Raw genomic sequence first — 144179 nt, 5'->3', positions numbered from 1 at the left:
AAATATAGCAGGCTCATTTTTAAGGTGATAATTTTGTATGGCCCGTGAATAATGCTATAATTATCCAAATGGCCCTCGGCAGAAAAAAGGTTCCCCACCCCTAGTTTAAAGTGATAGAAGCTAGTTTTGGAGGGTTCCAGGAGTGGGATTGCTAAAGATTAATGTAAGTACACACTATATTCAATAACAAACCATATAACTGTCAAATAGTGAAAATATAATAAATAACAGCATAAATGTAACTCACTTAAGATGTGTTCTTTACTAAACGTAGTTGCTGGAATACCAATTCTCTGCTCCAAGATTTTTGTTAATTATAAAATTAGAAGATCTACTGCGAACCATTCTTAATTGCAATCAGACAATATCACTGTGAATGTGGAAGGTTCTGTAATGTTTTCCATATAAATGATAATTGCCGCAGTTATTAAAGTCAAACTCCTGACTCAAATGTTTTAGAAAATAATCAGAGACACAGGAGCAGCATAAAACATAAAGAGACTCTTCATATGTAAATGCCTCAACATCTGCTAACAAATGATGTAATAATAAAGATACAGAAATCACTCAAAGCTGTATATATATATACATACTGTAGTCTAACTATACAATCTCTACCTCAAGCCAATGGTCATGAAATATGGATAATGCTGTGTACTTTATAAGTCTCCAAAGAACCACCTAATATAATACTTAGATTTTTTTCGGATTTTTACTGTACATTTACATACCTCCCAACTCTTGAAATCAGAAAAGAGGGACATTTTAAGCCACGCCCTAACCACGCCCAATATCCCGCATAAACACATCAAATCGCGGCCAGATCCTTCTGCAAATAACATGCACAAATTCTCACTGCGGATCTCTAGACTGTCTGGATATCACAGATATTATGGATCCGGTTATGTCGTCTTTATGTTACTTTTCCAATTTGGGTATAACATTTGCTCATCACGGCAGCAGCAGCTGCAGGACAAACCAAAAGGCTGAGTACAATGAAAGTCAAGAGGGAGACCCTGTGGTTGATGACTTTTCAATTGACAGGTAGCAGAGTCACATGATGGGGATTTTTTTTCCAGTTGTGTAACTGCTACCGGTCAATGGAAAAATCATCCACCAGAGCCCCCTTGTAGATCGCTCCACACACAGCCCCCTGTAGATAGCTCCAGATACAGCCCCCCTGTAGATAGCTCCAGATACAGCCCCCCTGCAGTTAGCTCCAGACACAGCCCCCCTGTACATAGCGTCAGATACAGCCCCCTGTAAATAGCGCCACATACAGCCCCCCTGTAGATAGCGCCACACACAGCCCCCCTGTACATAGCGCCACACACAACTCCCCTGTACATAGCGCCAGATACAGCCCCCCTGTACAAAGCTCCACACACAGCCCCCTGTAGATAGCTCCACACACAGCTCCCCTGTAGATAGCTCCACACACAGCCCCCTGTAGATAGCTCCACACACAGCCCCCTGTAGATAGCGCCAGATACAGCCCCCCTGTAGATAGCTCCACACACAGCCCCCTGTAGATAGCTCCACACACAGCCCTCCTGTAGATAGCTCCACACACAGCCCTCTGTAGATAGCGCCAGACAGCCGCCCTGTAGATAGCGCGATACACAGCCCCCCTGTACATAGCTCCACACACAGCCCCCCTGTACATAGCTCCACACACAGCCCCCTGTAGATAGCTCCATACACAGCCCCCTGTACATAGCTCCACACACAGCCCCCCTGTAGATAGCTCCACACACAGCCCCCCTGTAGATAGATCCACACACAGCCCCCCCAGTAGATAGCTCCACACACAACTCCCTGTAGATAGCTCCACACACAGCCCCCCTGTAGATAGATCCACACACAGCCCCCCCAGTAGATAGCTCCACACACAACTCCCTGTAGATAGCTCCACACACAGCCCCCCTGTAGATAGCTCCACAAACAACTCCCTGTAGATAGCTCCACACACAGCCCCCTGTAGATAGCTCCACACACAGCCCCCTGTAGATAGCTCCACACACAGCCCCCCTGTAGATAGCTCCAAACACAGCCCCCCAGTAGATAGCTCCACACACAGCCCCCCTGTACATAGCTCCACACACAGCCCCCTGTAGATAGCTCCATACACAGCCCCTCCGTAGATAGCTCCACATACAGTCCCCCTGTAGATAGCACCAGACACAGCCCCCCTGTAGATAGCTCCACACACAGCCCCCAGTAGATAGCTCCACACAGTCCCCCTGTAGGTAGCGCAACACAACCCCCTTATACTTTGTGCCACATTGCCGCCAGAGCGGAGAGCGGTAGAGGTAGCCGGCCCTACTGCTGACACTCTCCGCTCTGCTTTGACGTCACTCACCGTCAGAAGAAGGCAGGAGTCTTGCAGCGGCGTTCTCACTGGTGTCGATGCCGGCCCGGGAGTGAACCAGTCCAGTCACCTGACCGGTGAGGTCAGATGACAGGTCAGGTGACAGGTCAGGTGACTGTACTGGTCCACTCCCGTACTGGTATCGATCCCAGTGAGAACACCGCCGCAAGATTCCTGCCTTCTTCTGATCGCTGCTGCAGTCAGCAGCAATCAGCTGTTTTGATGCAGCGCCCAGCGGGACATTTTGCAGACCGCCCGGGACGGCGGGACAGCAGTGAGAAACCGGGACTGTCCCTCCGGATCCGGGACGGTTGGGAGCTATGCATTTAGGCTTTTGAGTCAATTGTCTGGTCGACTGTTAGCGCTTTATTCACATGTGGGTCAACAGGAGTGATAGTAGTGTAATATTATTGAAGTATTACTTTAATAATACTAGATTTGTATTACTTGTATTGTAAAACATATTTTTTATCTACTTTGAGCTGCATGGGTGGAAAACAACACAAAAGGCCACATCTAGATCATGTTACCATTAAAATATGCAGTGTGCATTAAAACAGTGCCCCTCAATGAGGTGGGTGTCACTGGTGAGGTGCCCACCAGTTGTTGAGTCATAGGCGGGATGCAGTTTTGACAGGAGTGATAAAATATCATATAAAGATTGTTCGTTCTGCATAGGGATTTCTATGGTTATGGCTATTAACATAACTGACTCCTTTTGTTCTTATTGTAATGTTATATTGGGTACATAAACAAAATAAATGATGAATTGAGAAATAGTTTTTCTTTGGATGTACTTTGGACAATGACGATGGCCTTTTTCTGGCTGGTAAGGGCTCAGTAGAAAAAAGCAGTAGAAGGCCTGCTCTAAACCCACTGCAAAATGATAGCAAAAAAAGTTTCAATGTCTGGATAGGTCATACATCTCATTCACATTATACCAATATAAGCCTTTTTTTATATTTCTTTTTAGTGGAGCTGAATTTATCTAATACAGAGCTCCAAATCCCCTGCATTAACTTAGAGTTAAAAAACCTAGACCACTAGAGGGAGTTTAGGGGCTTACTGCATACTGTTTATACATTGTAATCAATAACACAACAGTATTCACTAAACTCCTAAGCAGCCCCTAGTGGTGACTGCTGGCAGCCAGAATTTTATCATTTAACTTATGTTGATAAAGATTTGGAGCTCTCTGAAATCAATTAGCACAGAATGTCGGACCTAAAATCGACATGGTGTTTGTAAAAGAGGGTGTGGTAGTAGCAGTGTTCACTGGCTAGTGTCGCCCACTATTACTACCTCCTTTATAATCATGGTCACTAGGGTTATGCCTAATTCCCCTACCTTTTTCCTGTATTAACGTTAGTCTAATTGCATTTGCTACTAATTAAGGGAATATGATTGTAAGTAAATAAAAGGTAATATTTATTAATACAAACAGTAATCACACTTAGATAAAATACACAAAAACACAGTTCACCGTAAATAATTGCAGTATAGTATCAGTGCATCCCAATACACATAAATAACTTAATATGTATTGAATACACTAACACTACACGTGGTACAGTACAAACAAGGTATCACAATCCTAATCTATACCACTACCCACTAACCTAAACATACATTTATACGTTACGTTACAATACATACACGCTCACTATTTCTGTCACACTCCCTCCTAAATAACTGTCTCTTTACACTAAGGGTTAACAAGAGAGGTGGAGGATAAAGGGTTACCAGGGAAGTCAGGTAAAGGGTTAACAATGGGAATGTGCAGGCAGGTGGGAAAGGGTTAACTAGGGAACAATGGGAAATGCTCGTTGTATAGGGGAATGTGATGCTTAGCAGGAGAAGTCCGTTGGTAAATCAGTGAGGAGCAGGAGTTGAGCCGGAGGTCCGCAGGGCAGGAGACAGGAGGCAAGACAGGTGCGTTGGTGGAGTGGTGAGGGCAGGTACCAGCTCCTCTCCTCGTCGGTGGAGTGGTGAGGGAGGTAGGATCTAATGCTGAGCGTACCGACACAGGGCTATTTAAACCCTGTCGGTGCACTTGTAAATGGGGATGAGTGGTGCCTGCCCCAAGCTAACATGGGTCGGCATGGTGATAACACATCACCGGCCGACTCATGAGCGTGAGAGCGCGCGTTCAAAAGCCTGCGAGAGCGCAGGAAGTTCAAATATGGAGACAGGAGATCAAAAGCAGTATCTCCTGTCTCCATCAGTTTAAATCAAAGCAGGACAATGACTAATTGTCCTGCTTTGTTTTTAGGCCGTTTCTCATGACCAGGACTGTGTCTCTACAGGACACTTCCCTTTACAGTGTTAAAAAAATGATGGACAATCCCGTTAAGGCTTTACTGTTATGTGGTTTCCAAACTACCACATACGCTATATGACAGGAGCTGTATGTAATGTTCTTTGGCAAGATTATTGTAAGTCTTCAAGATAGTTAAAGGGAGTCTGTCACCAGAATATCCGTATTAAACTAGTACCAGGATATTGTAGAGGAGACTAACCTGTTTCTAATTTTCATTTTCAGTTTCTGCTTACTGCCTTCTTGGTAAAGAAATAAGTTTTATTAAGTTTATGCTAATGACCATTTAGATGCTATGAGGGCGTTACCATTGCACCTAAATGGTGCAAGAGTGAAGAGCAGGGACGCGCGCGTTACAGATAGTACAGGGCCAGGCATGACTACGCTGCCTGGCCCCTGTCAATCAATGTAAGAAGGGGGGAGGGGGTTGAACTGGGGAGAGAAGTAAGAGCATTTAGGTGCAATGGTAACACCCTCATTGCACTTAAATGCTCATTTGCATAAACGTATTAACACGTATTCACCTCTACAATACACTATTACTAGTTTAACTCGGACATTCTGGTGACAGACTCCCTTTAAGATCCAATAATACTTTTATATCATGTTATGCCGGTTTAATATGGTTGTATATATATTGTGGTTGCCATCAGGTTGTACAATATTTTTTCACACAATGTGGTTGGCAGAAGAGACCAGAGACAAGAAGAGTAAGGAGAAGTATATACTTTTCCTCTTATTTTGACACAATCCTGTTTTTGGTCAAATACTACTGTTGCTTTGTATGATTTATAAAAATTGTAATCCCAGGTTGCATTGTGTGCAATCCAAAATGCTGCATGCACTAAAATAAATATTGATATGTTCAAATGTGGCGCATGGCACACCAACGGTACAATACATATTACATTTATAGCACTGCCATTGCTATTATACCTCCCATGTCCCCTGAGGAACTTAACAGAAGTGTTAGGGGAAATATGCTGGGACATGATGAAGCATATAGTTTTTTTTTTCAAAGATCTGCCTTTTTTTACGGGGCATTGCTTGGGAGTCAGACCTGTTTATACCTTACAATTTTTCAAACCACCCTTAAGCGACCAGTGGTTTGAAGAATCATTACAAACATTTAATGGATATTTATATCACTACATTTATCACACACAAGGGCGTATATGTACCATAGAGAACGGCCATGTAAGGCTTGGTGAATACCAGCTTCCATCCCATTTTCGTGCATTTATAAATAGCCCTACAATTTTTGTTATTTTTGTACATTTCACTTTCTGAACTAATTTGAAATGGTCGGACATTGTATGTAATCCTGTTTTGTAATTCTACGGTATACCAGTTTTATGGTCTATCACAATGGCTTTTGCTCTGTGATGTCTCTATGGTTTTTTTCAGATGGTATGTTGTAACACTAACCTTCTGAGAATGACATATGTCAGTACCCTGATAGTTCATCATGTCAGCAGTGTTTCAACTATTTGGCCAGTCATGCAAAACTGACCTGATTATTAGGCTCTTTTTATAAAGGAAGCCAAAACATTTGCTGGATCCATTGTATTACCGATGCCAATGGTGCTCGACATATTACTTTCACTTACAATGGTGTTGATTAGGGTTCCATCGTGGTGTCTGTCATGTTGACTGGAAGAATAGTGCTGCATACAACGCTATTCCTCCCACCATTTTATATATTTTTTTTTATATTTTTTTTTCCATGAAAAGAAAACATTGTATTACAAATACGTCACAAATTATACATTATTTCAGCCCCTACCTCCCTCCACCCTCCATACTGCAGCAAGAGAAAAAAAAAGAAAAGTAAAAAATTGAATTCTGCAATTTTTATAATTTCAAAAAGAATGTTTCAGAAGGTTTAACAATATCAATAATTTTTTTCCAAATAGAAAAGAATCCAGACACTCTGGATTTATAGATATAAAACTCATATGACATTAATTTAGAGGTTTCAGATTTCCATAATTTAAGAGTTGGAATTTTCTTACTAAGCCAGAATCTGGCGATTAATTTTCTAGCAACAAACAAACGTTTTAATACCCCCAAAATCGTTGGAGTAATAACCCCAAGCTGATTTGGATCACCCAGTATACAAATTTTCAGGCCCATAAAGATGTTAATTTTTTATATCCGGTTAATTTCACTTGTTATATCTGTCCAATATCTAACCAACTTGGGAGATCTCCATATTAAATGTATCCATTTAGAATCGGGTGAGTCACATTTAGGACAATTCAAGGAATCAGAATATCCTATTCTGTGTAAAAAATATTTAGAGTAGTAAAGGCGATGTGTTATCAAAAATTTTGTAATTTTATGTGCCCCATTTAAAATAACCTTGTGTGAAATTTTGTAGATTCGTGTCCATCCCTCCTCTGAGACAGTGCCCAAATCTTCTGTCCATTTAGAACATGAACTAATAGATATCTGTTGGGATTTTTTAGCCTTCAAACAGTCGTATATCTTAGAGATAAAACCCTTATTAGTCTGTGCAACTAAAATTTCATAAGCTACAAATGTACTAATTTATTTTTTCCCACTTAAAATGTGATTAAGTGCATGAGATAACTGTTTATATCTAAATTTGGTATTTCATGTAATTTCTTCGCCTTTAACCCCTTCAGGACCCAGCCTGTTTTGGCCTTCAGGACACAGAAGATTTTTTCAAATCTGACATGTGTTACTTTTTGTAGTAATTACTCCGGAATGCTTTTATCTATCCAAGCGATTCTGAGATTGTTTTCTCGTGACATGTTGTACTTTATGTTAGTAAAAAAATTTGGTCGATAAATTTGGTATTTATTTCTGAAAAACACCAAAATTTTGAGAAAATTTGCAAACATTTGCATTTTTCTAAATTTAAACGTATCTGCTTGTAAAACAGATAGTAATACCACACAAAAGAGTTGCTAATTAACATTTCCCATATGTCTACTTTATGTTTGCATCATGTTTTGAACGTACTTATATTTTTCTAGGACGTTACAAGGCTTAGAACTTTAGCAGCAATTTCTCATATTTTAAAGAAAATTTCAAAAGGCCATTTTTTCAGGGACCAGTTCACGTCTGAAGTGGCTTTGAGGGCCTTATATTTTAGAAAATCCCCATAAATCACTCCATTTTGAAAACTGCACCCCTCAAGGTATTTGAATCAGCATTCACAAAGTGTTTTAATCCTTTAGGCGTTTCACAGGAATTAAAGCAATGTAGAGGTTATATTTACAAATTTATTTTTTTTTGCCGAAATTCATTTCTAATAAAAAAAAAATTGTAACACAGAAGGTTTTACCAGAGATGTGCAACTCAATATTTTATTGCCCAGATTCTGCAGTTTTTAGAAATATCCCACATGTGGCCCTAGTGCGCTAATGGACTGAAACACCGGCCTCAGAAGCAAAGAAGCACCCAGTGGATTTTGGGCCTCCTTTTTTTTAGAATATATTTTAGGCACCTTGTCAGGTTTGAAGAGGTCTTGTGATGCCAAAACAGTGGAAACACCCCAAAAGTTACCCCATTTTGGAAACTACAGCTCTCAAAGAATTTAACTAAGGGTATAGTTAGCACTTTGACCACACAGGTTTTTCGCTAAATATATTGGAATTAGTCTGTAAAAATTAAAATCTACTTTTTTTCTGAAAAAACATAGAAATTTTAAATTTTTACAAGGAATAAAGGAAAAAAAAGAACCACAACATATGTAAAGCAATGTCTCCCGATTACGGCAATACCCCACATGTGGTAATAAACTGCTGATTGAACCCAGAGCAGGGCTCAGAAGGGAAGGAGCGCCATTTGAATTTTGGAGCACAGATTTTGCTGGAATGGTTTTCGGTGCCATGTCGCGTTTGCAATGCCCAGGAGGGACCAAAACAGTGGAAACACCCCAAAAGTGACCCCATTTTGGAAACTACACCTATCAAGGAATTTATCTAGGGGTTTAGTTAGCATTTTGACCTCACAGGTTTTTTGCAGAATTTATTATAATTAGGCCGCGAAAATGAATATCACAATTTTTTCCACATAAAGGAGAAAAAAAAAACAATTAGTCATACAATTTTTCATTAGAAATGAATTAACCCTTTCAGGACTGATCCATTTTTTGCTTTCTTATTTTCATTTTTCACTCTCTTCCAAGAGCCATAACTTTTTTCTTTTTCCGTCAATAGAGTGTTGTGAGGGCTTATTTCTTGCGAGAGGAGTTGTAGTTTTTATTGACACCATTTAAAGTACCATAAAATGTACTGGGAAACTGAAAAAAAAAATCTTTTTTCGGGCTGAAATTGGAAAAAAATCTGATTCAATTTTTTGGGGGTTTCGTTTTTACAGCTTTCGCCGTGCGGTAAAAATGAAAACGTAACTTTATTCTGCGGCTCAATACAATTATGGCGATACCAAATTTATATAGTTTTTTTTTATATTATACTACTTTTACAAAGAAAAATCTAATTGTTAAAATAAAAATTGTTTTGTTTCACCACATTCTGAGAGCCGTAAATTTTTTATTTTCCGGTTGAGCGTTGGGAGGTCTTATTTATGCGGGACGAGCTGTAGTTTTTATTGGTGCCATTTTTTGGTACATAAAAAGTGATCAAAAAGTTGTATTAAATTTTTTTTGAGAGCTAAGGAGACAAGAACAACTGCGATTTTGGCGGTTTAAATTATTTAAGTTGTATACTGTGTTCACCGTGCGAGTTAAATAATGGTATATTGTAATAGTTCGGCCTTTTACGGATGTAGCGATACCAATTTTGTTTACTTTTTTACATTACTTTAGAAGAAAAATGGGAAAAGGTTTTTTTTTTTACTTTACATTTTTTTTTTCTCACTACTAAAATTTTTTAATTCTTCTACACATTTTATTAGTTCCCTTAAGGGACTTGAACCAGCGATCATTGGATCGCTTGTACAATATGCTGCAATACTAATGTATTGCAGTATAATGTTATTTTTACAGACTTCTGTAACAGCACGATCGCTGTTCCTGTCCGTTAGTCCCGGGTGTCAGCTGTAATACACAGCTGACACCCGCTCCATACATCAACCCCCGCACCATGACGTGCAATTAAGTCATAGTGCGCAAAGGGGTTAATGCACAGCGGATGGTTCAAAGTGAATATTGCAATTTTCCACTGATATGCCATTTTAGTGCATAATATGTTGTGCCCAATTTGTGCCACTGAAGACAAATACCTCATAAAACGTTAACCGGGTTCTCTCGGGTATGGCGATGCCATATATGTGGGCACAAACTGATGTTTGGGTACGCTGCAGGGGTCAGAAGGGAGGGAGCGCCATTTTGTAGCGCAGATTTTGCTTGGTAGTAGATGTTTGGGGTTTTGCTGGTATTTCAGTTTATAATATGGGGGCATATGTAATCTGTTCGGAGTACATCAGGGCATAACAAGAGGCTATAATAATGCGGTAAATAAATAATAATTCATAGATATTTGGCCGGTGTCGCACTGATAAATGTCGCCCAATCTTATCCGCTTTTTGAACACTCTGCACATTTTACATCTCCATAGTCTGGGAGCCAGAACTTCTTTATTTTTTCTCCACCAGAGCTGTATGAGGGCTTATTTGTTGCGGGACAATCTGTAGTTTTCATTGCTACCATTTTGGGGTATATGCAATTTTTTGATCACTTTTTATTCCATTTTTTTGCAAGCTGGGTGACCAAAAATAAGCAATTCTGACAATGTTTTTTAGTTTATTTTTTTGCGGCCTTCACCGTATTCTGAGAGCCATAACTTTTTTATTTTTTAGTCAAAAAAGCTGTGTAAGGGCTTGTCTTTTGCGGGACGGGTTGTAGTTTTTATCGGTACTATTTTCGGGTACATGCGACTTTTTGATCACTTTTTATTTTATATTTTGGGAGGGGTGGTGACCAAAAAATAGCGATTCTGGTGTAGTTTTTTAGGGGTGTTCATCGTGCGGGAATAATAACATTATAGTTTTCTAGTTGGGGTCGTTACGAACGCGGTGATACCAGATGTGTACTTTTTTTAACGTGTTAATTTTTTTCTTATAATGAAAGTCTTATTATAGGAAAAAAATGCATTTTTTTGTCTATATAACTTATAACTTTTATTTTTACTCTTTTTTTAAAAACTTTTTTATGACCTTTTTTTTTTTTACTTTTTTTACTTGTCCCACCAGGGGACATTTAGACTTGCAGCTTTGATCGCTGCTAGAGTACATTACACTACCTATGTAGTGTAATGTATTCTAACTGTCATTGTGACGTGATAGTCACACTGACAGGAAGCCTAAGAGGACCGTCCGGAGGCTGCTCCTCCGAGGCTACCGTACATGGCAACACGGAGGCCAATGTCTGGCGTCCGATTGCCACAACAAGCATCGTGGGGGCTGCCGATGTGCTTCAAACCACTTAAATGCGGCGATCGCAATCAGTCGCCATATTTATGAGGTTAATTGCCGAACTCAGCAGCGATGGGCCACTGACCAGCAAGACTGGAGTGTCAACTGCCGGGGACAGCTGACCTCCAGGTTCCCGGACACTGTCCATTAAGAAAGTCTGCGCCGGGAACTGCTCCGCAACTGTACGTCCTGGTGCGGGCTGCAAGCCCTCTGCAGGACGTACAGTTGCGGTGTAGCGCATGAAGAGGTTAAGGATCTCACCCAATTCTCTAATTTTACCCCTTCTGTATACATTTGAGATAATAAAGACACCGTTTTTCACCCAAAATCTGGTTAAATCAACATCACAAAGACCCGGAAATTTTTTTATTATACCAGAGGGGTGCTAAATCCAAAAATAATTCAGTCTGTTGTAATCCCTTTTTAACTTCATACCATACTTTGTCCATTAACAAACACAGACAATAACCACTGTAAGCCAAACCCTGTAATTGACCCGCCTCTAATCTTTGAAAAATACTCAATGATTGAGTATCTATAGACTTCTTTTTTAATGTAGTCATTAACTGCCAAATTGTCCCAATCCAAGATGTATTTGAGTTGGGATGCTAGAAAATACATTTTAATATTTGGGATTTCCAATCCACCTCTTTCTATGGGCAACTGTAGTTGTCGAAGTTTTACACGTATTATTTTACCCTGCGAAATTAAGTCATTACACATTGTGTCTATTGCTTTAAAAAAAACTGGGATTCAACCACATTTGGGAGTTGGACAGGACATAAAGAATTTGTGGGAGTAGGATCATTTTAATTCTATCTGCCATACCAAGGGGGAGTCTCTTCCAAGTTTTTATCTTCTTTTTTTATCCTACTAAGCTTAGGATCAATATCTAAGATTGAAAAGTTAGAGACCTCCTTAAATATATATATATATACCCAAATAGGAAAAGCTTTCCCCCAGAGACAAAATGCGTATTCCTGATCTATTTACCTCTAAGCCTTTGGTAAGAGGCATTAAAACAGATTTTGTCTGATTTATCTCAAAACCGGAGAAGTACCCATACACTTCTATAACTTCAAAAACCAACTCAATAGAAGTATTAGTTTCACTAAGAAATAGTAGAGTATCGTTCGCGTACAGGGAAATCTTTTCCTCCCTGGACGCATATCGAAAACCCTTTATTTTCTCCTCTTTTCTAATCAAAATTGCCAATGGTTCTATTGCTAGAGCAAAGAGGAGTGGAGAGAGGGGACAACCTTGTCTGGTATCTATCGCCTAACAAAAGATATTCGAAATTTCACCATTTACTCTTACTCTTGATGTAGGTTGATAGTATAAAATCTTAATCCATTTAAAAAAAGTGTCTGGTATACCAAATCTAGACAAAACCTCCCATAGAAAATCCCACTCGATACTGTCAAATGCCTTAACTACGTCTAAGGATAGTATCGAGTGGGAGCCCTCTCCCTCCCCAAATCCTGGAGTTTAGAGAATAATCTATGAAGATTGCCGGAAGTATTTTTGCCTGGAATGAAGCCAGCCTGATTTTCATTGATCAATGACAAAATTACAGAACAAAACCGATCGGCCAATATTTTCGCCAGCAATTTTGCATCACAATTAATCAAGGATATAGATCAATATGAATCAACTAGTGTAGGGTCCTTCCCTGGTTTTAAAATCAAGGTGATAAGTGCCTCTGTCCAAGACAAAAGTGGAATACCTGTTTCGAAAACATGTTTATATTCCTCCCATATCTGACAAAATTGATGGTGTAGGCCATGTAGATAAAATGGAGGATTAAACTCGCTTGTGTAGATAATGGATTGCTGTCTCCTACAAATATAGTAAATGTGTTGAATAGTTTGCATAGAAAACAAACACATTTCTCTTGGAAATTCTAGACACTGTGATAACAGAGGTTACTGAGTGTCATAATTTATTACAGAACAGCTCCAGCCTCCAGGCAAGTTACGGAGAAGTCACTGATAAGAAGGCTAGAGGTTACTGTGGATCATGGTTGCACATTACAGGAGATCTGGAGCTGTTCTGTAATATGAAACACAAAGCCCTGCTATTACACCTGTCCATTGGAAACTATACATAATAAAGTGGCTGCTCCTACAGGTTTATTAGATATTATATAGAAACAGGCATTTTCTTAAAGTTTTTCTTTTTTACCAGTATCCTAAATTATCAGCTATCTTTAGAATAGATGATCATTTTCTGATTTCTGGGACCCCTACCGATTAAGAGAACAGGGTTGAACTGAACCCCCAGATCATCCACACTGTGAGCAGGACATTGAATGGAGCGGCGGTTGAGCATGCGCACTGCCGCTCCATTCAAAGTCTATGGGAAGCTGAAACCAGCCGAGTACAGCACTCGGCTGTTTGCTTCATTGTCATAGACAGTGAATGGAGGCGCATGCTTAACCGCCACTCCATTCAAGCTCCTCCTCACGGCAGGGGTGCAGTAAGGAGGATCTGGTGGTTTGGGAACCCTGTTTTCATAATGAGTGCGGCCCCCAGTGATCAGAAAATTATTGCATATCCTGTAGATAAGTGATCATTTATGATTCTGGGAAAACTTTTTTAGATAGGTTGCAATTAATAAAATAATCAACCGCCCATGTGGAATTTATCCTGTGTAAGAGGACATAGGGGGCAGCAATCCCTTTGTGGGGACAAAAAATCGGGTATTATTACTGTATGAGGCACAAAGGAGGGCACTATTACTGTGGGACACAAAGGAGGCATTATGATTTTGTGGTAGGGACAATATTACTTTTTATGGCACAAAAGGGAGCACTATTACTGTATTGGGGAACTAAGAGTGTCCTTGGGGGTAGCAGCATAATGCGCAGTTTGTGTGCAGAGACAAGTTGTGGCTGAAAGAATTCATCATGGCTGGATAGAGAAGTAAAGGGAAAGCAGACGACTACAATCGGAGCAGACGTCACCTGTGAGTCACTGGATATAACTGTACTGTATTCACTTTTCACTGTGTAGAACTGGTATATGCAGGGATGGCCTTAGGATAGATGGCGCCCCGTGCAAAATAATCTTTCGGCGCGCCACCCCATCATAAAAAAATGCCCCATAAATAAGTATAATACCCCCCAGTATAATGCCCTATATAGTGCCCCCACACAGTATAATGCCCCTTTAGTTTCCCCCATACAGTATAATAATAATAATAATAATAATAATAATAATATTTAAAGGGGTTTTCCCATGAGGGTCATTTATGAAATATCCACAGGATATGTCATAAATGTCAGATAGACGAGGGTCCCACCTCTGGGACCCGCAACTATCCCGAACCTATCTCTAGAACGGGAACAAAAAAAGATTGTGACCCTAAGTGGCTGGCGGGCACAATATACATTAACACAAAAAAGGCTGTCTGCAACAGCCAAGCCCAATTTCCCAGCCACCACAATAGATAAAATAAATAACTTTTATTCAGCTACGTATAGCTCGGACAGACCACATGAATGAGTTTAAAATTGTCAACAGCCGAGGACCGGGTGCACACATGTGTCATCTGATTCAACAGACACATGTAGTATTAGGCGTAGGATTATCAGTATTTTCCCTATCCAGTTAGAATTGATAAGTAATAGTAGGTCCGGTCGACCTACTAATTAGCCCCGTGGACCCCTGAGGACGCTACTTAGTAGCGAAACATGTCGGGGGGGCTGCTAATGTTTTAAACACTGCCGTCGACCGGACCTACTATTACTTATCAATTCTAACTGGATAGGGAAAATACTGATAATCCTACGCCTAATACTACATGTGTCTGTTGAATCAGATGACACATGTGTGCACCCGGTCCTCGGCTGTTGACAATTTTAAACTCATTCATGTGGTCTGTCCGAGCTATACGTAGCTGAATAAAAGTTATTTATTTTATCTATTGTGGTGGCTGGGAAATTGGGCTTGGCTGTTGCAGACAGCCTTTTTTGTGTTAATTTATCTCTAGAACGGGGCCCCTAAGCCCCGTTCTACCTATTTGTGTGTCGGCTGATTTCCGACCATGAAGGTGAAAACAGCGTAGCTCGCTGAGCTATGCTGTTTTCGTAAGCCCCATAGAACTGAATGGTTGTTACAGAAACAGCGTAGCTCGCATACTGTGCTGCTTCCGTAACTGCTGTTCACTACAGCGTAACTCAGCGGGGTATGCTGTTTTCTTAACTCCCGACCATAAAGTCAGGAAGTGGCCGAGAGTCAGTAATACAGACAAAGCTAGAACGGGGTTTAGGGGGCACCGTTCTAGAGATAGGTGCGGGTCCCAGAGGTGGGACCCGCATCTATCTGACATTTATGACATTTCCTGTGGATATGTCATAAATGTCCCTCGTGGGAAAACCCCTTTAATAATATAATATATTATAACCCCTTCAAAGACACAGTATTTTGTCCTCTAATTGTACTCACACCGTATTATGCCCCCCTAAGTACCACACACAGTATATTAGACCCTGTAGTGCCCCTACACAGTATAATGTCCACTTATTGGTCTCCACACAGTATAATGCCCCCCTCCCCTGGCTGCTACACACAGCCCTTCTTGTAGATAGTGCCTCCCTGTAGATTGTGCCATACAGCCTCCCTGTAGACTGTGCCATAATCCCCCACCTCCTCCTTGTAAACAGTGCCATACAGACGCCCACCTCCCCCTTGTAGTCATTGCCCCCCAAATAAAAACAATTGTACTCACCTAGGCTCAATTCCCACGACGAACTGAGCTGCTCCACAATGCCGACGACGGGATCCTTGGCTGGTGTGATCCTGTAGCCTAGTACAGTGTTTCCCAACCTTTTCAGACTCGAGGCACCCCTGGAAAAAAATTCAGCCCCCACTCACATTAAAATTACCATCAGTCTGCCTCTCACAGTAAAATGACCATCAGCCCGGCACTCACAGTAAAATGACCATCAGCTCGCCACTCACAGTAAAATTACCATCAGCCCCCCACTCACAGTAAAATTACCATCAGCCCGCCACTCTCACTAAAATGACCATCAGGCCGCCACTCACAGATGCCCCCTGTAGATAGTGCCACACAGCCCCTTGTAGGTAGTGGCACACAGCCCCCTTGTGGGTAGTTCTACACAGCCCCCTTGTAGGTAGCGCCACACTGCCCCCTTGTAGGTAGTGCCACAATGCCCCCTTGTAGGTAGTGCCACACAGCCCCCTTGTAGGTAGTGCCACACAGCCCCCTTGTAGGTAGTGCCACACAGCCCCCTTGTGGGTAGTGCCATGCAGCCCTCTTGTAGATAGCATCCCCCCTTCCTATAGATAGCGCCACTGTAGCTTCCTAAAGGAGCGGAATCCCCCAGTGGCCGGGAATTCCGCTCTTGAACGGAGCGCTTGATGTCTCTGTCCATATATGGACAGTGATATTAGGGGTAACTCCTGAAGCAGAATCCCCATCCACAGCGTTGCCAGCGCTGTGACCGGGCATTCCACTCCAGGAGAAGCCCCTGACGTCTCTGTCCATTTATGGACAGTGACATCAGGAGCTTCTCCTGGAGTGTAATCCCCAGTCCCAGCGTCGGCAATGATGTGGACGGGGATTAAGCTTCAGGAGTTGCCCCTGATGTCTCTGTCCATTAAAGGAGAGAGACATCAAGCACTCCGTCTAGGAGTGGAATCCCCATCTACACAGGGATTCCCCTCCTTCAGGGAGCTACAGTGGCGCTAGTAGATAGCAGAGCAGGGAGATACCTCCCTGCTCTGCTATAGTGTTCAATAGTATTTGCGTCCTAAGAACGCAGATACTATTAATTGAGGTGTCGCTACCGCTGTAGCAGCCACAGGGGCCGATATGGATCCTACAGCGGAAGCAACGCCACTGAGAGAATAAGCGCACAGGTGGAAAGGCAGCTGCTGAGCCACTGGGCTCGGGCACTTCTGAAACACAAGCAGGGGAAGGGAGCCAGCGCAGCGCCCCCTTACACCTGCTGGAGTGATGCGCTCTGTGCAATGGCAAAGGTCGAACAGCCCAAAGGCCGGCCCTGGGTATATGGAAATTATTTGATTAACACATTATTTAGGTATACTATCAAACGTAGCGTTGCACTGCTGTATCTTAGCCTCCCGTGTTATAAAAGTATATTTTTGCATATTTTGGGGGGGGGGGGCAAAACATAGGTGCTGGGGCTTGTGCCCCATATCTTTTAAGACTCTAACAACATCTCTGGCTGCTAGTGCTGCATCGATGGGTTACTTAAGGGACACAGCAATGCAGCTGAAATTTAAAAACGGGTTGCGACCAGCATCTGTAAAGACAAGTTGCACCTAGGCCCATGAGCCTTTAGCTTCGCCCCTGGGCTAATTAAAGAACAGATGTTTGCACCTTACTAAACACTTTCAAAAAGTGTCTAAAAAGAGGGCATGGATTAGTGGTGAAGGGGCGTGGATTAAATTGTGCAAAAATGCAGCAAACAAAAACGAATCTAAAAAAGAGTTTGTGTAAGTAAGATTAAAGTGTCAAGCAAGATGTGCCAAATTTATCATAGAGAAAGCGCTACTAAAATAAATTTTGTGCAAATTCAGATAGCCTGGTCTAAGTTTATGCTGTCTAAATCTTAGAGAGCTGAGTAAATTTGCCCTTGTTTTGCCCAGTGTTTCTATAAATTATAAAATTCTGACTGCCTGCGGCTGTCACTAAGGGATCTTAAATTTGGAGGATAATTTAACTCCATGGCTTTGTGAAGGGAAGCAGAGGATTTTAAGCTAACGAGATGTATTATTATAATAATCAGCTTAAAATTTTGGACATATTTGGATTGAACAGACAATAAATAAATAAAACAATAGGTACACTTTAAGGGCAAGGGTAGAGAATATACTGTAAGGGTGAAAAATAGTTAAAGGGAACCTGTCACCAGCATTTCACCTATTAAACCCGCAATTGGAAGTGGGAGAAAATTCATTTTTATGTAACCTATAATTATCTTCTAAGTCGGCTCTGTACTTTTAGCATTCAGTTTTTTAGTGTTCCCACACCGTATGCTAATGAGAATAAAAGAGTAATATCTTTGTTTGAAAAGCCTTTCCGCGTTAACCCCGCCTCCTTTTTTTGATTGACAGCTCCTCGCCTCCCCCCCAGCACACACGAAATCCCATGCGTGCGCATCAATGTCCTGTTCTGGAGCATATGCACCACGGGACACGATAGTGGCGCATGCGCAGTAACTAAATTTAAGGCCAAGACGAAGAAGGGTAGGGTGTTGGACCATACATGACGGGCTCATGTGCGCTATCTCAGACAAGATTTTTGGCATTCAGGGCCCACCAGTTTTCAGAAGTGGGTGGGCCCAAGAAGAGGAATAAACGAGACTGCTGGGTTATTACCATAACAGGTGTGAAATGTTATTTACAGTTGGAGGAGGAGTTTAGGATAGGGGATATCGGCAATGAACTTAAGACAGCAGCGGCCACTTAGGAGTGAGGAGAGTTCAATAGGTGAAATGCTGGTGGCAGGTTCCCTTTAAGAATTTAGAATTGAGAGAGAAAAGCACGGCGCCACATAGTGTGAGTAAGCCCAAGAAATAACAAACTTAGTTTGACAGATGGAGGCTTACCACAGGTGAAAATGTCAGGAGCGTATAGTAGGTAGATAATGGATGAGTGCTGCTGCCGAGATCCCAGCCGGTCAATCTTGAAGGACCACCGCGATGTAAATGTATAATTTATTTGAAAAAAACGGGACCCCATACGGCGCTGCTACTCAGGAACGGATACAGTAGTAGTTTAGAATTGAAACTTTATTGTAGGCTACGCGTGCGGCATTGAAACGCGTAGCCTACAATAAAGTTTCAATTCTAAACTACTACTGTATCCGTTCCTGAGTAGCAGCGCCGTATGGGGTCCCGTTTTTTTCAAATAAATTATACATACCCTTTAAGAATTTGTAATTGTAAAATTGTACATACAGTTTGTGTATTTCAAGATCTAAAATGTTACTGTAATGATGGGGGTAGGGAAACAGACAAGTGAGCCCTAATCTACCCCCCACTCAGTCCCTGCCTACTTGCAACGACCCGCCCTAGGTGACGGGGTACCACTGGGCGACAGTCCCTACGCTCAATAAGTGCACGAAGGACAACAGACAAGTGTACTGTAATGATAGGGGTAGGGAAACGGACAAGTGAGCCCTAATCTACCTGCCACTCTGTCCCTGCCTACTTGCAACGACCCGCCCTAGGTGACGGGGTACAACTGGGCGGCGGTCCCTATGCTCAGTAAGTGCACGAGAAAAACATACAAGGGAATATAAAGCAAAGGGAAAGGGGCAGTTGCCCACGGCAACACCGTGAGCAACAGAGTGGTGAACGAGCCAAGTCAAACCAGGAGAGCACGAGGTACCAAACGCAGAGCAGAAGAGTAGTCAGAAAGCCAGGGTCAGTATGGAGCAGGATCAAATAGTTAGGAGCTGTAGCTGGGCCAGGAAACCACACGGAAAGAATCACAAGCAAGGAGGAACAGGAAAGGCAGGTATAAATAGACAGAGGGCGGGAGCTAGCTGAGTCTGGCCAGGCTGCAATAGGCTCTCCCACTCCTAAGCCTGCCAGCCTGAGTGGTGGAAGCTGGAGTCAGTCTCAGAGAGATAGACTCAGGTGAAGACTGATTACCTATGAAAGTTAACCCCGAAGCTGTGCCTGGCAGATCCTTTACAGTACCCCCCCTTTTGAGGGGCCACCGGACCCTTTCTAAGTGGACCTGGTTTAATGGGGAAACGAAGGTGGAACTTCCTGACCAATACCCCAGCGTGAACATCCCGGGCGGGTACCCAAGTCCTCTCCTCAGGCCCGTATCCTCTCCAATGGACCAGGTACTGGAGGGAGCCTTGGACCATCTTGCTGTCCACAATCTTGGCCACCTCGAATTCCACCCCCTCAGGGGTGAGAACGGGAACAGGAGGTTTCCTCGAGGGAGCCAAGGACGGGGAGCAGCGTTTAAGGAGGGAGGCATGCAACACGTCGTGTATACGAAAAGATGGGGGTAACTCCAGCCGGAAGGAGACAGGATTGAGGACTTCAATGACCTTATACGGCCCAATAAACCGGGGAGCAAACTTCTTGGACGGGACATTAAGATGCAAGTTCCTAGACGATAACTACACCAGATCCCCGACCATAAACAAGGGGTTAGCAGAACATTTTCAATCAGCCTGAGTTTTTTGTACGCTCTGGGACGCCTCTAGGTTCTTCTGAACATGGGCCCAGACTGTGCACAGTTCCCGATCAACGACCTCTACCTCGGGATTGTTGGAACTACCAGGTGAAACGGAGGAGAACCGTGGATTAAACCCAAAATTACAGAAAAAGGGGGAGACCCCTGACGAGTTACTGACCTGGTTATTAACCCCTTCCCTCTTTAGCCACTTTTGACCTTCCTGACAGAGCCTCATTTTTCAAATCTGACATGTTTCACTTTATGTGGTAATAACGTCGGAATGCTTGTACCTATCCAAGCGATTCTGAGATTGTTTTCTCGTGACACATTGGTCTTTAAGATAGTGGTAAAATTTGGTTGATACATTCAGTATTTAATTGTGAAAAACACCAAAATATAGTGAAAAATTGCAAAAATTAGCATTTTTATCAATTTAAATGTATCTGCTTGTAAGACAGGCAGTTATAACACACAAAATTGTTGCTAACTAACATCCCCCATATGTCTACTTTAGTTTGGCATCGTTTTTTGAACATCCTTTTATTTTTCTATGACCTCACAAGGCTTAGAACTTTAGCAGCAATTTCTCACATTTTCAAGAAAATTTCAAAAGGCTATTTTTACAGGGGGCAGTTCAGTTCTGAAGTGGCTTTGAGGGCCTTATATATTAGAAACCCCCAATAAGTCACCCCATTTTAAAAACTGCACCCCTCAAAGAATTCAAAACAGCATTTAGAAAGTTTCTTAACCCTTTAGACGTTTCACTGGAATTAAAGCAAAGTAGAGGTGAAATTTACAAATTTCGTTTTTTTTTGCAGAAATTCATTTTGAATCCATTTTTTTTTGTAACACAGAAAGTTTCAACAGAAATATGCAACTCAATATTTATTGCCAAGATTCTGCAGTTTTTAGAAATATCCCACATGTGGCTGTAGCGTGCTTATGGACTGAAGCACCGGCCTCAGAAGCAAAGGAGCACCTAGAGGATTTTGGGGCCTTGTTTTTATTACAATATATTTTAGGCACCATATCAGGTTTGAAGGACTCTTGCGGTGCCAAAACAGTAGAAACCCCCCACAAGTGACCCCATTTTGGAAACTAAACCCCTTGAGGAAATTATCTAGGGGTATAGTGAGCATTTTGACCCCACAGGATTTTTGCAGAAATTATTGGAAGTAGGACGTGAAAATGAAAATCTACATTTTTCCCAATAATACGTAGGTTTAGGTAATTTTTTTTTATTCCCACAAGGACTTAAGGAAAAAAAGCACCACAAAATTTGTAGAGCAGTTTGTCCCGAGTAAAACAGTACCCCACATGTGGTCATAGACTGCTGTTTGGACACACGGCAAGGCTTAGAAGGGAAGGAACGCCATTTGACTTTTGGAGCTCAAATTTAGCAGGAATGGTTTGCGGAGGCCATGTCGCATTTGCAAAGCCCCTGAGGGGACAAAACAGTGGAATCCCCCCACAAGTGACCCCATTTTGGAAACTAAACCCCTTGAGGAAATTATCTAGGGGTATAGTGAGCATTTTGACACAACAGGATTTTTGCAGAAATTATTGGAAGTAGGACGTGAAAATGAAAATCTACATTTTTCCCAATAATACGTAGGTTTAGGTAATTTTTTTTTATTCCCACAAGGACTTAAGGAAAAAAAGCACCACAAAATTTGTAGAGCAGTTTGTCCCGAGTAAAACAGTACCCCACATGTGGTCATAGACTGCTGTTTGGACAAACGGCAGGGCTTAGAAGGGAAGGAACGCCATTTGACTTTTGGAGCTCAAATTTAGCAGGAATGGTTTGCGGAGGCCATGTCGCATTTGCAAAGCCCTGAGGGGACAAAACAGTGGAAACCCCCCACAAGTGACTCCATTTTGGAAATACACCCCTTCAGGAAATTATCTAGGGGTATAGTGAGCATTTTGACCCCACAGGATTTTTGCAGAAATGATTGGAAGTAGGACGTGAAAATGAAAATCTACATTTTTCCCAATAAAACGTAGGTTTAGCTAATTTTTTTTCATTCCCACAAGGACTTAAGGAAAAAAAGCACCACAAAATTTGGAGAGCAGTTTGTTCCGAGTAAAACAGTACCCCACATGTGGTCATAGACTGCTGTTTGGACACACGGCAGGGCTTAGAAGGGAAGGAAGGCCATTTGACTTTTGGAGCTCAAATTTAGCAGGAATGGTTTGCGGAGGCCATGTCGCATTTGCAAAGCCCTGAGGGGACAAAACAGTGGAAACCCCCCACAAGTGACCCCATGTTGGAAACTACACCCCTTCAGGAAATTATCTAGGGGTATAGTGAGCATTTTGACCCCACAGGATTTTTGCAGAAATGATTGGAAGTAGGACGTGAAAATGAAAATCTACATTTTTCCCAATAAAACGTAGGTTTAGCTAATTTTTTTTCATTCCCACAAGGACTTAAGGAAAAAAAGCACCACAAAATTTGGAGAGCAGTTTGTTCCGAGTAAAACAGTACCCCACATGTGGTCATAGACTGCTGTTTGGACACACGGCAGGGCTTAGAAGGGAAGGAAGGCCATTTGACTTTTGGAGCTCAAATTTAGCAGGAATGGTTTGCGGAGGCCATGTCGCATTTGCAAAGCCCTGAGGGGACAAAACAGTGGAAACCCCCCACAAGTGACCCCATGTTGGAAACTACACCCCTTCAGGAAATTATCTAGGGGTATAGTGAGCATTTTGACCCCACAGGATTTTTGCAGAAATGATTGGAAGTAGGACGTGAAAATGAAAATCTACATTTTTCCCAATAAAACGTAGGTTTAGCTAATTTTTTTTCATTCCCACAAGGACTTAAGGAAAAAAAGCACCACAAAATTTGTAGAGCAGTTTGTTCCGAGTAAAACAGTACCCCACATGTGGTCATAAACAGCTGTTTGGACACACGGCAAGGCTGAGAAGGGAAAGAACGCCATTTGGAGCTCAAATTTATCAGGAATGGTTTGCAGCGGCAATGTTGCATTTGCAAAGCCCCTGAGGGGACAAAACAGTGGAAACCCCCCAAAATTGACCCCTTTTGGGAAATCATGCCGCTCAAGGAAATTATTTAGGGGTATAGTGAGCATTTAAATAAATGATCCAATTAAAAATCCATGGATGTGTGATAAACTTTGAAGCACTCCTTTATACACAGGGCAGGTTTGTCGGGGCAGGTTTCACAATGATAAGTTGTGTCTCGTCTTCTCCCCCTTTTGTAACAGACTTTGCACCTTTTTTGGCTCCTTCCCTTTTTACCAGTGGAGGGGATTTCGCCGGGAAAGTGTTGCCCTGGTACAATATGTGGACCATCGCATCTAGAAGTACTGGGGCCCTCCCCTTCCTGGTTCCCAAATACAAGGGCCTTGATAACCACCTCTTGAAAATTAAGGAATGTCCCTGTCTGGCCTGCACATTGGTATAGCACGTAAGCGTTATAAAATGCCATCTGTACCATGTGCACGGCCAGCTTTTTATACCACACCTTTGTTTTCCGCATGGCACTGTATGGCTTTAGTACTTGATCAGAGAGATCAACCCCTCCCATGTACTTATTGTAGCCGAGGATGCAGTCTGGCTTGGAGGTCATTGTGGTGGTACCTCGGACAGGTACCGAGGTGCTGCCACAACCATGTATTGTGGTCAACATAAGGACATCCCTCTTGTCCTTATACTTGACCAGCAACAAGTTATCGCTGTGTAGTGCCCTGCTTTCTCCCTTTCTTAGTGGTTGCGCAATCAGATATTTAGAGAGGCCTCTCTGGTTTTTGCGCACGGTGCCGCATGCTGAAGTATTTCTGGTGGAGAGGCATTTAAATAGTGGGATGCTGGTGTAGAAGTTATCCACGTAAAGGTGATAACCCTGGTCCAGCAGTGGGTGCATCAAATCCCACACTATTTTCCCACTAACTCCCAGGACAGGTGGGCATTCTCGGGGTTCTATCCTGGTGTCCTTCCCTTCATAAACCCTAAACCTATAGGTGTACCCTGAGCTGCTCTCGCACAGCTTGTACATTTTAATTTCGTACCTCACCCTCTTGCTTGGCAGGTATTAGCGGAATTTTAGTCTCCCCTTAAAATGTACAAGGGACTCGTCTATTGCTATATTCTTTTCGGGGGTGTACACTTCAGGAAATTTGGTGCAGAAATGATCAATGACTGGCCTGATTTTGAAAAGGTGATCGTATGTGGGGTCATCACGGGGTGGGCACTGTGCATTATCACTATAATGCAAAAATTTCAGAATGATTTCAAATCGTGTCCGGGTCATTGCCATGCGGTATAATGGGGTGCTGTATAAAATGTCCGCACTCCAGTATTGCCTAATCTCTGGCTTTTTTACTAGGCCCATATGTAGAACAAGGCCCCAAAATGTCATCATTTCTGCTGCCTCTATGGGGGTCCACCTAGCAAATGATGAAGTGGGGTTTCGGGCTAAAAATTGCTGGGCGTATAAATTTGTTTGGGCCACCATTAAATTAACCAAATCCTCAGAGAAAAAGACCTTGAAAAAGTCAATTTCCGTGAGGCCTGCAGTCTCTAACCGAATTCCTGAGCTTCCTCTGAAATCCGGAATGTGAGGCTCATAATTATCAGGGGGTGGGTTCCACACGATATCACTAATTTGGGGGGTTGCCTGAGCTGATGCCCTGGGGCGCCTTTGTGGGGGTTCCTCATCACTGGATGAGGATGATGAGGAGGAGGTCAAGATGAATGGGGCAATTTCCTCTTCTCCCTCGCTGGCCGATTCAGTGTCAGAGGCCAGGATGGCGTATGCCTCCTCAGCGGAGTAGAGCCTTTGGGATGATTGGGACATTTTTATTAGGGCGGTATGTAGTGCTTCAACACGTGTAATAATTTATTTTTAGAGGTGGTTGTGTGTTGTGCTTTTACACGTGTATATGAAATTTATTGAAAAAAAAAAAAAGGAAGAGAAGAAAAAGAAAAATTCCTGACTACCTGACACTAACAAATAAATAACTAACTCTAACTATAACGCTGTAAATTTACTCTAAAACTGTCGCTACGCTATCAAAAATTTAGTGAACGGACTGAATGTTCGTCACTAAACGGACGCTGACTATAAGATATAAATTTATACTAAAACTGTCGCTACGCTATCAAAAATGTAGTGAACGGACTGAATGTCCGTCACTAAACGGACGCTGACTAGAAGATATAAATTTATACTAAAACTGTCGCTACGCTATCAAAAATTTAGTGAACGAACTTCAGTTAAAAAAAACTGAATGTCCGTCACTAAACGGACGCTGACTATAAGATATAAATTTATACTAAAACTGTCGCTACGCTATCCAAAATTTAGTGAACGGACTGAATGTCCGTCACTAAACGGACGCTGACTATAAGATATAAATTTATACTAAAACTGTCGCTACGCTATCAAAAATTTAGTGAACGGACTGAATGTTCGTCACTAAACGGACGCTGACTATAAGATATAAATTTATACTAAAACTGTCGCTACGCTATCAAAAATTTAGTGAACGGACTGAATGTCCGTCACTAAATGGACGCTAACTATAAGATGTAAATTTATTCAAACTGTATAAAAAAATATATAGCTATAACTTCTGCTATATATTTTTTTTACAAAACGGTCCGCTACTCTAATGCTACTCTTTTTTACAGTTTTATAAAAAAAAAAAGGCCAGAAAGAAACCTGCGTAAACAAATTACCACTGAGGCTGATTATTAGACTCAGCACTCAGTAGCCGCAGGGCGCACACAAAAAAAAAGGTGCAGTAATAAAAAAAGGCCAAAAAATAAAAAAAATTACCACGGATGCTGATCAGTGATTGCGGTCACTGATCAGCACTCAGTGGCCGCAGGGCGCACACAGGGAGGTGCAAAAATGCAAAAAAAAAGTAAGTCCTGTGCCAAAAATTGGCGGTCAGTGATGGCGGTCACTGATCCGCAGCCGCAGGACGTAAAAAGGGAAAGAGGGGGAGGGGGGATGGGGGGGGAGGGTACAGGGATAAGACATTTAGGAAAAAACAAGTGCTGCTGCTGCTGCAAAAAAAAATAAAAATCAGCAGCAGCACAGATGATGATGATGACGGTTCACTCTGCAGCAGGAAGCCGTCGGGTGAAGACGTCACAGCAGGATCGCAGCACAGAAGGCCTCAGATTCGGTAAGTTGGCTTCACAGACGGTCACACCAGCTCTGCTCACCGTTCCTAACCGGAATGAGGTGGGCAGGGCTGGTGAAGGGTGTTTCAAACACCCGCCATGGCTGCGATTGGTCGGTCGGTGCAGACCGACCAACCGTAGCGATCGGGGGCCTGGTATCACCGCCATTTTTTACGTGGAAGATGGTAGTGATTGGTGCTGTCCTAGACAGCACCAATCACCACCATATCACTGTGCCCTGTGGCACAGTAATAGGCTAAAGCCGCAAACGGCCAGAATTGGCCGGTCTGAATTGACCGGCCAATGGCGGCGATCGCCGATGCGGGGGGGAGGCGACACCCCCCTGGGCATCGTGTACAGATGGCCTGCTGTTATGAACAGCAGCCATCTTTACTTTAAAACCTTCTCATTTTTTTTTATAACTGTTTTCCCGTTTGCCGTACATGTACGGCATTTTGCGGGAAGTCAATGCTTTCCATGACGTACATGTACGGCAAATGTCGGGAAGGGGTTAAGGGAAAATTCAGCGAGGGGAATGAATGAGACCAATCATATTGACAGTCAGAGATAAAACACCTTAAATATTGTTCTAGAGATTGATTAGTCCTTTCAGTTTGGAAATTGGTTTCAGGATGGAAAGCAGAGGAGAAGGACAGATCAATCTGCAACTTCTTACAGAAGGCTCTCCAAAACAAAGAAACAAATTGTACCCCTCTGTCCGAAACAATATTGACAGGGACCCCATGGAGACGCAGGATGTGTTTGACAAACAAGGTAGCTAACGTCTTGGCGTTGGGTAGTTTCTTGAGGGGCACAAAGTGGCACATCTTACTGAAGCGGTCTACTACCACCCACACCACCGACTTGTCTTGGGATGGAGGCAAATCGGTGATAAAATCCATGGAGATATGTGTCCAAGGTCTCTGGGGAATGGGCAACGAACGTGGTAAGCCCGCTGGTCGTGACCTGGGAGTCTTGGACCTAGCACAAACCTCACAAGCGGCGACGTAGGCCATAACGTCTTTAGGCAACCCAGGCCACCAATAGTTTCTGGCAATGAGGTGTTTGGTACCCAGGATGCCTGGATGACCAGATAGTGCGGAGTCATGATTTTCCCTAAGTACCCTTAGCCGATATTGCAGGGGAACAAACAGCTTGTTCTCAGGAAGGTTCCCGGGAGCTGAACCTTGATCAGCCGCAATTTCAGAGACTAAATCAGAATCAATAGAGGAAATGATTATACCTGGAGGCAAAATACAAGCAGGATCTTCCTCCGAAGGAGGGCTGGCCATGAAGCTACGCGACAGTGCATCAGCCTTAATATTTTTAGACCCAGCCCTATAGGTAACCAAAAAGTTGAATCTGGTAAAAAATAACGCCCATCGAGCTTGTCTTAGGTTTAGCCTCCGGGCAGATTCTAGGAAAACCAGATTCTTGTGGTCGGTAAGGAGCGTTACCTGGTGCCTAGCCCCCTCCAGGAAGTGGCGCCACTCTTCAAATGCCCATTTAATGGCTAAGAGTTTGCGGTTGCCAATATCATAGTTACTCTCAGTGGGCGAAAACTTCCTGGAGAATTAGGCACAGGGGCGGAAATGGGTGAGGGACCTGGTACCCTGGGACAAGACAGCCCCCACTCCCACCTCGGATGCGTCAACTTCCACGATAAATGGCTCCATTTGGTTGGGCTGAACCAGCACCGGGGCCGAGATAAAGCACTTCTTAAGGACCTCAAAAGCCTGGACAGCGTCAGGAGGCCAGTGGAGGAGATCAGCACCTTTGCGAGTGAGATCCGTAAGAGGCTTAGCGATGACCGAGAAGTTAGCAATAAATCTCCTGTAATAATTAGCAAACCCCAGGAAGCACTGTAACGCCTTCAGGGAGGCAGGTTGGACCCATTCCGCCACAGCCTGGACCTTGGCGGGGTCCATGCGGAATTCATAAGGAGTGAGGATTTTACCCAAAAATGGTATCTCCTGCACCCCAAACACACATTTTTCGGTTTTCGCAAACAGTTTGTTTTCCCGAAGGACCTGGAGCACCTTCCTGACGTGCTCAATGTGGGAGGACCAGTCCTTGGAAAACACAAGTATGTCATCAAGGTACACTACCAGAAATACCCCCAGGTAATCTCTTAAAATCTCATTTATGAAATTTTGGAAGACCGCGGGAGCATTACACAACCCAAAGGGCATGACGAGGTATTATGCAACTGCAACCAGGGAAGGCCTAAAACCAAATCGGACGATAATCCCTGCATCAACAGTACAGAGCACTGCTCCAAATGCATGGAGCCAACAAGGAGTTCAAAAACAGGGGTATGCTGTGTAAAATAACCATTAGCAAGAGGAGTGGAGTCGATACCCACTACCGGGACAGGTTTAGGCAAATCAATCAAAGGCATAGCTAGAGACATAGCAAATTCCACAGACATGATATTAGCAGAAGACCCTGAATCCACGAAGGCACTGCCGGTAGCAGACCTACCACCAAAAGAGACCTGAAAGGGAAGCAAGATTTTATTACGTTTCATATTTACGGGAAATACCTGTGCGCCCAAGTGACCTCCCCGATGATCACTTAGGCGCGGAAGTTTTCCGGCTGCTTACTCCTAAGCCTAGGACAGTTGTTCACTTGATGCTTGTCATCCCCACAATAGAAGCAGAGACCATTCTTCCTGCGGAACTCTCTACGTTGTTGGGGGGACACGGAGGCCCCGAGTTACATAGGTACCTCCGAGTCTTCCGTGGAAGAACGAAGCAACGGAATCTCGAGAGGCATCATGGGGGAGTCAGAGGAGAAAACACAAAAACGTTCAAGCTGTCATTCCCTGAGAAGTCGGTCAAGTCGTACCGCTAAAGCCATAACCTGATCTAGGGAGTCAGAAGAGGGATAGCTAACTAGCAGGTCTTTCAGGGCGTTCGACAGACCCAACCTAAACTGGCACCTTAAGGCAGGGTCATTCCACCGAGAAGCTACGCACCACTTCCTAAAGTCAGCACAATACTCCTCAACAGGTCTCTTACCCTGACGTAAGGTCACCAGCTGACTCTCGGCAAAGGCAGTCTTGTCAGTCTCGTCATAAATGAGTCCGAGAGCAGAAAAGAAAAGATCAACAGAGGAAAGTTCAGGGGCATCAGGAGCCAAAGAGAAGGCCCATTCTTGGGGCTCGTCCTGGAGCCGGGACATAATTATACCCACCCGGTGGCTCTCAGAACCTGAGAAGTGGGGCTTTAAGCGAAAATAGAGTCTACAACTCTCCCGAAAGGAGTGAAAAGTCCTCTGGTCCCCTGAGAACCGGTCAGGCAACTTGAGGTGGGGTTCAAGAGGTGAGGTGAGGGGCACTACCATGGTAACATCAGGCTGGTTGACCCTCTGAGCCAGGGCCTGGACCTGTAGGGAGAGACCCTGCATTTGCTGAGCCAGGGTCTCAAGGGGGCCCATAGTAGTGTCAGGGACCAGGGTAGACTAGGTATATCGGCTTGTGATTATGTAATGATGGGGGTAGGGAAACAGACAAGTGAGCCCTAATCTACCCGCCACTCAGTCCCTGCCTACTTGCAACGACCCGCCCTAGGCGACGGGGTACAACTGGGCGACAGTCCCTATGCTCAATAAGTGCACGAAGGACAACAGACAAGGGTACACAGAAGCTAAGGGAAATGGGGCAGTTGCCCACGGCAACACCGTGAGCAACAAGAGTGGTAAACGAGCCGAGTCAAACCAGGAGTGTACGAGGTACCAAACGCAGAGCAGGAGAGAAGTGAACAAGCCGAGTCAAACCAGGAGTGTACGAGGTACCAAACGCAGAGCAGGAGAGTAGTCAGTAAGCCAGGGTCAGTATGAAGCAGGGACAAATAGTTCAAGAAGCTGCAACAGGGCCAGGAAACCAAATGAGAAGAATCACAAGCAAGGAGGAACAGGAAAGGCAGGTACAAATAGACAGAGGGCGGAAGCTAGCTTCGTCTGGCGAGGCTGTGATAGGCTCTCCCACTCCTAAGCCTGCCATCCTGAGTGGTGGAAGATGGAGTCAGTCTCACAGACATAGAAGCAGGTGCAGACTGATTACCTATGGGCGTTGACACAGAAGCTGTGCCTGGCAGATCCTTTACAGTTACCTATCGCAGATAGGGACTGCAACTTACAGTACATCTATTGAATTACAGTATGTTAAGACAATGTTCTCACGAGACATATCCAGATGAATGCTACATGTCAGAAGTTCTCATTGATTGGATTCTGAACTCTGAGATCCACACTGAAAACTAGAACGATCAGAGCGGATGCTGCATGTAAGAAGTTCTCATGTCATATCCTGTAGAGTACCATGCCCCTTCAGCCCCCGTAGCCTTCTCTTGGCTTCATTTGGAAGAGGTGAAGACAAGCCAAAAACTTGTATTACAGTCTCTGGCCCATATTCACCTTTCCTGAATAAAACCAAGAGAAGCACTGCAACCTCTTTCTCCTAGCTATTTTGATCAGTAAATAAATATTCGATCCAGGAGAACATTTTGTTTTGTTCACTTTATTTTGTCATTTATAAAAAACAAAATTAAAACAACAGGTAAATAGTCTTTAATATTTTAAACATAACTACTCAGTCTATTTTATAGAAATTCTCATAACTTTTATACTCGTCTAGAGTAACTCAGCATTTAGGATACTTAGTTAATTGAGTAATACAACATACTTTTTCTAGAATTTAAGGTTTATACAGAAATTAATGTCTGTAAATAAAAATGTGTATACATTTTTCTTGGTTCCCGGGGTAGAAAGATGAGGCAGAAACCATTTACAGGAAATTGCTATAAGAAGCTACTGGGCAATATCATAGTAGTAATTTCGTAGTTGAAGCTCAACACTGACAAAAGCAGGACGATCTTCAACTCTGTAAAAAATAATAGAAGACATCCAAAATTCATAGTCTGTTATTGCAACCTGATCCCATACATTCAAATCTGTCCAACCCTCCAGTCTACAGTTTACTTATATATATATATTATATGTATGTTTACACGTGTATATGATATGGCTCATGATAATACACACACTACTCTGCTCTATAACCTATTTTTTTTGCGGTAAAATGATGACATTGGTATTTCTGGTGCAAAAAATTAGGCCACATAGCTAAAAGCTGATTTTTTTTTTAACACCTGATGGCTATAAAGCAGAGCAGTATAATCCATAGACTCCTTAAAAGGGAGAAGACTTTACACGCACTTCTTCTTTATTCTCGGACATCTGCCTTCTCTGTCGGTAACTACTGCCTCAGCTATGCTAAAGACGCGCTTCAGCCTTCTGCTGCCGCCTTTTACCTGACAAGTCCCTCAATGGTCCTAGCTTACCTCTTCTCCTCTCCCATGACCACCTGATGCTGACCCTAGTCCCACACATCACATGCTGCTGCTGGCATCCATGGAAGAAAGAAGGAGTTTTACTAGCAAGTAATCCTAAAAGAAAGCTGTCTATACAAGGAAAATTACCGGTACAAGTTAAGCCTTTGGGTGAAATAATATAGATTTACTTCAGGTAAACTTTTATGTTTATTTGCATAAAGGGTGTGGTTTTATTAGTGGGAGGAGTGTAAGATGCTAAATATTTTGTGCCTACAGGCTCTTGAGAGGGAAAAGTTTAATAGATTATACAGAATAGCTATCAAAGCAATTGTCTGCTTTAGACATTCCCTTTATATATGCCCTGTTGGGGCATATGGATGTAATAGAAGGTGGTATCTTACTCACGATACCCTTCTCTAAAGGACGGCTCTGGAGGACCTGTCTAGTCCATGCATTACATGTATGACCCATTGATTTAAATGGGTGATCCATGTAATGCTTCACTTTACCGATGCTGCAGGAGTAATGAAAACTGGCCAGCTACATCCCTCGACGATAGCAATAATTTCAATAATAGTTTAAATGCTTTTATATCCAGTAAGACATGCTAAGGCACACTCACTATGGAGTGCATACTCACTTGTAGGTCCAGCATAATTTCATTAATTCATACATTTCTGGCGGGCACTTTGGTGGGCACTCCATACGTTTTCCACTTTCAATCATCTGTGAAACTTCTCCACCTTTCATTCCCTATAGAAATACATTTTAAAATGAGTAAGCACAGAAAAGTGATCAGATGTATTTAATTTCTATTAACCCTTTTCATGTACATATACAGTAATAAAGATATGCATCGGTTTGTATTTATAAAAATACAGCTCTTCTCGTTACAAAAATCCTCACTTTTCTCAGGGTTGTCATCAGCTATCAGGTAAATGACAGGCTGAATGTCACTGAGGGCTGTATCTGACGACAGAAAGTCTGAAAGTGATGTGTGTAGGAGAAAGGTAAACTTGACCTTTCATTCTTTAAAATCTATTGACACCTTTGACATGGACAAATGTTTTTTTTTTTATATATATTTGAGTGTTTACCTTAAAGGGAACCTGTCACCAGCATTTCACATATTAAACTAGCAATACCTGATGGAAGTTGGTGAAAAATAATTTTAATGTAACCTATAATTATCTTCTAAGTCAGCTCTGTACCTTTAGTATTCCGTTCTTTAGTGTTCCTGTGCCGTATTCTAATGAGCATAAAAGAGTCATATCTTCATTTGAAAAGAGCCATTTCTTCATGACATAGTTACATAGTTAGTACGGTTGAAAAAAGACACATGTCGATCAAGTTTAACAATTCCTCAAGCCTTTTCCGAGTTTACCCCGCCTTCTTACTTTTAATTGACAGCTCCTTGCCTCGCCCCAGATTGTTTGTCTTGCAATCAACTGAGGGATCATGGATGCCAAGCCAAGGAATGCCCAAAATTACTGAAAATTTTGGGGAGGAGATTAAGTGAAAACATGTCTTCTCACAATGAACAGAATCCGTTATAAACTTCAGCTCAATAGTCTCATGGGTAACTGGACCAGAGCTTAAAGGTGACCTGTCAATAGTCAACGTTTCCACCGGAGAAGATCTTGGACTGTGGTCAATATCATTATCAAAGACAGACTTAATGGGGGAGATGTATTAAGACTGCGCCAGACATACGCCTCCTAATAAATTTGTCGCATCTTCAGCTGTCCATGCAACACTAAATGCAACGCCTCCTTAATCTAAGCATCTGCACACTTTTTTTTTTAAAGTGTGAAAAATGAAGTGAAATGGCCCAAAAGTTGTACTTTAGGCTGTTTGCAATATTTCTATGCCAGAAAACTGGCGTAGAAGCTTTGTCAACTTCCTCTCATAGTTTTTCACGTTATCGTGAAATTGTCCCCAGATAGCATCCACCTGCATTGGTTCCTTAACAGGGTCTGTTTGAGGGGATACCCATGTTCTATGAAGTGAGAGATTGACTGGTTAGTAAGAGAAGCTATGTGAATTATAGTAAATCTGTTTGTTTTCACTTCTTCTCCCAGAGTCTTTGGTCAAAACCAAATATAATCCTCAAAAAGATGCTGGTAGAGCTACTTAACAAGCTCATCTTTAACCTAATGGAAACTCCATTTAAGTGCAGAAGAATTCCATTTAATATCAGAAACCCAGCAACGAAATTCTGCAGTGTCTTCAGCATCTGAGCGCCTTCTCTGGCAAAGATTACGTATAACCTCTTTAGCAGTAGCACAGCGGTTAGGGTCATTAAACACTAGATTCATCTTTGCAAGGAAATCCTCGTAGCTATCCAGAATTGCATGATCTTGTTCCAGATAGGGGGATGCCTAGGCTTGCGTATCTCATCAACTTCCAGGGCAATGACGAACACCACCTTGGACCTATCATTAGGGAACTCAGAGGCATGACTAGAAAAAAAATATCCAAGTGGTTAAGAAATCCACGGTAAAAGCGTCTTTTCTCCTCAAACCTTTCGGGTAGCAGAGTTCAATATATCTGAGATGTAGCACCAAAAAAAGTAGTATTAGTACATAACTCCCATATTTGTACTTCCAATTCAGTGACTTGGCTCTTTACTTAAAAAAAAGGGGTTGATCCATGATCCACTTTCAAACAATAAACTTTATAAAAAGTCATTGCAAACTGTTCAAAAGCTGTTTCAAGTCTCCTAAGTACCTTCTTTTGCCTTTTTTTGTCCTCTGTTATATATGTTCATCCAACTGGAATTTTATATAACTCTGCAATCATGTGTTTATGTCTTTCAATAAAATTGAATTAAAAAAAACAAAAACATGGCTGCTTTCTTTTAAAAACAGTGCCAAGCCTGTCCAAGGGTTTTGTCTGGTATTGGAGCTCAGATCGATGCATCATGTACAACCCCTTTAATACTCTGTATGACAAAGTATCCACATCAATTATGCTGTGATTCTTAGATATTTAAGTAGTTTGGCATAATAAAAATGACATACATTCTAAATAAACTTACTTTATATGGCTTTTGTCCATATGAATATGCCTCCCACATAAGCACACCAAAACTCCATACATCACTTTTGCTGGAAAATTTATAGTAGTTAATACATTCTGGTGCATACCACTTGACTGGCCATTTTCCACAGCTCTTTGCCTTTAAAACAAAAATATTAACATGTGAATTTAACATTTCTCCTTCCTGTGATGTAATACAAAGAAGAATGTTTCTAACCATTATGACATGACATTTTGTGGAAAAAAATATTATACTAGAATTATGCCTCTTTTCCCCTCAAATTCAACCAGACAAAACAGAAAAACTCATTATGTCTACTTTTGAAATAATGTAAATAACTGACTTCTTAGGCTATGTTCACACGGAGTATTTTGGGGGAGGAATATCTGCCTCAAAATTCCGTTTGGAACTTTGAGGCAGATATTCCTCTCCCTGCACACCGATTTTCGCGGCAATTATCGCGCCGTTTTTCGCCCGCGGCCATTGAGCGCCGCGGGCATAAAACAGCGAGAAATACGCTTTCTCCTGCCTCCCATTGAAGTCAATGGGAGGTCGGAGGCGGAAGCGCCCGAAGATAGGGCATGTCGCTTCTTTTTCCCGCGAGGCAGTTTTACTGCTCGCGGGAAAAAGACGCCGACGCCTCCCATTGAAATCAATGGGAGGCGTTCTCGGCCCGTTTCTGCCGAGTTTTGCGACGCGGTTTCCGCGTCAAAAAACTCGGCAAAATACCCCGTGTGAACATAGCCTTAGGCTGGGTTCACACTTTTTTGCAGGAGGAAAATCTGCCTCAAAATTCAGTTTGGAAGTTTGAGGCAGATTTTCCTCTGCCTGCACGCCGATTTTCGCTGCGATTTTCACAGCGTTTTTCGCCCGTGGTCGTTGAGCACCGCGGGCATAAAACACCGCGTAATACGCTTTCTTTGCCTCCCATTGATGTCAATGTGAGGTCAGAGGCGTAACCGTGCGAAGATAGGGTATAGGGCATTTTACCGCTCGCGGGAGAGAACCGCCTCCGCCTCCCATTGAAATCAACAGGAGGCATTTTCGGCTGGCTTTTGGAGAGTTTTGCGGCGCGGTTTCCGCGTCAAAAAACTCAGTGTAAACCCAGCCTTACTGGGGTTTTCTCAGGATAGGCCATCAATAGCTGATAGGTGGGGTCTGACTCCCCGGGACCCCCGCTGATCAGCTGTTTTGAAGAGGGTGCAGCGCTCGTAGGAGCGCTGCTTCCTCTTCTTTTCTACTTGCTCACTGTAAATTCATTCACTTCAATAGGAGAAGAAGGCTGCAATACCTGTGAATCGCTGCTACATGTGTGTTGACGATTCACAGGGAGTAAGTAGAAAAGAAGGGGAAGCAGCACTCGTACGAGCACAGCACTCCCTTCAAAACAGCTGATCAGCGGGGGTCCTGGTAGTCGGACCAATTAGCTATTGACGACCTATCCCGAGGATAGGCCATACATTTTTAGGGACTGATAAAACCCCTTTAACCAAACCCATATCTGAGGGAACATGCTGCAAATGCGTAATATTGTAAGGACACTGTTAAGGATCTGCCAGGCATAGCTTCTGTATCTACGCCCATAGGTAATCAGTCTGCACCTGCTTCTGTGTCTGGGAGACTGACTCCATCTTCCACCACTCAGGATGGCAGGCTTAGGAGTGGGAGAGCCTATCATAGCCTGGCCAGACGGAGCTAGCTCCCGCCCTCTGTCTATTTATACCTGCCTTTCCTGTTCCTCCTTGCTTGTGATTCTTCTCGTTTGGTTTCCTGACCCTGCTGCAGCTTCTTGATCTATTTGACGCTGCTTCATATTGACCCTGGCTTACTGACTACTCTCCTGCTCTGCGTCTGGTACCTCGTACACTCCTGGTTTGACTCGGCTTTTTCACTACTCTCCTGCTCTGCGTTTGGTACCTCGTACACTCCTGGTTTGACTTGGCTCGTTCACCACTCTTGTTGCTCCCGGTGTTGCCATGGGCAACTGCCCCTTTTCCCTTGCTTCTGTGTACCCTTGTCTGTTTGTCTGTCGTGCACTTATTGAGCGTAGGGACTGTCGCCCAGTTGTACCCCGTCGCCTAGGGCGGGTCGTTGCAAGTAGGCAGGTAGTGGCGGGTAGATTAGGGCTCACTTGTCTGTTTCCTTACCCCCGTCATTACAGACACATTCAGATGTGGTGGAATTGCCGTATATTTTCAGTGCAGCTTTCGCAAAAAAAATCCAAGGCCATTTACAGTACAATACATGTGGATGGGGTTTTCAAAATCTGGGTGGAAAAAAATCTGGGTGGAAATTTGAACATGCTGCTGATTTTTTCAAATCCGCAGCTTGCTCATTATTTGCAGAAATGCTGCAGATTTCCACTGCAGATATATCTCTTTGCAATGCATAGGTTGAAATCTGGTGCCAATCCGCAGCAAAATCTGCAAGTTACACAAAAAATTTGGCTACATGTCAAAATTTGGCTTATCATGTTTTGGGCATTTTTACCACTGTGATATAAACTGTCAATTTGCTGACAATTATTTTGGCATTCTAATTTCACATATCTAATTATTTCCAACCTGGTTAGGAACAAGAGATGAGTGAATTTCCCAAAATTTGTTTTGGGTCCAATTCTATCGGACCTGCTGTCAGATTCGATTTGGTCCAAATAAATTAAAGGCGAATCGAAAGTGCCCCGATTGGCCTGAAAATTCGTGTATAACTGAGGTCTTTTAGTACTGTATCCAACCCCTTTCAAGCTCTTTAACATCAAGGCAGCTTTAGTAATGTCAAAGTGACAGCAACATATATGGCTATGGGTAAACAAAATGTAGCCGGTGGTAACAAACAGCCTGTTTAAAAACACGCTACTCTGTCAGATTTTTTATGCTTAAATTAAAAAAAACGTCTAAGGCCTCATGCACACGAACGTATTTTTGTCCTCCCGTAAGCATATGGGGAGGTACCCGTGGCCAATAGAAGTCCATGGGCCCGTAAAAACGTGCCGTAATTACGGGCGTTTTTACGTTCGTGTGCATGGGGCCAAAAAAAGATCCCTTTTGCAAGTGTTCATCCTAAAAAATAATGAAACGTCATGTCCGTGACGTATGTATCAGCACCAGGACACAGATTGATGTACAACGGCGCTGTATAACTGCTTGATGCAGAATAATATGCCAAATTTTGGGGCAGTATAATTAGCAAGTAGATATAAGGATGTAGCCATCTTTATCTTCACTCTGATAACTTGCTGCAGCGTGATATCACACAACAAAAGCCATTGAAAAGCGATTGAAAAAGTCATGATAAAGGATCTTGCCACTGTGTATTTAATGCATTAACCAGTTCAGGACCGGGCTATTTTGAGCCTTCAGGACCAGACACCGTTTAGCCCTTTTTAGCATGCGTTAGTTAAATGGCTATAATTTTTTTAATTGTTGGGCTAACGACGTGATTTTTGCGATGTTTTTTCCGTAGACAATACAGGTTTCTTTTTTATCATTTTTATACACATCCTTTTTGCTATTTTAGAATTTTTATTCTTAAAGTTTGAAAATAATAGTAAAAAAAATAAGCTTTTTTATGTTTCAGCTATTTTTTTGGGTAATAACATAGTTTTACCCTAAAATAGACCTTTTATTTGTGATCGTCATTGTCTACCGTAAATTGTAATATATTACATGTCTATATTAGGGTAATTGGGTCCGGGCTAGCGTTACGACAATGATTGGCGGGGGGGACGGATGTTTTTTTTGGGGTGGATATTTTATGTGTATTTATTATTAATTTTTTTTTGCACTTTACTTTACTTTTATTTTTTTATTACTATGGTCTGTCCCTCAAAGGTCAAAAAAGACCTTTGGGGAACTTTTTTTTTTTTTCTTTCTTTTACACCATGTTTTTCCCACTGTAACTGCAGTTGCACAGCAGCCCCAGTTACAGGGGAAATCAGCCCTCTCATAGTGACGATTGTCACTAACTGGGCTGTGCTGGGTCTAGTAAGACCCAGCAGCAGTCTGTCAGTAACAGCACCCGGCGATCATGTGACTAGTCACATGAACACCGGAAGGAATAGAGACAGCGACATTTGGACATAGACTGAAGTATAACGCCACTGTATAACTGCTTGACGCAGAACAATACGCCAAATTTTGGTGCCACTATTAGATATATACAAAATAATGAGTGATGTCATGTCCGTGACATCTGTTTCAGAAGGCAGCGGTGCGCTTTCAGCACCAAGATTACTATTATTAAATAAGATTTTTGAATGATGTGATGAAGATCGGTGATTCACAAAATAATGTAGAAATTGTATTGCTGCAGCAGCACTCACTCGCAGTAATGGCTGCCTGTGCCTGCCTAACACAATGACACTGAGTGACTCCTATCGCTCTTTTAAAATCTATCTCTCTATCAAATTTTCATGTTCCTATCTATTCTCTTCTCCTTAATATGAAACACACTCACTGACACTAATCCACTAACTATCTGTATTCTGTTTTACCATCTCTTAGGATCCTATTACACGACCCGACAAGGGCCAGGGAGATGTGCTGCTGATAACGATAATATTTGACATTGCTTAAACGATACAATCAGCTGAAGAACAGGCATTTGCTCATTCATCGGCTGATCGTTTCCCTGTTAACACAGGGCAATTAGCGGGAACGAGCATTTTGTGTACGCTCATTGCCCGCTAATTGGCCAGTGTAAAAGGACACTAACTCTCTGCTTGACGTCCTCTCTCTCTCTCTCTAAAAAGCAACAGCATTTCCTGTTCATAGTGGCTATGACTCATATGACTCTCAACCACTGAGTCATCAGTGTCTCACACCTATACCCCTCATGATTGGCTGTACTAGAGGGAGGGCTGCCTGCAAGGCATTATTGGGAAGCCCGCCGGGCCACCGCCTGACGTCATGTGATCCGTCTTCTTGTCTTCTTCTGACCTGTAAAATGGCAGCGGCCACTTTGCTTGATCTATGCGTGACAAATCACAAAAGATTTGGATCCGCTAAAATCCGAAACATTGGGGACATTTGTAACAAATTTTATTAGTGTAGAATTGTTTTGCCCATCTTTATTAGTAACAGTTTTAGAGCATACGTTCAGTTATAGAAAACTTCTGATATATAGTATGTCATGGAGACAAACACTATTAGACTATTAATATAAATGAATTCATATAAATTAGTTAAGTATACAAATATTATTTACAGACACGTCATTGAGTGTGATTGAGTGTGGCATAAGCACTGCTAATCTTTCCCATGGCAGAAGCAATCTATGTGAGTTAGAAAGAGAAGAGAATGACTTCAGTAACTAGGAATGTGGAGGAGGTATTTATTGGGTCTGTGTCTAGCATGTCTTGACATTTTGGCTAGCAATGGGGGTATTGCAGCAGAAACTGGGGCATTTCTTACTGCCTAGGGAAGTCTGAACCTGACACTTAATAAGCTTTGCGGCTGATAAATTGTGGCTTACTCTTGGGAAAGTCTGGCTGATTCTGTATGGATGAATTCTGTACTTAGCATAGTATGGAGGCACACACTGTGGCTGGCATTTTATGGGAGCACACTCAGGCTGTCAATATACAGGGGCCCACTGTGGTAGAAATTGTATAAGGTGCAAACTGTGTCTGACACTGTATAGAGGGGTATGTTTGTCTGACACTGTATCGGGGGTGCCAAGTACCTGGCACAGTATAGGGGAGCGCCGTGGCTGGCACTGCAATACACACCCCTGTGGCTGCAGACCGTGTTTTGAAATATATGTGTTTTGGGATATTCATCACTGATTAAAAATATTATATTTTATCAAAATAGCATAGAGGAAGAGATCATTTAGCAGAATCAAACCCCAATAATATCTATGGATGTATATTTTTCGGTCCTGTACATACTGTAAACCTGTATCCCAAAAACAGATTGAAATATAACGCAAACGAATATAATTTTATGTATACGTTTTGCAATCAGTTGTAAAAAAAGAATAAAACCTGCAGCAAAAAGCACTAGTGTGTACCCAGTCAGAAAGGACTGGGCTCGACCCTTTTCCATATGTCCTATTATAGCATATGAATGTCTCCCCTAACAAGCAGTATTTCTCTCTGTGGTGGACTCGGGTAGATGTAATACATAGACGGCAATTCATTAGAATTGCAACATGTAATACTATATTTACTCTGTAGTTGCAGCTGTAGGGAAAATGAGCAGCCGACAGCAACTTCAACCGGCAAAATCAGTTTTCTGACCAGGAGCCGGACTTTTCAAAGTAGCTCTTATATTACAGGTGTCAATTTACAGGGGTCAAGGCTAAGGCCTCATGCACACGGCCGTGATTAAGGCACGGACGGCTGCGGAGTGTCATCCGCGGGCAGCTGTCCACAAATCACGGACCGTGCACACATTGATTTTAGTGTGCCTGGACCGCAAATGCGGCCCATATAAGGACATGACTTATTTTTTTGCGGTTCGGGATCCCGGCCAATGCACGGACCGTGTAAATCACGGTCGTGTGCATGGGCCCATATAAATGAATGTGTCCGAAATTCATCCGCATTTTTGCAGATGAATTGAGGACGCAGAAACACGTTCGTGTACATGAGGCCTTAGGTTTCAATTTGTAAAGTGTAATTACAAATGCTATTATGATACATTTCATTTGCATTTTAAACTTACTTTATAGTAATTTTCATCAGAACCAATTGCTTTAGAAAGCCCAAAATCACTAATTTTGGCATAATGTTGAGTCACCAATAGCACATTTCTTGCTGCCAAATCCCTGTGGACAAAATTTTTTTCTTCCAAGTACTTCATCCCCATGGAAACTTGATGGACCAATTCAGTTAAATTTTTTTCCGAAATATCCCTAAATACATCATAAAAATAAACATTTATGAAAAATAGCAATAATATATATATTTTTTTATAGTAATAAGCATAGACATTTATTGGTATATTATTTTCATTATTACTGCATGTAAGCATTGTAACAAGCCAAAGATTAGACAAACAAAGACATAAAGATCAATAGTAAAAATCCTAATTAAAGTCCAAAAGACTGCCAATTTCAACTCATAGAGTATCCCCCTGGGAAGCTTCTAACAGAAATATATATACACTACCATTCAAAAGTTTAGGGTCACTTAGAAATGTCCTTATTTTTGAAAGAAAAGCACAGTTTTTTTCAATGAAGATAACATTGAATTAATCAGAAATATACTCTATACATTGTTAATGTGCTAAATGACTATTCTTGCTGTACACGTCTGGTTTTTAATGCAATATCTACATAGGTGTAGAGGCCCATTTCCAGCAACCATCACTCCAGTGTTCTAATGGTACATTGTGTTTGCTAACTGTGTTAGAAGGCTAATGGATGATTAGAAAACCCTTGAAAACCCTTGTGCAATTATGTTAGCACCGCTGTAAACAGTTTTGCTGTTTAGAGGAGCTATAAAACTGACCTTCCTTTGAGCTAGTTGAGAATCTGGAGCATTATATTTGTGGGTTCGATTAAACTCTCAAAATGGCTAGAAAAAGAGAGCTTTCATGTGAAACTCGACAGTCTATTCTTGTTCTTAGAAATGAAGGCTATACCATGCGAGAAATTGCCAAGAAACTGAAGATTTCCTACAACGGTGTGTACTACTCCCTTCAGAGGACAGCACACACAGGCTCTAACCAGAGTAGAAAGAGAAGTGGGAGGCCCCGCTGCACAACTGAGCAACAAGACAAGTACATTAGAGTCTCTAGTTTGAGAAATAGATGCCTCACAGGTCCTCAACTGGCAGCTTCATTAAATAGTACCCGCAAAACGCCAGTGTCAACGTCTACAGTGAAGAGGCGACTCCGGGATGCTGGCCTTCAGGGCAGAGTGGCAAAGAAAAAGCCATATCGGAGACTGGCTAATAATAGGAAAAGATTAATATGGGCAAAAGCACACAGACATTGGACAGAGGAAGATTGGAAAAAGTGTTATTGCCAGACTAATCAAAATTTGAGGTGTTTGGATCACACAGAAGAACATTTGTGAGACGCAGAACAATTGAAAAGATGCTGGAAGAGTGCCTGACACCATCTGTCAAGCATGGTGGAGGTAATGTGATGGTCTGGGGTTGCTTTGGTGCTGGTAAAGTGGGAGATTTATACAAGGTAAAAGGGATTTTGAATAAGAAAGGCTATCACTCCATTTTGCAACGCCATGCCATACCCTGTGGACAGCGCTTGATTGGAGCCAATTTCATCCTACAACAAGACAATGACCCAAAGCACACCTCCAAATTATGCAAGAACTATTTAGGGAAGAAGCAGGCAGCTGGTATTCTATCTGTAATGGAGTGGCCAGCGCAGTCACCAGATCTCAACCCCATAGAGCTGTTGTGGGAGCAGCTTGACCGTATGGTACGCAAGAAGTGCCCATCAAGCCAATCCAACTTGTGGGAGGGGCTTCTGGAAGCATGGGGTGAAATTTCTCCCGATTACCTCAGCAAATTAACAGCTAGAATGCCAAAGGTCTGCAATGCTGTAATTGCTGCAAATGGAGCATTCTTTGACGAAAGCAAAGTTTGAAGGAGAAAATTATTATTTCAAATAAAAATCATTATTTCTAACCTTGTCAATGTCTTGACTATATTTTCTAGTCATTTTGCAACTCATTTGATAAATATAAGTGTGAGTTTTCATGGAAAACACAAAATTGTCTGGATGACCCCAAACTTTTGAATGGTAGTGTATATTCCATAAATCTCCAGCAATTGAATCACGATGAAGACTGGCTGCAAGCATGGGACCCAGGGCCTGTTTTTACTTATTTCCTGCTTGTTACCTCTTATTGAAAAGTTAACCAGGGGAATAGCTACTTTAGTTAGCATGTTAGTGCAGGAGGTTAACTGTTACAGTAGACCAGGGTACTCAACTATTTTTAGTGATGATCCAATTACCTGGGTCTGCGGTCAGGTGAAGGTCCGAGCTAAGCACCAACAGTAAGGCTATATTCATACGGGTTGGATCTGTGGCACAAATCCGAGGCTTATCTGCCCGCTATAGATTGTGTAACACAATGCCCCTTAAAGAAAGTGTCACACAGTTCACCCTGTAGATAGTGCCGCACATAGTCTATATGAATCCCCATAACAATAATATTTATTGAAAAGCAGGCCAAGCACAAATCCTAAAATCTTTAGCTAAAAAATGGCTAAAACAAACAAGGAGGGGACAAATCCAGATACATACAACAGCATGTGTGGATGAATATTACATCCAAAAAGCGAGACCATAATATGAACTTACTATAATACAGGCCAATGTAAGGAAATTAATATATATGTGCAATACAACCATTTACCATAGGAACGACATGATAGTTATGATAACCAGGTACAAGTTAAACCATATTCTGACCTGGGACGGACATGTTAAAAGTCTGTGAATCTAAGTGTCCACCTCCTCACACTCCAACATGCGTTTCGCTGCGTGCTTCTTCTGGGAGTTGAAAGGAGGAGGAAGGGAAAGGAATTTAAGTATGGCAGAACAAGCCAATAGGATAGTATGGCGTCATATTACCGGGCGCTTGATGGGCGACCAATGTGTGTTGAGAACTGTAGGGGAGAGTTACAAAGCAGAATTAGCCAGAAATCCGTCTTAAACTGCGCTAGAAAACAGTCAGACAGTTAGACAGTCTTAAAAAGTGTCTAGTAAAGGGGGCATGGCTAAGAGGAATCGTAAAATGCTTCAGATGTATTAATGGTGTTTGCAATTTTTTTGGGGCAAAATATTATTCCCTTCCCGACATCTGTCGTATATATACCGCGGAGGTCGGGAGGAAAAGTATGGAGAGGGTTTACGGACTGAGCCTGCTCCATACCTTGTGTGTGTTGGCTGTTTGTTACAGCCGATACTACACTGCAACGAGCGGGATCTCACTCAGCATCCCGCAGCATCTAAGCCATTTCTCCGATGTCCCATCGGCCCTCCTGCAATGCAATCGTGGCGTGCCTGATGATTGTCATGGCAGCCAGGGGGCCTAATGAAAGCCCCAGGTCTGCCAACTTTGTGCTCTCTGACAGGGCTTAAAAGGAGCCCGTAAAAATCAAAAATCCCAATATGCTGCAATACATTAGTATTGCAGCATATCATGCAAGCGATCCAACCTATCACCGGTTCAAGTCCCCTCGGGGGGGGGGGGACTAATAAAAAAAGTTAAATACAGTTAAATAAAGTTTTACATATATATATATATATATATATATATATATATAGTGATTAAAAAAGTCGTCTATACCCCAAAATGGTACCACTAAAATCTACAGCTTGTCTCGCAAAAACTAAGCCCTCACACCGCTCAATCGATGGAAAAATAAAACAGTTGTGACTCTTAAAATCTGGCGACACAAAGCTAATTTTATTTTTAACAATTGTTTTTTTCCTTGTACAAGCAGTAAAACATAGAAAAAATTAACAACATTTGGTAACGCCGTAATCGTGTTGACCCACAGAATAAAGTTAACCTGTCATTTTTACTTCATGGTGAATGCCGCAAACACAAAATCGAGGAATCAATGTTTTTGACCTATTCCACTACACAATTTTTTTTCCAGTTTCCAAGTACATTATATGGTACAATAAATGGTGGCATGAAAAACTACAACTCGCCCTGCAAAAATCAAGCACTCATATGGCTTTATCAACGGAAAAATAAAAAAAATTATGGCTCTTGAAATGTGGGGAGGAAAAAACTAAAATTATAATCCGAAAAAGGGCTGCAGTGGAAAGGGGTTAATAGTGTTATTTTATTCCCGATTGCTATCATCTAAATTTATATTTCTTATAATGCATATAAATTTAGAGCCGTAACTTGGGCCCAATGCAAAATGTGCAGCACCTACCATGCTACCAGCACTGCCTATAGCTATACCCCTGCATTGACTGCTGGTTTGGTTTAGACTGAATGTTGTTTTATATACACATTTTGGTAGAACCACAATAATCGACAGCAATAGCATTTTACTCACGTCTTGGAGCAAATAAATATATACATACATACATAATATGTGATACACAAAATTATGCCATTTGGAAAAGTCATCCACTAAAGGAAGAGTTCACCCTGGTGATTAACGGTTGACAACTGAGATTATGTGCATTGGGTAGTGTGAATTGCACAGTAACTGGAACATTATTGTCTACTGAATGATAAAACTGCTTAAGAACGACCAACAAATCTCCTTGCTCTACCACCCACTAATAAAGGAACGACAGGACATATCAGTTCCTAGCATCAATGTGTCAATAAAGAGGCTGACAATAACATGATCATTGTTTTCTTATCCTACCTGTTTTTAACCAAAAATTTATTAAGGGGTCCAAGCTCTGCCAGCTCCATAACCAACATCCAAAGATCAGTTTCACAAATGCCAATCATTCTGACAATGTATGGGTTATCCAGTTGCTGCATCACGGTTGCTTCTCTCAGAAGTTCTTCTTGAATAGAAGGGTCATTGTTTTCATTTTTAAGAATTTTAACTGCAACTTTTCTTTCAGATCTGAAGATAGTGACAGAAATTTGTTAAAACAGGGTGCAGATTTTTGTACATGAACCTAAACATGCAACTGACGTAATATTCCTCGTGACCACGGTCTTCAATTTAGGTGAATTATTTTTTTAATAATGTATTTTAATTTATTTTCAATTTTTTTTTTTTACCAGACAGACGTGGTTTAATATGGTGACCAAAACAAAAACTTTTAATTTTGTGAGTTTTACTATATATAAATGATAATAGACAGAAAAGGGATAAAGTGCATTTTTCATCCTTTTTACCCTTCAAAATAACTTTCTACCAAGCGAAATCTACACATGGGCACAAAACACTTTTTTTTCAGAAAATGTTAACGTGTAAACATATAGAGCCAGAGTTCAGTACACATAAATTTAACTTCTGTGGATTTGGGGTACATGAGATAATGTATTCATGTCATGAAGAATGTATGGGCTTGTGATAACCATATAAAATGTGTCCATGTCTCAGAGGAAAGTCATAGTGGTATGGATTATCATTTTTTGTATTATTTTTATTTACTTATATATTTTCTTCCCTTTTTTTTAACTTACTTTTCCCTTTTAGCTTGTGGTAGGCTGGAATACCTTCATCTATGTCCTCCCAGCATTCCTTTGCTGTCCATTATCATACCTATTTTCAGTAACCTGTATATAGGAGAATGCTGGGCGCAATGGTGGATTATAATATCTCCGTTATGGGCAGCCACCCAGGGCCCGAGGCTCCCGAGTGGAACATAGCCGCCCAAGCGGCCGCAGTGTACACGGTGGGGGAGCGCAGCAGCCACATAAACAGAGCGTCAGCGCTGTCATGGCAACTACGCTTAGCATTGCTCAGCGCTACTGTCACGATGCGGGGTGTGGACCCACTGGAACGTACCGTGTAGCGTGACGGCAGCCGACCAAACAGGTATAGTACAGAGTCTATAGTCCAGAAAGGGTACATGTAGCAACTTGCAAAGTAGCAAGGCAGGCTAGGCTGGGACCAGGCGGCAGGTAGCCGTCAGGCGTGGAGTAGCGGAACAGGCGTGGAATGCAGCACAGCTCAACACGACAACAGCTCAGCACAGTACTAGATCTGGACAGCACGGGAAACAGGATACAGGATACAGGAACAGGGAACACTTGGAAACTGGAAGACACTAGGAGACCATTAGCAAGACAAACTTTGGGTAACAAACAATGCTCAGGCAAAGAACAAGAGGACACAGCCCCTTATATAGTCCAGTAGCATTCTGGGCTTGATTGCAGACTTCCTGCAATTATGTGCGCACACGCCCTTTAAGACCGTGCACGCAAGCTCCCTCCGGGAGACAGTCTCGATACCAGGAAGTGAGTGCCGGCGCCTCACTGGGGGACGACGCAGCAGAGAACACACATGGCCACGGCCGTTGAGGGGTAAGTCAGAACGATGGACCGTGGCCATAGACGTTACAGTATCCCCCCGCTTATGCCCCCTCTTCTTGGGATCAGAGCGGGAGAGAAACTTCCTCACGAGGACAGGGGCATCGATGTTCTCCTCTGGCTCCCAAGACCTCTCTTCTGGACCGAACCCCCTCCAATCCACTAAATAAAACGTCCTTCCTCCCACCTTCTTGGTGGCCAGAATCTCCATTACTTCGAATGTTCCGGACGAGCCACCAGGGACCACAGCGGAACTATGAGTCCTGGAGTAGCGGTTCAGGACCACGGGCTTCAGCAAGGAGACATGGAAGGAGTTAGGGATCTTGAGGGTAGGCGGCAGCCGCAGCTTGTAAGACACTGGGTTAATCTGTAGCAGGATTTCGAAGGGTCCGAGGAACCTAGGGGCAAATTTGCAGGACGACACCCTCAGCCGGATATTCTTTGAAGACAATCAGACCTTCGTAGCTGGAAGAAACTGAGGAGGAGCCCGTCTTCTTGTATCAGCCTCTCTCTTCATGCGGTCCACCGCCAGCAGGATAGAAGATCGGGTCTGTTGCCATATTTGCAGAAAGTCCCTGAAGTTAGATTCAGCTGCAGGCACCTGGGACGTAGTAGAGACAGGAAAAGGTATACGAGGATGTTGGCCATAGACGATGAAGAACGGACTGGAGGTGGTGGACTCACTAGTGTGGTTATTATAGGAGAACTCTGCCCACGGGAGCAGCTGCACCCAGTCATCATGCCGTCTGGAAACAAAGTAACGCAGATAGTTCTCCATAATCTGGTTTAATCCTCTCGATTTGGCCATTGGACTGGGGATGATAGGCTGAAGAGAAGTCCAACTTTACACCGAGGAGACCGCAGAGTGCTCTCCAAAACTTCGAGGTAAACTGGACCCCTTGGTCCGAGACAATATGCAGGGGAAAGTCGTGCAGACGGAAGATGTGTTGAATGAAGAGGTCGGCCAATCGTGCAGCAGAAGGCAGACCAGTCAAGGGAACAAAATGAGCCATCTTAGAAAATCGATCCACCACCACCCAGATCACACTGCAACCCGCAGAGAGAGAGAGATCCATGACCAAGTCCATTGCATCATGCTGCCAGGGAGCAACGGGCACAGGCCGTGGTTGGAGCAGACCAGCTGGTCTGGAGTGGGCAACTTTATTTGCTGCGCATACCGTACATGAGGAGACAAAGTCCATGATGTCTTTGGGCAGTGTGGGCCACCAGAACTGGCGCGCAATTAGATCCTGGGTCTTACGAGCAGCCGCGTGACCTGCCAGGTGGAACTGTGACCCCAGCGAAGGATTCTTCCTCTGTCTGCCAAACACACAAAAGTCCCTCCCGGAGGGATGTCTCTAACCTGCAGAGGGTTCACAAAGAAGACGCAGGAAGGATCAATAATATTCTGTGGAGACTCCATAGTGTCCTCTGTCTCAAATGACCTCGACAAGGCATTGGCCCTCACATTCTTGTCGGTAGTGGAGTTCGAACCAGAACCGAGCAAAGAACAACGACCACCTGGCTTGACGAGGACTCAACCGCTGGGCCATCTGTAGGTAGGTCAGGTTCTTGTGATCTGTGAAGACCAGGATAGGATGTACTGCGCCTTCCAGTAGGTGTCTCCACTCCTGCAGAGCCAGATTGATGGCCAGTAACTCCCGATCCCCAATCGAGTAGTTGCGCTCTGCGGAAAAATACAGCTTGGAATAGTAGCCACATACCACAGTCTTGCCCTTCGAACCTATCTGGAAAAACAGTGCACCAGCACCAACAGAGGAAGCGTCCACATCTAAAGAAAACTGTAGGGATACATCAGGGTGGTGAAGAATAGAGGCTGACGTGAAGGCTATTTTTGAGGATTCAAATGCGGCTTCTACCTCCGGAGTCCATACTTTGGCATTCATGCCCTTTTTAGTGAGGGTAGAGATGGGACCAGTCAAAGATGAGAAGTTGGGAATGAACAGCCGGTAGAAGTTGGCGAATCCCAGGATGCGTTGTATGGCCCTTAAGCCTTGGGGCGTGGCCACTCCAGGACAGCCTTTACCTTCTCAGGGTCCATCTTGAGACCCCGATCGGAGATAACCCAGGAAGGGAAGAGACTTTTTTTCAAACACACACTTCTCTAGCTTGGCATAAAGATGATTCTCTCTTAATTAGAGATGAGCGAACTTATCAAAAGTTCGGTTCGGCTAGTTCGCCGAATTTCACAAAAAAGTTCGGTTCGGACCGAACTAGTTCTGACCGAACCTGTCACTTACGTGCGCCGAGCATGCTACTGTCCAGGGTGCTGATAGAGTTAATGGGCTGCACTAACTCTTTCAGCAACCTTCACAGTACATGCTCGGCGCGCGGAAAATACCATTTAAATGTAATAAAAAAATAAAAATTATACGTTCGTACTTACTTTCCTCCTGTCCGGCCTCCAGCGATGACGTTTCATCCCTTTCGCCGCTGCAGCCAATCACAGGCTGTAGTGGCGGTCACGCACGTCAGGATGACGCTTCATCCCACGTGACCGCCTCTGCAGCCAATCACAGGCTGCAGCGGCGACATGAATGAAACGTCATCGCTGGAGGCCGGACAGGAGGAAAGTAAGTATGAACGTATTATTATTATTTTTTGGCATGTATGTATGTTGGCATGTATGTATGTATGTATGTATGTTGGCATGTATGTATGTTGTCATGTATGTATGTATGTATATCTGTGCATGTATGTTGGCATGTATGTATATATGTGCATGTTTGTATGTATATTTGCATGTATATATTTGCATGTATGTATGTATGTTTGCATGTATGTATTTTTGCATGTATGTTGTCATGTATGTATGTTGTCATGTATGTATATATGTGCATGTGTGTATGTATATTTGTATGTATGTATGTATGTATGTATGTATGTTTGCATGTATGTGTGTTTGCATGAATGTATGTTTGCATGTATGTATGCATGTTTGTATGTATATTTGCATGTGTGTATATATATATATATATGTATGTTGTCATGTATGTATGTTGTCATGTATGTATATATGTGCATGTATGTTGGCATGTATGTATATATGTGCATGTGTGTATGTTGTCATGTATGTATGTATATATGTGCATGTATGTTTGCATGTATGTTGGCATGTATGTATACATGTGCATGTTTGTATGTATATTTGCATGTATATATGTTTGCATGTGTGTATGTATGTTTGCATGTATGTATGTTTGCATGTATGTATGTTGTCATGTATGTTTGTATGTATGTTGTCATGTATGTATGTATATATGTGCATGTATGTATGTTTGCATGTTTTTATTTTTGCATGTATGTTTGCATGTATGTTTATATATATGTGCATGTATGTAATTATGTTTGCATGTATTTATGTTTGCATGTATATTTGTGCATGCTTGTATATATGTATGTATGTATCTTTGCATGTTTGTTTGTATGTATGTATGTTTTCATGTGTGTGTGTATGCATGTATGTATGATAGTTTGCATGTATATATGTGTGTATGTTTGCATGTATGTATATTTGCATGTATATATGTGCATGCTTGTATATATGTATGTATGTTTGTATATATGTATGTATGGCCATGTATGATACTGTCTGCTGGCGCCCTGTATCTAAGTCAACTTCACGGGAGGCTTCTATACATGGTATAACAGTCAGTATCACACATTAAACTGAATCTAAGCCTACGACATGTTTTATTTCATTATTTATTTTTTTTACAGGTTTGGTGTTTGGACTACGTCGGTTTCGAGGACTACTTAGATGACGTTTTTTTTTCTACAATAAAATGGTTAATGAGGGTTGTGTTGGGGGTGCTTTATTTCAATAAAATATTTTATCTATATCTTTGTCTTTTTCTTTTCAAATTTTATTATTACCACTTTAGTAATGGCCGCTGTCTGAGTGACAACATCCATTACTAAGGCGAGGCTTAGTGTTAGCCGGTGCAGAGGCTAACACTAACCACCATTATTACCCCGGTACCCAAAACCACCAGGGGTGCCGGGAAGAGCCAGGTACGATCCAGTACCCGACCATCTGTTGTGATGGTCGGGCTCTGGGGCGGCCGCAGGCTGGTATTATGAGGCTGGGAAGGGCCAAAAACAGTGGACCTTCCCACCCTTGTAATGCTAGGCTGCTGCTGCTGTGTTGTATCTGGCTGGTTATAAAAGTGGGGGGGACCCCACGTCATTTTTTTAAATTATTTATTTATTTACATTTTTTTTTTTAAAAAGACATGGGGTTCCACCCAATTTATCATAACCAGCCACATACAACACAGTGTTATTAGCCTGGGAATGGACAAAACCAGTGGCCCTTCCCACCCATGTAATGCCAGACTGCTGCGGCCTTGTATATGGCTGGTTATTAAAAATGTGGGGGACCCGTCTATTGCTAAATTTGTTAAATTCCCAAAAAAAAACGACGTGGGGGTCCCCCCCATTTTTATAACCAGCCCGATACAACACAGCAGCAGCAGCCTAGCATTACAAGGGTGGGAAGGTCCACTGATTTTGGCCCTTCCCAGCCTCATAATACCAGCCTACGGCCGCCCCAGTGCCCGACCATCACAACAGATGGTCGGGTACTGGATCGTACCAAGCTCTTCCCGGCACCCCTGGTGGTGGTGGGTACCGGGGTAATAATGGGTGGTTAGTGCTAGCCTCTGCACCGGCTAACACTAAGTACCGCCTTAATAATGGACGCTGTCAATCAGCCAACTGCCATTATCTAGGCACTAATAAAGTTTGAAAAAAAAACACAAAGACAATTCTTTTTTATTGAAATAAGAAATCCCCAACAAAACCCTCGTTAACCATTTTATTAAAATTTGAAAAAACGCAGATCTACGCAGTAGTCCAACGAATCGAAGATGTAGTCCAATCGGTACATCAAAATCTGCAACAACATAAAAAAAAACAGTTATCAATGTGAACAATACCAATACTTCTACTCACCTATACACATATATACACGCACACACAAACAAACAACCATACACAGACACACACATATATACACAAACACAACAAGATATACAAACACACACACACACACACATAAACAGACAAACACACACATATACACGAACTCACACATATACAAACAAAAACACACATATCCAAACACACACACACACACAGTTATACACACATACACGAACACATATACACAAACACATATACAAACAAAAACACACATACCCAAACACACATATACACAAACACACCCATATATACACACAAACACACACTCACAAAAACACACACAAACATCTACACACAAACATATACACAAATACACCCATATATACACAAACATATACACAAAACACATATACACAAACACACCCATATATACACACACACATATAAAAACAAAAACAGACAAAGTCACATACCCAAACACACATATATACACAAACACACACATACACAAACACGGTTTCTTTTAAATGCTGCTGGGGAACCCGCTCGATCCACTATATAAGGCTGCGCTACAGTGCAGCATTTAAAAGAAACAGGATCCTGACCTGTCCATAGAGTTTAAGGCAGCACAGAGTATTTCAGGAGATGAGCGTGCAGATTCAGTGCTGCTGCGAACTCTGCTCTTACCATTACGTAGCTCTCAGTCTGTTACCTCTCCTCCACTCCTGTCCTCCAGAACACCTTCACATGATTGGCAAGTCACCACGTAATGGTAAGAGCAGAGTTCACAGCAGCACAGAGTATTTCAGGAGATGAGCGTGCGGATCTTGTGCGGGGTGGTGACTTGCCAATCATGTGAAGGTGTTATTGAGGACAGGAGTGGAGGAGAGGTAACAGACTGAGAGCTACGTAATGGTAAGAGCAGAGTTCACAGCAGCACTGAATCTGCACGCTCCTCTCCTGAAATACTCTGTGCTGCTGTGAACTCTGTTCTTACCATTACGTAGCTAAGTCTGTTACATCTCCTCCACTCCTGTCCTCTATAACACGTTCACATGATTGGCAAGTCACCACCACGCACAAGATCCGCACGCTCATCTCCTGAAATACTCTGTGCTGCTGTGAACTCTGCTCTTACCATTACGTGGTGACTTGCCAATCATGTGAAGGTGTTCTTGAGGACAGGAGTGGAGGAGAGATAACAGACTGAGAGCTACGTAATGGTAAGAGCAGAGTTCACAACAGCACTGAATCTGCACGCTCATCTCCTGAAATACTCTGTGCTGCCTTAAACTCTGTGGACAGGTCAGGATCCTGTTTCTTTTAAATGCTGCACTGTAGCGTAGCCTTATATAGTGGATCGAGCGGGTTCCCTAGCAGCATTTAAAAGAAACAGGATCCTGACCTGTCCACAGAGTTTAAGGCAGCACAGATTATTTCAGGAGATGAGCACGGGCAGCCGTTCGTTTTTCCGAGCCGTGCTCCCATCATGCACACGACCGTAAAAACACCCGTTATTACGCAATAACGGGCTCATAGACTTCTGTTACCCACGGGTACCTTTCCGTATTCTCACGGGAAGGTGCCCGTGCCGTTAAAAAAATAGAACATGTTCTATTTTTCTATTTTACGGGCCGTGCTGCTATAATTATAATGACAGCACGGTTCGCAAAAGCGGCCGGCTGCCCGTGGCCGGCCGGCCGTGCTCGTAGTTACGAGTCGTAATTACGAGCACGGCCCGTAAAATAAAAAAATAGAACATGTTCTATCTTTTTAACGGCACGGGCACCTTCCCGTGAGAAAACGGGAAGGTACCCGTGGCTAACAGAAGTCTATGGGCCCGCTATTTCGGGTCGTAATTACGACCCGTGATAACGGGTGTTTTTATGGTCGTGTGCATGAGGCCCCGTAATGACGGGTGGCTACATGTGTGCACCCGTCATTACGGCAGCGTTGCTAGGCGACGTCAGTAAGGGTATGTGCACACACACTAATTACGTCCGTAATTGACGGACGTATTTCGGCCGCAAGTACCGGACCGAACACCCTGCAGAGAGCCGGGCTCCTAGCATCATATTTATGTACGATGCTAGGAGTCCCTGCCTCTCCGTGGAACTACTGTCCCGTACTGAAAACATGATTACAGTACGGGACAGTTGTCCTGCAGAGAGGCAGGGACTCCTAGCATCGTACATAACTATGATGCTAGGAGCCCGGCTCCCTGCACTGTGTTCGGTCCGGTACTTGCGGCCGAAATACGTCCGTCATTTACGGACGTAATTAGTGTGTGTGCACATACCCTAAATAGTCACTGTCCAGGGTGTTGAAAGAGTTAACTGATCGGCAGTAACTGTTTCAGTACCCTGGACAGTGACTACCGATCACAGTACCTGTAAAAAAAAAGACGTTCATACTTACCGAGAACTTTCTGCTTCCTCCAGTCCGGTCTCCTGGCCGTTGCCTTGGTGACGCGTCCCTCTTGACATCCGGCCCGACATTCCTTGATGACGATGCAGCCCATGTGAGCGCTGCAGCCAATCACAGGCTGCCGCGGCCTCTGCAGCCAATCACAGGCTGCAGAGGCCTCTGCAGCCAATCACAGGCTGCCGCGTCAGAAAAGGTCGGACTGGAGGAAGAAGAGGGACTCGTCAACAAGACAACGACCGGGTACGTATGAAATGCTTTTTATTTTATTTTTAATCAGCAGCCTCTTTTCTCTATCAGTGATTGATAGAGATAAGTGGCTGCCGATTTGTATAATGTTTTTGACCGGGTTCGGTCAAAACGGGTTCGGCCGAACCCGGTGAAGTTCGGATTCGCTGCGAACCGAACTTTACCGGAAGTTCGGACCGAAACCGGGTTCGGTTGTCCCGGTTCGCTCATCTCTACTCTTAATCAAAGCAACACCCGGCGGACAGGACTCTGATGAGTTACTGGATCTTGGGAAAAAATCAAAATGTCATCGAGATACACCACAACACAAACATAAATGAGATCACGAAAAATGTCAATGACAAATTCTTGAAACACCGCGGGGGCGTTACACAGGTCAAGGGCATAACTAGGTATTCATAGTGCCCATCATGAGCATTAAACGCAGTCTTCCACTCGTCACCTTGACGAATCCGAATCAGATTGTAGGCCTGCTGCAGGTCCAGTTTAGAAAAAATGTTTGCCCCCCGTATGCGATCAAACAGTTCCGAAATCAAATACTGCGGGTACCTGTTCTTCACCATGATCTGGTTGAGGCCTCAGTAGTCAATGCAGGGTCAGAGGGATCCATCTTTCTTCTTGACAAAGAAAAACCCAGCTCCGGCCGGGGATGAGCATTTACGAATTAAGCCCCTCTCCAGATTTTCTTTAATGTAGGCAGACATAGACTGGGTCTCTGGCAAGGAGAGAGGGAACACTCTACCGCGAGAAGGGGACGACTCAGGAACCAAGTCGATCAGACAATCATATGCTCGATGTGGCGGCAAAGTTTTAGCTTCCTTCTTATCGAAAACATCAGAGAACATAGAGAAACAAGAAGGCAACCCTGCCAATGACTGAAGCGGAGGAGGCTGCGGTGGCTGGACCCCACTGGGACCCCACTGGAGAACCTCTCCAGAGTTCCAATCCAGGACTGGGGCGTGCAAACGGAGCAAAGGCAAACCCAGCAGCACGGGGTTGACGGCCTTGGACAGGACAAACAGGGAGATGAGCTCAGAATGAAGAGCTCCCACTTGAAGTCTTAATGCTTGGTCACAGGCAAAACTGGGTCAAGCAATGGCAGTGCATCTACCGAGGCAACGATCAATGGCCTTTCCAGCAGGACAGTGGGCAACTGAAGAAGATCCACAAGGTCTTGGCAGATGAAATTGGCTGCAGAGCCAGAGTCCAGGTAGGCAGAGACTGGATGGGGCCTCTCGCCAGCAATGATGGTTACGGGAATGAACAGTTTGGAGGAGAGTTCTCGATTAAATGCAGTGGCGCCCAGGGTTGTCTCTCCAACCAAACCTAGGCGCTGGGGTTTTTTGGCTTCTGAGGGCACAGATGCACGACATGGCCAGCGAGGACGGAATGCGCCTGCGTTGTTTCTCCTGGATGGACAATTTTAGCCGATCTACTTGCATCGGAACCTCGGGTAAAGCAGTAGAAGGAGGCAAGAGGGGTTGCTGGAAGTTGGGCGCCAGTCTAGGAAGCCGTCTCTCCTGAAGAACCTCATGAGATCTCTCCCTCAGCCTTATGTCCACCCGAGTGGCAAGCAGAATCAGGTCGTCCAAGGCAGGTGGCAGGTCTCGAGCAGCAAGTTCATCCTTGATCTCGGGCGATAGACCATGCCAAAAAGATGCCACCAAGGCCTCATTGTTCCAGGTCGATTCTCCTGCCAGGGTCCGGAACTGGATGGTGTATTCACCCACGGAGGTGTCCTTCTGGCGAAGGTGGTGTCCTCCTGGCTCCTCGAAAACAGTCCAGAATAACCGCACGAACCCCTGGAAGTCTTGGGTCCCTGATGCTCGCAGATAGGGTTTGCCCATGCCAGGGCCTTGCCGGCAAGTAGAGACACGATGAAGGCGATCTTGGTTACGTCCGACGGAAATGCTCGGGCGTGCAGGGTAAAATGGATATAGCATTGGTACAGAAACCCCTGGCACGTACTTGCGTCTCCATAGAACTGAGAAGGTAATGGCAGCGAGAACCGAGGATCCGAGCCTGAACTGCCAGGAGGTGTAGCAGGAGGGTCGATCTGAGGAGCTTGTATAGAGACAGAAAGGGAAGCAGCTATTGTCCCTAGCTGCTGTGTCATGGAGTCCACTGACACAAGAAGTTGATCCTGTCTTGCTCGGAGATCCTGCAGGTCCGCCTGCATGGCTTGGGATGGTGACATGCCCTTGAATTGACCAGCGGGGTCCATGGCCTGAGCGTACTGACACGATGCGGGGTGTGGACCCACTGGACCGTACCGCGTAGCAGGACGGCAGCTGACCAAACAGGTATAGTACAGAGTCTATAGTCCAGAAAGGGTACCTGTGGCAACTCGGACAGTAGCAAGGCAGGCTAGGCTGGGACCAGGTTGCAGGTAGAGGTCAGGCGTGGAGTAGCGGAACAGGAATGCAGCACAACACGACAACAGCTCAGCAGGGTACTAGATCTGGATAGCACGGGAAACAGGATACAGGAACAGGGAACACTTGGAAACTGGACGACACTAGGAGACCATTAGCAAGACAAACTTTGGGTAATGAACAACGCTCAGGCAAAGAACAAGAGGACACAGCACCTTATAAAGTCCAGTAGCATTCTGGGCTTGATTGCAGACTTCCTGCAATTATGTGCACACTGGCTCTTTAAGACCATGCACGCGCGGGCGCACGCGCCATCCGGTAGAAAGTCTCTATACCATGAAGTGAGTGCCGGTGCCTCACTAAGGGACGACGCATCAGAGAACACACATGTCCATGGCCACGGCCGTCGAGGAGTAAGTCAGAACGACGGGCCATGGCCATAGACGTTACAGCTATGACAGCGATACTCTGCCACGAAGGGGGGAGGAAACCTATTCCTGATGTGTAGCGAGGGAGAAAGCAGGGAGATGCTGCAGAGCAGCGGTAAGCAGGTAGGAGGGAGAGGTAATTGATTGGAGAGCAGCAGGACTGAAGAAGAGTAGTGTGTGCCGGGGGTACCACATGGAGTTCCCTGGGAAGGTGGTGCAGCAGTAGACAGCACCTAGGGCCGGATTGTGGTGTTCTGATGATAGGCATCCTAAACACAGATGCTTATTTCCCACTGCTGCCCTCTGTTGTACTGTACCTTTCTGATTTGTGTATACAAACTCAGTTCAATTGTAGTGCCCTGTAGTGCTAAAATGGAAATTAATGGCACATGGGCATCCAGTGGGCACTGAACAGAAGGACACTAAAGAGGAAATGAATGGCAAGTGGAGACTAATTCTGTGCCCATTTGCCATTTATTGCCCTTTTAGTGTACTTTTCAGTGGCCCCTTCGCACCCAATTGCCATTCATTGCCATTTCACTGATGCTCACTATAGATATGGTGGGGGGGGGGGGGCCCAAGTTTGTTAACAGCCCAGGGCCTACACAGTTCTGCGATTGGCTGAGAGGAAACAGACTACATTCTCCCAGAATCCTCCCTGCTCCTATGAAATGACATACTTGTGACATCATTATAATGTCACAGTTTTCCATATCTATGGCCTGAATGCAGATGTTTGCTTCCGACATTTGAAACATTCTTGTGACAGGGAGTTGATCATTTCAGCTCTCTGTCACCTCAAAACGTTGGGCTAACATAATGTCAGCATGCTATACAACGCTACATAGAGGCTGTATTTTTATGTCCTAGCTGCATGGGGCACCTGCAAATAGGACATACTTATACGTAAGGTGGTCACAAAGGGAATATTCTACCACTCAGACACCTACTTTGTCATTTTTAAAATCCCTTTTTTCACAGTTCCAAAGTTTCCAGAGCCCAGTTCAATATTGTCTAAAGAAAGTTGTTCTTGTTTTATTTTGACTGTTTGAGACCTCAACTCATCAGGATCTTCATATATTCCACGATATACGTCAGTGTCCATTGGCATTGTATACGCTGATGGGTCTGTAGCTGTTGGCATAAAGTTATAGACAAATAATGTGTTTAAGGTTTGATAACTATAAATCCGCATGTACAAAATCAATTTAGCTATTGTACAATCAAAACTTAAAGGGTTTTTTTGGTCTTATTTTTTTTTTCTAAGGGCTATTTATGTGATAAAACCCCAACTAAATTTATATTCCACTCATTCCTCTAAAAACTGCCAATGTTTTAGCACCCTTGTTCCAGTGTTCTGCAGCTGGTGTCTGCTTCTATTGCTTTGTTGCAATGATGTGCCGTTGTGACATGGGACCACTGCAGCCAATCCCTGGCAGCTGCAATCACATGCCATACATACTGAAATCATAGTTGTGGCCAGTGATTGACTGATGCTCTAATGTGTCAAAAGAGTGTCTTTGCTTTCCCTAAGGTGGCGCTGCAGGGGAATTAAACAATTGCTACCAAGTTCACATGCAGATTAGAGCTGATCACTGGGGGTCCCGGCAGGAACATAACATGTAATTCGTTTTATGGGCCCGTTCTAACAAAAAAGGGAATATCCAAAGTGGATAACTCCTGTAGGGAATTATCTGCACAGTCAAGGAGAATATTTATAGTACATATGTAGTCCGCTATGCACTTGCTATGAATAAACATATTTTTTTCTCTTTAAAGTATAAGGATTTCCTTTAATATGCAGTACACACAGTGGTTTGTAATACGCTATATGTTTTATTGGACAGTACATGGAAATTGAAACCTACCTCTTTCACCTAGTCTACCTCTGGACACATAAGGGTTGGCTGAAGAAACACTTCCAGCTCGTGTAACATTAGGAGTCTGGTAGAAGTATAAATAGCAAATATGGAATACTGTTAAGAAAAACGACTTACATAAAGTTATAACCACTTCCAAAATTACGAAACATTGGGATTACATTTGAAAGCTTCTTACTTCTGAATATCAAATATTACACCATATATTTAAATGTTTGTAACTTTAAAGGGGGTGTTTCGTGAAGACTCACGGGTCCAGCTTCAGAACTTCGCTAGGGGAAGCTGCTGCCAGACATACTGTACATTTCACCTGCAGCAACTGCTGCAGAGGGAAATGCAGCATTACAAGCCCGTCATTCCAGTGAATTACGATGGGGCAGGTCCGCCAGCTGCTCTTTATTTATGGCTCTCCTATAATGCTAATAGAGGGGGGTTTCAAGAATAAGACCCCCCTATGACATCCATGTCTTCGTGAAACAGACCCTTTTATTTACAAGAAATATGAGTCTTGATTTGTGTGTGCTGTATGTTTCTTGAGATTAGATTGTAAATTCCACTAAGAACCAATGTTCAGTGTCTATATTAAGCCATCACACTGTTATGGAAGGGAATACTAATATAGTCATACTGGAAATGTAAATGTATTGTGTACAATGCTGCAGAATAAGATGGTGCTATATGAAATACTCGTGTTTATTAAATGCCCCCATCTGCATTTTTTCCTAATGATGTTTCATGTTTGCTCCCAGTGATAAAGTAGCCAAAATGACTGTACACCAAAAATAGGAACAAAGATAGTCCAGACGGCCATACAACTAAATATTATGGAATTAGATTTAAAGTCTTTACAGAAGCAAATAATATACTACAACATAGAAAGACTATGTTCACACTGAGTTTTTTGCAGGCGGAAATTCTGCCTCAAAATTCCGTTTGGAAGTTTGAGGCAGATTTTCCTCTCCCTGCACGCCGATTTTCGCTGCGTTTTTCGCCCGCGGCCATTGAGCATAAATGGCCATAAAACGCAGCGAAATATGCTTTCTTTGCCTCCCATTGAAATCAATGGGAAGCAATTTCGGGCCGTTTTTGACAAGTTTTGCGGCGCAGTTTCCGCGTAAAATAAACTCTGTGTGAACATAGCCTTAGGGGCCTAAATGCATTCATATGAAAACAGTGTATGGAAAAAGTTACCATAACTAACAAACTAAACTGAAATGTACATAATATCACCATAGCTGAATGTGTGTTTTAATGCATATGTATTGCAAAACAAATAAATGATGAAAAATGTAAAGAAATATAAATATAGGTTACAATATAATTGATCACAAATACACAATAACAGCTTTACACTCGCAAAACACAACACATTTACCATGTACTTACATACCTCGTTATATGAATTCACTATTAGTCTTATTGCAGTAGTACTAGTAGTAGTAGATGTAGTAGCAGTAGTAGTAGTAGTAGTAGTAATAATAATCATACTAATTATTTTGATGATGATCATCATCATCATTATCATCATCAATACAGTAGTAATGCTATTATTTGTAAGTTCACAAGCACTATAAAAAGTATTCACATGCCATAGAAGTTTTCCTTGTTTTCTAGTGTAGCAACATTGAATCACAGAGAATTTAACTTGACTTTTTGGAAACTGATCAGTAGAAAAAGATGTCATCAACTCTGCTAAGTGATTTTCATTTTTAACACTTATTATAAGGGTATTTAAGGACCCTATTACCAAATAATGTGAGGGAAACTGCATGAATAAGAAAAATAAGTGGCTTACTAATTCGTCCTGCAAAAATTGTGAGCCATTCTGACAAAATTGACCCACTAGTCAATGAAGCCACATCTAAATAGTCAATTTTGACTCCAGTCACATTACTGTATCCTCCAATGGCTCTCCTACTGTACATACCTATTTTGCCTTACATGGATGGGTTCCCAGAATACCCCTTTACACACAAAAATTGATTGCACAACTATTCACACCCTTACTATAACAGACCTGAAACACGACGGGAAAAACCAATTGGTTTCAGAAGTCCCATTTATATCCTCATGATTTCACCTCTTTGTAGAAGTGATGATAAATCATGTCCGGAGGGCTGACAGGTACTCTTCCCTCTAAGCTGTGTGCTCTGATAGAGTTAAAATTCCACACCCTGCAGACAGGTAAGGTTGCCTGTACACATAGTGCCCATGCAGTGGTAGTGTGCCAAGACTTTGAGATGTGTTTTTTTTAAACAAAAACTATGTAAAAAAAATTGGACATAATTGATATTGCCATGGCCGTAAAAGTCCAAACTACTACAAAATAAAATTATTTAACCCGCACGGTGATTGCAGAGTAAAAACAAACAGAAAAACCGCCAAAATTGCTGTTTTTTGGTCACATTGTCTCCCATAAAAACTGGAATAAAAAGTAATAAAAAAATCATATGTACCCTAAAATGTTATCAATAAAAACTACAGCTTGCCCCGCAAAAATAAGCCCTCACCCCGCTCAATCGACAGAAAAATAATGAATTTGTGTGTCAACACAAAATATTTTTTTTTAACAAAATTCTTATATTTTGTTAAAGTAGTAAAACATAAAAATAACTATATCAAATTTGTATTGCCGTAAGCGTATTGACCCACAGAATAAAGTTAACGTGTCCTTTTTACTGCAGAGTTAAACGTCGTAAAAACAAAACCCAAACAACAATGGGAAATTTGCTGCTTATTTTAATTTGCACTTTACAAAGTTACCCAGTACGTTTTAAGGTACATCAAATTGTGCCATTAAAAACAACAACTCATCCCACAAAAAAAAAAAAAAACCCTCATACAGAGATGTCAAAGTAAAAAAGTTATGGCTCTTGGAAGACAAATTGGGAAAAAAACAAAAAATGGCTTGGTCACTTATATAAATAATAATTATAATAATAATAAAAAAAATTACAGTGTTTTTCAACTGTAAAGACGTACTTAGCAGTGTTGTCTCAGTCCACACCACTCTTTAAAATATTAGATGACAATTCCCTGATAAGAGTAATGTCTCAGCCGGACACTAAACTTTCATATTAAGAAGCAGAGTTCCTTTTTTGGGTTCATTAAATCTAAATAAATAAATAAAAAAAATTAAATACGGAGTGGATTTGGGTTATTAGTTGCCTTTAGGGCAAATTTAAATTGTGTAAACTGTACCATGTAGAGATCTGTCTATGGAGAAAGCTGTAATTGCTGCCAAAGATGAGATACTAAATTAAAGTTCTTCTTTTAATAATTTTGTGTTTAAGAATTGTAATGAATAGAGATCACTTTTTAGAGATTTGTTTTGACTTTAGGATAGGTCTACAATGCAACTTTGGCCGCAACACAGGTCGCATGGCCAAAGATCCCTGTGTCGCGCTGCCTGCATCCCAAGTAAGGAAATTAAATGTGGTTGCATTGTGGCCCGCAAGTTGCCACGGCCTCGCGGCACGAAAAATACAAATCCGCAGAATTTTTTGCAGCAGTCGCGGTTGCAGCAACTTGCGGGTCGCAATGCGACCACATTCAGTTTCATTGCTTGCGATGCAGGCAGCGTGACACAGCAATCTTTGGCCGTGTGACCTATCTTGTGGCGAAAGTCGCTGTGCTGCCCTAGCCTAAAAGGGTCTTTTTTCTTTTGACCAGTTTTAAAAAAAGAATCTAAAACATCTTCAGTGTTATCACTGAAAACATGAAAAAGGCCTAGCTGGTGAATCTTTTTTTATAGGCACTGTAGGTATACAAATGATACCGTCACACTGTTTACACTACTGTTAGGCCACGTTTACACATGGCACATTCATTCCGGATTTTAGGTACGCCCAGTACAAACACCATTCACATGCTGCGAGAACAATCTGCTTGGATTGGAGGGCATGCTGTGGATTTTACAATATGCAGCAAGCTTTTTCTCTTGTTGATTCTCAGGGGAAATGCAATGGATTTCATCCATTATATAAAAATTAGTAAAATATGGATCAAAAGTCACTTCAAAATCAACATTATAATCTTGCACATTTATATGCTGAGGCTGATTTAAGGTATGTTCACATGCAGATTTGACTGAACATCTGTTCCATATATCTGAATGGGGTTGATCCTGCAGCACGTGCGTGTGATTTTTACAAACGCCATTCAGAAGTATGGGACAGGCATAGAAAATTCTGCAACAAATCTGCCACGTTTGAACATATCTTTACTGAGGACTATTACAAAGCAAATTCACCATATGTGAAGGTGGCCGTAAAGATTTCTAAGCAAGTTGTTAGGAAGTCACAAGCTTAAAGCTGAGAGGATTTAGTAGATAACCACACGGTTAGTAGAATTAAAGCGGCACTGCTGGTTTCTTGAAATGTTCATAATTAAAAAGGGATATGACCTTTACAATGTATTGGAAGACTTCCAGCGCTGATTGTGTGTTTAGCGATTGAATTACCTACATTTTATTTAAACAGAAGCATCTTTTCTCATTTTCATTGCCAGCTGCAAGCAGTGACCTAGCTATGGGGTCGTGGCAGTCACAATTGCGACTGGGCCCTGCAGACATCTATCCACTGTTACTGTAGTAACTTGGGGCCTACGTAATAAACTGCATAGGCTCCTGTTACTAAAGTAACAGTAAGGGGCACACGCAGGGAGGGTTTCCAGTTGCCTGGAACCCCCCCCCTTTGACCAGTGCCGTAACACCCTTACATACTAATAGCAACGCTAGCACCGGCTGCAGAACAGAGGAGGCTGTGGAGCTCCGTTGTTCACTGGAATGGGGCTAGGTAAGTATTCTTTTTTTTTTTTTTTTTTTGGGGGGGCACCCGGACACTGTTTACAAGTGGGCTGTGTGTGGCACTCTCTGGAGGGGTCCTGTGTGTGGCACTATCTACAAGGGGATCTGTGTTTGGCACTATCCACAAGGGGGCCTGTATGTGGCACTATACACAACGGGTTGTGTGGCACTGTCTACAGAGGCTGTGTGTGGAACTATATACAATGGGGGGTGTGGCACTATCTACAGGTGTGTGTGGCACAATCTACAAAGGGTTTGTGTGGCACTATCTACATAGACTGTGTGTGGCACTATCTACAGGGTCAGTGGGAGGCACCATCTACAAGAGGAACTGGCTGTGGCACTATCTATGCTGGTATTTACACTACCAGTAGTGGTCAGCACATATCGCCTAGCCCTTTTTTTATTAGAAGTTGTAATATGAAGTGCTCGGCTGGTGGATACATGCAGACCAATACTCGTACCATAGAAAACAAAGGTTAGCAGTAGCGTGACGAAAATAACTTGGTTTGAAAAGTATGCGACTAAAAACCTCCCTTCTGTGTTAACCCTGACAGTATACTTACCGACCTCGCTCCTGAGTTTGGTCCGGGCACAGCAGGGGTCCTAAAGCATTTCAGCGTCACGGCATCAGAACGCCGAACATTACATTGTGACGCTGAATGGCGCCAGAACCCGCACTGCGCCCAGAGCTGAAGAGAACCCGGTTCAGGAGTGAGAAGGGAAGGTATAAGAATACTGTTCGATGGAGCCGTGTATCTAAGCCTACCATGTGGTACAGAGCCCAGCAGACAGTATCACACATGTCTGCTGGCAACAAAGAGAAGTTGGGGGGGGGGAGAAGATTTTTGCTTTAGCTATGCCCCTGGCTGCAATTATACACTTTAGCAGTGGAATTAAATTAATGCTGGTTGACAGAATAAAAAAGTGGTTCATGAGGCTTTGGGGATACCAAGAAAATGAATGTTGTCAAAGGTTAACGTGGCCTTAAAAGTTGAAGGGAATGTATCATGTATTTCATTAACTAACTATAAGTATGAACTTTGTTTTCATGTTGTATTTATTTCTTTCTTTATTTTTTTTTAAATAACTTCCCTGTGGGCAGCCATGGAAGCCTACAGATCCCTTCATGCATTTTCTGTAAAGACAGTGCAGCAGGGTGTCTGTGTTTTATGGCAGCTACAATAAAAGGGAATTAATGGACTGAAAAGTGTCCATACAGGAAGTGATGAAGCAAAACCCCATCCCTCTAAGACTTGGAAGTAGCAGGGGAGATGCATTTAGAGCCTAATCTGTGTGTACAATAATACAATCCAGCCTTGTCTAGGCCTTGAGCAGTACAAATGAATCCAATAGCTCAGTAAAACTGGCGTACATGCCTTGCGCCAGATTTATTATGTGTTTTACACACTTTTTGCGCCTCACAAGACGGTTCTGAAAAGCGCCTAGTAAAGGGCATGGCTTAATAAACAGGGGCCTGGCTTAACGCTCCAACGTGAGCAAAAGGTAAGTCTAAAGTAAGCCAGCCAAAAGGTGGCGTAAGAAAGAGGCAAGTGGCTAACATGTCTAGCAAGATGCATCAAATTTATCGTACAGTGTGCACCACTGTCATAACTTTGGCACATGCCTGGTCTAGTTTTGAACTGTCTAAACTTACGACTGTAATAATCTGCCCTAACCTGAGATGTTTATATATGATTTTAGGAAAAAATTACAAATTCTCATATAGAAATCTATCGAATTACATACATATACATTTCTTATAGAATAGGTGCTTGAATCCTGCAATGCTGCTTTAATGCAAGCTGTGTTAGCAAAGCAGCCAAACCTGCTAGCAATTTACTCTATAAAGCTTTGAAAGAGCAAGAACTCTGCACCTTTTTGCTGCCAGCCTTGGGAAAGGAGTAGGATTTGAATCTTGAGATTATTCCACCTGCTGACCAATTCTAGAAACCATAATGTCAGAGAGGAAAAGTAAATGTGCCACGAAAACCCTTTTACAAAATGCAATGTTATTACTATTGAAATATGCCATGTATCCAGTATTAACTGATGTGCTGCTACTGTATAGTCCAGGACAGTGTTTTTTAAGCTAGTTTCCAAGGAACTTCAGTGTTTTACCAAGGCATCTCAGGGGTTCAACATAATAATAATATTAATAATAATAATGTATAGTGGTGGGCAAAAGGGAACCATGGATCCTGTGCCATCTTGACAGTTACGTACATAGAAAGATTCCTAGCTGGAGCAAGCCAATTCCCCACAGCCCCACAGACTTGCACCACTTTCACACAGCAGTATTTTTATCAATATTCTGCAGCAGTATTTATGAGCCAAAACCAGGAATGGAATATAAACAGGGAAAAATGATAAATGAAAGATTTGTACTGTTTCCATGTTTTTGACCCACTTCTCGTTTTTGGCTTAGAAATACTGCTGCAAAAAGTCAACCAAAATACTGGCGTATAAAAATGGCCTTACTCACCACTGAGGTAAACAATTTACCACTTTCAGTGGTGGGCTCTGAAACAAATAGAATGAGAGCTGTTAGGGACTCTATTACAACTTTCTGACCAGAATTTTCAAGGTTATGGACCTTAAAGAAAGGAATAGTTCCTGATTCTTTTGTATACTGCGCAAAGGTGTAACTGAAAGGGGTTCTCTGGGCATTTTTTGTCGATGGTCTATCCTTAGGTCATCAATATCAGATCGATGAGGGCCCTACTCCAGCCACCCCCGCCAGTCGCTGCAGCGTTTATCACTACAGCCTCTTTAGTGTTTACCAGGCACATCGACCATACACATCCGTAGCAGCTGTGCTTGGGATTACAGCTCAGTTTCATTCACTTGACTAAGACTGGAACTACAATCCCAGGCACAGCTGATACGGAAGTGTACAGCGCCATGCCTGGAAACTGGGAAAAAGCTGCGGCGATGGATGCCACGGCCCCACCAATCAGCTGATCAGCGGGGGTGCTGGTAGTCAGACCCCCACCGATCTGATATTGATGGCCTATCCTAAGGATAGGCTACCGAGAAAAAAATGCCCAGAGAACCCCTATAAAGCTCCTGGGCCCGCAATGCAATGTCTGTAATAGGGTCCCCATTCGAAAATGAGTGATTTATAATACTGGTATCTTCTTGTGGGTCCTCCTAGCATTGGGTGGCTCTCTCAGGCTTGCTACCTCAGCACCTCGTATAGCTGTGCCACGGGTACTGCCCACTTTAAAGTTTAAGCAGAAAGTAAATGTCTAAATGAAAAACAGTTTCTGTTAATGTCTCCAGAGATACAGGTTTCTTAGTAGATTCTCTAGCATGTGCTAACATAGTTTGTGAACCACTGGTAATGGGTCTCACATAGATCAAACCCACAGAATAATAGGTCTCATGGTTTATATCAGCTAATAGTTACCTTTACTCTCTACAAGAACAACAACATTAAGTAATAAGAATCAATCATCAAGACCATTTAAGTTACTTACTGGTACAGTGTGTGTTATGTTTTAATTGTTGGTACAGTGTGTGTTTGACCTTGGGTTAACCGCAAACCCACCAGACGGCTCAGTGACTTAAGTTATTACACGAACGATGGCCAAACAGCTCATCTTAACTTCAGCACATTAAGGGTGCAGTCACATGTAGCGTATTGTAGGCTCATGGGAAAAATGTTTTGCAACGCAAGAAATGGATAAATCTGTGTGAGTTGCAGAATATTTTTTCCATTAGACATTGTAAAGTTCTCCACAATATAAAAATTAAAGGCAAATACGCCACGTGTGACTTCATCCTAGGACATCCACTTGATTTAAATCAGTGGAAGCAATGAGTTGAATTGGTCATTAAGCTGCTTTGACCTGCATTATTTATACATTGTGATAACTCATTGGACTGCATTTTGATAACTTAATCTTCACTTTTATCCTTCTATCACTCTCTTGCATAAGCACATGACTCCCGTTTTTAGCTCAGTGATTAAAGCTGTATTGTAGCATCGGAAGAAGAGATCTTCATGATTATTATAATTAAGAATAATGATAGGGATTGATAAATCCATAAATTATAATGAATGTGTTCTTTGGTTGCTTACAAACATATAATTGTTAAACGTCTCAAATATGCTACATTAAATTTGTTAAATTCAATTTAAATAGCATTTATGCGTATTTAGATTTTTTTTTTTACCAAATATATTTTGCACGTAGACATAGTTTGTGACTCACTTATTCCGATAGCTTATAAGGTAAAGATGAAGGATGCAAGGTGAATGCTTTATTTTAAGACCAGAAGAAAGTTGTGTCGCACATGTTAGGCTATGTATTGATGTGCTGTAAACCTTGTGTACTGAGCTTACCCTTGAAGGCAGTCTAGGAAGCTCTATAGAATGTTCACGGAAAGAAAAGGGTCCTTGAAAAAAATAAATTATAATAATTATCTTCAATATTTTATCATATTTACTACCTTGCTATGCAGTCATTATAACATCAATCTTAAAAATAAAAGGCATATCAGCAGTAAAAAAAACAACCAATGGTTTATGCTGTATATTTTAAACAATACAAATTACCCTATGAATGGAGCTGCTAATGCGAGTCAAGAAGCTCTTATACAGTGGTCATGTGATCAGTCATGTGATCAATGATACTTCTAAATGATTCCTGAATTTTATAAGTAGCATTCATTGAGCTTTGTATATATAGTGCTGGTAGTTGGGCACTAGGCAGTGGCTGGTTCATGCAGCTATGTTTCTGGTGTGCCATCAAAAGATTTTTACCAGAATAATGACCCTTACCATCTGACCTCAAAAGCCATTACCCAGTTAATAAGACATCCCATTGCCCATCTTCAAACAGTCCATTATCCATTCCAATATAAAGATTGTCAATATAAATTCTAATCTACTGGCATATCATTTATGAATACAGACGAAATACTGCGATGCATGTATTTCGAAAATTCCACAATGTAAAAATTGGTAGATACCGGTGGACAAGGGTAAGAAAAAAAAACAACAAAAAAGAATCAGTAAGCATTGCCTATGACAACCAGATTATTGTTTTAATTATTTTTAGTCTGATTAGTTGCTAATGCAATTGAGCAAGACCAATCTTATTCCCACTATTTGTTAAGGGTGAAATACAGCTAAGATCGTGTTCTGACATGGCATATAGGCATGTCAGTAAATGACATCAATGGGTTACTGTACATAAGCTCAGAACATAACCATAATTAGATTCAAGAAAAAATTGTTCTGTAGAAAATCTGAACCCATGACGGCTGGGATAGAACATTCAATCCAGATCTAGTAAGTAGATTGTAAAATTATATTATGTAATATGTAGGAAGCCTATTTTGCTTTCTGAGTACTTATTTTGACAGATCTCAGATTTTAGGGTGCTAGTACTTTTTTTGACCAAGAGATGAAGCCTTCATTGCATATGTACTTGCTTTTGTGATAAAAAAAAATACAGTTATTATGTTACTATACTATATACAACTACAAGCATTAAAGGGGTTTTCCCATCAGAGACATTTATGACATATCTACAGGATATAATGCAAAAAATGCAATATTTGAAGCAGCACAAATCCTGTTATCAGGAGCGGTGTCACGCTGTAAAATCAGACAAACCCAGTCTGATGTAATGTCCATTTTTTACTGGATGTTTGACCAATAAAAGAACTTATTGATTGAAACTTGGGAGACGTGTGCTGCTGTTCACCACGCTTTTTCTGAAGATATCTAAAGGATATGTCATAAATGTCAGATAGATGTGGGTCCCACTTCTGAGACCCACACCTATCTCTAGAACGGAGCCCCCTAAACTCCGTTCTGCCGCTCTGTGTTGTGGCTGAAGCAGGAGAATTCCGACCATGAACAAGAAATCAGCGTAGCTCGCTAAGCTACGCTGTTCCTGTAAGTCCATAGAACTGAATGGTAGTTACGGAAACAGTGTAGCGCGCATGCTACGCTGCTTCCGTAAAATGCCATTCCCTACTATGGTTCCCTACTATGGGACTTACGGAAACAGTGTAGCTCAGCGAGCTACGCTGTTTTCATAAGTCCCAACCATATAGTCAGGAAGTGGCCAGGAGGCAGCGGGAGCAGAAAAAGGTAGAGCGGAGTTTAGGGGGCCCAGTTCTAGAGATAGGTGCGGGTCCCAGAGGTGGGACCCACATCTATCTGACATTTATGACATATCCTGTGGATATGTCATGAAATGTCCCTGATGGGAAAACCACCCCTTGACGCATTATGATTTACATGTACGTGATAAGCGTAAAAGGGAAGTATTGGAGCCCGCTCACGGGCTGAGCGCGCTCCATACTCAACGGGTGTCAGCTGTGTTTTACAACTGACACCCGGGACTAATGGCCAGGAACAGCGATCGCACTGTTTCTGGCTGTTTAACCGCTCAAGTGCTGCGGTCAATTGCAACCACAGCATCTGAGGTGTTGAAAAGATGGGGGCGGCCCCCTCCGACATCTCATCGCCACCCCTCTATGACGTGATCGGGGGGGGGGTGCTGATGGTTGTCATGGTGGCCCAGGGGTCTAATGAAGGACTGCCTTCTTTCTGCCTCCGGCACGGCTTAACCGAAGCCTGTAAAAATTACAATACACTGCAATACATTAGTATTGTACCAGTTATATAATGATAGCTGGTTCAAGTCCCCTAGGGCTAATAAAATGTGAAAAAAAAAAGTTTAAAAAAGTAGTGAAAAAAAATATTAAAAGTTAAAAAAAAAAAAACTTTCCCCATTTTTCCTCTAAAATAATATATATAAAAAAAAAAAAATAAACAAAATTGGTATCGCTGCATTTCTAAAAGTCCGAACTATTATAATATACCATTATTTAACTCGCACGGTAAACGCAGTAAAAACCAAAACATGAATAAACCGCCAAAATCACTGCTTTTTGGTCACCTTAGCTCTTAAATAAAATGTAATAAAAAGTGATCAAAAAGCTATACATACAAAAAAATTGTACCAATAAAAACGACAGCTCACCCCCCAAAAAATAAGCCCATGCACCGCTCAATCCACAGAAAAATAAAAAAGTTAAGGCTCTCAGAATGTGGTAAAAAAAACCACCAAATTTTTTTTGTTTTTTTTTAAAAGTAGTAAAATATAAAAAAACTTTATCATTTTGGTATCACCGTAATCGTATTGAGCCGCAGAATAAAGTTAAGCTGTCATTTTTACCGCATGGCGAAAGCCGTAAAAATGAAAACAAAAAAACAATGTAGGTATCGCAGTTTTTTCCAATTTCAGCCCGTAAAGAATATTTTTTTCAGTTTACCAGTACATTACATGGTACTTTAAATGGTGCCATTAAAAACTGCAACTCCTCCCGCAAAAAAATAAGCCCTCACTTCACTCTATTGATGGAAAAATAAAAAAGTTATGGGTCTTGGAAGTCTGGGAGCGAAAATGAAAAAATAAATAAATAAATAACTCAGTCCTTAAGGGGTTAATTTACTTACCTGCTGCACTGCTGTTAGCATCTGATCGCGGACATGGATTTGTCAGCACCCTCAAAAGTCCATCAGGTTTGTAGGAATAATGTTCAACCAACTAAAAAAAAGTATATACAATACATAATAATTAAAAAAAAAAATCAAAATAGGTGCACTGATATCTAGACTAGCAATGTAACTGGAATTAAACATTGAGTAAAAATGTTTCATTTAATTCTCAAAAAAAGGATATAGTAAAGCTCTTTTACTTACCATAATTGATTCTTCTTATGGTATACGAGTCTGTTAGTGCTATTAGTGGTATATGAAAGGGACTAAATGCTCTTGCACACGACCGAGATCATAGACATTTGATGATGCTAGGAGTCCCTGCCTCCCCGTGGAACTGCTGTCATGTACTGTATCATTTTGTTCAGTATGAAACAGCAGTTCAGTGGGGAGGCAGAGACTCCTAGTATCATAAAATGTCTATGATGCCAGGAGTCCCGTTCACCTGTACCGTGGTCGGTCTGGGAAATTCAGCCGACAGTCAGACCGTTTTTCATGGCCTGATCTCGGTCGTGTGCAAGATCACTTAATGCACCAAACTCTATGCATAAGTATACATCACTGAAAAGTAAAACAAGTAATCTGGGTTCTATTGAAAATATAGGGAACAGAAAATGGCCACCTATAACATTTCTGGGCCACCTTACAAGACAAAATTTTGGAACCCCCTTCTGCAGTCAGGGAAACCCTGGCGTGGCACCCCCTAGTTGTCGGTGCAGCTAGGGAGGCAGAAATGCCAAAAGTGACTATATAATGCAATTTTCTTTCTCTGGATCCAGCAATCTCTGTTTAGGCAACATAGCTGACCCCCTTCAGTGCTTATTTTAATATTCAACTGGATTCAAAAGACAAGTTTTAAGACAACAGGGTCATTTAAAAAAAAAATAATAATAATTACTACATGGACTACAATCTACAATCAATGGCATCTGGCATCACCATGTCCTGACTGATGAGGCCCCAATTGAAAAAGATTAAGAAACCGTGGTATAGGGTAGTCAAATATTTAATAGTAGCATCACTGGTTTTCAAGTGTAGTTAAGAGTAAGAACTCTGGTAATCTAGGGTAGTGAAATGGTTAATATTCCCATAGCAGGTGGGTGGCGCTGTACGACTGTAAGAGGAAGCTGAACGTGTCTCATACTGGACTAGTTAAACCTTCCACTTCACAGAAGTCGATGCAGAAGACGAAGATTGTGCAGCTTTTAAAATATATATACTGTGTGTATATATATATATATATATATATATATATATATATATATATTTATATTTTTTTTTGCATACGCCATTGAAAATTATCTTATTCTGCAAAAATTGTTTTCCTCCATGTATCTCAGTCCACAACTTCTGATAATGCATGTGGAACAGAACTGCAAAATAATCTGGTATCACGAAAGACCAGAAGTAGAAGACCAATTCGAAAATAAAGAGATTACCTTATTGTATTTAGAATTCTTGGGCTGTCTTCTCTGATGATCTGATATTACGGAATATTTAATAACTTGGCACCCACCAGATACCATTAATTCTGGATTAAAGAAATGTTACTCTATTTTAGCATTAACGCATAAAAGTGCATTCATACCTGCCATAAAGTGTCAAATTTCTTCCCCTCTGGTATTGACAGTTTTCCAGTTTTATCTCTATCGATGCGATAATGTGAAACCTTTCGATCGTGAAACAAACACAAAGCGTAGGATCCATTGCTGTCCCGTTCTCTTATTCTAAAAGAGAAAAGACAATGTTAGTGAAGTTATACACTATAAACAAATAATTGATAATACAAAATAATTAAAAGGTCCGTTGTCTAGTCATATAAAAAAAAAAAACAACTCCACAGAATTACGTTATTTACCCTGCAAGTGTACATTGAAACTGCAGGGATTAGTGCTCATTCAGTGTAAACTACATACCGCTAGTTTATAAAATAAATGAAAAAGCAGTACGGTTTTACATAGATGTAGAGCGCCTCTGTAAATACATTTGTTTATATATTTTTCAGATTATGAGTATAGGATGCAATTTTTTGCATTGCTAAACAATGTTCTATATCATAAATAAATTTAAAAAAAAGTTCTCTCCCTGGTAATATGTTGGCCATAAATGTGCATGCCGACGTAAGTGGTAATGTCGATAGACAGGATGTAGAGTTAATTTTGCCTATTCAAACTTGTATCGGCTCTGAACTCGGCTTTGCTGGTGTAAATAAGATTCTACAACTGTTCTAAGCTCAGTCCCTGCATCACTAATTCTCCTAATACTGTATAACAGTGTATTGCAGGTTCCCTCATAATGGTGGGTATTTATTAAGACTGGTGTTTCATATGCCAGTCTTAATATAAAGAGCACTGGAGAAAAACGGGCCTAATTTATTACTGGCGTTGAATGCATATTAAATTCGCCCCCAATGTGTTTTAGAAACTTTTAGTCCTCATGCACAAGATCGTATTATGGCTTTGTTTTGTATGGAGTCATAAGGGACATCCATAGAAGTGCATGGGGACTTTACTGTACCTCCATATACCTCCAATATTGAAAAAAAGTTGTGCCATTGAGTTAATATATTGTGGGCTTCTGAACCAATTGCTAGCTTTCCACGGAGTTATGGTGTCTATAATTTCAAAGTTCAATAACAGTCCTGGAACTAATTAATATTGTAGCCTAAGGGATCATGTTAAGGGTATGTTCACACACACTAATTACGGACGTAATTCGGGCATTTTTGCCCCGAATTACGTCCGAAAAATGCAGCTTGAAAGTGTTGACAAATATCTGCCCATTGAAAGCAATGGGCTGACGTTTGTCTGTTCACACGAGGCGTATATTTACGTGCCGCTGTCAAATGACGGCGCGCAAATAGACGCCCGCGTCAAAGAAGTGACCTGTCACTGCTTGGGGCGTAATTGGAGCCGTTATTCATTGACTCCAATGAAAAGCAGCGTCAATTACGTCCGTAATGGACGCGGCGTTCAAGCGCCTGCAAATGCCGTTACGGCTGAAATTACGGGGATGTTTTCTCCCGAAAACATCCCCGTAATTTCAGCCGTTATGGAAGCTGCCATGTGAACATACCCTAACACAGACCAGAGTTGAATGTCCCTTCTTTTTACCGTGAGCCGGTTTTTCCACTCGCGGGAAAAAAACGCCTCCACCGCCCATTGAAATCAATGGGAGGCATATTCGGCCATTTTTTGGCGCGTTTTCCGAAGCGGTTTCCACATCAAAAAACGTGTCAAAGAACTCCGTGTGAACTGGCCCTTACAAGCGCAAGAGGGTGTTGTGCCCCCAGCACAACACCTTGGGGTAAGCATATTTCTTACCCCCAAACCCATATTTGCTTTTCTTTTGTGATGATGCACTATGTGCGCCGGGCGTTCTCTCTCTTTTTTTCGTTCCCTCATACTCTAAATTTTAAAAACTGCACCCCACAAAGTATTCAAAACAGCATTTAGAAAGTTTTTTTTAACCATCTAGGTGTTTCACAGGAATTAAAGCAACGTGGTGGTGGTGGTGAAATGTATAAATTTCATTATTTTTTTTTAGAAAATCAATTTTAATCCATTTTTGTTCTGTAAAACAGAAGGTTTTAGCAAAGAAAAACAACTAAATATTTATTGCCCAGATTCTGTAGTTTTTAGAAATATCCCACATGTGGCGCTAGTGTGCTAATGGATTGAAATACTGGCCTCAGAAGCAATGGCGCACCTTTTAGGTCCTTCTTTTTATTAGAATATATTTTAGGCACCATGTAAGGTTTGAAGAGGTCTTGTGAGGCCAAAACAGTGGAAATACCGATAAAAAGACACCATTTGGCAAACTACACACCTAAGGAATTTATAGAGGGATATAGTGAGCATTTTGACCCCACAGATTTTTTTGCTGAATTTTGTGAAATTAGATTGTGAAAATGAAATTATAAATTTTTATCAACAAAACTTAGAAATTATAAATTTTTACAAGGCATAAAGGAGAAAAATCACCCCAAAATTTGAAAAGCAATTTCTCCTGATTACGGTAATACCCCATATTTGACAATAAACTGCTGTTTGGACCCACAGCAGGACTCACAGAAGGGAAGGAGCACCATTTGGCTTTTGGGGCTCAAGTTTTGATGGAATGGTTTCAAGTACCATGTTGCTTTCCAAAGTCCCTGAGGGACCAAAACAGTGGAAACCCCCCAAAAGTGACCATTTTGGAAGCTACAGCCCTCAAGGTTTTTGTCAAGGGGTATAGTGAGCATTTTGATCCCACAGGTTTTTGGTTGAATTTAGTGGAATTAGGATATGAAAATGAAAATATAAGTTTTTTCTAATAAAATTTAGTTTTAGCTCAGATTTTTCCATTTTCACAACTGATAAAGGAGAAAAAGCATGCCAACATTTGTAAAGCAAACTCTTCTGAGCACGGCAATACTCCACATGCGGTACCAAACTGCTTTTTGGACACACGATCGGGCTTAGAACGATGAAGCACTATTTGGCTTGTGGAGCTCAAATTTAGCTGAAATGGTTTTTGGGTGTCATGTCGCATTTGCAAAGCACCTGAGGGACCAAAACAGTGAAACACCCCACAAGTGACCCCATTTGGAAACTACTCCCCTTAAGGAATCTATCTAGGGGTATAATGAGCATTTAGACCCCACAGGTCTTTTGCAGAATTTATTAGAAATAGGCCGTGAAAATGAACATCAAAATTTTTTCCACTACAATGTTGCATTTTTTCATTTTACAAGGGATAAAGGAGAAAAAACAGGGCTTAGGAGTGAAGATCACCATGCACATTTGAGGCAGCATTGGCCCACAATTGCAGGGCTCTGAGGTCACACAGTAAAACAAACCGCCAAGTAGTGCCCCTTTATTGGAAACTATACCCCTTAAGGCATTTTAAGGGGTGTAGTGAGAATTTTGACCCTTTCAGGACTGAGCCATTTTTTGCTTTTTCATTTTCGTTTTTTACTTCCTGCCTTCCAAGAGCCATAACTTTTTTATTTTTTCGTCAATAGAGTGGTGTGAGGGCTTGTTTTGCAGGAGTTGTAGTTTCTTTTGGCACCAAAGTACCATATAATAACCTGGGAAACGAAAAAAAAAATTTGTGCAGGCAGAAAAATGAAAAAATTGCGATTCCTCCATTGTTTTTTGGGTTTCGTTTTTACAGCTTTCACCATTCTGTAAAAATGACAACTTAACTTTATTCTGCAGCTTAATACGATTATGTTGTAATCTATATAGTTTTTTTTTATATTTTACTACTTTTCCAAAGAAAAAACAGTTTGTTAAAAAAAAATTGTTTCGTTTCACCACATTCTGAGAGCCATAACTTTTTTTTTTTTGGTACATACAACCTTTTGATCACTTTTTATAAAAATTGTTTTTAGAGCTAAGGTGACCAAATAAACAGAGATTTTTGAGCTTTAAATTTTTTTCTTTTTAACCATGTGTGTTAAATAATGATATATTGTAATAGTTCAGAGTTTTACGGATGCAGTGATACCAATTTTGTTTATTTTTTACATTACTTTAGAGGAAAAAATAGAAAAAGGGTGTTTTGAAGTTTTAGATTTTTGTTTTTTTCACTACTAATAACTTTATTTAACTTTTTTTACACATTTTATTAGTCCCCCTAAAGGAATTGAACAAGCAATCATTAGATCGCTGGTACAGTACACTGCAATACTAATGTATTTACTCATATATACAAAGTCCAAAACAAACAATGGAACGTGGCATAAACTACGTTTAAATATACAACCAAAACCAGACCCTAAAGGAGTAATAAAATTACAACTTTATATGCAAAATAAAAGGGTGTTTTTATTAGATCAATTATTTTTATGTTTCATATTTTAAGTGATGGATCACTAAAACCAGAACCAGTATGCACACAGGGTTATCGGCCAAAAGGTAGTAACTATAGGATATGAGCTAAAAGATATAACAAAGTATCAGGGTAAGGGCAAATGAATACATGGATAAGTACTATTCAATTGCTAATAGAAATGTATTATGCAGAAAATGTAGATAATTTATGAAAACACTATAATGCCTGTGTAATAAAAAAGTATGTGGAGAAAGACTGCAAATGACTAGGAACAAAGCCAAGTAAAAGCAATGAAAGATAGAAGCTCTACCATACTGAAGCACGAAAATGGCAAGAAGCTCACCTACACTAAATGTCTGAAGTGTGCCTGGTCACCTCGAAGCCCAAGAGGGCTTCTATCTTTCATTGCTTTTATTTGGCTTTGTTCATAGTCATTTGCAGTCTTTCTCCACATACCTTTTTATTACACTTATTACCTTCATTCACAGGCATTATAGTGTTCTCATAAATTATCTACATTTTCTGCATAATCCAGCAATTCTGACAACGTTTTTTATTCTTTTTTTTTTTACAGTGTTCACCGTGCGCTATAAATAACATATTTACTTTATTCTGCGGGTTGATACAATTACGGCAATACCATATGTATATCTTTTTTTCATGTTTTGCAGCGTTTGCACAATAAAATCACTTTTTTTTTAAATTATAATTTTTTTTGTGTCACAATATTCTGTAAGCTATAACTTTTATTTTTCTGTAAAAAAAAGCTGTATTATATTTTGGGAGGGCTGGTTATCAAAAAAAATTGCGATTCTGCGGGTTGCCGATCTGCTATAACCCCCTTAACCACTTAAGGACATGGACTAGTTGGCACGTTCAGGACGCAGCCCCATTTTTCAAATCTGACTTGTCTCTTTATGTGGTAATAACTCTGGAATGCTTATACCTATTCAAGCGATTCTAAGATTGTTTTCTCGTGACACATTATACTTTAAGTTAGTAGTAAAATTTTGTCGATACAATCAGTATTTTATTGTGAAAAACAACAAAATTTTGCGAAAAAGTGGAAAAATTTGCATTTTGCTAAATTTAAATGTATCTGCTTGTAAGACAGATAGTAATATGGCACAAAATAAATGCTAATTAACATTTCCCATATGTCTACTTTAGATTGGCATTATTTTTTGAACATCCATTTATTTATCTAGGACGTTACAAGGCTTAGAACTTTAGCAGAAATTTCTCACATTTTCAAGAAAATGTCAAAAGGCTATTTTTACAGGGATGAGTTCAGTTGTGATGTGGTTTTGACGCGCCCATACAAAGCAAATCCACATAAATCACCCCATTTTAAAAACTGAACCCCTCAAAGTATTTAAAACAGCATTCAGGAAGTTTATTAACCCTTTAGGCGTTTCACAAGCATTACAGCAAAGTAGGGATGAAATTTACAAATTTATTTTTTTTTGCAGAAATTCATATTTAATCCTTTTTTTTCTGTAACAAAGAAGGTTTTACCAGAGAAACGCAGCTCAATATTTTATACCCACATTCTGTAGTTTTTAGAAATATGCCACATGTGGCCCTAATGTGCCAATTCACTGAAACACAGACCTCCGAAGCAAAGCAGCACCTAGAGGATTTTTGAGCCTTCTTTTTACTCAAATATATTTTAGGCACCATGTCCGGTTTGAAGAGGTCTTGTGATACCAAAATAGTGAAAACACCCCTCAAGGAATTTATCAAGGGGTATTGTGAGCACTTTGACCCCACAGTTTTTTGCTGAATTTAGTGGTATGAAGCCGTGAAAATGAAAATCTATATTTTTTTCCAATAAAACGTAGAAATTTTCAATATTTACAAGGCATAAAGCAGAAAAAACTCCCCAGCATTTGAAAAGCAATTCCTCCCGATTACGGCAATACCCCATATGTGGTGATAAACTGCTGTTTGGACACACGGCAGGGATTAGAAAGGAAGGAGCCCCATTTAGCTTTTTCAGCTCAAGTTTTGCTGCAATGATTTTCGGGTGCCATGTCGCATTAGCAAAGCCCCTGAGGGACCAAATCAGTGGCAACCCCCAAAAAATGCCCACATTTGGGAAACTACACCCTTCAAGAAATTTATCGAGGTGTATAGTGAGCATTTTGACCCCACGGGTTTTCTGCGGACTTTAGTGGAATTAGGTCGGGAAAATGAAAATCTTAATTTTTTCCGATAAAATGTAAAAATTGTACATTTTTACAAGGCATAAAGAAGAAAACGCACCCCAACATTTGAAAACCAATTTTTCTCGATTACGGAAATACCCCATAAGTGGTCATAAACTGCTGTTTGGACAAACGGCAGGGGTCAAAAGTGAAGGTTCACTATTTGGAGCTCAAATTTAGCTGGAATGGTTTTCGGGTGACATGTCATGTTTGCAAAGTGCCTGCAGGACCAAAATAGTAGGAAACCCCCAAAAGTGACCCCTTTTGGGAAACTACACCCCATAAGGAATCTATCTAGGGGAATAGTAAGCATTTAGACCCCTCTGGTCTTTTGCAGAATTTATTTGAATTAGGCCGTAAAAATTTATATCAACATTTTTTCAACTAAAAAGTAGAATATTTTTATTTCCTCAGGGATAAAAGGAGAAAAAGCACCCAAACATTTGTAAAGCAAGTTCTGCAGAGTACGGAAATACCGCACATGTGGTCATAAACTGCTGTTTGGACAAACGGCAGGGCTCAGAAAGGCAGGAGTTCTATTTGGCTGTAATGACAGGGATAGGGAAACAGACAAGTGAGCACTAATCCACCCGCCACTCAGTCCCTGCCTACTTGCAACGACCCGCCCTAGGCGACGGGGTACAACTGGGCGACGGTCCCTACACTCAGTAAGTGCACGACAGACAACCAGACAAGGAAACACAGAACAAAGGGAAACGGGGCAGTTGCCCACGGCAACACCGTGAGCAACAAGAGTAGTAAACGAGCCGAGTCAAACCAGGAGAGTACGAGGTGTCAAACGCAGAGCAGGAGAGTAGTGAACAAGCCAGGGTCAATACGAAGCAGGGACAAGTAGTTCAAGAAGCTGCAGCAGGGCCAGGAAACCAACAGAGAAGAATCACAAGCAAGGAGGAACAGGAAAGGCAGGTATAAATAGACAGAGGGCGGGAGCAAGCTCCGTCTGGCCAGGCTGTGATAGGCTCTCCCACTCCTAAGCCTGCCATCCTGAGTGGTGGAAGATGGAGTCAGTCTCACAGACATAGAAGCAGGTGCAGACTGATTACCTATGGGCGTGGATACAGAAGCTGTGTCTGGCAGATCCTTAACAGTACCCCCCCTTTTATGAGGGGCCACCGGACCCTTTCTAGATGGACCTGGTTTATTGGGGAAACGAAGGTGGAACCTCCTGAGCAATACCCCAGCGTGAACATCCCGGGCGGGTACCCAAGTCCTCTCCTCAGGCCCGTATCCTCTCCAATGGACCAGGTACTGGAGGGAGCCTTGGACCATCTTGCTGTCCACAATCTTGGCCACCTCGAATTCTACCCCCTCAGGGGTGAGAACGGGGACAGGAGGTTTCCTCGAGGGAGCCAAGGACGGGGAGCAGCGTTTAAGGAGGGAGGCATGAAACACGTCGTGTACTCGAAAAGATGGGGGCAACTCCAGTCGGAAGGAGACAGGATTGAGGACTTCAATGACCTTGTACGGCCCTATAAACCGGGGAGCAAACTTCTTGGACAGGACTTTAAGGCGCAAGTTCTTTGACGATAGCTACACCAGATCCCCGACCATAAACAAGGGGTTAGCAGAACGTCTTCTATCTGCCTGAGTTTTTTGTATGCTCTGGGACGCCTCTAGGTTCTTCTGAACCTGGGCCCAGACTGTGCACAGTTCCCGATGAATGACCTCTACCTCGGGATTGTTGGAACTACCAGGTGAAACGGAGGAGAACCGTGGATTAAACCCAAAATTACAGAAAAAGGGGGAGACCCCTGACGAGTTACTGACCCGTTTATTAAGGGAAAATTCGGCGAGGGGAATGAATGAGACCCAATCATATTGACAGTCAGAGATAAAACACCTTAAATATTGTTCTAGAGACTGATTAGTCCTCTCGGTTTGGCCATTAGTTTCAGGATGGAAGGCAGAGGAGAAGGACAGATCAATCTCCAACTTTTTACAGAAGGCTCTCCAAAACAAAGAAACAAATTGTACCCCTCTGTCAGAAACAATATTGACAGGGACCCCATGGAGACGCAGGATGTGTTTGACAAACAAGGTAGCTAACGTCTTAGCATTGGGTAGTTTTTTGAGGGGCACAAAGTGGCACATCTTACTGAAGCGGTTTACTACAACCCACACCACCGACTTGCCTTGAGATGGAGGCAAATCGGTGATAAAATCCATGGAGATATGGGTCCAAGGTCTCTGGGGAATGGGCAAAGAACGTAGTAAGCCCGCTGGTCGGGACCTGGGAGTCTTGGACCTAGCCCAAACCTCACAAGCGGCGACGTAGGCCTTAACGTCTTTAGGCAACCCAGGCCAGGAATAGTTTCTGGCAATGAGGTGCTTGGTACCCAGGATGCCTGGATGACCAGAGAGTGCGTAGTCATGATTTTCCCTAAGTACCCTTAGCCGGAATTGCAGAGGAACAAAGAGCTTGTTCTCAGGAAGGTTCCCGGGAGCTGAACCTTGATCAGCAGCAATTTCAGAGACTAAATCAGAATCAATAGAGGAAATGATTATACCTGGAGGCAAAATACAAGCAGGATATTCCTCCGAAGGAGGGCTGGCCATGAAGCTACGCGACAGTGCATCAGCCTTAATATTTTTAGACCCAGCCCTATAGGTAACCAAAAAATAGAATCTGGTAAAAAATAACGCCCATCGAGCTTGTCTCGGGTTTAGCCTCCGGGCCGATTCTAGGAAAACCAGATTCTTGTGGTCGGTAAGGACCGTTACCTGGTGCCTAGCCCCCTCCAGGAAGTGGCGCCACTGTTCAGATGCCCATTTAATGGTTAAGAGTTCGCGGTTGCCAAAATCATAGTTACTCTCAGTGGGCGAAAACTTCCTGGAGAAGTAGGCACAGGGACGGAGATGGGTGAGGGACCTGGTACCCTGGGACAAGACAGCCCCCACTCCCACCTCGGACGCGTCAACCTCCACGATAAATGGCTCCATTTGGTTGTGCTGAACCAACACCGGGGCCGAGATAAAGCACTTCTTAAGGGCCTCAAAAGCCTGGACAGCCTCAGGAGGCCAGTGGAGGAGATCAGCACCCTTGCGAGTGAGGTCCGTAAGAGGCTTAGCGATGACCGAGAAGTTAGCAATAAATCTCCTGTAATAATTAGCGAACCCCAAGAAGCACTGTAACGCCTTCAGGGAGGCAGGTTGGACCCATTCCGCCACAGCCTGGACCTTGGCGGGGTCCATGCGGAATTCATGAGGAGTGAGGATTTGACCCAAAAATGGTATCTCCTGCACCCCAAACACACATTTTTCGGTCTTCGCAAACAGTTTGTTTTCCCGAAGGACCTGGAGCACCTTCCTGACATGCTCAATGTGGGAGGAACAGTATGTCATCAAGGTACACTACAAGAAATACCCCCAGGTAATCTCTTAAAATCTCATTTATGAAATTCTGGAAGACCGCGGGAGCATTAAACAACCCAAAGGGCATGACGAGGTATTCGAAATGACCTTCGGGCGTGTTAAACGCAGTCTTCCACTCATCCCCCTCTTTGATGCGGATAAGGTTATACGCCCCCCGTAGATCAAACTTAGAGAACCATTGGGCCCCCTGAACCTGATTAAAGAGATCAGGAATCAAAGGAAGGGGATACTGGTTCCTTACAGTGACCTTATTCAAGTTACGGTAGTCAATGCATGGCCTAAGACCACCATCCTTCTTCCCTACGAAGAAGAAGCCAGCACCTACCGGAGAAGTAGACGGGCGAATGTAACCCTTGGCCAGGCATTCCTTCTCATGGCTTCACGTTCGGGACAAGAGAGATTAAATATCCTAACCCTTAGGGAGCTTAGCTCCTGGTACCAAATCGATAGCACAATCGTATTCTCTATGAGGAGGTAACACTTCGGAGGCCTCCTTAGAGAAAACATCAGCGAAGTCCTGAACAAACTCAGGTAGCGTGTTCACCTCCTCAGGGGAGAAATAGAATTAACAGAAAAACATGACGTCAAGCATTCATTACCCCATTTGGTAAGATCCCCAGTATTCCAGTCAAACGTGGGATTATGCAACTGCAACCAGGGAAGGCCTAAAACCAAATCGGACGATAATCCCTGCATCAACAGTACAGAGCACTGCTCAAAATGCATGGAGCCAACAAGGAGTTCAAAAACAGGGGTATGCTGTGTAAAATAACCATTAGCAAGAGGAGTGGAGTCGATACCCACTACCGGGACAGGTTTAGGCAAATCAATCAAAGGCATAGCTAGAGACATAGCAAATTCCACAGACATGATATTAGCAGACGACCCTGAATCCACGAAGGCACTGCCGGTAGCAGACCTACCACCAAAAGAGACCTGAAAGGGAAGCAAGATTTTATTACGTTTCATATTTACGGGAAATACCTGTGCGCCCAAGTGACCTCCCCGATGATCACTTAGGCGCGGAAGTTTTCCGGCTGCTTATTCTTACGCCTAGGACAGGTGTTCACTTGATGCTTGTCATCCCCACAATAGAAGCAGAGACCATTCTTCCTGCGGAACTCTCTACGTTGTTGGGGGGACACGGAGGCCCCGAGTTGCATAGGTACCTCCGAGTCTTCCGTGGAAAAACGAAGCAACGGAACATCGGGAGGCATCATGGGGGAGTCAGAGGAGAAAACACATAAATGTTCACGTTGTCGTTCCCTGAGACGTCGGTCAAGTCGTACCGCTAAAGCCATAACCTGGTCTAGGGAGCCAGAAGAGGGATAGCTAACTAGCAGGGCTTTCAGGGCGTTCGACAGACCCAACCTAAACTGGCACCTCAAGGCAGGGTCATTCCACCGAGAAGCTACGCACCACTTCCTAAAGTCAGAGCAATACTCCTCAACAGGTCTCTTACCCTGACGTAAGGTCACCAGCTGACTCTCGGCAAAGGCAGTCCTGTCAGTCTCGTCATAAATGAGTCCGAGAGCAGAAAAGAAAAGATCAACAGAGGAAAGTTCAGGGGCGTCAGGAGCCAAGGAGAAGGCCCATTCTTGGGGGCCCTTCCTGGAGCCAGGACATAATTATACCCACCCGCTGGCTCTCAGAACCTGAGGAGTGGGGCTTTAAACGAAAATAGAGCCTACAACTCTCCCGAAAGGAGAGAAAAGTCTTCCGGTCCCCTGAGAACCGGTCAGGCAACTTGAGGTGGGGTTCAAGAGGTGAGGTGAGGGGCAGTACCATGGTAGCATCAGGCTGGTTGACCCTCTGAGCCAGGGCCTGGACCTGTAGGGAGAGACCCTGCATTTGCTGAACCAGGGTCTCAAGGGGGTCCATAGTGGTGTGAGGGACCAGGATAGAGTAGGTATATGGGCTTGTGATTATGTAATGACAGGGATAGGGAAACAGACAAGTGAGCACTAATTTACCCGCCACTCAGTCCCTGCCTACTTGCAACGACCCGCCCTAGGCGACGGGGTACAACTGGGTGACGGTCCCTACACTCAGTAAGTGCACGACAGACAACCAGACAAGGAAACACAGAACAAAGGGAAACGGGGCAGTTGCCCACGGCAACACTGTGAGCAACAAGAGTAGTAAACGAGCCGAGTCAAACCAGGAGAGTACGAGGTGTCAAACGCAGAGCAGGAGAGTAGTGAACAAGCCAGGGTCAATACGAAGCAGGGACAAGTAGTTCAAGAAGCTGCAGCAGGGCCAGGAAACCAACAGAGAAAAATCACAAGCAAGGAGGAACAGGAAAGGCAGGTATAAATAGACAGAGGGCGGGAGCTAGCTCCGTCTGGCCAGGCTGTGATAGGCTCTCCCACTCCTAAGCCTGCCATCCTGAGTGGTGGAAGATGGAGTCAGTCTCACAGACATAGAAGCAGGTGCAGACTGATTACCTATGGGTGTGGATACAGAAGCTGTGCCTGGCAGATCCTTATCATTGGCATGCAGATTTTTCTGGATTGGTTTTCGGGCACCATGTTGCATTTGCAAAACCATAAGGTACCAGAGTACAGTAGAAGCCCCCAAGAAGTGACCCCATTTTGGAAACTACACCCCTCAAGGCATTTATCATTTGCCTGGACATATAACAGAGCTCAGAAGTGAAGAGCAACATGCGCATTTGAGGTCTATTTTGGTAATTTTCACAGCATTGGACCACAATTGCAGGGCTCCGAGGTCAAATAATAAAACAAACCCCCCAAGTAGTGACCCCCATTTTGGAATCTACACCCATTGAGGCATTTTAAGGGGTGTAGTGAGCATTTTGCCTCCACAGGTGTTCTTCCATTAATAATTTTCCGCCGATATGCTATTTTAGTGCACAATATGTTGTGCCCAGTATGTCCCAACCAAAGCCTAATACCTCGTAAACTGCTAAGCTGGTTCTCCCGGGTATGCCGATGCCATATATGTGGACGTAAACTGCTGTTTGTGCACGCTGTAGGGTTCAGAAGGGCGGAAGCGCCATTTGGCTTTTGGAGCGCAGATTTAGCTTAGAAGTTGATCTGTTTGGGGTTTTGCTGGTATTTCAGTTTATAATGTGGGGGCATATGTAATCTGTGCGGGGTACATCAGGGTATATGTAATCTGTGCAGAGTACATCAGGGCATAATAAGAGGGTATAATAATAAATAAATAATATTTCAGAGATATGTGGCCAGTTTCGCACTGATAAATGGTGCCCGATCTTATCCGCTTTTGGACACATTTTGTGTCGCCATATTCTAAGAGCCATAACTTTTTTATTTTTCAGTCAAAAAAGATGTGTAAGGGCTTCTTTATTGCGAGACGGGTTGTAGTTTTTATTGGTACTATATTGGGGTACATGGGACTTTATGACAAAAAAAATAGCGATTATGGCATTGTTTTTTTATTGGGTTTTTTTTGCGCTGTTCACTGTACTGGAAAAATAACATTACAATTTTATAGATTGGGTCGTTCCGGACATGCTGATACCAAATATGTGTACTTTTTTAACATTTAATTTTTTTTCCTATAATAAAAGTCTTATTATAGGAAAAAAGTCAGTGTTTATTTTATTAACTTGAAACTTTTGTTTTGACACTTATATTCAACTTTTTTTTTTGTCCCACTAGGGGACTTTAGGCCCTGCACCTCTGATCTTTACTCTAATGCATTGCACTACCACGTAGTGCAATGCATTGGAGCTGTCAGTCATTCACTGACAGCAAGCCTATTAGGTCCCATCTGTTGGCGGGGCCTAATAGGCTATTGTACGTGGCAGACCAGGACGCCATTATTAGGCCTCCGGTTGTCATAGCAAGGATCGGCATCGTCACAATCACGTCGTGTCGATGCCGATCTCTACAAACCACTAAGATGCCGCGATCGCTTCTGATCGCGGTATATAAGTGGTTAATGGCAGGGATCGGAGCTAGCTCATACAGTAACATACAGCTGACACCAGCGGCTGATGTCGGAGGCTCAGCTTCTGAGCCTGCACCATGTTGTTACTGCGGCCGGACGCCTTTTAGGTCCTGCCTCTGGGTGGGACCTAGCAGGCATCCGTTCTAGGCAGACAGGAGGCCATTGTTAGGCTTCCGGATGGCCGGAGCAATCATCGAAGACCCGCAATTTCATTGCAGAGTTCCGATCTGCTTGTAAACACCGTAGATGCAGCGCTCGGTTTTGAGGGCTGCATCTAAGGGGTTAATCGTCCGGATCGGAGGCTAGCTCCGGTTCCGGCCTTGAAGCAGTGATGGCGTTAAGCTATCACTGCTTTAAAACTGTGTCTGCAGATGTGTCTGCAGTCACAGTACCCTGTTAACGCGATAAAGTAATAGTACGTCAGTTCGCGTTAAAAGTCCACCGCCGTGACGTATTAGTACGTCACAGGGCGTTAAGGGGTTAAATGAGGTGGTCGATATCGATCACCGCGTTTAAGAGGTTAACTGCCAAAATCGGCGGCGATGGACTGCTGGCCAGCAACAGTGGAGTGTCAGCTGTCCATTAGGACTGTGGGCACCGGGAACTGCTCAGTAAATGTACGTCCTGGTGCAGGAAGTAACCTCTCACCAGGACGTACAGTTGTATCCTTGTGCACCTAGGGGTTAACTCTGCAGTTATGACACAGCAGTAAATGTAACAGTATTAACAATATTGTAAGTTGGTTGTAGAATACATGTTTAAACATTTACCTTTTTAGGTTGCAGCAGGAGAGATTATCCACTACCACTTGTCTTTACGCACTTCTGTGCCTTGACTCTATTCCACTATACTCCACTAGTCCTTTCCTGTTACAAGACTCTCACTCTCACGACTTTTACACAGGCCCCAGTCCAAGTTACTACACAGGACACTTCATATACAGTCCTATGCCCAAGTTACTTCACAGAACACTTTCTATACAGGTCTCAGTTTTCAAGTTAGTTCACATGACACTTTCTATACAGCCCTCAGTCCAAGTTACTTCACATGACACTTTCTATAAAGCATTAAATCCACAAAAAAGTGGAAGCCAAAAAGCGCTACTTCATCACAAATTAAGGACGTCCTCCAGTAGGTAATGCGTAATTCCGTTTTATTAGGTTTAATGTGGTGATGCGCTTCGATACCGAACTGGTGTCTTCATCAGACCAGATACATGAAGCACCAAACAGAATTTGGTATTTTAAACACAAAAAAACACCAAGAAACTCATAATGAAGTCATGAATGACAGTCACAGCAGCCAATCAAATGTACACAAAGAAAGAAGCAGTTTAAAAAAAGAAAAAACAACAATTAAAAAGGACAATGCAATACATATAGTGCACATATCAATCTAAGCTTAGATAAAAAGTATACATCAGTAGTTTGGTAGATATAAAATAATAACCAAAAATGCGGGGAAATAGGAATAAATAAATATATATAAAAATGTGCAGATCTGAACGGGGGTTTGATACACGAAGAGGCAGACAGAGCCAGCAGTGGAAGTGTGTCTGTGTTGTAACATCTAATTATATGAAGTAGGTAACGGGGGAAGAGGTATGTGGAAAGGTAAAGGATCATGACGTTGAGCCAGACCTATTTTATTGCTGATTGTGTCCAGTTAATTTTGGACCACAATGTGTTTAATTTCAATATATAGGCAAACAAGGGGTTGCGACATGAGCTCTAGGTTCTCATCTTCTTATGCGAACCTTTAGGGTATGTTCACACAGAGTTTTTTGCAGGCAGAAGATTTTGATCTGCCTGCACGCCGTTTGCCGCGTTTTTCACTGCGCTTTTCGCCCGCGGCCATTTAGAATATTTAAACGACAATACATTCGGACTTAATTTTACTCAGCAATTTTCAGAGACCAGAATTAAATTTTTAGATCTTTTACTTTCCAAAGATCTTGAAACTTACCTTTTTTTAAACAAGTAGATATTAATAGTTACCTCGATTTTTAGAAGTGCGCATTACCAACTCTGGTTAAAAAGTATTCCCTTTGGCCAATACAAAAGGATCAGGAAAAACCGCTCTAACAACAACACCTTCCTGACACAGTGTAAAACCCTGACTACACCGTTCCGTAAAAAAACACTTCTCTGAGAGTTTAATTCAAGGAGCAATAAAAAAGGCATCTACCTTTTCGCAGACTGACTGTCTAATTAAAAAGAAGGCTCTAGAGCCACCAAATATAGAATATAAGTCAAAGCATAATTTTATTACTACTTTCAATACTGGTCATAAAACAATTGGGTATTTTACGTAAACACTGATACATATTGCTTAATGATCCACATCTCAAGGATGTACTACCGAATAGACCAAAGATGACATTCAGAAGAGCGACTACCCTCAAAAATCTGTTAGCACCCAGTAGACTCCGACAAAAATGTAATAAAGTTAAAGATAAAATGTGAAGAAAAAATTAAAAACCCACTTTTTCCCCTTACAAAATGCTTTACTATTAAAAAAATTAAATAAAGTAAAAAAAGTTACACATATTTCGTATCGCCGTGTCCGCAACGACCCCGCCTATAAAGCTATTACATTATTTAACCCACATGGAGAACGCCGTAAAAAATAAAATAAAAAGTAATGGAACATTTTTTGTTTTCTGTGAATCCTGCCTTAAAAAAAATGTGATAAAAAGTGATCAAAGGGCATGCCCCCACGTGGCGGATTTCCTCCGCAGCTGTCCGCATCAATGCCGCACAGAATTCTGCGGCGGTTCTGCCCAAAATGTGCAGTAAATTGATGCGGACTAGCTGCTGCGGACTGCGGTAAAAGTGCTTCCCTTCTCTCTATCAGTGCAGGATAGAGAGAAGGGACAGCACTTTCCCTAGTGAAAGTAAACGAATGTCATACTTACCGGCCGTTGTCTTGGTGACGCGTCCCTCTTTCGCCATCCAGCCCGACCTCCCTGGATGACGCGTCAGTCCATGTGACCGCTGCAGCCTGTGATTGGCTGCAGCCGTCACTTAGACTGAAACGTCATCCTGGGAAGCCGGACTGGAGACAGAAGCAGGGAGTTCTCGGTAAGTATGAACTTCTATTTTTTTACAGGTTGCTGTATATTGTGATCGGTAGTCACTGTCCAGGGTGCAGAAACAGTTACTGCCGATCGCTTAACTCTTTCAGCACCCTGGACAGTGACTATTTACTGACGTCGCCTAGCAACGCTCCCGTAATTCTGGGAGCCCCATTGACTTCCTCAGTCTGGCTGTAGACCTAGAAATACATAGGTCCAGCCAGAATGAAGAAATGTCATGTCCAAAAAGCAAGACGCATCCGCACCACACATAACATGTGCATGACAGCTGCGGACTTCATTGCGGAATTTAGAATCTCCATTGAAGTCAATGGAGAAATTCCGCCATGAGTCCACAACCAGTCCGCCACTGGTCCGCAACAGACAGAGCATGCTGCGGACACCAAATTCCGCTCCGCAGCCTATGCTCCGCAGCAGAATTTTACGCATCGTCTAAACGAACACTGCTAAATAAAAGTGGAAGTCAATGGAGAAACGGCTCCGCTGCGGATTAACGCTGCGGAGTGTCCACAGCGGAATTCAAGTGCAATTCCGCTACGTGGGGCTTTAGCCAAAATGTTGCATCTACTTCAAAATGGTACCAATAAAATCTACAAGTCGTCCTGCAAAACAAAAGCCCTCATACAACTGCATTGGCGAAAATATAAAAAAGTTATGGCCTTTCAAATATGGAGACAAGAAAACAAGTAATTTTGGAAAAAAAAATAGTTTTTACTGTGTAAAAGTAGTAAAACATACAAAATCTATATAAATTTTGTATCGTTGCAATCGTAACAACCCGCTGAATAAAATTATTGTGTTATTTATACCACACGATAAAAGGCGTAGATTTAAACGCAAAAAAGAGTGGCAAAATGTCTGTTTTTTTTCTAGCCCCCCAAAAAAAAGTTAATAAAAGTTAATCAATAAATTATATGTACCCCAAAATGGTGCTATTAAACAATACAACTTGTCCCGCAAAAAACAAGACCTTATACAGCTATGTCGACACAAAAATAAAAAGTTATAGCTCTTGGAATGTGACGATGGAAAAACATAAAAAATAGCTTGGTCATTAAGGTTTAAAATAGGCTGGTCATTAAGGGGTTAAACATAGTGTGTCACGACACTGTGCGGCTGTTCATAATAATGACTACAAATGCATAAAAATTACCCCGATTGAACAGATTTCTAGTTCTACACCCAACAGATTTGCCAGACTCAGGCAACGTGAGAACTTTTGGATCTACAAAACATCGTGCCTACAGCCACATGGCCTAAATGACTATATAGAGACCTCATTCTAAGGTTTTCCACTGTCCCTACTGAACATATATATGACACCGTTTATCACTCACCTCCCATTTTAATGCCTTAATGGTATCGTCCCGATTTTACTACATATTCCGTTGCTTTTTTCTGTATGTATCATGCATGTATATATGCATATATGTGTATATGTATATTTGCTTATATGCGCTGTGATTTTGTGATTGTTTGTGTACATTGTACACACTCTATACTGTTAATTCAATTGCTTCTATTTTATTATGGCTTTGTATTTCTCTTTTTATATGTTTTATTTTATATATGTTTAATCATCCACCTATATTATCCACTTTTCACCTATTTATGCACCTGAGTTCATTCCAGCCACAGTTGGGAATGATATTCAGTTGCTTTCTTTCAATTTGTGTTTTAACCTGCCTATTCTCTGATAAGCGTTCCGTCCCCTTGGTTAATGGGGGTTTGGTACAATGCTGTCTCCTGATTGGCTTCTTGCCAGCTTATCGGGAGCACAGCGTCCCAATGCACTATAACAACAGGGGCCTGGCTGATATCTGGCCTAAAATTGGTCGCCTGTGCCCCCGCGACGGCCAATGGCGTAGTGAGGCATCCGTCCCTGCATTCCTGATACTAAACTGCTGTGAGACCTGAAAGAAGTTGAACTACACCATCTGAACCCCGTTCCTGATATCGCCTGATCCTTTACCTTTCCACATACCTCTTTCCCCGTTACCTACTTCATATAATTAGATGTTACAACACAGACACACTTCCACTGCTGGCTCTTTCTGCCTCTTCGTGTATCAAACCCCGCTCCCGGTTCGGTTCTGCACATTTTTATATATATATTGATTTATTCCTATTTCCCCGCATTTTTGCTTATTATTTTATATCTATCAAACTACTGATGTATACTTTTTATCTAAGCTTTAATTATTCTTAGATTGATATGTGCACTATATGTATTGCATTGTCCTTTTTAATAGTTTATTTTTTCTTTTTTTTAAACTGCTTTTTTATTTGTGTACATTTGATTCGCTGCTGTGACTGCCATTCATGATGTCATTATGAGTTTCTTGGCTTTTTTTGCGTTTAAAAAAACACATTCTGTTTGGTTCTTCATGTATATGGTCTACTGAAGACGCCAGTTCGGGGTCGAAACGTGTCACCCCATTAAACCTAATAAAACGGAATTACGCATTATCTACTGGAGGACTTCCTTAATTTGTGATGAAGTAGCGCTTTTTGGCTTCCACTTTTTTCAGGATTTAATGCAAAACTACGTGATGGAACCCTGTTGTTCCATCGGTTCAGCAGCAACTACATCAATTAACGCTTTCAATCAGTGTTGTGCCTGGACATCGCCCAGGTGAGGTTCACGCCTACACCTGTATTGTGTCTCTTCCAAACTGTATTGGGATTTCTGCACCATGAGGCCCTTTTTTCTTACATTTTTTACAGATTATCAACTTTCTATATAGGTCTCAGTCCAAGTTACTTCACATGACACTTTCTATACAGCCCTCAGTCCAAGTTACTTCACATGGCACTTTCTATACAGCCCTCAGTCCAAGTTACTTCACATGGCACTTTGTATACAGCCTTCGGTCCAAGTTACTTCATATCACACTTTCTATACAGCCCTCAGTCCAAGTTACTTCATATCACACTTTCTATACAGCACTCAGTCCAAGTTACTTCGCATGACACTTTCCATACAGCCCTTAGTCCAAGTTAATTCACATGACACCTTCTATACAGCCCTCAGTCCAAGTTACTTCATATGACACTTTCTATACAGCCCTCAGTCCAAGTTACTTCACATGACACTTTCTATACAGCCCTCAGTTCAAGTTACTTCACATGACACTTTCTATACAGCCCTCAGTCCAAGTTACTTCACATGGCACTTTCTATACAGCCCTCAGTTCAAGTTACTTCACATGGCACTTTCTATACAGCCCTCAGTCCAAGTTACCTCACATGGCACTTTCTATACAGCCCTCAGTCCAAGTTACTTCACATGGCACTTTGTATACAGCCTTCGGTCCAAGTTACTTCATATCACACTTTCTATACAGCCCTCAGTACAAGTTACTTCATATGACACTTTCTATACAGCACTCAGTCCAAGTTAATTCACATGGCACTTTCTATACAGCCCTCAGTCCAAGTTACTTCACATGAGACCTTCTATACAGCCCTCAGTCCAAGTTACTTCATATGACACGTTCTATACAGCCCTCAGTCCAAGTTACTTCACATGACACCTTCTATACAGCCCTCAGTTCAAGTTACTTCACATGACACTTTCTATACAGCCCTCAGTCCAAGTTACTTCACATGGCACTTTCTATACAGCCCTCAGTACAAGTTACTTCACATGGCACTTTCTATACAGCCCTCAGTCCAAGTTACCTCACATGACACTTTATATACAGCCCTCAGTCCAAGTTACTTCACATGGCACTTTCTATACAGCCCTCAGTCCAAGTTACTTCACATGGCACTTTGTATACAGCCTTCAGTCCAAGTTACTTCATATCACACTTTCTATACAGCCCTCAGTCCAAGTTACTTCATATGACACTTTCTATACAGCACTCAGTCCAAGTTATTTCACATGGCACTTTCTATACAGCCCTCAGTCCAAGTTACCTCACATGACACTTTCTATACAGCCCTCAGTCCAAGTTACTTCACATGGCACTTTCTATACAGCCCTCAGTCCAAGTTACTTCACATGGCACTTTGTATACAGCCTTCAGTCCAAGTTACTTCATATCACACTTTCTATACAGCCCTCAGTTCAAGTTACTTCATATGACACTTTCTATACAGCACTCAGTCCAAGTTATTTCACATGGCACTTTCTATACAGCCCTCAGTCCAAGTTACTTCACATGACACTTTCTATACAGCCCTCAGTTCAAGTTACTTCACATGACACTTTCTATACAGCCCTCAGTCCAAGTTACTTCACATGGCACTTTCTATACAGCCCTCAGTTCAAGTTACTTCACATGGCACTTTCTATACAGCCCTCAGTCCAAGTTACTTCACATGGCACTTTCTATACAGCCCTCAGTCCAAGTTACTTCACATGACACTTTATATACAGCCCTCAGTCCAAGTTACTTCATATGACACTTTCAATACAGCCCTCAGTCCAAGTTACTTCGCATGGCACTTTCTATACAGCCCTCAGCCCAAGTTACTTCGCATGACACTTTCTATACAGCCCTTAGTCCAAGTTAATTCACAGGACACCTTCTATACAGCCCTCAGTCCAATTTAATTCACATGACACTTTCTATACAGCCCTCAGTCCAAGTTACTTCACATGGCACTTTCTATACAGCCCTCAGTCCAAGTTACTTCACATGACACTTTCTATACAGACCTCAGTCCAAGTTACTTCACATGACACCTTCTATACAGCCCTCAGTCCAAGTTACTTCACATGGCACTTTCTATACAGCCCTCAGTCCAAGTTACTTCACATGACACTTTCTATACAGCCCTCAGTCCAAGTTACTTCGCATGACACTTTCTATACAGCCCTTAGTCCAAGTTAATTCACAGGACACTTTCTATACAGGCCTCAGTCATGCACGACAACCATAGACTGCCAGGGTGCACAACACATTTAAATATACCACTAGGCACAGTGCAATTGGAGACATAACAATATGTACATTACATGGCAATTTAACACATTTAAAGCAGTATAAGCAAATTAAATGGCACAGTAACATAATTTATGTAAGGGCAGGGAATGTACAGGTTTTCCACCCTTACATGTATAGTCTCTGATGTACATACTGCACTTCCCAGAATGCAAAGTAATCACTATGCAGACAATGCACCAGCAAGCAAATGCTGAGAGTATTCTTCTGCATTTATATATTTTTTTTAAGAAAAGAGACAGTTTCACTCTTAGACAAACTGCTTCTCACTATCCACTGGTCAGTACAGGATGTCACAAGAAAACTCATAAACCACAAAGAAATTCAGAGTATATACAGAACATGCAAATTCTGGTAATCAGGTTATAGTTACATCTAGACCAGTGGTAGCACAACATCGCCTTCTTTTTTAGGACAGTGGTGGGAGGAAGAGGGGGGTGTCATGCAAGTCATTCTATTTTGCCATTTATTCAAACAGGATAGCCCTCATTGGTGTAACATATAAAAAACATGGCTCTATGGAATAGGCATCGGGACAATTTGTTTGCACCATGCAACAGATGAAGCAAACCTTTTCTACTACAGTATATATTGAAAATGTAGGTTTCATATTATTAAGCTCACCAAGTCACTGGTTGTTCTGTGACCCTGGTGGTTATACTAATTATTTATTTTTGTTATTTGACAGTTTCTATCAGCTATGCCAACCTCAAACTGCTGCTGGATGTACAAAGTGCAGGTTCTAGTGCTCATACGATGTACTGTATCATCACAAATGTAATGGAAACAGCTCAGTTCTCTGACCTCTAGATGTAACCCACTAAACAATTACCTTTTTTTATTCCCTTTTGGGGACTTCAAACACCAGAAATTTCCAACACTTACCTCACTGCTATGATAATGATCACACCACAATATATTACATGTCTTAGAGTACGCACTGATCCCATGTGTCTATAGAATGAGTTTGCAAGGCTACCAGATTGTATAAACCAGGTAGCCTTTGACTGGGGGCCTGTCTCTTTACGTAGGGGAGGGGGAGATTGTAATGGTTCTCTGCCCTATTGGTCAAGGGGTCTCTGAGAGTTGACCTCTGGCTCCTGTATATAGGTGCTGGATGGTAGCCTCTATCTCTTTGGCACCTTCCCAGAAAGCCGAGAACTTCCCTCCCTCTATTTTTAGACAATTGTGTAGACATGTGATTCATTGTTTGTTTCTTGTGTAATTGGAGCTTTGTTTATGTTTGTATTAACCCCATAACGACCAGGGTATAGTGTTTCTATGTCAGCCGTTAAGGGTAGTTCTTCTGAAGCACCGCCTTTTCACGTCGGCGCTTCAGAAGAAGTTTTCCCGTCTCGGTCTTCAGGGCAATGATCAGAGACCACTTGCAGCGGTCTCCGATCATGCTTAACCCCTCAGATGCGGCGCTTTATAGCGAGCGCCGCATCTGTGTGCTCTTAGAGGGAGGGGGCTCCCTCTCTTATCCAACCGGCATCTCGCGATGAAATCGTGGGGTGCGGATGTTTCTATGGCAGCCTGAGGGGCCCTGGGTCTGCCTCTAGTAAATGCATGTTAGGCCATGTCAGAGGTATGGCCTAACAAATGCCCATCAGTTTTACACTGACAGGCATAATACACTGCAGTACATAAGTATTGCAGTGTATTATAAAAGCAATCAAAAGGTTGCACAGTAAAGTCCCCTAGTGAGACTAAAAAAAAGTAAAAAAATTATACCCCAACTATAAAACGATTGCATTATTTCACCCGCACGGTGAATGCCATAAAAAATAAAATAAAAAACAATGCCAGAATTGCTGTTATCTGTTCATCCTGCCTTAAAAAAAAATAATTATAAAAAGTGATCGGAAAGTCGCATGTACTCCAAAATGATACCAATAAAAACTACAAGTCGTCCCTAAAAAAAAAAAAAGCCCTAATACAGCTATGTCAGCAAAAAAATAAAAAAGTTATGGCTATTAAAATATGGCCACACAAAACCAAATAATTTATATTAAAAAAAAAGAGTTTTTACTGTAAGGCCTTATTCACACAAGTGTGTGCGTATTGCGCGCGCAAAAAACGCTGCGTTTTGCGAGTGTAGCAGTTCCGTGTGGCATCAGTATTTGGTGCTTGGCTGCTTGATTTTCGTGCATATGGCATCGTTATGACACTGTTTTTATGTTTACAACATTTATTTTACAACTGTAGTGCGAATCACGCGCGGCACACGGACGTGTTTCCATGTGCCGTTCGCGATTTTCACGCACCCATTGATTTCAATGGGTGCGTGCTGCGCGAAAAACGGTCAAGTATATAACATGTTGTGAGTTTTACGCAGCGGACACAAGCTGCGTGAAAATCACGGACAGTCTGAACGTCCTCATTGCCTAACATAGGTCCATGCGACGCGCGTGATTTTCACGCGCGTATCACGGACGTAAAATAAGTTCGTGTGAATAAGGCCTAAAAGTGGTAAAACATAAAGAAACTCAATAACTTTGGTATCACCGCAATCATAACGACCCGCTGAATAACGTTCTTATGTTATTTATACCACACACTAAACGGTGTAAATTTAAGACACAAAAAAGTGTCAAAATTTCAGTATTTTTTCCTATTAGCCCACCAAAAAAGTTAATAAAAGTTAATAGATTATAACTACCCCAAAATGATACTACTAAAAAAATATAGAAAATGATTAATAGACCTTTCAAGACATAGGGGTGTTATGAGCCAATGAGATGCTTCACATAATCTCAAAATAGTCAAAGTATAAAAATATAGGCACGTATAAGAATGAGAGACAACAACTTATTGAACCAAAGGACTTCATCATATGGGGTGATAACTTTTTTGCACTTTTACACTATTGACATATTGTTTTTGTATACCACTATATTTATACAAAGAATATACCTTTTTCAACTTCAAAAAGTTGTTGTCTATCATTCTTATACGTGCCTATATTTTCTACTTTGAGTACTAAAAAAATACTACTTGTCCCGCAATAAACAAGTCCTTATACAGCTATGGCGATGCAAAAATAAAAAAGTTATAGCTCTTTGAATGAGACGATGGAAAAACGTAAAAAAAATTGCTAGGTCACTAGGGTTTAAGTATTAAGGGGTTAATACTGGGATTTCGTTTTTTTTAGTGGGGTTGAATTTTAGTTGTTTATACTTGTTACCTATAGGAATAAATTTTGCATTATAATTATACAAAGTGGATTTTAAGATCTCCCATTTATCATTTGTACCATTATTTGACATTAGTTGTTCCCAGTCCATGTCCTGAAATGCAAATTCAGAAGGGAAATTGACCTTCTTAAAATTAAGTGCTTTTGCCCTCCCAGGCTTTGTTTGTTTTTTGCAGTATAGGTAAAAGGCAACTATATTGTGATCACTCTTATCAAGGTTTTCACGAACAGTGACATTGCCAACAAGCTCTGCATTGTTAAATATGAACAAATCCAACAAAGCATCACCTTTAGGGTATGTGCACACGATAGCAGGCATTTACGTGTGAAAAGACAGACTGTTTTCAGGAGAAAACAGCTGCCTCGTTTCACACGTAAATCCTCCTCCTCGTATTATGCGAGGCGTCTGTGATGCTCGTAAATCTTGAGCTGCTCTTCATTGAGTTCAATGAAGAACGGCTCAAATTACGTTGCAAAGAAGTGTCCTGCACTTCTTTGCCGAGGCAGTCAATTTACACGTCGTAGTTTGACAGCTGTCAAACGACGACGCGTAAATGACAGGTCGTCTGCACAGTACGTCGGCAAACCCATTCAAATGAATGGGCAGATGTTTGCCGACGTATTGTAGCCCTATTTTCAGACGTAAAACGAGGCATAATACGTCTCGTTTACGTCTGAAAATAGGTCGTGTGAACCCAGCCTTATTGTATATGATTCATTACTACGATGTTCCCGCCTTTATTTGAAGGCTTGATAACAATAGACTTGTCACTTTCTAGTGTTTGTAGGCCCAGAATCTCTTCTTTGGAGGTGTTCAATTGTGCCCCTGTGAAGTGGTCAAACACTATACCCCTCCCTTACCTAAAAAAACCTGAGAGTATATCCTTTTTATAGAAACTCTTCCATTGTTAATTTGTTTTGCCTTGCATGTAATATGTGTATCTGCTGTAATATTCACAATATTCACAAGGTTTCTCTATACTGGCAAAAATATAGTAAGGTGGAAAAAGGAAGTGGTGTGCAGTGCAATGTGATTGCAGAGACAGTAAGAGGAGCCTGCTCTGAGTGTGTGAGCAAACAGGCTCAACCACAGCCACTGTGAAGTAAGCTGGTGAGTTGTAATTGGAAAGAAGTGGCAAGGGCATGAGTGAGGGACCTGAGAATCCTGAGTGCTGATTAGGCCCTAGTATTCCCACTGAGATTCAAGCAAGTTTGTGGGGTGTACGGACCAGCAGGGCCTCCATCAGGGGGGTATTAGGGGTACTGATGTGAGGGGCCCGGCCAAACATAATTGAAAGGGGGGCCTGGCAACTGCAATGGGGCCCGTTTTTTTTCACCAAAAGAATGTCGTGAGCTGCGGGCCCCCCCTCTCGTTATGGGGGCCGTCAAACACCGCCCGCCCGCGCGCGCGACCGATCGCACCGGCAAACTCCCGCGCGTGCGCATTCGCGTCCACGAGCGCGCACCCGCAATCGCACGCACTCGCGACCGCCGGCAAGCGCAGCCGCGAAAGCCCGGAAGCGCGCACCCGCGACAGCCTGGGCGCTCCCAGCCACGACAGCACGCGCACACTCGCAAATGGCCGCGCGCGCAGCCGCGGACACACATGGACACAACTTACCTGGAGTCTGGCTGGAGGTGAAGGACTGGACATCTGGACCGAAGACATCGCATGGAAGACATCGCCTGACGAGGACTGGAGTGGGAGCCAGCAGCTCTTCTGACAGTGAGTAAAGTGTCTCAAAGTGCTGTTTAAGTATGGCCCTGTTCACACAGAGTATTTTGCAGGCAGAAAAAAATCTGCCTCAAAATTCCTTAAAGAATTTTGAGGCAGATTTTGACCTGCCCACACTATCTTGCCGCGTTTTTTTGCTGCGTTTTTTGCCCGCGGCGATCGAGGACAGCGGACAAAAAACGCAGCGGAAAATTTGATTTCGATGGCAGGTCAGAGGCAGAACAGCGGCAAGAAAGGATGTGCTGCTTTTTCTTTTTTCCGCGACTGGCTCCCATAGATTTCAGATTAAATCAATGGGAGGTGGTTTTGGAAGTTGTTTGGTGCTGATTCTGACCCAGTGTCCGAGTCAATATCAAGGCCCAAAAACTCTGTGAACTGGGCCTTATTGTTAGGGCTTATTCAGACGAACGTGTAATACGTCCGTGCAACGCGCGTGATTTTCACGCGCCTCGCACGGACCTATGTTACTCTATGGGGCCGTTCAGACTGTCAGTGATTTTCACGCAGCATGTGTTCGCTGCGTAAAACTCACTGACAGTCTGAACGGCCCGATAGAGTAACATAGGTCCGTGCGAGGAGCGTGAAAATCACGCGCGTTGCACGGATGTATTACACATTCGTCTGAATAAGCCCTAAAAATAAGGCCCAGTTCACAGAGTTTTTGGGCCTTGATATTGACTCGGACACTGTGTCAGAATCAGCAGCAAACAATTTCCAAAACCGCCTCCCATTGATTTAATCTGAAATCAATGGGAGCCAGTCGCGGAAAAAAGAAAAAGCAGCACGTCCTTTCTTGCCGCTGTTCCGCCTCTGACCTGCCATCGAAATCAATGGGAGGCAGAAAATGCATTTTTCGCTGCGTTTTTTGTCTGCTGTCCTCAATCGCCGCGGCAAAAAACGCAGCAAGATAGTGTGGGCAGGTCAAAATCTGCCACAAAATTCGGTGCGCGGTTCCAGGCGGTCGCTGGTGCGTGCGATGGCGGGTGTGCGCTCGCGAGTGCACACGCGCAGGAGTTTGCGGGTGCACACGATTCTTTTGGTGAAAAAAACGCCCATTGCAGGGGCCTGTTTATTTTTCTACCAAAGGCAAGTCGCGGCAGTTGCCGGGCCCCCCTTTCAATTAGGTTTGGCCGGGCCCCTCACATCAGTACCCCTAATACCCCCCCTGATGGCGGTCCTGGGTAGCATGATATACTGCTGGACGGAGTACCGTTAACAGGCGGTGCCACGGTAGAGGGGCCCAGAAAATTTAGCTGTATGGGGCCCTGAAATTCCTGATGGCGGCCCTGCGGACCAGTGACAACCAAACAAGGCCTGTTCTCCTGAGGACACAGGTGAAGTGACCGCCATAGACAGCCACCTGGATCACAGATAAAGGTGTGTGTGCAGTGCCAAGATATGCCAGAAGTGGCGGAGCACTGGTGGAGCTTTATGCCAGGCGCGGCATAATCTGTCAAGGGCTGTAAACAGTTGGATTTTCAAGTGGAGCGGATGATGCGTAGCACTGCAAGAACTTAATGCCAGACAGGACTTGAGCCATCAAGGGCTGTAAATAGCTAAATTGCCAAGCGGAAGCTGCTGAATAGGCCTAAGTGCCGGAACGCCGAGTTGTCATAATCACTGTCAGCCAATATATATAGTTGCAAGAGACTCTGTTATTGCATTTGTAACGTTCATTCTGCCTATGAGAGTTCATCTCGAGTAAAGTTTTGAATCGCTGTGTCTGCGGCATTCTTGTGCTGGTATCAACGGGGCCTGCAAGTTCTCCTAATGTGGACTATTTGGTTGCAACCAGACCTGACCAGTAGGCTGCGTGCGGCCAGGGGTCCCCGTCATACTCCTTCTAACAAACCCCTATGGCCCTCAAGTTTTCTCAGCTGATCAATTACTACTTCAAGGAAGATATCAATGGGGGTATTGTTATTCATGATGACAATCGGAGGTACATAAAGGGACCCTCTCCAATTCCTCTTTCACCCTGTTTCTGTTGGGGTTATATGAATCTGAATATTTGTGTTCTGAGGTGGATTGTAAAGTGTCTACTTCTTGAGGTGTTTGTGTTTTGGCACTGTAATCAAATATTTTTCCTTCTTTGAAGTCCTGGGTGTCCCTGACATTATATGAGCTGTAAATTTCTCAATGACACTGTTTCTTTCCTTTCAAAATCAGTGTTACTGGTGAATTTCTTAGTTGATTCAATCCCCTCTTTGAGTTTCTTGACACTATATGAAAGAAGAGATATTTCCTCCCCTAACAGAATAACTATAAGCCTGAGTCAGAATTCAATGAATTCCTTCTACCACCTCTTTAGCAAATCAGATGATCATACTCGGGATCCTGGAATCAGTGTGATCCTTAAGCCTTGCGGTATGATTTTATTCTTAAGATACGTCTCAAGAGTTTGCACTTTCCACCAGGACATGACATGATCCTTATAGGTCTTAGTGAAATGGCAAAACCAGGCAGTTCTAATCAAATTTTGAGATTGAGGTGGTAACTCATACCCTGAAAATACCACCTTGCCATTACTTGTCCATTTCTCTGTATTGATATCTCCCATATGAAAGCCTGACATCCCCACTATAAGAATTGATATAGAATTAATATCACAGTAGTAGGCCTGATAAAATTTTCCAATATACTTTCTGTACTAATTCTTCACAGTATTCAAGATGATTGTTTAATTCCAGTGGATAAAAGTCTGTCCAAGGTCATGTGATGGACATGACCATAGACCAACTGAGCCCTGCTGTGTGCCCAAACAGCCGTTTATGAAGTTATATGGGGAATTGCTATACTCTGGAGAAATAGCGTAACATATTCTGGAGTGCTTTTCAAAAAAATTACATTTTGAAATTTCACCTCCACTTTGGTAGAATTCCTGTGAAACACCTAAAGGGTTAATGAACTTCCTGAATGCTGTTTTGAATACTTTGAGAGGTGCAGTTTTTAAAATTGGGTGATTTATGAGGGCTTCTAATATATACTGTAGGCCCTCAAAGCCAGAACTGAATTGATCCCTTCTAACATCTTTAAAAATATAAAAGAACATTTAAAAAAAATATGTCAACATACAGTAGACATATGATAAATGTTAATTATTAACTAATTTGTGTGCTACGGCTATTTCTCTTACAAGCAGAGAAAATCTGATTTTTGAAACACCAAATTTTGTTACATTTTCTGTGCACTTTTGGATTTTGTTTTAAATCCAAACAAAACATACCACGAAAATAAAGTACAATGAGTCAAGAAACAAACAATATCAAAATCAGTTGGATAAATAAAAGCATTACAAAGTTATGACATGTCACATTTGAAAATGGCGCTGGGTCCTGAAGGCCAAAACTATCTGTGTCCTTAGGCCCCATGCACACGAACGTAAAAAACGCCCGTAATCATGGGCCGTAATAACGGCCCGTAATTACGGGCCCATAGACTTCTATTGGCCACGGGTACCTCCCCGTATGCTTACGGGAAGGTGCCCGTGCCGTTGAAAAATATATAACATGTCCTATTTTAGACTGTAATTACGGCCCATAGAAGTCTATGGGACTCCCGTAATTACAGGAGACTACGTGTGTGCACCCGTAATTACGGGAGCATTGCTAGGCGATGTCAGTGTATAGTCACTGTCCAGGATGCTGAAACAGTTAAACGATTGTCAGTAACTCTTTCAGCACCCTGGACAGTGGCTACCGATCACAATATAGATAAAGCTGTAAAAAAAAAAAAAAAAGACATTCATACTTACCCAGAACTCCCTGCTTCTTCCTCCAGTCCGGCCTCCTGGGATGACGTTACAGCCCATGTGACCGCTGCAGCCAATCATAGGCCAATAACTGGCTGCAGCGGTCACATGGACTGCCGCGTCATCCAGGGAGGTCGGACTGGATGTCAAGAGAGGGACGTGTCACCAAGACAACGGCCGGGTAAGTATGAATGTCTTTTACTTTTATTACGGAAAGGTCTGTCCCTTCTCTCTATCCTGCACTGATAGAGAGAAGGGCTGCCGATTAATGCAGTGCAATTTTGCAGCGAAAACGTGCCCGTAGATACGGGTGGAATACTGGTGACTCTGGACCCGTATTTACGGGCACGGGTCCGTAAATACTGGTGCAATACGGGTCGAATACATGTGACCAAGGACCCGTATTTACGCCAGTATTTACGGGAGGACAAAAATAAGTTTGTGTGCATGAGGCCTTAAAGGCTATGTACACCTTTGAAAGGCAAAACATTTTTTTAATAAAAAGGTGGATCAGTGTGTTTTGTGTAACTTTGTAAATACTTTTTATTAAAAATATGTTTTACCTTTTTAGATACAGCTGCTCTGTGTTCTCTATACATAGAAGTTGTATCATTCGCTATTCACTGAATCCATCAGTCCAGTGGACCTGACGGCTGCAGTGAAAGCGGGTCCTGTCACATGACATGCAGGATCCACCTGTAATCTATCACATCTATTTTCATAACAAATTTTTAATAAGAAGTATTCACAAAGTCACAAAACACACTGATACACCTGATATAAAAAAAATATTGCCTTTCAAAGGTGTACATAGCCTTTAAAGGGGGGGGGGGGGGGGTTAATGAAGGACAGATCAAAGACAAAATATAAAATATCAATATTATCATTCCTATAATGTCTAGGATTTATATCAATACCTATTTGCAGAACTTCTGACAAATGACTACAAGATAACTATTACTCATTTTAAAAATTAACCCTCTTAAAAGTTACAAGAAATTCTTGTTTAGACTTGGTCAGAAATGTATTGCAATGAAACCATGTTATTACACTTTAATTTCCGTTACTTGCAATAAGCAAGATTACTATATTACCAAATTACCATATGTTATGTTTACTTACAAAAAGGTTCCATTGGTCTTTACACCACTCAGTAGAAGTTGTTCAGATTCCTCTCTTAAAATGCTGCCATGGAACCAAGGCATTTTTTCATGAGCAGTGGTGGCAATCAATTTCTCTAGCTGAGGTTTTTGGCTGATAATGGCTTGTTCGAGAGCTTCCCCCTGTAAATTAAAAAATAATAAACCAAAAACATTAATATGAAGGCCCCATGCATATGAACATGTTTTTGCGGCCGCAATTCCCCCACAAATCTGCAGGTGAATTACGGTCCTATTCATTGCTATGGGCCCATGCACTCGAACGTGGTTTCCACGGTCCGTGAATTGCCCAGGAGCCTGGACCGTGTCTTATTGTGGCCGTATTTTGCGGTTCAGGCTCATAGAAATTAATGCACACGGCCATGTGCACGGCCCGCGATTTGCGGGCAGCCCGCGCAAATCACGGCCATGCACACCACTACGGTCGTGTGCATGAGGCCTAATAATGGGATGTCTCCTTGCCTCGTCACTGCTGCCTCTAGGCTCTCCATACCTATGCACGCTGATCTACATACATCCTACGGCTGGGTTCACAATTTTGACCAATATGTAAAAACCCTGTCTAAGGATGGAATCACATGCAGCAAATTTTGTTGCAGAAATTTCTGAAGATCAGTTCTATTCATATGAATGGGGATGTTTCTGCAGCAAGCACATGGATTTCTGCAAGTTCCTTTTAGATGATTGGAAAGGATTTTCAGTCGAAGAAATTTCTGCAACAAAATCTGCCGCATGTGAATTCATTCATTCATTCATGTGAAGATATTTAAACCTGTTCAGAACTGCCACATGTTGCCTGAGCAACAAGATTGTTTTGTTTCTGTTCTGCTGTTCCTTGTTTGCTGTTTTGGATTGGATCCATACAGTTTCCTGACTGGCTTCTGATCACTCCCTGCCCTGACCAGCATCTCTCCTAATGTGTTGCATGAACTCTACCCTTAGGGTAAGGCCCCACGGAGCGGCCTTGACACTGTCTCAACAACCACGCTGGCACCATGTTCGGCACGGCTGTCAAATACCCTGTTTAATGGCCGTATCTTATGGCGGGTAAAACGTTGCTTAATCTGCGAAATAGTGCGGCCATTAATTAATACATCCTTTATGCCGCACGATTTTGCAGGTAAAGGGTCGTTTTACCTGCAGTAACGCGTGGCTATTAACAGGGTGTATGAAAGCTGCACCGACCAGGGTACCGGTTGGCTGCATTGCGACCGTGTCAGGGCTGCTCCATGTGGCCTTACCCTTAGACTCTGCCCCTCCACGTTTAGCCCTAAGGCAAATACAATTGTGACAGAGTGGGTCCATGCTGTGCTCCAAGGCCTGTACACATTAACCGATTTTAAATTCACACAAACATTTGAATGTGAGATGGGAGTGCTGTCTTCATTGAATTTTTAACACTATTAGTTCCAGAGCTCACAGCTTAGACGAAATAGTGGAGACAAGATTATTGGAAAGATCACAATTGAGATAGGAAGATGTCATCAAGGTAGATTATGTCTAGATCTGTATAGTAAGGAACAGGTAGGTATACAAAGAGAAGAATAGAGGAGGAAACTCTTGGAGGCCATGGCACAATTCAAGCTGTGGCACCATAACACAAAGTATATGTACCAGTACATGAGAGATGACTATACCTGTAAATTCCATGTTTGCTGAACATATTCTCTGATAAGACTTTCCTTGAGGTCTTCAAAAGGTCCTATTTTCGGTTCAACACCAGATGGGCGACTGCAGGGTTTCTTCAATAAACAGACAAGTCCACTACTTTCATGAATGTGATAATTACAAAGCTCAGTCGGAGAGCTGTGCGATATTCCACCAGCTATTGCATATGTTCCACTCAACTCTCTTTCAATGGTATAGTGGTAATATTTTCGACCATGACATAGTGATAGAGCATAACCTCCAAGATAACTTCTGCTCTGCCTCAACAAATACTGGCCATCACTCAAACCTCCTTGTTTAAGATAGTTCTCAGCTTCTTCACGTGTTATGTTGCCAAAAAAATATGGCAACTGGTTTGTGCCTTCTGCCATGTTACCTAACAATATTTATGACTTGATGTCCACAACAGAAGTTGTAGCCTGGAACCTATAAAAGCAAAATAGATATTTTAATTATGACTTTAATTTACATTTATATAGGTTAATACAATTTTCACCTCAAAGATTTTTCTATGTTTCTATTGAATATATTTTAAGTAATAAATTAGGAAAACAAGTTCCTGTACCCTGCGATATAGGCAACTGAAGTCAATATTTCACAAGTAGTAGCAGTGAGGGAATATATCACCTATATCTCTTTTTTTACTGACCAAAAATCTATATTGAAACATATTTTTTCCTAATCTGGTTTTGATTTTATATTGTTTGTAGGTTATGTGATCGTGGGGGCAGCCATCTTGCTGCTGCTTTGAGCTGTGAACAGCAGATTAGCTTTAAAGCAGACACATGGACATAAGACACCTTAGTCAGAAAACAATTTATTCACTTCTATAAGTGTTGTGGGCATGCTATGTGTCATGTGCGGGGGTCACTGTGCAGAGGGGGGAGAAGGTGTCCCCTTTACATATTGTCTATAGTGTGATCCTGTGTTATCTGCTTTATAAGGCCTTATTCACACGAACGTGTCCGTTTTGCGCGCACAAAAGTTCAGTGTGACATGTATATATGGTGCGTGACTGCGTGAATTTCACACAGCCATCATCATTATGACACTCCCTTTTTATGTGACGACACAGTAAAGAAGGAGGGGATTTTATGTGACCCTTCTCTTCTTTAGCAGCTGTAGCGCGAATCACGCGCGTCACCCGGAAGTGCTTCCGTGTGCCGTGCGTGCTGCACAAAACACGGGCAAGTATAGGACATGTCGTGAGTTTTACGCTGCATGAAAATCACTGACAGTCTGAACGGCCCCATTCACTAACATAGGTCCGTGCGACGGAAATGTTGCACTTGCCATGTCGGCACAAACCACACCTTTTTTTTAATCTTGATTACCTGAGTGCTGCTGGATTTATTTCTGGGATATATATATACAGTCCAGAGATAGATGAACACAGCACTCCAATGGTTCCAGAAAATCAGGCCATGTGCTCGTTACCTGGGGGTGAATCAATTCCCCAAAATCCAATAGAAAGAAGCATAGAACACAGTAACGGCACCAGGACTTCAGAGTAGATGAAAGCAAAAGTGGATTTAATCACCTCAATACAGCAACGTTTCGGTTCAACAGGAACCTTTCTCAAGCCATGGCTTAAAACCACTATAGAGAGAGAAGCTCTAAAATGCTAAACTAAATTAAGGAGAAGTATAAAATTACACCTGCCAGATTGTGATTGTTGCTTCAGACCACCATATGGGAGGCACCATACGGAACATCTACTGCTTGGTAGTACAAAACCATAGGGACTCTACAGATTGCACCACTGTACGGCTCTACCATGTTCATGATGGTTTGCTGGTACACATTATTCATTCACTCGCAAGATATACATTTGTTGTCCATTGTAGTAGTCCGTCCATAGCCCTAAAACTAATAAGGGTATGTTCTTACGCACTGTTTTCAGACGTAATTAGGGCGTTTTACGCCTCGAATTACGCCTGAAAAAACGGCTCCATTACGCCTACAAACATCTGCCCATTGCTTGCAATGGGTTTTACCATGTTCTGTTCCCACAAGGTGTAATTTTACACGTCGCTGTTAAAAGACAGCACGTAAAAAGACGCCTGCGTTAAAGAAGTGCATGTCACTTCTTGGGACGTTTTTGGAGCCGTTTTTCATTGACTTCATTGAAAAACAGCTCCAATAACGTTTGTAAAATACGCCGCGAAAAACGCGAGTTGTTAAAAAACTTCTGAAAATCCGTAATTTCAGACGTATTTTGCTACTGCGTGTGAACATACCCTAACCCTTTTCAATTTTTAAATACATTATTTTAGATTTCCTCCAATGTAAAACTATTTTATTGTGTATGTGTGGAACTTAAAATGGTTTTTAGAAATCAATATCAAGAAAAAAATTGATTCAGAGCAACAAGCCCAATTACAATTTGTTATTGCAGGAAAAATAGAGAATGGAAACTTCTGTTCTGTTCTTGTGAATTGTATGGTTGTATGATTGCTTACTGTGTTTTTATATTTCAGTTCCTTTATTTCATTCCACTGAATCTACTTATGAATGTATTAAGTTAATAGTAAATAGAGTTATTCAGGATTTCTAACATAACTAAATGTATCATTGACTGAACTGATCTATAATCATAAGAGATATTAAAGAGTCTCTGACACCACATTATAAGTGGCCTATCTTGTACATGATGTGATCAGCGCTGTAATGTAGATTACAGCAGTGTTTTTTATTTAGAAAACGATCATTTTTACGGAGTTATGACCTATATTAGCTTTATGCTAATGAGTTTCTCAATGAACAACTGGGCGTGTTTTACTATATGGCCAAGTGGGCGTTGTACAGAGGAGTGTATGACACTAACCAATCAGTGACCAATCAGCGTCATACACTTCTCTCCATTCATTTACACTGCAGATAGAGATATAGCTATATCGCTATGTGCAGTCACATAAACACACTATAACGTTACTGCAGTGTCCTGACAATGAATATACATTACTTCCAGCCAGGACGTTATGTGTATTCATTCTCCTGACCACTTCTGTAGCGTCTCTGTGAGTTACAGCATAGCAGGCGTAGTCTCGCGAGATTACGCTGTAAGCTGTCATTCACAGCGAGATCTCGCTGTGCTATGCTGTAACTCACAGAGATGCTACAGAAGTGGTCAGGAGAATGAATACACATCACGTCCTGGCTGGAGGTAATGTATATTCATTGTCAGGACACTGCAGTAACGTTATAGTGTGTTTATGTGACTGCACATAGCGATATAGCTATATCTCTATCTGCAGTGTAAATGAATGGAGAGAAGGGTATGACGCTGATTGGTCACTGATTGGTTAGTGTCATACACTCCACTGTACAACGCCCACTTGGCCATATAGTAAAACACGCCCAGTTGTCCATTGAGAAACTCATTAGCATAAAGCTAATATAGGTCATAACTCCGTCAAAAATGATCGTTTTTCTAAATAAAAAAACACTGTTGTAATCTACATTAAAGCGCCGATCACATCATGTACAAGATAGGCCACTTATAATGTGGTGACAGAGACTCTTTAACGCTTATTATATCATATTCCGAAGTTAATGTCCCATTACTTACTTATCAGGAATAAGATTAAGATGTAGCTTCTCAATATATTGTATGTTACCATTCACACAAAGCACTCTCCAGCAGCCCACAACGTCTGCCATGACAAAAGTTTCCCATATCTAACAGAAAATATCCAAGTTTTCTGATTAAATTATACTACTTAGGGTATGTTCACACGGCCTATTTTTGGCCGTTTTTCGGGCCGTAAACGGACGAAAAACGGCCGAAAGATCAGAAGCAGAACGCCTCCAAACATCTGCCAATTGATTTTAATGGGAAAAACAGCGTTCTGCTCCAATGGGCCGTTTTTTTCCACGGCCGTTTTGAAAAAATGGCCGCATAAAAAAACGGCTGTGAAAAAGAAGTGCAGGTCCCTTCTTGGGACGTTTTTGGAGCAGTTTTTCATAGACTCTATTGAAAAAATCTCCAAAAACGACTGTAAAAAACACAGTGAAAAAGTCGCGAAAAACGCGAGTGGCTTAAAAAACATCTGAAAATCAGGAGCTGTATGCAGGAATAACATTGTAATTCTTTTACTTTTCCGAGCAATTTTTTATTAAGGATATTAGAAGCTTTATATTTTAGCAGCCATTTTTCACATTTGAAAGAAAATTCCGAAAACAGAATTTTTTAGGGACCAATTCAGTTCTGAAGCGGCATTATGTATTAACCCCTCAGAAAACCCCTCATAAATTATCCTACTTTAAAATTGAATGCACTTCTGAACTGCAACTGTAACTCGGCACGTGAGAAATGCAACTCAATATTTATTACCCAAATTCAGAAAATTGTAGAAATATATTTCAAATGTGGCCCAAGTGTTGTACCTGACTGAAACACAGACCTCAGAAATTAAGGAGCCCCTTGTGGATTTTGGGGCCTTTTTATTAAGATGTTTCCAGACACCATTATAGGTTTGCAGAAACGTTAAGGTGCCAAGGCATAAGAAACGCCGGCCAAAAAAACAATACCCCTCCAAAAATTCATTTTAGGGGTGTAGTGTGCATTTTGACCTCATAGGGGTTTCATGGATTTTATTAGAATTGGGCAGTGAAAATAGAAAAATTTATTTTTTTGCAATAATATGTAGTTCTAAATTAAATGTTTTCATTTTTCCAAGCGGTAATAGGAGGAAAAAGCACCCCAAAATGTATTATGCAATTTCCCTTGCGTAAGGCAATACCCCATATGTGGTTGTAATCAGCTGTTTGGGCACACAGTAGGGCTCAGTAGGGAAGGAGCGTCATTTGACTTTGGGAGCGCATATTTTGCTGGATTGTTTTTTTGGCTCCATGTTGATTTTGCAAAGCCCCTGAGGTAGCATTGCATTGAAGAAATGACCTCATCTTGAAAACTACACTCCTCAATGCATTCATCTAGGGGTATAGTGAGCATTTTGACCCAATAGGTGTTTTTTAAAAATGAGTGTGCAGCGGATGTAACAGAGTGAAAATTTTTATTTTTCCGTACGTATGCCATTTCAGTGCCCAATATTTTGCGCCCAGCTTGTGCCACTAGGAAAAGTCAGCTCTCTAATTATTATGCAGTGTTTTCTTGTTTTAGAAACACCCTACATGCGGCCCTAATCTTTTGCTTGGTCAAGCAACAGGGCTCAAGAGTGAAAGAGTACTATACGTATTTGAGGTCTACTTCGGTGATTTACAGAACATTAGCTCACAATTGCATAGGCTCTAAAATGAAAAAATTAAACAAACCCCATTTTGGAAACTACACCTCTCAAGGCATTTATCAAGGGGTATAGTGAGAATTTTCACCCCACAGGTCTTTTCCAGAAATTAGTGTGCAGTGGATGGTGCAAAGTGAAAATGTTAGTTTTTTCACAGATATGCTATTTCAGTGAGGAATATGTTGTGCCCGGCTTGTGCCACTGTGGAGACAGCTCTCTAATTATTATGTGGTGTTTCCTAGTTTTAGAAGCACCCTACATGTGGCCCTAAGCTTTTGCCTGGACTATCGACAGGGCTCAGGAGTGAAAAAGCTCCAAGTGCATTTGAGGACTAATTTGTTGATTTTCACAGCATCGACCCAGAATTGCAGGGGCTCTGAGGAAAATTAGTAAAACAAACCCCCAACAAATGACTACACTTAAAAACTAAACCCCTCAAGGTATTGATCAAGGGGTGTAGTGAGCATTTTGACCCCACAGGTGTTTTCCAGAAACTAATGTGTAGCTGATGGTGCAAAGTAAAAATTAAAATTTTTCCTCAGATTTGCCATTTCAGTGCCCAATATGCTGTGCTTAGCTTGTGCCACAGAAGACACACATCCCATAAATTGTTAAGCGCGTTCTTCCGGGTATGGCAATGGCAGATTTGTGGATGTAAACTGCTGTTTAGGTACAATGTAGAGAGAAGGGAAGGAGTGCCATTTGGCTTTGGAGTGCAGATTTTGCTTGGTAGTTCTGTTTGGGGTTTAACTGGTATTTAAATTTATAATGTGGAGGCATATGTAAGCTGAGCGGAGGTTATCAGGGCATAATAAGAGGGTATAATAATGTGGTAAATAAATAATACAATTATTAATTCATACATGTTTAGTACGCTCTTTTTGATAACTTTGTATTTTTTTGGGAGGCAAGGTGTCCAAAAAACAGCAATTCCGTAATTTTTTAAAATGAATAAAACATTTTTAGTTTATTCACTGTGCAGTATAAATGACATGTTAACTTGATTCTGTGGGTCGATATGATTACAGTGGTACCAAATTTTTATAGCTTTTTTTCTGTTTTACTGCTTTTACGCAATATAATTTTTTTTTATTTAAATCATACCTTTTTTATTTTGTGCAGGCTTTTTATTTTTTTGCCGGACTAGTTGAAGTTTTTATTGGTGCCATTTTATGGTACTGTATATGTAACTTTTTTTTTATCACATTTTATTTAATTTTTTGGAAGGCAAATTAGAGACGGGCAGTCATGTTATACATCATGTAAAGACAGGCAGCCATGTTATATATCACCTAGAGACAGGCAGCCGTGTTAAACATCATGTGGAGACAGGCAGCTATTTTATACATCACTTAGAGACAGGCAGCCATGTTATACAAGTAAATACACACACAGTGAAGTAGTGGTTGCAATAGCCATAATAATGACCATTATTCCACCATTAGTCCTATTTATGTCGCCTATGAATGTGTCCTGTGTGTTGACCCAGAACATGTATGTCATGTAACCCTGTTGCTAACTGAACACCAGGGGTCACAATATGTGAGTATGTGTGGGGGGGGGGGGGGGGAGTGGGTCACATGACTTGTCTGATGTTTATTCCTATTTAGTTGGCCTATAGATGCGTTACACAGGACTGCTCTAGACAGGATTCTACTGTGCAGATAGGGTAAACTGCCTTTATATAAGAAAGTTTATCAGAATATTAATGGCGCGGTCATAAGTCTTTTGTCTTTTCTACAGTGGTGTAAAAATACTGAAGACTGGGGACCTGCACCATTCGCCATCAAAACACAGTGGGCAGTGGAGAATGGGTTAAGGAAAAGGAAAGTGTCTAAGATCTAGCAAGATACACCAAATTTATCATACAGCGTGCGCCACTTTGATTAATTTGGCACAGTTTCTGTCTGGTCCAGTTTATCCTGTCTAAATATAGGACAGGATAAATAATCTTCCCAAATGATGACACCTCTACTTCTGGAGGCACCTCATAATGTTTCATTTAGCAAAACCCATACTGCTTATATCTTGGTTCCAGGATAATCCCTGGATCAACAACCCATCTAGAGTAAACTAGTAACCATAACTTGTTATATTATTACACTCAAGACTGGCATCTAGGCCTCTCTTGAACTCTTTCAGTGAATACACCAAAAAATTTCCATAGTCTCACTGCTCTTACAGTAAAGAATCCCCTTCTATGTTTATGTAGGAACTACTTTCCTCTATACATAGTGGATGCCCCCTTGTTAATATGACAGCCCTGGTTATGATTGTATTAATGCTCATGTAATATTATACATGACATATTGCTCATCCACACATATTTTTCTCTGTGCAGACTATTGTATTCCTCTTGACTTAGTCTACTGTATGTCTTTTGTAAAACGTAATAAAATGAGTATTAAAAAAAATAAATTACAGTCCTTGGTATGAATAGCTCATAAGAGAGATCTTTGTATTGACCTTTAACCCCTTAATGACCAGCCTATTTTAGACCTTGATGACCAGGCTATTTTTTAAGTTTTTCCATCGTCGCATTCCAAGAGCTATAAACTTTTTTATTTTTGCGTTGACATAGCTGTATAAGGTCTTGTTTTTTGTGGGACAAGTTGTATTTTTTAATAGCACCATTTTGAGGTACATATTATTTATTGATTAACTTTTATTAACTTTTTTTGGGGGGGGATAGAAAAAAATCTGAAATTTCGCCACCCTTTTTTGCGTCCTAAATCTACGCCGTTTACCGTGTGGTATAAATAACACAATAACTTTATTCACTGGGTTGTTATGATTGCAACGATACCAAATTTGTATAGTTTTTGTATGTTTTACTACTTTTACACAGGAAAAACACTTTTTTTTCAAAATTATTTATTTTTTCGCCGATGCAGTTATATGTGGGCTTTTTTATTGCGGGATGACTTGTAGTTTTTATTGGTACCATTTTGGAGTAGATGCGACTTTTTGATTACTTTTTAATCACATTTTTTTAAAGTCAGGATTCACAGAAAACAGCAATTTTTCAGTCGTTTTTATTCAATTTTTTACGGCGTTCACCGTGCGGGTTAAGTAATGTAATAGCTTTATAGTCGGGGTCGTTACGGACGCGGCGATACCAAATATGTGTAACTTTTTAACTTTATTTTGTTTTTTTTAATAGTAAAGCAGTTTGTAAGGGGAAAAAGTGGGTTTTTCATTTTTTTTTCACATTTTTTTTTTATTAACTTTATGAAACTTTTTTTTTAACTTTTTTACTAGTCCCACTAGGGGACTTCACTATGCGATCCTCCGATCGCTATTATAATACACTGCAATACTTTTGTATTGCAGTGTATTATGCCTGTCCGGCATGATCTAGCAGGCAGTCGCTCCAGGCAGACTTGGGGGCCTTTATTAGGCCCCCGGCTGCCATGGGAGACACAGACACTCGGCGATCATATCACCGGATGTCGGTGGGAGAGAGAGGGAGCTCCCTCCCTCTCTCCAAAACCGCTCAGATTCGGTGCTCGCTATTGAGCACCGCATCTGAGGGGTTAAACGGGTGAGATCGATACTAATATCGATCTCACCCGGCAGAACAGGGACGCTCCCAGCCCTCAGCTGCCTCTGGCAGCTGAGAGCAGGGAGATTTGACAGCTTCCTGCTCTGTTTACTTATTCCGATGCCACGACGTAAAAAGTCTATGGCATCGGAATAAGGCCCGTTAGTGGCCGACGTAAAAAGACTATGGGACGGTCACTAACGGGTTAATATATTTATACATAGTTATTAGGACACCCCTAAGCTGTATTTTTTCTAAACTAAATCACTCAAATTTTGATCATCTTCCTGGATCCTGTAATCCACCCATTCCATTTATTACTTTGGTTGCCTGCCTATGAACCTGCTCAAGCTCTACTATGAATAGAGGGATGAAAAGGAGTGGATCATCTGAAGGCGCTGCTGCGAGGTGAAATCACGGAAGGACAAGGAGATCTCCTTGTCCTTCGGTGATTTCACCACGCAGCAGCGCCTTCAGATGATCCACTCCTTTTCATCCCTCTATTCGTTTTATCAAGCGGTCCCTTCTGGGAACCGGTTCGGATCTGGCAGCAGCACTTGTGGACCTTTCTTGCGACATATACATTTGACCTAGGTGAGCATGGCAATGTATTACACTCTCACCTACCTAACCTATTGATCCGCACAAGGTGGCGCAGTTTTTTTCGCTCTTTTTCTTCAAGCTCTACTATGTCTTTCTCGTGCACTGGTGCCCAAAACTCAACACAATTTTTCATGTGTGGTCTTACTAGAGATTTAAAAAAGTGGAAGAACTATTTTATCCCCAAGTGCATCTATGCCCTTTTTGATGCACACCATGATCTAATTTGCATTGGTAGCAGCCTCATGGCATTAGTTGCTACAGTTAAGTTCATTGTCAACTAAAATTCCAAAGTCCTTTTCCATGTCAGTGTTACCCAGTATTTTCTCTTTTAGTATATAATAGTGACATGTATTTTCTCTTCTCAAGTGCACAACCATTACATTTATCAGTGTTAAACCTCATTTGCCACTTCTCTGCTCAAGCCTCCAACATTTCCACATCCATTTGTAACAGAATACTCTCCTCCTTTGTGTTAATTATTTTACACAGTTTAGCATTATCTGCAAAAATAAAAATGTTATTGTCCAATTCCTCTACAAGATCATTAATAAATATAATCAACAGCATAGGGTCCAATACTGACCCCTGTGGTATCCTACTAGTAATGGTGACCCAATCTGAGTATGTACCGTTAGAAAACAGAGGGCAAAAATAAAAATGTTATTGTCCAATTCCTCTACAAGATCATTAATAAATATAATCAACAGCATAGGGTCCAATACTGACCCCTGTGGTATCCTACTAGTAATGGTGACCCAATCTGAGTATGTACCGTTAGAAAACAGAGGGTGGTTATTATCACATTGTTCCCCAGTACGAGCATTATCATTTTATGCATCAACTTTTTGTCGCACAGTACTGAATGCTTTTGAAAAATCAAGATATATGACATCCAAGGACTCACCCTGGTCCATCTAGCACTTACCTCCTCATAGAATTGCAGTTTTTTTTTGTCAGCTCATCTCCCGCAAAAAATGGAATTAAAAGTGGTCAAAAAGTCTTATGTACCCCAAAATGGTGCCAATAAAAACTACAGCTCGCCCTGCAAAAAATTAGACCTGACACCACTCAATCAACAGAAAAATAAAAAATTTATGGCTCTCAAATTAGGGTGACACAAGCAAATTTTAGTAAAAAGTAGTAAAACATAAAAAAATATATAGAAATTTGGTATCACCGTAATAGTTTTTACTGAAGGGTGAACGCTGCAAAAACAAAACCCAAAAAACAATGGAGAAATCGCAGTTTTTTTCCAATTCCATCCCACAAATAATTAGTTTCCCAGTACATATAATACAATAAATGGTGCCATGAAAAATTACAAGTCGTCCCAAAAATTAAGCCCTCAAACAGCTTTGTCGATGGAAAAATGAAAAAGGTATGGCTTTTGGAAGGTGGGGAGGAAAAACCGACAATGAAAATCCGAAAAATGGCTGTGGCGGGAAGGGTTTAAATATCAGAAATAATGGTCTGTTTATCACTGTACTTAATTCCCTTGGAACTCAGGGTTGTAGGCCATCTGGTACGGTGATTTGTCTATTTTACACTTTTTAAGGCGGCTCCGCACTTCTTGAGTTAGACAGGTGACATTTAATGGAGAATTTGCTTTATTCCTCTGCCTTTCACGTGACATTTCATTCTCCTCTGTGAACACCTTTTTTTCTCATCACCCACCACAACTTCACCCTCAATACTTTTTAAAGTGCCAACACTTTGGGCATGACCACACGTGGCGGATTTCCTCCGCAACTGTCCGCATCAATGCCGCACAGAATCTGCGTTGCAGATTCTGCTGCGGATCTGCACAAAATGTGCAGTACATTGATGCGGACTGCGGGAAAAGTGCTTCCCTTCTCCCTATTCAGTGCAGGATAGAGAGAAGGGACAGCACTTTCCCTAGTGAAAGTAAACGATTTTCATACTTACCGGCCGTTGTCTTGGTGACGCGTCCCTCTTTCGGCATCCAGCCCGACCTCCCTGGATGACGCGCCAGTCCATATGACCGCTGCAGCCTGTGCTTGGCCTGTGATTGGCTGCAGCCGTCACTTAGACTGAAACGTCATCCTGGGAGGCCGGACTGGAGACAGACGCAGGGAGTTCTCGGTAAGTATGAACTTATATATTTTTTAACAGATACATGTATATTGAGATCGGTAGTCACTGTCCCGGGTGCAGAAACAGTTACTGCCGATCGCTTAACTCTTTCAGCACCCTGGACAGTGACTATTTACAGACGTCTCCTAGCAACGCTCCCGTCATTACGGGAGCCCCATTGACTTCCTCAGTCTGGCTGTAGACCTAGAAATACATAGGTCCACCCAGAATGAAGAAATGTCATGGTAGTAAAACCAATACGCTCCGCAGCACACATAAGATCTGCGGACTTCATTGCGGAATTTTGACTCTCCATTGAAGTCAATGGAGAAATTCCGCCATGAGTCCGCAACCAGTCCGCCACTGCTCCGCAACAGACAGAGCATGCTGCGGACACCAAATTCCGCTCCGCAGCCTATGCTCCGCAGCGGAATTTTACGCCTCGTCTAAACGAACACTGCTAAATTAAAGTGTAAGTCAATGGACAAACGGCACCGCTGCGGATTAACGCTGCGGAGTGTCCGCAGCGGAATTTAAGTGAAATTCCGCCACGTGTGAACCCAGCCTTTCAGTTTTAACCTTTTTATTATTTCTGTAAATAAAGAACCTATTAGGGTAAGTTTTAATCTTTTTGGCAATAAGTCTCTCTGTTTCCAGTTTTGTGGTCTTTATCTGTTTTTTTACATAATTTATTTTTTTACTTTAGCTTTTTAGTGCTTCTTCACTGCCTTCCTGTTTTAGTAGCTTAAAAGTTTTTTTTTTGTTTTTTTTTTACCATTTATTGCCCTCTTTATGTTTTTATTTATCCACATTGGTTTTCTCCTGTTTTAACGCTTTTATTCTCATAAGGTATGTACCTCTCACAATGAAAATGTAAGTTGCTTTTAAAAATAGCCCATTTGGTATCTTTACTCATATTGCTGAGGACATTGTCCAAGTCAACGAGATTAAGGGCATCTCTCAACTGATCAAACTTTGCTTTCCTGAAGTTCAGTGTTTTTGTGGCTCCTCGACAAAACATCCCATTGAAAGACAAGTGGAAGTTAATTATATTGTGGTCACTATTTCCTGGGTGCCCCCCAACCTGCAACTTTGTTATTCTATCAGATCAATTGGTTAATATTAAGACCAAAAGGGCCATCTCTCTAGTTGGGTTCTGCACCAGTTGGGAAAGGTCATTATCTTTAGTTATTGACAGAAATCAGTTTCCTTCATGAGATCCACGGGTTTCAGATCTCAATTTATATTAGGGAAGTTGAAGTCTCCCATAATAATGACTTAACTGTGTGGGAGCATGTTTATATATATATATATATATAATAATCTTTATTTATATAGCGCCAACATATTATGCAGCACTTTACAATATATATGCATGCAAAACCAATATGGATGCTGTATAAGAATTTTGGTGGTGTAGAAGATGAACATTTAGGACAGCAGCAAGCACAGCCTCATTACAGTACTAGAGTGATCACGTGCCATAATATGCAATGCATATTGTTTTGTACATAGTTTGAAAAAAAAAAAAACAACTTTCCAGAATGTAACAAGATCTGTATCTCGCTAACTGTGTGGTTACTACAGTACATATTCCTCATTTCCTAATATACAATTTTGAGGTGGAATTTTGCGAATCTCCAGTATTGTGAAATGTCATGGTGTTATACTGTACATAGCTCATATGATCTATGTATAGAATAAGTAGTGAAAATCAGCTGCAGTGCGCTCGAATACAGAGCTTCCGTGCAGCTGTTCTCTATTCCTATACAGCTAGAAAAGTCATACTGAAGGATAAGTTTAGGTTGCACATATCACCAGTTTTTTAGTTCAGCGCTGGAGTACCACATGTCCTTCTACGCCCAGCAGGGCATGGTGAAGGGAATAATAAGTCAATGATTACAGCCACTTGCTGCTGGTATAACCGGAAACTAAGTAATTGCTGCTACTCCTGGATTCCATAGTTCTTACTGAGGTGTGAGCCATTCTGGAGAACTGAAGCTTATAGTATTCACTGGGATACCAGAATATTTTGTTGTTGCCAAAAATGAATAGTGCCATGCAAAAGAAGGCATTTTGCTAATGCTAGGCAACATTTACTATGGAAAATGCAGCACAAATTTAATTGGACACTTTGCAATATGTTTTGCGATATACACTGGATGGACACATTATTAGAGACACCTAGTAGTGTGTTGACCCTCTTTTAGCCTTCAGAACCAAAGCAATTAGTCGGAGCACAGATTCCACTAGGTGTTGAAATGGTTCTGCAGGAATAATGGCCCATCCGAACAGAATAGCTTCTTGCAGTTGCTGCTAAAGTGTCCTTCTGCCATAGGCTAAAAAGCTGCCATTAACAGACAGACTTAGTTGGCCACAATGCTTAGGTATAGTAAGCCCTACTGTTCAAACATCCATCCATCCACAGGTATCAGAGGACCTAGGGTGTGTAAAGAAAACATTCCCCAAATTATTACTTCACTTCCACCAGCCTGAACTGTTGACACTTGATAGGAAGGGTTCATTGACTTAAGCTGCTTGCGTCAAATTCTGACCCCCCCCCCCCCCATCAGCATGGTGCAACAGAAATCTGGATTCATCTGACCATGCAATCTTTTTCCGCTGCTCAGTGATCACATTTTTGTTCTCTTTAGCCCACTAGAGTCTTGCAATTTTTTTAGACTTCAATGGCACTCGAACTGTTCGTCTGCTGTTATAGCTCATCCATGCTAAGGACTGACATGTTGTGCATTCGGACACGATAGTTGGAGCACGAGTGTTGTATTTAAATTTGCTTGACTGTGCACCACCTGTTCGTCAGTATGATTCTTGACATCCTCCTCTGGCACCTTTCATCGATGAGATGTTAACGTCCACTGGATCCTCTTTCGCTAGATGTATTTTCTAGATCATACCATTCTTGGTATACTCTCAACACCGTTGCACAAGAAAAATCCAACAAGGTTGGAATTTCATTAAATACTGGCCCTGGTTAGTCTAGCACCGATGACTATGCCTTGTTTGAAGTCATTCAGATGGCTCGATTTTCCCATTCTTTTACGTGAATTCACACTGAAACTGATCCACAGAAAACTTGCTCACTTGATTCTGTGCTGCACTTCTGGATCACATGCCTAATTTCCATACAGGGAAGCTCCAATCGTGAAAGGGTAGGTGTCTCTAATAAAGTGGCCATTCAGTGTATGTAGACTGAAGATAGAACAGCGAGATCCATAGGGAAAATCCCACATCGCATGATATCAAATAATTATGGAGAGGATAGTTGTTCTTCAAGTGTTACAAAGATGAATAGTTCTGTATTTCCTAATAGATCAGTAATTGATACAGTATTTTAAATCCCATCACTTATTTAGTACCGCGTATTAGTACAGCAATGCAGGGTACTGTAAATAACTGAATTAAAATACCAAGAAAGTTGAAGATCAGCAATCTCATAGTATTTGTATATGCTCCCTAGCTGAATGTTCGGACTGTTTTGTTCTACTTATATTATCTATCACAGTATGGTTTCAACATAGTAGCAACTAGCCGAATTTCCCAGACCGAACACACTGCAGGGAGCCAGGCTCCTGGCATCATAGTTATCTATGTCGCTAGGTGTCACTGCCTCGCTGCGGGACAACTGTCCCGTACTGTAATCATGTTTTCATGATTACATAGATAACTATGATGCTAGGAACCCGGCTCCCTGCAGTGTGTTTGGTACAGGAAATGTGGCCGAGATACGGACCATATATCACGGACCAAACACGCTCGTGTGTGAGGCTCCTTAAGATTAAAATGTTCTTTCCTGCTACTGGTTAATACCACCACACACCTAATTACGAATGACCCCATCTCCTTTCTATCATCGTTGGGTCAAACCATTGTAGGACCTGTGAAGAGGATCCCTGCACAGATTCTCCCCACCCATTAACCCCTTAAAGACCAGGGATATTTTGGCCTTAATGACCAAGATTTCCAAGGTTTTGTTTTTTCCTCCCCATCTTCCTAGAGTCATAACTTTTTCATTTTATATCAACATGGTTATGTTTTTTGCAGGACGAGTTGTACCTTTTAATTGTACCATTTTTGGGTGCATACAATATATTGATTAACTTTTATAAAAAAAATTTTGTGAGGGAATTGAAAAAAAGTAGCTATTCCAGCATTGTTTTTCGAATTTCAAATTTACATTGTTCAGTTTGTCATGTAAATAACATGTTAACCTTATTTTATAGGTAAGTATGATTACGGCGATACCAAATATGTATAGGTTTTTTACTACTTTTGCACAATTAAAACACTTATAAACAAAAAAAGTTTGTTTTTGCATCGCCGCATTCCAAGAGCCATGATTGGGCTTGTTTTTTTGTGGGACGAGATGTAGTTTTCTTTGGTACTATTTTGGAGTACATGGGACTTATTGATTAACTTTTATAAAACAAATTTAGTGAGGAAATGGAAAAAAAAGCAATTTCGCTGTTGTTTTTGTGTGTTTTTTTTGCAGCATTCATCTGGCGGTTTACTTAAAAACTTTCATTACGATCATGGCCATACCATATATATGTATTTTTGTAAAAAATTTTTACACTTCTAGTGTATAAAAACACTTTTTATGGAAAAAAGTGGTTTTATTTTATGGTTACTGTCATTTTTTTTATTTTTTAATAAATGTTATTTAACTGTTTTTGCTTTGTTTTTAGTCTTACTAGAAGACTTTACAATGCAATCTTATGATAAAAAGATATAATGCTTTGGTGCACTTAGTATACTAAAGCATTATTGCCTGTCAATGTAAAACTGACAGGCAATCTATTAGGCCATGCCTCTGGCACGGCCTAACAGGCATATAGCCAGGGCAGGCCTGGGGGCCTTCGTTAGGCCTCTGGCTGCCATGGCAACCCATCAACGGTGGCGATTGCGTTCAAAGGCCGTCGATGGGTGACAGAGGGTGTCTCCTCCCTCTGTCAAACCACTTAAATGCCACAGCCACTATTGACTGCAGAATTTAGGTGGTTAAATGTCTGGAATTGGAAATTTCTCCAATCCTAGCCGTTGCAGCGGGTACCCGGCTGTCATTCACAGCCGGTCTCCCACGGTGATCGTGTATGCACAACTTCAAAATCACATACAAATGGTTGCTTTTCTATGCCAGGCATGTACGTGATTGTGTGGCAAGGTGTTATAAGCTATGGACACCTTTGGCATGAAAATAATGAATTTTAGATATGTTAGTGGTTACTTGGAATTAAAAAAGTTGCACTAAGTTTTAGGCAGCAAACTTAATTCCTTCATTCATATTCCGACCCCTGATATTCAGTTTGCAAACCACTCCTAGTTTCAGACTTTTTCATGTGAATGCTGCTGCCCCACTAGCTCTCATGTATCATCACAGCTTTCTCTCTACACTGATAGCCTATGTGACTCACCCCCTCTCTCCCGTTCTGCTTTTCTCCTTATGAACATTGATACAGTTTAGCCTGTGTGATCTGCCCTCCCTGAGCACTTGGATGCTTTACCACCTCTCCTCACTCTGATCTGCTGTGTGCAGAGAGAGCAGATGAGCAGTAGGACATTATTAATAAAGACTATTTAGAAAGTTTCTAAATTTAAGAAACAAATGAACAATAAAAACTAAATTTAGTGCATGGATGGGCGTAGCCTTTAAACCATCACTCCAGTTGCCCCATGTAGCAGCATAGTCTGCCTCTATGGTATGCATGTGCTTGGCCATTTTATAAGGGATTCATCAATGGAAAATTACACAATAAGTGGAGTTATTCTTTAACCAAAATACAAAAAAATTAACACATCAAACAGCCAAAACATGTACCTGAATTATTAGTTATTGAACTGGTTCATTTCGTATTGCATGCAATCTTGTGTTGGCAAATAGAATTATATAGATCAATAAGATATATTATATATAAATATCATACCAAATTTAAATTAGTCGAAAAATTAACCAAATAAAATTGATATATTAAGGTTATTTTGCATAGATTTAAGCACATTGCAGTTTTGTTTTTTAAACAGAAGATCTATAAATTGCCTTCTGTGAAATAATATTATAAATAGAAAAACATAAAATCCAAAAATAGTGAATTTATATCAAAATTCACTTGCAAATTAGTTTGGGTAAATTAACTTAGCAATATTGAGAGAACATAATAGCCTCACTCACATAAGAAAACGTCTCTACATGAAAGTAAAGTTACTCATATTTATATCCCATAATACAGCCAGTAGACGCCATACAGAAAATATTCAAGGAAATATATTATAGCAATTTTAAACAGAAGGTAAATAATGTAATGTAATCATTATATTGATATCATTTTGAACATTATTATTTCTAAAAGCAGCTCTTACCCAACTGTCATTCATTGATTTAATGTTTCTACCTTTCAAGCTTACATTTTATTCCATTTCTATACTGAGTATAACAATGGTTAACAAATTTTCATGTGGATAAGACTTTTAACTTCGTTAGTAACATTTCATAAGTGTTACAGCAAAAGTAGACCAGAAATAACTAGGAGGAAACTTGGAAGTACAGCCACAGGATTCTTTGACCTCTTTAACACCAAAGTCGGACAAGACAAAGACAGGATAAATTCAACCTTCCATTAGCTAGATATCAATTCAGGACTGCCAACAAACCTTTCTTACCTGCATTGATAATATCCAGCTTTTAGGGTCTTTTAACACTATAATTGTTTTGAACGTTTTTGTAAAAACATCTGATTATGAGGGGTCAGTCGATAAATCCTATTAATTTCTAAGGGACAGTTTGCTACCAAAGCCACGAAGTGCATCAGTATGCAGTGATTAAAAACATACTGCCAAAAATTCTAGTGCGGACACATGCCCAGTGTCGGAACTACCGCTATAGCAGCCATATCTGCTGCAACGGGGCTTTAGGGGGATCATGGCATGAGGGGGCCCGTGCCGCCCGGCCTGGCACATTAATGCTCTTAACAGTGGCTTCGCTAATACTGGGCATCCAGGGCTAAAGACCCGGATTTTTGGCCAGGCGACTGCCACATTCAATTATATGTGCGTCCTTAGGATGCAGATACAATTGAATACTATGGCGGAGCAGGGAGCTATCAGCTCCCTTCTCCGCCATCCACTAGGCTACAGGCCACGTTAGGCCTGCAGCCTAAAAGACGTTAGGACAGCATCCATGTGCAGGCTGGCATGAAGACATCACTGGACCTATTTGTTTGGGGGGCACTATCTACAAGAAGGGGTGTAGCACTATCTACAAGGGGGAGTGTGGCACTATCTACAGAAGGGGGAGTGTGGCATTAGGTACAGGGGGCCGTGTGGTGCACTATCTAAAGGTAGTAGCGTGGCACTATCTACAGCGGGTCGTGTGGCAGTATCTAAAAGGGGGCTGAGGAACTTTCTATAGGAGTTTGGCACTATCTACAATGGGTGTGTGTGTGGCACTGTCTACAAGAGGAGATGATCTACCCCTCAGGCCCTCCCTATTTTATGGGATCACATTAATATAGATCTACCATAGATCTTTTTTAAATTAAAAATGTATATTAGTAATTTAATTTAACTACTTTTTTAAATGAACTATTGTGACTATGAAATAGCATAATGAAGTGCTGAAAACTGTAAAAATATCAGTGCTCAACTGTTTGTTACAATTTTCGTAACCCCGTAACTAAAGGTTAATAAGAGTACACTTAGCGGCCTAGCTGTATTTTTACACTGCGCACAAACAGATAAAAGTTGATTGTCGGGAGGGCGCTGGGTTGTGGGGGTCTTGGTTGTGGGGGAGGAGGAGGCTCAGTCAAAAGTTTGCTGTGGGGCCCAGTCTTTCCTAGTTACGCTCCTGTACATTCTCTTAACTGTTCTATATTTACTCAATGGCAGGATTTTTCTTCTGCCTTTCAGTTTTTCAGCTCTGTAGTGACAGACAGGGGTTAATTAGGGCCATAGTGAAATTTATTTTGAGGGCCTACCCTCCATCTACTCAGAACATGCGCACATCCATTGCATTGTAAGCTTTTAGATCAATAGGTTTTTTTATGATCAACCCATAAGAAATAGACCATAGAGGCAAGTTACAGGCTCAATTGTCGGCTCCAAATGGACTTGGAAAGATATAATAAATGGGCAACGCTAATAATATAAAGAGAAAGGGGGTGCTACAAATGTGTTAAGGCCTATTCACATCAGCGTCGGGCTTCCGTTCATCTGTTCCGCTCGGCCTTTCCATCGGAGGAACCGATAAATGGAAAGCCGGATGGAAACCATAGCTTGCGTTTGAATTACTATTGATTTCAATGGTAATGATTCCATTGCAATTTGTTTCCATTTGTTTCCTTTCCGTAAGATTTAAGTTTTTCTTTGACAAAACAATAGCGTAGTCAGCGCTCATTTGCTCCCTTCAAACAGTGCAATGTTTGTTCCCATACATTTGTATCATGTCGGCAGCGCCTCTCCTGGTATACACAGGGAGAAGTGCTGCCGACTAGTGAACATTTTTTTTGTGTGAAACAGTTTGTTTTATTTTTTGTTATTTCAGTGTTTTTTTACTTCCTCAAGAGTACTTGAACAAGCGATCGTTTGCTTGTTGGTACAATACACTGCAATACCTGTGTATTGCAGTGTATTGTACTATTTACCAGACCTGGGGACCTACGTTAGGCCCCCAGGCTGCCATGACAACCATCGACACTCCGTGATGGTAGGGATGTAGGGATGCACTGGCGAGCTCAGCAACAACAATAGGACTGAAAGGCCACAGAAGACAAGTAAAGTGGGTAATCGTAGAATTTATTGCTTGGTATGGAAAAAAACCTTTACAATATCTAGCCAAGTCAAGAACACAATTAAGGAAGTAGGTGTATCATTGTCAAAGTATACAATCAAGAGATGCCTTTATGAATGCAAATTCAGAGAGTTTATCTCAAGATGTAAATAGAACAGAAAGGCCAGATTAGACTTTACTAAAAAACATCTAAAAAAAAAGCCATCCAGTTCTGGAACAAGGTACTTTGGACAGATAAAACTAGGATTAACTTATACCAGAATTGTGGAAAGAGAACGGTATGGAGAAGTATATAGAGCGAGACTATCACCTCAGATTCAGTCATATACAATCAAAAGCTCATAGGGCAACTTCACAGTACAGATGAATAATGAGCCAAAACGTACCGCAAAATCAACCCAAGAGCTTTTTAAGGCAAAGAAATTGAATATTCTTCAATGGTCTAGTCTGACCTTAACCCTATAGAGCATTGCTTTTTACTTACTGAAGATAATAGTGAAGGCAGAAAGACCCACAAACAAGCAGCAACTGAAGATGGCTGCAGAAAAAAGGCCTGGCGTTGCATCTAAAGGGAGAAAATGCAGCATTCGGTGATGTCCATGAGTTCCAGACTTCAGGCAGTCATTGACTGCAAGTATTAAGAACATTTGTTTTATATTTATGATTTTGTTAGGCCCTGATCACATAAGTGTAAGAGGTGCCATTAGGAGCCTTCATTGCAAGTTTAGTCAAAAAGTCCAGACAAAATAGCGCTATTTTGCCAGCAAAATGATGAAATGTCAATGAGGGAAATACAGTATATCAACACGTTTACGCCAATTTTCTGGCGTAAAAAAATTAGACACTTTGATGCACGCCATGGTTTCGCAAATATTAGCGACTCTTTACTTTTCTTGCCACTTTCCAAAAGTGGCAAGAAAAGGGATGGGGCTTGACCAAAGGACTGGAGTCACTGCCAGTATGACATATTTATTCTAATAATTATATATATGATTTCTACGCCAGCCCATGCTGGGCTTCTACCTTGCTCCCCCACAATCAGACAACAACCCTCCCCTTCCCCATCGAACACATAAAATAAAAACATTTATACTCACCTCACCGCTTAATTTCTCCCCACTGGTTCCCCCTCAGGTTCCATGGCTCCTTAAAGGTAAACGCTGGGCAGCATCAGTACCTATGTGACGTAGGAACCAATGTCATTACTGCTTCGTTGTCACATAGGTACTGACGTTGTCCGGCATCAGTACCTTGAAAGAGCCGCGGCATGAAGAGAGAGCCGGGGGGGACGACGACCTGATGGGGAGAAGAGAAGAGGAGCAGTGAGGTTAGTATGTATTTTTTTTATTTTATGGAACGAAGGGGTGGATCGTTTTGCCACAATTGTGGCGCACAGCCAGTAGAAAAATACAAAACTTTTATTAAGTGGTGTTCGCCTCTTAATAAATGTGTCACAATCTTACTCCAGCAAATTGGTTATTAAAGGGGTTTTCCCATCAGGGACATTTCTGGCATAGCCACAGGATATGCCGTAAATGTCAGATTAGATGCGGATCCCAGCTCTGGGACCCGCAACTATCTCTAGAACGGGGCCCCCTACCTCTCTGTTTTCCATCTGACGCGTGTGATTCCCGACTATGAAGAAGAAAACAGCGTAGCATGCGAGCTACCCTGTTTCTGTAACTACCATTCAGTTCTATGGGACCTACGGAAACGGCGAGTTACGCTGTTTTCTTCTTCATGGTCGGGAATCACACGAGTCAGCTGGAGCACACTGAGGTAGAATAAGGTTTAGGGGGCCCGCATCAATCTAATATTTTTGGCATAGCCTCTGGATATGTCATAAATGTCCCTGATAGTAAAACCCCTTTAAGAATGGAGTATGAAGCGCCAGTCTTAATAAATCTGACCCAATGAATTCCGTTGTGTGTTGTTGGTGTCCGTCATGCGATGGATTGGCACTTCAATTTTTTCTGTTTCTATAATAAAACAGGACAACGGAAAACTAAACGCAGATGTAAATATAGCCTTAGTATTTCCAAGTATCTTTTGAGCCTGTGAAAATGGAGGGACCATGCAAACAAATACTGCTAAACCCCTTGAATTAAAGCTGAATGTCTACATACACTTCAACCATATATTGTCGCTTTGTGGTGGTATAGAGACTAAATTCTGAAAATTGTCACTGTCCAAATACTTCTGCACCTGACTTGTATATCATTTTTTGCATTCTCTCTCTATTGAAATCAATAAATGACGACATATTCCTTATGGTCAATTTTATCGTATTTTAATGCGACTGTGCATACTATATGAAACTAGTCAGTTGTGATACAATGGCTATGCCCGTTTTACTATGTAAAGTGGTGCAAATGGGCCTCATGCATGAACCACCTATACGTCTACATATTTACTTTGGGTACGTTTTTGTGAGCTGTTACCGAGATATTATAATATACAATAATTTTATGTACCTTGTGACGATCGCCGATCTCAGGTCACGTCACAGGGGTGAACTACACTACTGAGTTTATTAATTTACCTCATAAATCCACGCCCACCTACTCTAGATGACAGGATTATGCTAAATTACTCCCGTAGTTTCCAACACCCCAATAATTTATACCACAGTATGCTACCACCACCTATACTTATCTAGGCAATAGGGGCCTAAGTCTCTATGTTCCCTTAACACCAGTTCCTATAACACAGGTTATCTAAATTGAACATAAAATACAGGTAACGTTCCTCACCTTCGGAAGATTAAGTTCTGTAAGACTACAAGGAAGAGACTTATAAATATTTCAGATTTAATACACAATAGTGCAGTGCAATACATAAAATAGTTGTCAGAATAAAAGATAAACAATATACATACAGTTACAATGCAATCAAACAGTTTATGAAAATAAAAGGGATAAAAGAAACAGAACAAAACCTTACTGATGTACAGCGGCGATATCCTGGCTGTGGGGACAGCTGAAAATATGGGCAGTCACTCCAACCGAGATATGGATCCCCAACGACTGACACTGACCCTCACTTCTCATGGCATTTTAAACCCAGTTTTTTCCCTCCAGTTCACTGGCTGGTGATGTCACTGAGAGGAGGCTGTTCATATGATAATGAAGGGTACTCCTCCCATTACACAGTTGTATTTCTATAGAGAAACATAAAAGTGATCATGTGTCCTTGCAGGAATCCCCTAGAAATATAATATTACCTGCATTCACCTGTGCAGACATTTACCAACCCGGGCATATCAAACACCACTATAATAGGCCCATGTTTTTAGCCAATAGCCAATCCCAGGTAGTTCCTCTGAGTGTAGGGATCTGAATTTGACATATATATGAGGGCTATTTTCCCTGATCATAACTAGCTATGTGGGTCATTACAAATATAAATTATGACGGGGTTTGCCTTGATGTATCATACTTTCTTTGAACACCATGCCATTCTCCCATGTTTCTCCTGGTCCACAGACAGACACACCACAGGCATCCATTTGCATAGCTTTAGATGTTTGGTCAGGATGTTTGGTCAGCCCTAGTGACAAATCCTTAATCAGCACATCTCGCACCTTGGTGAGGAAAGAGCCAATTAAACATTTGTCAGACAGTGGACATCCTTTGATGGCCAAAGATCTGCATTTCCTATGCAAATCAGATGTATCTTCTGTGTCAGAGGGAGTTATGAAATTACCTCCTAGTAACCTACTTTTGATTCTCTTACCTATAACACCACATACCTTATTTCAAGATGACTATGCTTTCTGAGCGCATCATACCATCTTTTATTTTGGTTGTATTATGTGACCCATCAATATGGTCTAGTACTCAAACACTAAGGGCGGAATTTAATACATTTTCTGGCATTAAAAAGCCACAATCGGCTCGAAACACTTACTATAAATTTTGCGTGTGCCTCTTAATAAACTTGTTGCATCTTACTCCTGCGGGCTTCGATCTTAGACTGACATATGAAACGTCAGTATAGTTCTTCTGCCTCTTTGCATCTGTGTCTGAACGATAAGACTGGTGTATAATATTGTACTCATGTTTAGCACCATATGGATCTATAGTTCTTTAAGTTTGATTCAGAAGAACCACAGAGGGTATTGGTGTTACATCCGGAATACAGATAGTTTAATATGGGTACAATATGTCTGAATAAGGCCTTAATATTATTTATCTAAACACAGATGATTGTTTATGGCAAATTATTGTTTCATTAATATATATATTTTATATAAAAAGTGATGTATGCTGCTCTTTGCTTTTGGTTAGGAACCCAATTAACTATGCAAGTCTTACTTTTGTTCGTTATATTATTTGTGATATTTCTCTTTTTTGGTGGTTTATAATTATATTGATTCGTTTTGCATAGTGGGCACTTATGCGCCTTCTATATCATACTTTCCCTCAGCTTCTTGTGTATCCGTTTATATATACTGTAAGTATATTTATCTTTGCATGTGCCATCTTGACGTTATAAGAGGTCCTTTCTGGTGCAAATCCTCATTATTAGGAATATATATGATTCTTAGGGCATGGTCACACGTGGCGGAATTGCTGTTGAATTCCGCTATGGACAGTCCGCAGTGGAATTCTCCAGCGGCCGTTTTTTTACATTTCTTTCTATACATTTTGAGGCAAGTTAGTTCAGACATTGCGGAAAACTCCGCTGCGGACCATAGGCTGCGGTGCAGAATTTTCCCTCCGCAGCACGCACTGTCTGTTGCGGAGAAGAAGCGGAATTTCACTGCAGATTTCAGCCTTTGCAATGCAAAAACTGAAATCTGTGGCAAGTCCGCTGTGTTTTCTGCAACGTCTGAATTACCTGTCAAATATGCAAATGTTGATGCAGATTCGTTGAGTAATTGCCCCAAATCTGCACCAACATTTGTAGCGGAAAAACTCAGCCACGTGTGAACATGCCTTTAATGTGAATGTCCACCTCTTAACAAAATGTAGTGTTAAGATCCAACGTTCTGTGCTGAATAATTTCAAGGCATATCTTTATAGCAATCAGAGCTTTGTATATATATAAATATATATATATATATATATATATATATATATATATATATATATATACTTATTTATATATATATATATATATATATATAGTAATCTGATGTGCTGTACAGTTCTTTTGAGTGTGTGGTCAAAGTGGTTACGGCTTTCACTTTGCTCATTTCCTATTGTATATATTCAGGACTCTATCTGCATTTCATGTTATTATCTTTCTGCTCAGTGTCCTTCCTTCTTTTTTTTATACTTACTGCTATAGATTCAACTATATTATATTTATCCCCTGACATTAACTATTGAAATAAAAACATACCAAATTTCATTTTTAGTGGTAAACCCTGGCGACCACTAAAACTCTGACGCTAATCTATCTGTGTATGTCTAAAATAATCAAAAAGTCTCCTGAAGTATCTGTGGGTTACACCACAGACGAAACGTGTAGAGACAGAGACTATGAGTGCACCCGGCAGGGTGAATCTATAGCAGAGGGGAATAGTTGCAGCAGACTGTGAAATCCCACCTTTTTTGGCAGGGATATCTAGGGGCATGGGGGCAATCAATATTGCTGGAAGCCGACTAGAACTGATAGGGTATGTTCACACGCAGTGTTTTCAGATGTAATTCGAGCGTTTTACGCCTCGAATTATGCCTGAAAAAACGTCTCCATTACGCCTACAAACATCTGCCCATTGCTTGCAATGGGTTTTCGATGTTCTGTTCCCACGAGGTGTCATTTTAAAAGACGCCCGCAAAAAAGAAGTGCATGCCACTTCTTGGGACGTTTTTGGAGCCGTTTTTCATTGACTCCATTGAAAAACAGCTCCAATAACAGCCGTAAAATACTCTGTGAGAAACGTAAGTTGCTACAAAAACATCTGAAAATTAGGAGCTGTTTTCGCCTGAAAACAGCTCCGTATTTTAAGATGTTTTTGCTCACTGCGTGTGAACATACCCATACAGTGTTGCAATTATCCCCTTTGTAGCATAGGCACTGATCGCAAGTGACAGTGATCAGCGTCCTTAGTCCTGTTTCCGCATATAATTTTTTAAGTGGAACCGAACTCGGAGTGATAGCAAAAAATATTTTTAAGTATATCCAATAAAAGCGAAGTATTATATTTATTTATTCACTAGAGAGCCAGTGATTACTATACATGTCACACACCTATAAAACCAATATGGCAAATAAGTATTATAAAAAAAACCATAAACAAGCTTTCCATTTTTGTTTCGTAACGTTGAACCCCTTAACGACCAGCGCATAGTCTTTCTACATCGGCCGTTCGGGTTAGTTCTTTTGAAGCGCCGCCTTTTCATGTCGGCACTTAAGAAATTGGCCATTGGCAGGTCTGGCAGACGTCCACATACTATCTCCACTTCATCCTCAGCGACACTGACAAAGGCCGTGGATTGGCCGAAATTCCAACTAAGTTCCCCCGTTCGTGCATTCATGAAATTTTGCTCATCCTATATGAAGTAATATATGATACACAGCTATCTATGCAACAATAAATTATTTTTTTCTTGCGAAATTCAACTTGTCTGCCTTTGTGTGCTGGGATTCCAAGGCTACATAACCCCTCAGATGTGGCGGTCCGCGTGAGTGGTTTTATAGGAAGAGGGCTCCCTCTCAACTCACCGGCAAACACACTTTTTCCCCTTCCTTACAAAATACTTTAATATGAAAAAAAGTATTGCCACATCCGTAACGACCCCAACTATGCAATGATTGCCTTATTTAACCCGCATGTTGAATGCCGTAAAAAAACTAAATAAAAAACAATGCCAGAATTGCTGTTTTCTGTTCTTCCTGCCTTCAAATTTTTTTTTATAAAAGTGATCAAAAAGTCGCATGTACTCCAAAATGGTACCAATAAAAACTACAGAACTGGGACTAAGTTATAGTTAGGCTTAGTCCCAGTTCTGGGTGTATCAGCAGGGTTAGTGACCCATCTTATAGAGGTCGCCTTGTCGTGGCAGGTGGGCTCACACAATTTGATCAAAATGTGCACTAAGAACCTCACTATTGTAAGTAGATTCATCAGTAATGCATATTTATTTATTTATTTATTTATTTATAGTGTTTAGGTGCCATTGGTGTTCGCAGAGTGCTGTCACTATTTTCTTATGTACTGTATTGTTTTGCAGTCACAGACATACTTGCACCTGTATACACTTTTTTTTATTTTATTTTGCTGGATGTGCTGATCAAACATTCTTGTCTCTTATGTATTGCATATATGTAGGGTTAGTGACTGCCTTAATTTTTTGATCTTGCACTCCACCCATTCTGTCCTGGGTGATTTTAATTAGTTTAATGCTGGTTCCTAACATCCCTAAGTATTTGTAGGTTTAGTCCCAGTTCTGGGTGTGTGAGCAGTGTATGGTCCCACCTCATAGGGTTCGCCTTGTCGTGGCAGGTGGGCTTACACAATTTGATCAAAATGTGCGCTAACGTCACTATTGTAAGTAGATTCAGCAGCAATGTATTTTTATTTATTGATAGTATTTAGGAGCCATTGGTGTTCGCAGAGTGCTGTCGCCATTTTCTTGTGTACTATATCAATTTGGTATCGCCGCAATCATAACAACCCTCTAAATAAAGTTATTATGATATTTATACCGCACAGTAAACAGCGTAAATTAAGGACACAAAAACTAGTGGCAAAATTGCTGTTTTTTTTTCTATTAGCCCACCAAAAAAGTTAATAAAAGTTAATCAATAAATTATAAGCACCCCAAAATGTTGCTATTAAAAAATACAACTTGTCCCGCAAAAAACAAGTCCTTACAGCTATGTCGACGGAAAAATAAAAAAGTTATAGCTCTTTGAATGAGACGATGGAAAAACTTATTGCTTGGTCATTAAGGTTTAAAATATGACAACGTATGAGGGGAAGGGATGAAGATGGGGAATAGCGATGTAACAAAAACAAACAAAAACAAAAACTTTTTTCATTATTATTAAAAAAGATGCTTCTGCATACTTATGCCTTATTCACACGACAGGGTGAGCCCGAGTGTCGGCCGATAAAATCGGCCGTGTTTCCCGGCCGGTTTGCACTAGTTTTGCATCCGTTCCGGGCCAGGCATATCTGGACAGTGACATCAGGGGCAACTCCTGAAGGGGAATCCCCATGTGGCCGGTGATTCCACTTCAGGAAAAGCCCCTGTCGTCTGTGTCCATTTATGGATACTGAACGTTACTGGCTTCGCCTGGTGTGGAATCCCCGGTCACAGAGTGTTCAGGGATTCTGCTTCAGGAGTTTCCCCTGATGTCACTGCCCAGATATGGACAGAGACATCAAGCGCTCTGTCCAGGAGCGGAATCCCCGAACACACGGGGATTCCGCTCCTTCAGGGAGCTAAAGTGGGGCTAGCCCATAGCAGAGCAGGGCGATACCTCCCTGCTCTGCTATAGTGGCGTCACTACAGTAGCAGCAGCCACAGCAGCTGCTAGCGGCACCATCGGCCATGGAAGGTGTCGCCGGGCCAGGGCGCTTTTAAAACAAGCAGGGGAAGGGAGCCAGCGCAGTCCTCCCTTCCACCTGCTGTACACCCTGGCCCTGCCACACAGTGTATAAACTTACCTCCAGCGTACAGCCATTCGTCCGAATGGCATAAACTCCTCCTCCTCACATGCACTCCGCGCTGTGAGGAAGGAGCGAGCGACGGAATACATGGCCATCACTCGGGACACATTCCGGTGATGGCCGTGTATTACCCGGCCCCATAGACTTCTATGGCGGCCGGGTAAACGGCCGAAAATAGGACAAGTCCCATTTTTTGACGTTCAGTTTTCCCGGGCCGTCAAAAAATCGGTCGTGTGAATAGCCCCATTAGGGGTCTATTGTTCCTACTGCAGCCGGGTGACGGACGTTTTATGAACGGCCGGCACCCGGCCGGGAAACCCTATCATGTGAATAAGGGCTTAATATGATATTAAAATATAACACTTATTCAGTGTGTAAATTGTTAGCTCGGCTGTGCTCAGTATATCATACGAGCGGGAAACAGGGTGAGTGGTCCCCTGCAACACCCTATATGTTAAATAAACCCCACCTGGTTGATTTTATTCTATTTTATTTGAAAACTATTTATCTGCTTGTAGCTACAGAGTGCATGATCAGCTTTCACACAGCTAACCAGGAAGCTCCGCAGCATGCTGGTTAATCCAAGGGTATGTGCACACGACCTCTTTTCAGACGTAATGGAGGCGTTTTTATGCCTCGAATTACGCCTGAAAAGACGGCTCCAATACGTCGGCAAACATCTGCCCATTGCCTGCAATGGGTCTTACGATGTTCTGTGCAGACGAGCTGTAATTTTACGCGTCGCTGTCAAAAGACGGCGCGTAAAATTACGGCCGCGTTAAAGAAGTGCAGGACATTTCTTCGGATGTAATTGGAGCCGTTTTTCATTGACTTCAATGAAGAACAGCTCCAATTACGTCCGTAAAAGACACTGCGAAAAACGCGAGTACTTGCAAAAATGTCTGAAATTCAGGAGCTGTTTTCTCGTGAAAACAGCTCCGTAATTTCAGACGTATTTGGCGTTGTCGTGTGCACATACCCTAAGAGCACAGGGAGAGAGCTTCACATCTTGCTACTACTCCCTACAGTAAATAACTTACAATTCACACAGTATGTGATACAAGTGTGGTTTACACCTTGGTTCACTCATATTTGAGCCAATTATACATACTGCCTTGTTCACCACTTCAGTATAATACTAATGATGTGTAGAATTTAAAATAAAGTTGGTCTTTATCCCTCAATCCCATTTGGTGGTTTTCAAATAAAACAGAATAAAACCAACCAGGTGGGGTTTATTTAACATATAGGGTGTTGCAGGGGACCGCTCACCCTGTTTCCCACTGGTATAATATACTGAGCACAGCCAAGCTAACAATTTACACACTGAATAAGGCCTCATGCACACGACCGTAGCCGTGTGCACGGCCGTGATTTTCGGGTCGGCCGGCTGCGGACTGTCAGCCGCGGGCCGCCCGCAAATCGTAGGACATGCACATGGCCGGCGTCATTGTTTTCAATGAGCCCGGACAGCAGAAGACGGCCGTAATAGGACATGCCCGTTCTTTCTGCGGTGCGGGTTCCCGGGCCGTGCAAAGACCGCAAAAACTACGGTCGTGTGCATGGCCCCATAGAAATTAATGGGGCCGCAATTCTCCCGTGGATTTTCGGGGGAATTGCGGCCGCAAAAACACGTTCGTGTGAATGTGGCCTAAGTGTTATATTTTAATATCATATTAAGTATGCAGAAGCATCTTTTTTAATAATAGTAAAAGTTTTTTTTTTTTTGTTACATCGCTATTCCCCATCTTCATCCCTTCCCCTCATACATAGACTATATTTTGGTGGTGCAGACCTGATGTAACAACACAAGTGCATCCCTGTGGATATTTTTTCATATAATTAAAATATGACAACTTCCATATAAACAACTACAACTTCTATATAAACACCTCAGTAGCATATTTAAAAAAATAAAAATAAACACAATGATCTTAGGCTGAGTTCACACAGGGCAGATATGCTGTGTAAAAGCATGCAGCGTATGCGGCCCGTGCGCCAGAGGGAATTCTGGGCGAAAAAAAGCACCAAACTGTGGTGCAGTTTTTCACCCGGAATGTCCGCTGCAGAATATTGCAGCACTGACGTTTCATCCCAGCAGACTGCTGCAGCCTGTGATTGGCTTCAGCGCCAATCATATGGGATGAAGCGTCATCCCAGGAGAATGGCCCTCTGACGTCATCCAGGCCGGCCTCTTGGGATGATGTTTCATCCCATGTGACCGCCACTACAGCCTGTGATTGGCTGCAGCGGTCACATGGGATGAAACGTCATCCCAGGAAGCTGGCCTGGAGGAAGAAACACAGACTCCTAGGCAAGTATGAGGTTTTTGTTTTTTTCTAAGTTGCGTTTTTTGCGGCGGAATCGCTGCAAACTCACCTCAAAAAATGCAACAACTGCTATTTGTTGCAGGCTTTACCTCCCCATTGAATGTAATGGGGAAAATCAGCAACAAATAAGCAGCGTTTACACAAATACAATTGACATGCTGCGGAATAAAATTCCACACCACAGGTCAATTTCTGAGCGGTTTTCCCGCTCAGTATTTACGCAGTGTGTGGATGAGATTTGTTTTATCTCATCCACTTTGCTGCTACTTTATTTGCTATGGATTTTCCGCAACAAATTCAGTTGCGGAAAATCCGCCGTTTTTATGCTACGTGTGAACTGACCCATATAGTGTGAAGAATAACGTTTATCACCTATCTACAGTATAAGTGATAATTGTCTGATCCCTGGGGGCCCCACTGCTGGGATCCCCACCAAAAGTCCCTTCCCTTCCTCCTCACTGCACCTTCTGCAGTGAGGAGGAACTTGAATGGAGCAGAGGATGAACATGTGCCTGCCCCTCCATTCAATGTCTATGGGACTGACAGAAACAGCTGAACCCTGTACTCGGCTGTCTCCATCAATCCCATAGACTTTATATGGAGCGGCAGAGCATAAGCTCAGCCGCTCATTTCAAGCTACTCTTTACTGTGATCGTGCTTTGAGGAGGGGCTGCAGGGTTCAGGTCCCCTGTTTTAGTGATCGGTGGGGATCCCAGCAGTCGGGTTTCCAGCGATCAGACATTTATCAGCTATCCTGTGGATAGGTGATGAATGTTAATTTTGGGACAACGCCTTTACAACGCTGCCCATACACTTAAGAGCGTTTGTTTGGCTATTCCTACCAATTCAACGATGAGAAGGGATTAAGCCCTATTTAACATAGGGATTTTATTTTTCTGCTACTTCATTTATATTGGCAATTGCATTTTTTTCCAACATGCTCTGCCCAACAATGTGCAAATATAAAAAGTTAGATAGACGCTTAACTGATGCTTGACTTAAACTATAGATAATCTTTAGACAAAGAAAACATACAATATATTAGTCCTGAAATACTGTGAATTCACAAGCATAGAACCAAAGTGGATGTGGGGACATAAAATAAGGGGAAGGAGAGAGTTATATGGGTATTCCCAGGCTAAATTAATGTCTGGTGACTGAGGACCCTACCGCTGAGGTCCCGCTAGAACGGTCTATGGGACAGACGAAGTTCAGCACTCGGCTGTTTCTGTCAGTCCCATAGACATTGAATGGAGCAACAGGGCGCTTGCTCAACCTCCACTCCATTCGCTCTCCTCCTCCTCCTCCTCACTGGGGGATGGTGAAGTGAGGAGGAACAGGGAGCTCGAGTCTCCCGTTCTAGTGATCGGTGAGGTCCCATTGGTGGAGCCTCCATAGATCAGACACTTATCACCTATCCTGGGATAGGTGATAAACACTGATTTTTGGAATATCCAATTAAATATGAATGTAGCTGCAGATATGTTGCCGTGTGTATACAGACATTTTTGCTTCGTTGTTTCCTTGACCATATTAGCCTGATGCTTGCAATACAGACAGAAACTGAAAAGTTTTGCACAGAATGCATATTAATAGTACAAATTACCCAATTTTCCATGTCTCTAATGAGCAGAAGAGAGGAAACCCAAGCTACTAGTAACATATAAACATACCGTAGGTTTGCCCCTTGCCTGGTAAATCATTGGTGTGCCCTGTGTTTGTTTTTAGTTCAACAGAACAAAAATCACGTGATCTGACACATTATAAGGACAAAGATCTTTTGGTTTCATAACAATTTAGAAAAATTACTCCAGAATGTCACCTGAACATCAATAATGAAAGTATTGGAAATAAACTTCAGAATTCTTGTGGAACAAACCTGTTTTCTTTGCCATAAGAACCTTTTCAAAAATCAATTTAAAGCAAAAGAAAAGAAGTCCTGTAAATAACTTTACAGTCCAGTCTGCCTAAATCACATAAGCCATATACTTCATACGGCATATCTGATCTCTGAAAACAGTGGCAATCGACTGAAATCATAAAGGCACGTTTCTGCCAGCCACACAGGAATGGGTGATCCATACTTCTTAGCGACTCTTCCCTTTGGCTAATAGAGCAGGGTCCTGAGTGGGGGACTTTCTTCTATGACATTCATATTCCCAATTAGGGCATATGGACAGGGATTGTATTGCCCACCAAAGGAAACCATTCAGAGAGCCCATCTTACAGTTGTTACCAAGCATGTACATGGCTTCTATTAATTGCTTTGCAAACTCTGTTCTCATCACTGCATGCAAAAGTATTTGGGCAGGGCCGGCCTTAAGTTGGATGGCGCCCTGTGCGGGACTCTCTATTGCTGCCCTCCACAAATAAAAAATTAACCACATATATAGACACACACATACTGGAACATATCTACATACATGAAGAGATATTTAGACATACAGGCAAATTATATATATATATATATATATATATATACATACACATAGGTAAATATATATGTATATATATATATATATACACATATAGACACATACACACACATATACATGCACAGAAACAGAGTACAGATAATATAGTAGATGTTACTTATTCAGTCCTATGTAACACCACAGATAACAGTGATAACTCTCTGAGTACAGATAATGTAGCAGATGATACCTGCAATCCTATGTAACACCACAGATAACACAGTAGTAGCTCTCTGAGTGCAGGTAATGTAGTAGATGATAGCTGCAGTCCTATATAAAACACCACAGATAACACAGTGATAACTCTCTGAGTACAGATCATGAAGTAGATGTTACATGCAGTCCTATGTAACACCACAGATATCACACTCTGATAACTATACACACACACACACACACACACACACACACACACACACACACACACACACACACACACACACACACACAGAGGAACATATACACACAGAGACATATGTACACAAATCAGTCACTTACGATCTCTCCCTGCTCACAGGTTTCTTGCAGGACGGGCTGTGGGCGGAGCTTCCTCCTCCGCTCTGCCTCTGCTTCCACAGTGTGTATAACGAGGAGCAAAGAACAGAGCACAAACAGCCTACACAGTGGCACCCCCTACATGCTGGGAGGCTGCAGTGCCCTGTGCACTCGCACAGGTCGCACACCCCTAAGGTTGGCCCTGTTTTGGGTAATACCTCAAGATAGTAATAAACCGAATTGTTCTGCTGCACTTTTCAGCTTCAGAATGGGCTGTCTGTTGCTGGAACTCATGGTTCTGCTGATCCTAAGTTATATTCCCACATCAGAACCAGGGGCCTCTTCTCTCTGATGGGTGGCTTTGGCTCTAGTTAGTTCAATCTGTTTCTGGGAAAGTTGGGTTACAACAAATTTGGCCATGATCTATGTCATACTGCTCTCTTGAACCTTGGAATTGGAAATTTGCATACTTATTCTATGATACATCCTCCACTTCAATATTGCTGCACAATTATTTTGGTCACTGGAATATATTTTATAGCAGGGTGTAGTGAAAGCATAGATTCAAACATTTTATTAAATGTAACTATATTATTATTATTATTATTATTATTATTATTATTATTATTGCTGCAGACCCATTCACATTATAGTGCTGTTCACTCTGATTATAAACAGTGTTGTCTAAACTTAGAGTATTAAGTAGTAACAGTCTATCAAATAGAAACATACTACGTAACAAAACTTTGTAAACCTGTTTGCACAGGACAGCGTGAGCTCTCAGAAATTAAGAGGATATAGCTTTATAGCTCTACAATATATACTGTATAACAGGCTGTGTGCTTAGTATATAAGAACAGATTTCATATAAGTTTGAAATAAAGTTTTATATCACCTATATATTATATAAATTTAAGGAAATGTATTTGGGTGTGACTTTTGGGAACCTTCTTGAAATAACAATTTTAGAAGACAAAAAAAGAAAAAGGAACATCTGAAAACTATAGTTTGACTCTGCATTAGATAACAAATATTTTTAGATGAGGGGAGGGAACAGATGCAAAGAGCAATACAAATTGTCATTTATTATTGGAAATAATAATCTTTAATATTCCGTAATAACTTTTTTTATTTAAAATTTATTAAAATATTTAATAGCTGATATGTTCTAAGAAATTTGTTCTAGTCACTGCCAATAGATGGTGCCATCTTTTGGAGGGAAGGGTCTAAGAAGACTGGGCAATGTATCACTGCCTAACTAGGCATATTTGCTGTTTAGGACTTTAGGAAAGCAGGGTGACAAGCCTTGTGACAGGCCATATTGATTGTCACCCAGCAAAACAGACCTGAAGATGTAGCTTAAAAATGGAATTTTTGAGAATATCATTGAAGAGGAAACTTAACTTATTTACAGGGCATTTTTAGATTTTAGAGGCAATGCTCTTTAGGAGTGAAGAACTGAACGATGTAACACATTGTAATGGGTGATATGGGTAAATTCTATAGAATATCATTCTTACCAATTGCTTTACCTTGAAATTGTAGTGAGCTACAGTAGAATAGAAGTCCTTGTAGGTTCCAGTTCTATTCCATTAACCACTTCATTGAACTTTCAAATCAGATTAAAAAACAGACTAGATAGTCCTGACAATGACATGCCCATAAAGAATCTTAAAGGAAACCTTAATAGATGTACAGCAACACCATCTATGATCTGTCCTCAGCCCTACCTACAGGCAAAGATGTTCTCAACTGTCTTGAATCCTACCCACAGGCAATGCAATAAAAGTTACCAAACTCACCTGATGTTTTTGTAACTCATGAATCATACCTAATATATTAGCACTTACCTGTACTTGGAATACTCACTTCGAGAAGTTATTTTCTCGAGTTGATGGATGGTCTCCTGGCTCCTAAGAAAATTTTGGAGTTAGAACTTTGTGAATATCCATCTCTCTTCAAAAATCTAGTTTGTCTATAAAATAACAATAAATAAATAAAAGAAAACAAATATCCCTTGTGTTGTAACTGAGTCTTCTTAATAAATAAGCACAAGATGCTGTGTGTGATTAAGAAGCTACAGTAAAAATCTATCAACTGGAACTGACCGGCTGCTTCCTCATTTTCTCGTCTTGTTCTGTTTGCACCGACTTCCTTAACGGCTGTTTGCCACATTACTTCCTTTTACATTCTCTGCAGGCTCTTCTATCACAGAGGGATTGCATTGCATAATAACTAAGCATGTCAGTGAACCCATGTCCATAGAGAAGCATTTACAACTATTGCACCTGTAGAATATGGCATATACACCCTCACCTTCAAAATAATGCTTTCTTTTTATCAATTTTTTTTATTGTTTTGATAAATTGTAATTTCATAATGTAAACTTTATTCACAATGGGGCATAGCATTGCAGGGCCATAAAGGTATTGTCTAATGAAAACAACCCCTGGTCATATGCACTGTTAGGGCATATGGACTTCAAAGAGGGGGACCACACTCTGGGCCAGAACAGAAAGCCGCTCTCTAGGCGCAGCTGCCGTTCTGGCATACTCAAGCTGTCCATGTATTACATGGATGGCCATTCATCTGCGGCTGCTGCAGTGGTAAT

The 144179-nt window shown here is 41.7% G+C and overlaps 1 protein-coding gene across 4 annotated transcripts; it reads right to left on the bottom strand.

Annotated features, from left to right (window-relative positions):
* Positions 1–31031: 31031 nt before the first annotated feature.
* On the bottom strand, positions 31032–143742 carry SYK (spleen associated tyrosine kinase). Of its 4 annotated transcripts, none has more exons than XM_075852627.1 (15): positions 143677–143742; positions 143419–143481; positions 107320–107776; positions 105645–105805; positions 74012–74150; positions 72382–72472; positions 69247–69299; positions 66773–66841; positions 60077–60152; positions 59159–59342; positions 46158–46367; positions 41503–41692; positions 34832–34972; positions 32432–32544; positions 31032–31340 (listed from the first exon to the last, which is right to left on the bottom strand). In XM_075852627.1, exons 3-15 carry the CDS (start codon positions 107719–107721, stop codon positions 31268–31270), a joined length of 1902 nt encoding a protein of 633 aa, XP_075708742.1. In that variant the 5' UTR covers positions 107722–107776; positions 143419–143481; positions 143677–143742; the 3' UTR covers positions 31032–31267. The 4 variants fall into 4 exon arrangements, with proteins under 4 accessions (XP_075708742.1, XP_075708750.1, XP_075708757.1 ...); XM_075852635.1 differs by having other exon boundaries at positions 143438–143481; positions 143677–143737; XM_075852642.1 differs by lacking the exon at positions 66773–66841.
* Between the last annotated feature and the right edge of the window lie 437 nt (positions 143743–144179).

This window comes from Rhinoderma darwinii, chromosome 1 (assembly GCF_050947455.1).
Source record: "Rhinoderma darwinii isolate aRhiDar2 chromosome 1, aRhiDar2.hap1, whole genome shotgun sequence".
NCBI classification, from domain to species: domain Eukaryota; kingdom Metazoa; phylum Chordata; class Amphibia; order Anura; family Rhinodermatidae; genus Rhinoderma; species Rhinoderma darwinii.
This window is presented reverse-complemented; position numbering and strand designations above follow the sequence as displayed.

Excerpts from the sequence above, each read along its gene's own strand:
- SYK (XM_075852627.1), bottom strand. The coding sequence starts at position 107,721 with ATGGCAGAAGGCACAAACCAGTTGCCATATTTTTTTGGCAACATAACA. Across the intron at positions 72,473-74,011 it reads AATTTGACACTTTATGGCAG|TTGGTTGAACATTATTCCTA; the intron begins GTATGAATGCAC and ends ACTTTTTTTTAG. Across the intron at positions 66,842-69,246 it reads TTCCTAGACTGCCTTCAAGG|AATTGGTCAGCAGGTGGAAT; the intron begins GTAAGCTCAGTA and ends TATGGTTTCTAG.